The sequence below is a fragment of the Pan paniscus genome, chromosome 5, assembly GCF_029289425.2.
Source record: "Pan paniscus chromosome 5, NHGRI_mPanPan1-v2.0_pri, whole genome shotgun sequence".
NCBI classification, from domain to species: Eukaryota; Metazoa; Chordata; class Mammalia; order Primates; family Hominidae; genus Pan; species Pan paniscus.
In genome coordinates this window covers 10814946-10959124 of record NC_073254.2, presented here as the reverse complement: position 1 = coordinate 10959124, position 144179 = coordinate 10814946, and positions in this window count along the sequence as shown.

Here is a 144179-nt window from a genome sequence, read left to right as displayed (position 1 = left end):
TAGATATATCCATGTTTATACAGATCGTGGTGTAGATATTACCATGTTTATACAGATAGCGGTGTTGATATTTCCATGTTTATACAGATAGCGAGGTAGGCATTTCCATGTTAACAGAGATAGAGGAGTAGATATTCCCGCATTTGCACAGATTGCGGTGTAGATATTTGCATCTTCACACAAATAACGGTGTACATATTTCCATGTTTACACAGACAGCTGTGTAGATATTTACATGCTTACACAGATAGTGTTGTAGATATTTCCATATTTATACAGATTGCGGTGTAGATATTTCCAAGTTTATACAGATAGCAGTGCGGTTATTTCCATGTCTATACAGATGACAGTGTAGAAATTTCCATGTTTTTACAGATAGTGATGTAGATATTTCCATATTTATACAGCTAGCAGTGTAGATATTTCCATGGTTATACTGATAGCGGTGTAGATTTTTCCATGTTTATACAGATAGCGGTGTAGATATTTCCATGTTTATACAGATAGCGGTGGAGATATTTCCCTGTTTATACGGATAACTGTGTATATATTTCCTTGTTTATACAGATGGCAGTGTAGATATTTCCATCTTTATAGAGATAGCGGTGTAGATATTTCCATGTTTATACAGATAGGGTTGTAGTTACTTCCAGGTTTATACAGATAGCGCTGTAGGTATTTTCGTGTTTATAGAGATAGCAGTGTAGGTATTTCCATGTTTATACAGATAGCTGTGTAGATATTTCCATGTGTACACAGATGGCAGTGTAGATATTTCCATGTTTATACAGACGGAGGTGTAGGTGTTTCCATGTTTATACTGATGACTGTGTAGATATTTCCATGTTTTTACAGATGGCAGTGTAGATATTTGCATGTTTATACAGATAGCGGTGTGGCTATTTCTATGTTTATACGGATAGCGATGTAGATATTTCCATGTTTATACAGATGGTGTGTAGATATTTCCGTGTTTATACAGATTGCAGTGTAGATATTTCCATGTTTTTACCGATAGTGGTGTAGATATTTCCATGTTTATACAGGTGACTGTGCAGTTATTTCCATGTTTATACAGATGACAGTGTAGATATTTCCATGTTTATAGAGATAGCCATGTAGATATTTCTATTTTCATACAGATAGCGGTGTAGGCATTTCCGTGTTTATAGAGATAGCGGTGTAGACATTTCCATATTTATTCAGATAGCGGTGTAGATATTACCATGTTTAAACAGATAGCGGTGTAGATATTTCCATGTTTATACAGATAGAAGTGTAGTTATTTCCATGCTTATACGGATAACTGTGTATATATTTCCATGTTTATACAGATGGCGGTGTAGATATTTCCATGTTTATAGAGATAGCGGTGTAGATATTTCCGTGTTTATACAGATAGCGGTGTAGATATAACCATGTTTATACAGATCGTGGTGTAGATATTACCATGTTTATACAGATAGCGGTGTTGATATTTCCATGTTTATACAGATAGCGAGGTAGGCATTTCCATGTTAACAGAGATAGAGGAGTAGATATTCCCGCATTTGCACAGATTGCGGTGTAGATATTTGCATCTTCACACAAATAACGGTGTACATATTTCCATGTTTACACAGACAGCTGTGTAGATATTTCCATGCTTACACAGATAGTGTTGTAGATATTTCCATATTTATACAGATTGCGGTGTAGATATTTCCAAGTTTATACAGATAGCAGTGCGGTTATTTCCATGTTTATACAGATGACAGTGTAGAAATTTCCATGTTTTTACAGATAGTGATGTAGACATTTCCATATTTATACAGCTAGCGGTGTAGATATTTCCATGGTTATACTGATAGCGGTGTAGATTTTTCCATGTTTATAGAGATAGCGGTGTAGATATTTCCATGTTTATACAGATAGCGGTGGAGATATTTCCCTGTTTATACAGATAGCGGTAGAGATATTTCCATGATTATACAGATGGAGGTGTAGATATTTCCATGTTTATACAGATGATTGTGTAGATGTTTCCATGTTTTTACAGATGGCGGTGTAGATATTCCCATGTTTATACAGATAGCGGTGTGGCTATTTCCATGTTTATACAGATAGTAATGTAGATATTTCCTTGTTTATAAAGATGTCTGTGTAGATATTTCCATGTTTATACAGATGGTAGTGTGGATATTTCAATGTTTATACAGATAGGGGTGTAGATATTTCCATGTTTATACGGATGACTGTGTAGGTATTTCCATGTTGAAACAGATGGCGGTGTAGATATTTCCATGTTTATAGAGATAGCCATGTAGATATTTCCAGGTTTATACAGATAGCGGTGCAGACATTTTCATGTTTATAGACACAGCGGTGCAGATATTTCCATATTTTTATAGATAGCGGTGTAGATATTTCCATGTTTATACAGATCACGGTGGAGATATTTCCAAGTTTATACAGATATCGGTGGAGATATTTCCGTGTTTATAGAGATGGCGGTGTAGGTATATCCATGTTTATAGAGATAGCGGGGTAGATATTTCCATGTTTATACAGATGGCTGTGTAGATATTTCCATGTGTATACAGGTGGCATTGTAGATATTACCATGTTTATAGAGGCGGAGGTGTAGATATTTCCATGTTTATACAGATGACTGTGTAGATATTTCCATGTTTTTACAGATGGCAGTGTAGGTATTTGCATGTTTATACAGATAGCGTTGTGGCTATTTCCATGTTTATACAGATAGCGATGTAGATATTTCCATGTTTATACAGATGGCTGTGTAGATATTTCCGTGTTTATACCGATAGTGGTGTAGATATTTCCATGTTTTTACCGATAGTGGTGTAGATATTTCCATGTTTATACAGATGACTGTGCAGGTATTTCCATGTTTATACAGATGACAGTGTAGATATTTCCATGTTTATAGAGATAGCCATGTAGATATTTCCATTTTCATACAGATAGCGGTGTAGACATTTCCATGTTTATAGAGATAGCGGTGTAGACATTTCCATATTTATTCAGATAGCTGTGTAGATATTACCATGTTTAAACAGATAGCGGTGTAGATATTTCCATGTTTATACAGATAGAAGTGTAGTTATTTCCATGTTTATGCGGATAACTGTGTATATATTTCCATGTTTATACAGATGTCGGTGTAGATATTTCCATGTTTATAGAGATAGCGGTGTAGATATTTCCGTGTTTATACAGATAGCGGTGTAGATATATCCATGTTTATACAGATCATGGTGTAGATATTACCATGTTTATACAGATAGCGCTGTTGATATTTCCTTGTTTATACAGATAGCGAGGTAGGCATTTCCATGTTAACAGAGATAGAGGAGTAGATATTCCCGCATTTGCACAGATTGCGGTGTAGATATTTGCATCTTCACACAAATAACCGTGTACATATTTCCATGTTTACACAGACAGCTGTGTAGATATTTCCATGCTTACACAGATAGTGTTGTAGATATTTCCATATTTATACAGATTGCGGTGTAGGTATTTCCATGCTTACACAGATAGTGTTGTAGATATTTCCATATTTATACAGATTGCGGTGTAGATATTTCCATGTTTATAAAGATAGCAGTGTAGATATTTCCATGTTTATATAGATAGCGGTGGAGATATTTCCAGATTTACACCGACAGCACTGTAGATATTTCCATGTTTATACAGATAGCGGTGTAGATATTTCCATGATTATAGAGATAGCTGTGTAGTTATTTCCATGTTTATACAGATGACTGTGTATATATTTCCATGTTTATACAGATGGCGGTGTAGATATTTCCATGTTTATGGAGATAGCGGTGTAGATATTTCCACATTTATACAGATAGCCGTGTGGATATTTCCATGTTTATTCAGATGGCGGTGTAGATATTTCCATGTTTATACAGATAGCGGTGTGGCTATTTCCATGTTTATACAGATGACTGTGTAGACATTTCCATGTTTTTACAGATGGCGGTGTAGATATTCCCATGTTTATACAGATAGCAGTGTGGCTATTTCCATGTTTATACAGATAGTGATGTAGATATTTCCATGTTTATAAAGATGGATGTGTAGATATTTCCATGTTTATACAGATGGTATTGTGGATATTTCAATGTTTATACAGATAGTGGTGTAGATATTTCCATGTTTATACAGATGACTGTGTAGGTATTTCCATGCTAAGACAGATGGCGGTGTAGATATTTCCATGTTTATAGAGATAGCCATGTAGATATTTCCAGGTTTATACAGATATCGGTGCAAACATTTTCATGTTTATAGACACCTCGGTGCAGATATCTCCATGTTTATATGGATAGCGGTGTAGATATTTCCATGTTTATACAGATCGCGGTGGAGATATTTCCAAGTTTATACAGATAGCGGTGGAGATATTTCCGTGTTTATAGAGATGGCGGTGTAGATAATTCCATGTTTATAGAGATATTGGTGTAGATATTTCCATGGTTATACAGATAGCGGTGTAGTTATTTGCATATTTATACAGAGAGTGGTGTTGGTATTTCCATTTTTATACAGATGGCAGTGTAGATATTTCCATGTTTATACAGATAGCGGTGTAGTTATTTCCATGTTTACACAGATGGTGGTGTAGATAGTTCCATGTTAATGGAGATAGCGGTGTAGATATTTCCATGTTTATAGAGATATTGGTGTAGAAATTTCCATGTTTATAGAGATATTGGTGTAGATATTTCCATGTTTATAGAGACAGCGGTGTAGATATTTCCATGTTTATAAAGACAGCGGTGTTGATATTTCCTTGCTTATTGAGACAGCGGCGTAGATATTTCCATGTTTATACAGATAGCGGTGTGGCTATTTTCATGTTTATACAGATGGCAGTGTGGATATTTCCATGTTTACACAGATTTAGGTGTAGATATTTCCATGTTTATACAGATGACAGTGAAGATATTTCCATGTTTTACAGATGGCAGTGTAGATATTTCCATGTTTATACAGATAGCGGAGTAGTTATTTCCATGTATATAGAGATAGCGGTGTACATATTTCCATGTTTATACAGATGGCTGTGTAGATATTTCCATGTGTATACAGATGGCAGTGTAGATATTTCCATGTTTATACAGATGGCGTTGTAGATATTTCCATGTTTATTGAGATAGCCATGTAGATATTTCCATGTTTATACAGATAGCTGTGTAGACATTTCCATGTTTATAGAGAAAGCGTTGTAGATATTTACATGTTTATACAGATAGCGGTGTAGATATTTCCATGTTTATGCAGATTGGGGTGGAGATATTTCCATGTTTATACAGATAGTGGTGGATATATTTCCATGTTTATTGAGATGGCGGTGTAGTTATTTCCAAGTTTATACAGATAGCGGTGTAGATATTTCCATGTTTATACAGATAGGGTTGTAGTTACGTCCAGGTTTATACAGATAGCGCTGTAGGTATTTTCGTGTTTATAGAGATAGCAGTGTAGGTATTTCCATGTTTATACAGATAGCTGTGTAGATATTTCCATGTGTACACAGATGGCAGTGTAGATATTTCCATGTTTATACAGACGGAGGTGTAGGTGTTTCCATGTTTATACTGATGACTGTGTAGATATTTCCATGTTTTTACAGATGGCAGTGTAGATATTTGCATGTTTATACAGATAGCGGTGTGGCTATTTCCATGTTTATACGGATAGCGATGTAGATATTTCCATGTTTATACAGATGGTGTGTAGATATTTCCGTGTTTATACAGATGGCAGTGTAGATATTTCCATGTTTTTACCGATAGTGGTGTACATATTTCCATGTTTATACAGATGACTGTGCAGGTATTTCCATGTTTATACAGATGACAGTGTAGATATTTCCATGTTTATAGAGATAGCCATGTAGATATTTCCATTTTCATACAGATAGCGGTGTAGACATTTCCATGTTTATAGAGATAGCGGTGTAGACATTTCCATATTTATTCAGATAGCGGTGTAGATATTACCATGTTTAAACAGATAGCGGTGTAGATATTTCCATGTTTATACAGATAGAAGTGTAGTTATTTCCATGTTTATACGGATAACTGTGTATATATTTCCTTGTTTATACAGATGGCGGTGTAGATATTTCCATGTTTATAGAGATAGCGGTGTAGATATTTCCGTGTTTATACAGATAGCGGTGTAGATATATCCATGTTTATACAGATCGTGGTGTAGATATTACCATGTTTATACAGATAGCGGTGTTGATATTTCCATGTTTATACAGATAGCGAGGTAGGCATTTCCATGTTAACAGAGATAGAGGAGTAGATATTCCCGCATTTGCACAGATTGCGGTGTAGATATTTGCATCTTCACACAAATAACGGTGTACATATTTCCATGTTTACACAGACAGCTGTGTAGATATTTACATGCTTACACAGATAGTGTTGTAGATATTTCCATATTTATACAGATTGCGGTGTAGATATTTCCAAGTTTATACAGATAGCAGTGCGGTTATTTCCATGTCTATACAGATGACAGTGTAGAAATTTCCATGTTTTTACAGATAGTGATGTAGATATTTCCATATTTATACAGCTAGCAGTGTAGATATTTCCATGGTTATACTGATAGCGGTGTAGATTTTTCCATGTTTATACAGATAGCGGTGTAGATATTTCCATGTTTATACAGATAGCGGTGGAGATATTTCCCTGTTTATACGGATAACTGTGTATATATTTCCTTGTTTATACAGATGGCAGTGTAGATATTTCCATCTTTATAGAGATAGCGGTGTAGATATTTCCATGTTTATACAGATAGGGTTGTAGTTACTTCCAGGTTTATACAGATAGCGCTGTAGGTATTTTCGTGTTTATAGAGATAGCAGTGTAGGTATTTCCATGTTTATACAGATAGCTGTGTAGATATTTCCATGTGTACACAGATGGCAGTGTAGATATTTCCATGTTTATACAGACGGAGGTGTAGGTGTTTCCATGTTTATACTGATGACTGTGTAGATATTTCCATGTTTTTACAGATGGCAGTGTAGATATTTGCATGTTTATACAGATAGCGGTGTGGCTATTTCTATGTTTATACGGATAGCGATGTAGATATTTCCATGTTTATACAGATGGTGTGTAGATATTTCCGTGTTTATACAGATTGCAGTGTAGATATTTCCATGTTTTTACCGATAGTGGTGTAGATATTTCCATGTTTATACAGGTGACTGTGCAGTTATTTCCATGTTTATACAGATGACAGTGTAGATATTTCCATGTTTATAGAGATAGCCATGTAGATATTTCTATTTTCATACAGATAGCGGTGTAGGCATTTCCGTGTTTATAGAGATAGCGGTGTAGACATTTCCATATTTATTCAGATAGCGGTGTAGATATTACCATGTTTAAACAGATAGCGGTGTAGATATTTCCATGTTTATACAGATAGAAGTGTAGTTATTTCCATGCTTATACGGATAACTGTGTATATATTTCCATGTTTATACAGATGGCGGTGTAGATATTTCCATGTTTATAGAGATAGCGGTGTAGATATTTCCGTGTTTATACAGATAGCGGTGTAGATATAACCATGTTTATACAGATCGTGGTGTAGATATTACCATGTTTATACAGATAGCGGTGTTGATATTTCCATGTTTATACAGATAGCGAGGTAGGCATTTCCATGTTAACAGAGATAGAGGAGTAGATATTCCCGCATTTGCACAGATTGCGGTGTAGATATTTGCATCTTCACACAAATAACGGTGTACATATTTCCATGTTTACACAGACAGCTGTGTAGATATTTCCATGCTTACACAGATAGTGTTGTAGATATTTCCATATTTATACAGATTGCGGTGTAGATATTTCCAAGTTTATACAGATAGCAGTGCGGTTATTTCCATGTTTATACAGATGACAGTGTAGAAATTTCCATGTTTTTACAGATAGTGATGTAGACATTTCCATATTTATACAGCTAGCGGTGTAGACATTTCCATGGTTATACTGATAGCGGTGTAGATTTTTCCATGTTTATAGAGATAGCGGTGTAGATATTTCCATGTTTATACAGATAGCGGTGGAGATATTTCCCTGTTTATACAGATAGCGGTAGAGATATTTCCATGATTATACAGATGGAGGTGTAGATATTTCCATGTTTATACAGATGATTGTGTAGATGTTTCCATGTTTTTACAGATGGCGGTGTAGATATTCCCATGTTTATACAGATAGCGGTGTGGCTATTTCCATGTTTATACAGATAGTGATGTAGATATTTCCTTGTTTATAAAGATGTCTGTGTAGATATTTCCATGTTTATACAGATGGTAGTGTGGATATTTCAATGTTTATACAGATAGGGGTGTAGATATTTCCATGTTTATACGGATGACTGTGTAGGTATTTCCATGTTGAAACAGATGGCGGTGTAGATATTTCCATGTTTATAGAGATAGCCATGTAGATATTTCCAGGTTTATACAGATAGCGGTGCAGACATTTTCATGTTTATAGACACAGCGGTGCAGATATTTCCATATTTTTATAGATAGCGGTGTAGATATTTCCATGTTTATACAGATCACGGTGGAGATATTTCCAAGTTTATACAGATATCGGTGGAGATATTTCCGTGTTTATAGAGATGGCGGTGTAGGTATATCCATGTTTATAGAGATAGTGGGGTAGATATTTCCATGTTTATACAGATGGCTGTGTAGATATTTCCATGTGTATACAGGTGGCATTGTAGATATTACCATGTTTATAGAGGCGGAGGTGTAGATATTTCCATGTTTATACAGATGACTGTGTAGATATTTCCATGTTTTTACAGATGGCAGTGTAGGTATTTGCATGTTTATACAGATAGCGTTGTGGCTATTTCCATGTTTATACAGATAGCGATGTAGATATTTCCATGTTTATACAGATGGCTGTGTAGATATTTCCGTGTTTATACCGATAGTGGTGTAGATATTTCCATGTTTTTACCGATAGTGGTGTAGATATTTCCATGTTTATACAGATGACTGTGCAGGTATTTCCATGTTTATACAGATGACAGTGTAGATATTTCCATGTTTATAGAGATAGCCATGTAGATATTTCCATTTTCATACAGATAGCGGTGTAGACATTTCCATGTTTATAGAGATAGCGGTGTAGACATTTCCATATTTATTCAGATAGCTGTGTAGATATTACCATGTTTAAACAGATAGCGGTGTAGATATTTCCATGTTTATACAGATAGAAGTGTAGTTATTTCCATGTTTATGCGGATAACTGTGTATATATTTCCATGTTTATACAGATGTCGGTGTAGATATTTCCATGTTTATAGAGATAGCGGTGTAGATATTTCCGTGTTTATACAGATAGCGGTGTAGATATATCCATGTTTATACAGATCATGGTGTAGATATTACCATGTTTATACAGATAGCGCTGTTGATATTTCCTTGTTTATACAGATAGCGAGGTAGGCATTTCCATGTTAACAGAGATAGAGGAGTAGATATTCCCGCATTTGCACAGATTGCGGTGTAGATATTTGCATCTTCACACAAATAACCGTGTACATATTTCCATGTTTACACAGACAGCTGTGTAGATATTTCCATGCTTACACAGATAGTGTTGTAGATATTTCCATATTTATACAGATTGCGGTGTAGGTATTTCCATGCTTACACAGATAGTGTTGTAGATATTTCCATATTTATACAGATTGCGGTGTAGATATTTCCATGTTTATAAAGATAGCAGTGTAGATATTTCCATGTTTATATAGATAGCGGTGGAGATATTTCCAGATTTACACCGACAGCACTGTAGATATTTCCATGTTTATACAGATAGCGGTGTAGATATTTCCATGATTATAGAGATAGCTGTGTAGTTATTTCCATGTTTATACAGATGACTGTGTATATATTTCCATGTTTATACAGATGGCGGTGTAGATATTTCCATGTTTATGGAGATAGCGGTGTAGATATTTCCACATTTATACAGATAGCCGTGTGGATATTTCCATGTTTATTCAGATGGCGGTGTAGATATTTCCATGTTTATACAGATAGCGGTGTGGCTATTTCCATGTTTATACAGATGACTGTGTAGACATTTCCATGTTTTTACAGATGGCGGTGTAGATATTCCCATGTTTATACAGATAGCGGTGTGGCTATTTCCATGTTTATACAGATAGTGATGTAGATATTTCCATGTTTATAAAGATGGATGTGTAGATATTTCCATGTTTATACAGATGGTATTGTGGATATTTCAATGTTTATACAGATAGTGGTGTAGATATTTCCATGTTTATACAGATGACTGTGTAGGTATTTCCATGCTAAGACAGATGGCGGTGTAGATATTTCCATGTTTATAGAGATAGCCATGTAGATATTTCCAGGTTTATACAGATATCGGTGCAAACATTTTCATGTTTATAGACACCTCGGTGCAGATATCTCCATGTTTATATAGATAGCGGTGTAGATATTTCCATGTTTATACAGATCGCGGTGGAGATATTTCCAAGTTTATACAGATAGCGGGGGAGATATTTCCGTGTTTATAGAGATGGCGGTGTAGATAATTCCATGTTTATAGAGATATTGGTGTAGATATTTCCATGGTTATACAGATAGCGGTGTAGTTATTTGCATATTTATACAGAGAGTGGTGTTGTTATTTCCATTTTTATACAGATGGCAGTGTAGATATTTCCATGTTTATACAGATAGCGGTTTAGTTATTTCCATGTTTACACAGATGGTGGTGTAGATAGTTCCATGTTAATGGAGATAGCGGTGTAGATATTTCCATGTTTATAGAGACAGCGGTGTAGATATTTCCATGTTTATAAAGACAGCGGTGTTGATATTTCCTTGCTTATTGAGACAGCGGCGTAGATATTTCCATGTTTATACAGATAGCGGTGTGGCTATTTTCATGTTTATACAGATGGCAGTGTGGATATTTCCATGTTTACACAGATTTAGGTGTAGATATTTCCATGTTTATACAGATGACAGTGAAGATATTTCCATGTTTTACAGATGGCAGTGTAGATATTTCCATGTTTATACAGATAGCGGAGTAGTTATTTCCATGTATATAGAGATAGCGGTGTACATATTTCCATGTTTATACAGATGGCTGTGTAGATATTTCCATGTGTATACAGATGGCAGTGTAGATATTTCCATGTTTATACAGATGGCGTTGTAGATATTTCCATGTTTATAGAGATAGCCATGTAGATATTTCCATGTTTATACAGATAGCTGTGTAGACATTTCCATGTTTATAGAGAAAGCGGTGTAGATATTTACGTTTATACAGATAGCGGTGTAGATATTTCCATGTTTATGCAGATTGGGGTGGAGATATTTCCATGTTTATACAGATAGTGGTGGATATATTTCCATGTTTATTGAGATGGCGGTGTAGTTATTTCCAAGTTTATACAGATAGCGGTGTAGATATTTCCATGTTTATACAGATAGGGTTGTAGTTACTTCCAGGTTTATACAGATAGCGCTGTAGGTATTTTCGTGTTTATAGAGATAGCAGTGTAGGTATTTCCATGTTTATACAGATAGCTGTGTAGATATTTCCATGTGTACACAGATGGCAGTGTAGATATTTCCATGTTTATACAGACGGAGGTGTAGGTGTTTCCATGTTTATACTGATGACTGTGTAGATATTTCCATGTTTTTACAGATGGCAGTGTAGATATTTGCATGTTTATACAGATAGCGGTGTGGCTATTTCCATGTTTATACGGATAGCGATGTAGATATTTCCATGTTTATACAGATGGTGTGTAGATATTTCCGTGTTTATACAGATGGCAGTGTAGATATTTCCATGTTTTTACCGATAGTGGTGTACATATTTCCATGTTTATACAGATGACTGTGCAGGTATTTCCATGTTTATACAGATGACAGTGTAGATATTTCCATGTTTATAGAGATAGCCATGTAGATATTTCCATTTTCATACAGATAGCGGTGTAGACATTTCCATGTTTATAGAGATAGCGGTGTAGACATTTCCATATTTATTCAGATAGCGGTGTAGATATTACCATGTTTAAACAGATAGCGGTGTAGATATTTCCATGTTTATACAGATAGAAGTGTAGTTATTTCCATGTTTATACGGATAACTGTGTATATATTTCCTTGTTTATACAGATGGCAGTGTAGATATTTCCATGTTTATAGAGATAGCGGTGTAGATATTTCCGTGTTTATACAGATAGCGGTGTAGATATATCCATGTTTATACAGATCGTGGTGTAGATATTACCATGTTTATACAGATAGCGGTGTTGATATTTCCATGTTTATACAGATAGCGAGGTAGGCATTTCCATGTTAACAGAGATAGAGGAGTAGATATTCCCGCATTTGCACAGATTGCGGTGTAGATATTTGCATCTTCTCACAAATAACGGTGTACATATTTCCATGTTTATACAGACAGCTGTGTAGATATTTCCATGCTTACACAGATAGTGTTGTAGATATTTCCATAATTATACAGATTGCGGTGTAGATATTTCCAAGTTTATACAGATAGCAGTGCGGTTATTTCCATGTTTATACAGATGACAGTGTAGAAATTTCCATGATTTTACAGATAGTGATGTAGATATTTCCATATTTATACAGCTAGCGGTGTAGGTATTTCCATGGTTATACTGATAGCGGTGTAGATTTTTCCATGTTTATACAGATAGCGGTGTAGATATTTCCATGTTTATACAGATAGCGGTGGAGATATTTCCCTGTTTATACGGATAACTGTGTATGTATTTCCTTGTTTATACAGATGGCAGTGTAGATATTTCCATCTTTATAGAGATAGCGGTGTAGATATTTCCGTGTTTATACAGATAGCGGTGTAGATATATCCATGTTTATACAGATCGTGGTGTAGATATTACCATGTTTATACAGATAGCGGTGTTGATATTTCCATGTTTATACAGATAGCGAGGTAGGCATTTCCATGTTAACAGAGATAGAGGAGTAGATATTCCCGCATTTGCACAGATTGCGGTGTAGATATTTGCATCTTCACACAAATAACCGTGTACATATTTCCATGTTTACACAGACAGCTGTGTAGATATTTCCATGCTTACACAGATAGTGTTGTAGATATTTCCATATTTATACAGATTGCGGTGTAGGTATTTCCATGCTTACACAGATAGTGTTGTAGATATTTCCATATTTATACAGATTGCGGTGTATATATTTCCATGTTTATAAAGATAGCAGTGTAGATATTTCCATGTTTATATAGATAGCGGTGGAGATATTTCCAGATTTACACCAACAGCACTGTAGATATTTCCATGTTTATACAGATAGCGGTGTAGATATTTCCATGATTATAGAGATAGCTGTGTAGTTATTTCCATGTTTATACAGATGACTGTGTATATATTTCCATGTTTATACAGATGGCGGTGTAGATATTTCCATGTTTATGGAGATAGCGGTGTAGATATTTCCACATTTATACAGATAGCCGTGTGGATATTTCCATGTTTATTCAGATGGCGGTGTAGATATTTCCATGTTTATACAGATAGCGGTGTGGCTATTTCCATGTTTATACAGATGACTGTGTAGACATTTCCATGTTTTTACAGATGGCGGTGTAGATATTCCCATGTTTATACAGATAGCGGTGTGGCTATTTCCATGTTTATACAGATAGTGATGTAGATATTTCCATGTTTATAAAGATGGATGTGTAGATATTTCCATGTTTATACAGATGGTATTGTGGATATTTCAATGTTTATACAGATAGTGGTGTAGATATTTCCATGTTTATACAGATGACTGTGTAGGTATTTCCATGCTAAGACAGATGGCGGTGTAGATATTTCCATGTTTATAGAGATAGCCATGTAGATATTTCCAGGTTTATACAGATATCGGTGCAAACATTTTCATGTTTATAGACACCTCGGTGCAGATATCTCCATGTTTATATAGATAGCGGTGTAGATATTTCCATGTTTATACAGATCGCGGTGGAGATATTTCCAAGTTTATACAGATAGCGGTGGAGATATTTCCGTGTTTATAGAGATGGCGGTGTAGATAATTCCATGTTTATAGAGATATTGGTGTAGATATTTCCATGGTTATACAGATAGCGGTGTAGTTATTTGCATATTTATACAGAGAGTGGTGTTGGTATTTCCATTTTTATACAGATGGCAGTGTAGATATTTCCATGTTTATACAGATAGCGGTGTAGTTATTTCCATGTTTACACAGATGGTGGTGTAGATAGTTCCATGTTAATGGAGATAGCGGTGTAGATATTTCCATGTTTATAGAGATATTGGTGTAGAAATTTCCATGTATATAGAGATATTGGTGTAGATATTTCCATGTTTATAGAGACAGCGGTGTAGATATTTCCATGTTTATAAAGACAGCGGTGTTGATATTTCCTTGCTTATTGAGACAGCGGCGTAGATATTTCCATGTTTATACAGATAGCGGTGTGGCTATTTTCATGTTTATACAGATGGCAGTGTGGATATTTCCATGTTTACACAGATTTAGGTGTAGATATTTCCATGTTTATACAGATGACAGTGAAGATATTTCCATGTTTTACAGATGGCAGTGTAGATATTTCCATGTTTATACAGATAGCGGAGTAGTTATTTCCATGTATATAGAGATAGCGGTGTACATATTTCCATGTTTATACAGATGGCTGTGTAGATATTTCCATGTTTATACAGATGGCGTTGTAGATATTTCCATGTTTATAGAGATAGCCATGTAGATATTTCCATGTTTATACAGATAGCTGTGTAGACATTTCCATGTTTATAGAGAAAGCGGTGTAGATATTTACATGTTTATACAGATAGCGGTGTTGATATTTCCATGTTTATACAGATAGCGAGGTAGGCATTTCCATGTTAACAGAGATAGAGGAGTAGATATTCCCGCATTTGCACAGATTGCGGTGTAGATATTTGCATCTTCACACAAATAACGGTGTACATAGTTCCATGTTTACACAGACAGCTGTGTAGATATTTCCATGCTTACACAGATAGTGTTGTAGATATTTCCATATTTATACAGATTGCGGTGTAGATATTTCCAAGTTTATACAGATAGCAGTGCGGTTATTTCCATGTTTATACAGATGACAGTGTAGAAATTTCCATGTTTTTACAGATAGTGATGTAGATATTTCCATATTTATACAGCTAGCGGTGTAGATATTTCCATGGTTATACTGATAGCGGTGTAGATTTTTCCATGTTTATACAGATAGCGGTGGAGATATTTCCATGTTTATACAGATAGAGGTGGAGATATTTCCCTGTTTATACAGATAGCGGTAGAGATATTTCCATGATTATACAGATGGAGGTGTAGATATTTCCATGTTTATACAGATGATTGTGTAGATATTTCCATGTTTTTACAGATGGCGGTGTAGATATTCCCATGTTTATACAGATAGCGGTGTGTCTATTTCCATGTTTATACAGATAGTGATGTAGATATTTCCTTGTTTATAAAGATGGCTGTGTAGATATTTCCATGTTTATACAGATGGTAGTGTGGATATTTCAATGTTTATACAGATAGGGGTGTAGATATTTCCATGTTTATACGGATGACTGTGTAGGTATTTCCATGTTAAAACAGATGGTGGTGTAGATATTTCCATGTTTATAGAGATAGCCATGTAGATATTTCCAGGTTTATACAGATAGCGGTGCAGACATTTTCATGTTTATAGACACAGCGGTGCAGATATTTCCATATTTATATAGATAGCGGTGTAGATATTTCCATGTTTATACAGATCGCGGTGGAGATATTTCCAAGTTTATACAGATAGCGGTGGAGATATTTCCGTGTTTATAGAGATGGCGGTGTAGGTATATCCATGTTTATAGAGATAGCGGGGTAGATATTTCCATGTTTATACAGATGGCTGTGTAGATATTTCCATGTGTATACAGGTGGCATTGTTGATATTACCATGTTTATAGAGGCGGAGGTGTAGATATTTCCATGTTTATACAGATGACTGTGTAGATATTTCCATGTTTTTACAGATGGCAGTGTAGGTATTTGCATGTTTACACAGATAGCGTTGTGGCTATTTCCATGTTTATACAGATAGCGATGTAGATATTTCCATGTTTATACAGATGGCTGTGTAGATATTTCCGTGTTTATACAGATGGCAGTGTAGATATTTCCATGTTTTTATCGATAGTGGTGTAGATATTTCCATGTTTATACAGATGACTGTGCAGGTATTTCCATGTTTATACAGATGACAGTGTAGATATTTCCATGTTTATAGAGATAGCCATGTAGATATTTCCATTTTCATACAGATAGCGGTGTAGGCATTTCCATGTTTATAGAGATAGCGGTGTAGACATTTCCATATTTATTCAGATAGCGGTGAAGATATTACCATGTTTAAACAGATAGCGGTGTAGATATTTCCATGTTTATACCGATAGAAGTGTAGTTATTTCCTTGTTTATATGGATAACTGTGTATATATTTCCATGTTTATACAGATGGCGGTGTAGATATTTCCATGTTTATAGAGATAGCGGTGTAGATATTTCCGTGTTTATACAGATGGCGGTGTAGATATTTCCATGTTTATACAGATAGGGTTGTAGTTATTTCCATGTTTATACAGATAGCGCTGTAGGTATTTCCATGTTCATGGAGATAGCCGTGTAGGTATTTCCATGTTTATACAGATAGCTGTGTAGATATTTCCATGTGTACACAGATGGCAGTGTAGATATTTCCATGTTTATACAGACGGAGGTGTAGGTGTTTCCATGTTTATACTGATGACTGTGTAGATATTTCCATGTTTTTACAGATGGCAGTGTAGATATTTGCATGTTTATACAGATAGCGGATTGGCTATTTCCATGTTTATACAGATATCGATGTAGATATTTCCATGTTTATACAGATGGTGTGTAGATATTTCCGTGATTATACAGATGGCAGTGTAGATATTTCCATGTTTTTACCGATAGTGGTGTAGATATTTCCATGTTTATACAGATGACTCTGCAGGTATTTCCATGTTTATACAGATGACATTGTAGATATTTCCATGTTTATAGAGATAGCCATGTAGATATTTCCGTTTTCATACAGATAGCGGTGTAGACATTTCCATGTTTATAGAGATAGCGGTGTAGACATTTCCATATTTATTCAGATAGCGGTGTAGATATTACCATGTTTAAACAGATAGCGGTGTAGATATTTCCATGTTTATACAGATAGAAGTGTAGTTATTTCCATGTTTATACGGATAACTGTGTATATATTTCCTTGTTTATACAGATGGCGGTGTAGATATTTCCATGTTTATAGAGATAGCGGTGTAGATATTTCCGTGTTTATACAGATAGCGGTGTAGATATATCCATGTTTATACAGATCGTGGTGTAGATAATACCATGTTTATACAGATAGCGGTGTTGATATTCCCATGTTTGTACAGATAGCGAGGTAGGCATTTCCATGTTAACGGAGTTAGAGGAGTAGATATTCCCGCATTTGCACAGATTGCGGTGTAGATATTTGCATCTTCACACAAATAACGGTGTACATATTTCCATGTTTACACAGACAGCTGTGTAGATATTTCCATGCTTACACAGATAGTGTTGTAGATATTTCCATAATTATACAGATAGCGGTGTAGATATTTCCATGTTTATACAGGTAGCGGCGTAGTCATTTCCATGTTTATACAGATAGCAGTGGAGAAATTTCATGTTAATACTGATGGCGCCGTACAGATTTCCAAGTTCATACAGATGGCAGTGTAGATATATCCATGTTTATACAGATAGCGGTGGAGATATTTCCATGCTTACAGATAGCGCTGTAGATATTTCCATGTTTTTGCAGATAGCAGTGTAGATATGTCCATGTTTAAACAGATACCGGTGGAGATATTTCCATGTTTATAGAGACGGTGGTGTAGATATTTCCAAGTTTAAACAGATAGCGATGTATATATTTCCATGTTCATTCAGATAGTGGTGTAGATTTTCCATGGTTATACAGATGGCTGTGTAGATATTTCCATCTTTACACAGATAGCAGTGTAGGTATTTCCATCTTTGCAAAGATTGCGGTGTAGATATTTCCATGTTTACATCGATAGTGGTGTAGATATTTCCATGTTTACAAAGATTGCGTTGTAAATATTTCCATGTTTCCACAGATAGTGTTGTAGATATTTGCATGTTTATACAGAAAGCGAAGTAGATATTTCCAAGTTTATAAAGATAGCGGTGTACATGTTTCCATGTTTATACACATAGCGGTGGAGATATTTCCATGTTTAAAGAGATAGCTGTGTAGATATTCCCTTGTTTATACAGACAGCGGTGTAGACATTTCCATGTTTATAGAGATAGCGGTGTACATATTTCCATATTTAAACAGATAGCGGTGTAGATATTTGCATGTTTATACAGATCACGGTGTAGATATTTCCATGTTTATACAGATAGTGCTGTTGATATTTCCATTTTTATACCGGTAGCGGTGTAGATAATTAAAAGTTTATACATATAACGGTGTAGACATTTCCATCTTTCTACAAATGGCAGAGTAGATATTTCTATGTTTATTCAGCTGGCCGTGTAGATATTTCCATGTTTTTACAGATCGCGGTGTAGATATTTCCATGTTTATAGAGATGGCGGTGTACATATTTCTATGTTTATAGAGATAGTGGTGTAGATATTTCCATGTTTATAGAGATGGCGGTGTAGGTATTTCCATGATTATTGAGATACTTTTGTAGATATTTCCATGTTTATAGAGATAGCGGTGTAGATAATTCCATGTATAAAGAGATATTGGTGCAGACATTTCCATGGTTATGCAGATAGCGATATAGTTATTTGCATATTTATACAGAGAGTGGTGTTGGTATTTCCATTTTTATACAGATGGCAGTGTAGATATTTCCATGTATATACAGATAGCGGTGTAGTTATTTCCATGTTTACACAGATGGTGGTGTAGATAGTTCCATGTTAATGGAGATAGCGGTGTAGATATTTCCATGTTTATAGAGATATTGGTGTAGATATTTCCATGTTTATAGAGATATTGGTGTAGGTATTTCCATGTTTATACAGATGATTGTGTAGATATTTCCATGTTTTACAGATGGCAGTGTAGATATTTCCATGTTTATACAGATATTGGTGGATATATTTCCATGTTTATAGAGATGGCGGTGTAGATATTTCCAAGTTTATACAGATAGCGGTGTAGATATTTCCATGTTTATACAGATAGGGTTGTAGTTATTTCCATGTTTATACAGATAGCGGTGTAGGTATTTCCATGTTTATAGAGATAGCGGTGTAGGTATTTCCATGTTTATAGAGATAGCGGTGTAGGTATTTCCATGTTTAATCAGGTGGTTGTGTAGATATTTCCATGTGTATACAGATGGCAGTGTAGATATTTCCGTGTTTATACAGACGGAGGTGTGGATATTTCCAAGTTTATACATATGACTGTGTTGATATTTCCATGTTTTTACAGATAGCGGTGTAGATATTTCCATGTTTACACAGATACCTGTGTAGATATTTCCATGTTTATACAGATAGCGGTGTAGATATTTCCATGTTTATACCGATAGCTGTGTAGATATGTCCATGTGTATACAGATGACGGTGTAGATATTTCCATGTTTTTACAGATGGTAGTGTATATATTTCCATGTATATACAGATGGCAGTGTAGATATTTCCATGTTTATACAGATAGTGGTGTAGATATTTCCATGTTTATACAGATGACTGTGTAGGTATTTCCATGTTTATACAGATGGTGGTGTAGATATTTCATGTTTATAGAGTTAGCCATGTATATATTCCCATGTTTATACAGATAGCTGTGTAGATATTTCCATGTTTATACAGATAGAGGTGTAGATATTTCCATGTTTATACAGACGACTGTGTAGCTATTTCCATGTTTATACAGATAGAGGTGTAGATATTTCCATGTATATACAGATGGCGGGGTAGATATTTCCATGTTTATACAGATGACTGTGTAGGTATTTCCATGTTTATACAGATGGCGGTGTAGGTATTTCCATGTTTATAGAGATAGCCATGTAGATATTTCCATGTTTATGCAGATAGCGGTGTAGACATTTCCATGTTTTTATTGATAGCGGTGTAGATATTTCCATGTTTATACAGATAGCGGTGTAGATATTTCCATGTTTATACAGATAGCGGTGTAGATATATCCATCTTCATACAGAAGGTGGTGTATATATTTCCATGTTTATGTAGATAGCGGTGTAGATATTTCCATGTTTATACAGATAGCGGTGTAGATATTTCCATGTTTACAGTGATAGAGGTGTAGATTTTAGATATTTGCACTGATTGCACTGTAGATATTTCCTTTTTCACACAGATAACGGTATACATATTTGCATGTTTACACAGAGAGCTGTGTAGTTATTAGCATGCTTACACAGATAGTGTTGTAGATATTTCCATGTTTATACAGATTGCGGTGTAGATATTTCCATGTTTATAAATATAGCGTTGTAGGTATTTCCATGTTTATACAGATATCGGTGGAGATATTTCCATTTTTACAGATAGCGCTGTAGATATTTCCATGTTTATGCAGATAGCGGTGTATATATTTCCATGTTTATACAGATGGCGGTGTAGATATTTCCATGTTTATAGAGATGGCGGTTTAGATATTTCCAAGTTTTTACAGATAGCCGTGTAGTTATTTCCATGTTTATACAGATGACTGTGTATATATTTCCATGTTTATACAGATAGCGGTGGAGATATTTCCAAGTTTATACAGAGAGCGGTGTAGATATTTCCATGTTTATACAGATAGCGGTGGAGATATTTCCATGTTTACACAGATGGCGGTGTAGATATTTCCATGTTTATTGAGATAGCGGTGTAGATATTTCCATGTTTATACAGATAGTGGTGTAGAAATTTCCACATTTATATAGATAGTGGTGTAGATATTTCCATTTTTACAGATAACTGTGTAGGTATTTCCAAGTTTATACAAATGATGGTGTAGATATTTCCATGTTTATACAGATAGCCATGTAGATATTTCCATGTTTATACAGATAGCTGTGTGGATATTTCCATGTTTATACATATGGCAGTGTAGATATTTCCATGTTTATACAGATAGTTTTGTAGATATTTCCATGTTTATAAAGTTAGCGGTGTAGATATTTCCATGTTTATAGAGACAGCGGTGGAGATATTTTCATGTTCATAGAGAAAGCGGTGGAGATATTTCCATGTTCATACAGATAACGATGTAGATATGCTCATGTTTATACATATAGTTTTGTAGATATTTTCATGTTTATACAGAGAGCGGTGTAGAAATTTCCATGTTTATACAGATAGCGGTGTAGATATTTCCATGTTTATACAGATAGCGGTGTAGATATTTCCAAGTTTATGCAGATAGCGGTGTTTATATTTAAATGTTTATAAAGATAGCGTTGTAGATATTTCCATGTTTATAGAGATAGCTGTGGAGATATTTTCATGTTTATTGAGATTGTGATGTAGATTTTTCCATGTTTATAGAGATGGCTGTGTTGATATTCCCATATTTATACAGATGGCAGTGTAGATATTTCCATGTTTATACAGATAGTGGTGTAGATATTTCCATGTTTATACAGATGACTGTGTAGGTATTTCCATGTTTATACAGATGGTTGTGTAGGTATTTAATGTTTATAGAGGTAGCCATGTAGATATTTCCATGTTTACACAGATAGCCTTGTTGAAATTTCCATGTGTATACAGATGACTGTGTATATATATCCATGTTTATACAGATGGTGTTGTAGATATTTCAATGTTTATAGAGTTAGCGTTGTAGATATTTCCATGTTTATACTGATAGCTGTGTAGATATTTCCAAGTGTATACAGATGACGGTGTAGATATTTCCATGTTTTTACAGATGGCAGTGTAGAGATTTCCGTGTTTATGCAGACGGCAGTGTAGCTATTTCCATGTTTATACAGATAGTGGTGTAGATATTTCCATGTTTATACAGATGACTGTGTTGGTGTTTCCATGTTTATACAGATGGTGGTGTAGATATTTCATGTTTATAGAGTTAGCCATGTATATATTTCCATGTTTATACAGATAGCTGTGTAGATATTTCCATTTTTATACAGATAGAGGTGTAGGTATTTCCATGTTGATACAGATGATTGTGTAGGTATTTCCATGTTTATACAGATGGCGGTGTAGATATTTCCATGTTTATACAGATGACTGTGTAGGTATTTACATTTTTATACAGATGACGGTGTAGATATTTCCATTTTTATACAGATAGCCATGTAGATATTTCCAGGTTTATGCAGATATCGGTGTAGACATTTCCATGTTTATATAGATAGCGGTGTAGATATTTCCATATTTATACAGATAGCGGGGTAGATATTTCCATGTTTACACATTTAATGGTGTAGTTATATCCATCTTTATACACATGGTGGTGTAGATATTTCCATGTTTGTGTAGATCGCGGTGTAGATATTTCCATGTTTATACAGATAGCGGTGTAGATATTTCCATGTTTACAGAGATAGAGGTGTAGATATTTCCATGTTTATGCAGATAGCGGTGTAGACATTTCCATGTTTTTATTGATAGCGGTGTAGATATTTCCATGTTTATACAGATAGCGGTGTAGATATTTCCATGTTTATACAGATAGCGGTGTAGATATATCCATCTTCATACAGAAGGTGGTGTATATATTTCCATGTTTATGTAGATAGCGGTGTAGATATTTCCATGTTTATACAGATAGCGGTGTAGATATTTCCATGTTTACAGTGATAGAGGTGTAGATTTTAGATATTTGCACAGATTGCACTGTAGATATTTCCTTTTTCACACAGATAACGGTATACATATTTGCATGTTTACACAGAGAGCTGTGTAGTTATTAGCATGCTTACACAGATAGTGTTGTAGATATTTCCATGTTTATACAGATTGCGGTGTAGATATTTCCATGTTTATAAATATAGCGTTGTAGGTATTTCCATGTTTATACAGATATCGGTGGAGATATTTCCATTTTTACAGATAGCGCTGTAGATATTTCCATGTTTATGCAGATAGCGGTGTATATATTTCCATGTTTATACAGATGGCGGTGTAGATATTTCCATGTTTATAGAGATGGCGGTTTAGATATTTCCAAGTTTTTACAGATAGCCGTGTAGTTATTTCCATGTTTATACAGATGACTGTGTATATATTTCCATGTTTATACAGATAGCGGTGGAGATATTTCCAAGTTTATACAGAGAGCGGTGTAGATATTTCCATGTTTATACAGATAGCGGTGGAGATATTTCCATGTTTACACAGATGGCGGTGTAGATATTTCCATGTTTATTGAGATAGCGGTGTAGATATTTCCATGTTTATACAGATAGTGGTGTAGAAATTTCCACATTTATATAGATAGTGGTGTAGATATTTCCATTTTTACAGATAACTGTGTAGGTATTTCCAAGTTTATACAAATGATGGTGTAGATATTTCCATGTTTATACAGATAGCCATGTAGATATTTCCATGTTTATACAGATAGCTGTGTGGATATTTCCATGTTTATACATATGGCAGTGTAGATATTTCCATGTTTATACAGATAGTTTTGTAGATATTTCCATGTTTATAAAGTTAGCGGTGTAGATATTTCCATGTTTATAGAGACAGCGGTGGAGATATTTTCATGTTCATAGAGAAAGCGGTGGAGATATTTCCATGTTCATACAGATAACGATGTAGATATGCTCATGTTTATACATATAGTTTTGTAGATATTTTCATGTTTATACAGAGAGCGGTGTAGAAATTTCCATGTTTATACAGATAGCGGTGTAGATATTTCCATGTTTATACAGATAGCGGTGTAGATATTTCCAAGTTTATGCAGATAGCGGTGTTTATATTTAAATGTTTATAAAGATAGCGTTGTAGATATTTCCATGTTTATAGAGATAGCTGTGGAGATATTTTCATGTTTATTGAGATTGTGATGTAGATTTTTCCATGTTTATAGAGATGGCTGTGTTGATATTCCCATATTTATACAGATGGCAGTGTAGATATTTCCATGTTTATACAGATAGTGGTGTAGATATTTCCATGTTTATACAGATGACTGTGTAGGTATTTCCATGTTTATACAGATGGTTGTGTAGGTATTTAATGTTTATAGAGGTAGCCATGTAGATATTTCCATGTTTACACAGATAGCCTTGTTGAAATTTCCATGTGTATACAGATGACTGTGTATATATATCCATGTTTATACAGATGGTGTTGTAGATATTTCAATGTTTATAGAGTTAGCGTTGTAGATATTTCCATGTTTATACTGATAGCTGTGTAGATATTTCCAAGTGTATACAGATGACGGTGTAGATATTTCCATGTTTTTACAGATGGCAGTGTAGAGATTTCCGTGTTTATGCAGACGGCAGTGTAGCTATTTCCATGTTTATACAGATAGTGGTGTAGATATTTCCATGTTTATACAGATGACTGTGTTGGTGTTTCCATGTTTATACAGATGGTGGTGTAGATATTTCATGTTTATAGAGTTAGCCATGTATATATTTCCATGTTTATACAGATAGCTGTGTAGATATTTCCATTTTTATACAGATAGAGGTGTAGGTATTTCCATGTTGATACAGATGATTGTGTAGGTATTTCCATGTTTATACAGATGGCGGTGTAGATATTTCCATGTTTATACAGATGACTGTGTAGGTATTTACATTTTTATACAGATGACGGTGTAGATATTTCCATTTTTATACAGATAGCCATGTAGATATTTCCAGGTTTATGCAGATATCGGTGTAGACATTTCCATGTTTATATAGATAGCGGTGTAGATATTTCCATATTTATACAGATAGCGGGGTAGATATTTCCATGTTTACACATTTAATGGTGTAGTTATATCCATCTTTATACACATGGTGGTGTAGATATTTCCATGTTTGTGTAGATCGCGGTGTAGATATTTCCATGTTTATACAGATAGCGGTGTAGATATTTCCATGTTTACAGAGATAGAGGTGTAGATATTAAATATTTGCACAGATTGCGGTGTAGATATTTCCTTTTTCACACAGATAACGGTGTACATATTTGCCTGTTTACACAGACAGCTGCGTAGATATTTCCATGTTTACACAGATAGTGTTGTAGATATTTCCATGTTTATACAGATTGCGTTGTAGATATTTCCATGTTTATGCAGAAAGCGGTGCAGATATTTCCATGTTTATACAGATAACGTAGTGGATATTTCCATTTTTATACAGATAGCGGTGGACATATTTCCATGTTTATAGAGATAGGGGTGTAGATATTTCCATTTATATACAGATAGTGATGTGGATATTTCCATGTTATTCAGATGACAGTGTAGATATTTCCATGTTTATACAGATAGTGGTGCAGATATTTCCATGTTTATGAAGATAGCGGTGTAGATATTTCCATGTTTATAGAGATAGCGTTGGAGATATTTCCATGTACATAGAGAAATCGGTGGAGATATTTCCATGTTCATACAGATAACGATGTAGAGATTTCCATGTTTATACGGATAGCAGTGTAGATATTTCCATGTTTATACAGATAGCGGTGTAGACATTTCCATGTTTATACAGATAGCGGTGTAGACATTTCCATGTTTATACAGATAGCGGTGTAGATATTTCCATGTTTACACAGATAGCGTTGTAGATATTTCCATGTTTATACAGATAGCGGTGTAGATATTTCCGTGTTTATAAAGATATCGTTGTAGATATTTCCATGTTTATAGAGATAGTGTTGGAGATATTTCCATGTTTATAGAGATGGCAATGTTGAGATTTCCATCTTTATACAGATGGCAGAGTAGATATCTCCATGTTTATACAGATAGTGGTATAGATATTTCCATGTTTATACAGATGACTATGTAGGTATTTCCATGTTTATACAGATTGTTGTGTAGATATTTCATGTTTATACAGATAGCGGTGGAGATATTTCCATGTTCATATAGACGGTGGTTTGGATATTTCCATGTTTATGCAGATGGCGGTGGAGAAATTTACATGTTTATAGAGACGGCGGTGTAGATATTTCCATGTTTATAGAGATAGCGGTGTAGATATTTCCATGTTTATGCAGATCATGGTGTACATGTTTCCCTGTTTATACAGATAGCAATGTAGATAATTCCATGTTTATACAGATAGCGGTGTAGATATTTCCATGTTTACACAGCTCGTGGAGTAGATATTTACATCTTTATACAGATGGCAGTGTAGATATTTCCATGTTTATACAGATGTTGGTGTAGATATTTCCATGTTTATACACATGGCGGTGTAGTTAGTCTCATGTTTATGGAGATGGCAGTGTAGACATTTTCATGTTTATAGAGATGGCGGTGTAGATATTTCCATGTTTATAAAGATAGTGATGTAGATATTTCCATGTTTATAGAGATAGCGGTGTAGATTTTTCCATGTTTATACATATGGCTGTGTAGATATTTCCATGTATATACAGATGGCAGTGTAGATATTTCCATGTTTATACAGACTGTGATGTAGATATTTCCATATTTATACAGATGACTGTGTAGTTATTTCCATGTTTTTACAGATGGCAGTGTAGATATTTCCATGTCTATAGAGATAGCGGTGTAGATATTTCCATGTTTATATAGTTGGCGGTGTAGATATTTCCTTGTTTATGTAGATGGCAGTGTAGATATTTCCATGTGTATAGAGATCGCGGTGAATATATTCCCATGTTTATAGAGATAGCGGTGTAGATATTTCCATGTTTATAGAGATAGCGGTGTAGGTATTTCTATGTTTATAGAGATAGCAGTGTAGATATTTCCATGTTTATACAGTTAGCAGTGTAGATATTTCCAGGTTTATAGAGATAGCGGTGTAGATATTTCCATGTTTATATAGATGGCGGTGTAGATATTTCCTTGTTTATGTAGATTGCAGTGTAGATATTTCCATGTTTATAGAGATGGCCGTGTATATATTTCCATGTTTATAGAGATAGCGGTGTAGATATTTCCATGTTTATATAGATGGCGGTGTAGATATTTCCCTGTTTATGTAGATGGCAGTGTAGATATTTCCATGTTTATAGAGATGGCGGTGTATATATTTCCATATTTATAGGGATAGCCATGTAGATATTTCCCTGCTTATACAGATCATGGTGTAGATATTTCCATGTTTATGCATATAGTGATGTAGATATTTCCATTTTTATACAGACAGCGGTGTAGTTATTTCCATGTTTATATAGATTGCGGTGTAGATATTTCCATGTTTATACAGATAGCGGTGTATATATTTCCATGTTTATACAGATAGCGGTGTTGGTATTTTCATGTTTATACAGATAGCGATGTAGATATTTCCTTGTTTATACAGTTCACAGTGTAGATATTTCGATGTTTATACAGATACCGGTGTAGATATTTCTATGTTTATACAGGTATCGGTGTAGATATTTCCATGTTTATACAAATAACGTTGTAGATAATTCCATGTTTTTACAGACAGCGGTGTAGATATTTCCAAGTTTATACAGATCGTGGTGTAGATATTTCCATCTTTCTACAGATGGCATTGTAGATATTTCCATGATTATAGAGATAGCGGTGTAGATATTTCCACGTTTATACAGATAACGGTGTAGATATTTCCATGTTTATAGAGATGGTGGTGAGGATATTTCCATACTTATACAGATAACGGTGTAGATATTTCCATGTTTATGCAGAAAGCGGTGTTGATCTTTCCATGTTTATGCAGATAGCGGTGTAGATATATCCATGTTTATAAAAATTGCGGTGCAGTTATTTCCATCATTCTACAGATTGCAGTGTAGATACTTCCATGTTTATAGAGATAGCGCTTGAGATATATTCATGTTTACACAGATAGCGGTGTAGATATTTCCATGTTTATAGAGATAGCCATGTAGAGATTTCCATGTTTATACAGATAGTAGTGTAGTCATTTCTGTGTTTATAGAGATAGCGCTGTGGATATTTCCATCTTTATACAGATAGCGATGTAGATATTTCCATCTTCACACAGATAGCGGTGTATATATTTCCATGTTTATACACATAGCGGTGTAGATATTTCCATGTTTATACAAATGGTGGTGTAGATATGACCTTGTTTACACAGATAGTGGTGTAGGTATTCCCATATTTGCACAGATTGAGGTGTAGATAAACCCATCTTTACACAGATAGCGGTGTAGATACTTCCATGTTTACACAGATAGAGTTGTAGATATTTCCATGTTTACACAGATATTGTTGTGGATATTTGCATGTTTATACAGATAGCGGTGTAGATATTTCCATGTTTATATAGATAGCGGTGTAGATGTTTCCATGTTTATACAGATAGCGTTTAAGATGATTCCATGTTTAAACAGACCGCGGTGTAGATATTTCCATGTTTAAACAGATAGCGGAGTAGATAATTCCATGTTTATACAGATATCGGTGGAGATGTTTCCATGTTTATACAGACAGCGGTGGAGATATTTCCACGTTTATACAGATGGCGGTGTAGATATTTCCATGTTTAGAGAGATGGCTGTGTAGGTATTTGCATGTTTATACAGATTACTCCGTAGTTATTTCCATGTTTATACAGACGGCGATTTAGATATATCCATGTTTATAGAGATAGCCGAGTAGATATTTCCATGTTTGTACAGATAGCGGTGTAGACATTTCCATGTTTATAGAGATAGCCGTGTAGATATTTCCATATTTATACAGATAGCTGTGTAGATATTTCCATGTTTATACATATAGCGGTGCAGAAATTTCCATGTTTATAAAGATAGCGGTGTAGATATTTCCATGTTTATACAGGTAGCGGTGTACATATTTCCATGTTAATACAGATTGCAGTGTAGACATTTCGATCTTTCTACATATGGCAGTGAAGATATTTCTATGTTTATACAGATAGCGGTGTAGTTATTTCCGTGTTTATAGAGATGGTGGTGTAGATATTTCCATGTTTATGCAGATGGCGGTGTAGATATTTCCATGTTTATAGCGATCTCGGTGTAGGTACTTCTATGTTGATAGAGATAGCGGTGTAGATAATTCCATGTTTATAGAGATGGTGGTGTAGGTATTTCCATCTTTATAGAGATACTGGTGTAGATATTTCCATGTCCATAGAGATAGCAGTGTAGATATTTCCATATTTATACAGATGGCGGTGTAGATATTTCCATGTTTATACAGATAGCGGTGTAGATATGTCCATATTTTTACAGATAGCGGTGTTGTTATTTCCATGTTTATACAGATAGCGGTGTAGATATTTCCATGTTTATACAGCTCACGGTGTGGATATTTCCATCTTTATACAGATGGCAGTGTACATATTTCCATGTTTATACAGATAGCGGTATTGATATGTCCATGTTTGCACAAATGGCAGTGTAGATAGTTCCATGTTTATGGAGATGGCGGTGTTGATATTTTCAAGTTTATAGAGACGGCATTGTAGATATTACCATGTTTATAGAGTTAGCGGTGTAGGTATTTCCTTGTGTATAGAGATAGTGGTGTAGATATTTCCATGTTTACACAGATGACTTTGTAGATATTTCCATGTTTACGCAGATAGCGGTGTAGATATTTCCTTGTTTATAGAGATAGCGGTGTAGATATTTCCATATTTATACAGATAGCGGTGTAGATATTTCCAAGTTTTTAGAGATATCGGTGTAGATATTTCCATGTTAACAGAGACACCGTTGTAGATATTTCCACGTTTATTGAGATAGCTGTGTAGATATTTCCATGTTCATAGAGACAGCTGGGTAGATATTTCCACGTTTATAGAGATAGCTGTGTAGATATTTGCAGGTTTATGGAGACAGCGGTGTAGATATTTGCATGTTTATTGAGACAGCGGTGTAGATATTTCCATGTTTTTAGAGACAGCGGTGTAGATATTTCCATGTTTATACAGATAGCAGTGTAGATATTTCCATGTTAATACAGACAGTGGTTGAGATACTTCTATGTTTATAGAAATATCGGTGTAGATATTTTCATGTTCATACAGACAGCGGTGTAGATATTGCCATGTTTATAGAGATGGCTGTGTAGATATTTCCATGTGTATACAGATGGCATTGTAGATATTTCCATGTTTTTACAGATGGTGGTGTAGATATTTCCATGTCTATACAGATGACTGTGGAGATATTTCCATGCTTTCACAGATGGCGGTGTAGATATTTCCATGTTTATAGAGATAGCGGAGTTGGTATTTCCATGTTTATACAGATAGCGGTGTAGATATTTCCACGTTTATACAGTTCACGGTGTAGATATTTACATATTTATACTGCTGGCAGTGCGGGTATTTCCATGTTTATACAGATGGCGGTGTAGATAGTTCCATTTTTATGGACACGGCAGAGTAGATACTTTCATGTTTATAGAAATGGCGGTGTAGATCTTTCCATGTTTATAGTGATAGTGGTGTAGAAATTTCCATGTTTATAGAGATAGCGGTGTAGGTATTTCCATGTTTATAGAGATAGCGGTGTAGATATTTCCATGTTTGTAGAGATGGTTGTGTAGATATTTCCATGTGTATACAGATGGCAGTGTAGATATTTCCATGTGTATAATGATGGCAGTGTAGATATATCCATTTTATACAGATGTCATTGTAGATATTTCCATGTTTATACAGGTGGCGGTGTAGATACTTCCATGTTTATGCAGATGGCGGTGTAGATATTTCCATGTTTATGGAGATGGCAGTATAGATATTTCCATGTTTATAGAGATAGCGGTGTAGATATTTCCATGTTTATACAGATAGTGGTGTATGTATTTCCATGTTTATATTGATAGTGGTGTAGATATTTCCATGTTTATACAGATAGCGTAGTTGGTATCCCCATGATTATAGAGATAGCGGTGTAGATATTTCCATGTTTATACAGCTCGTGTTGTAGATATTTATACTTTTATACAAATGGCAGTATAGATATTTGCATGTTTATACAGATGGTGGTGTAGATATTTTTCATGTTTATACAGATGATTCTGCAGATATTTCCATGTTTTTATAGATGGTGGTGTAGATATTTCAATGTTTATAGAGTTAGTGGTGTAGATATTTCCGTGTTTATGGAGATGGCGCTCTAGATTTTTCCGTGTTTATAGAGATAGCGTTGTAGATATTTCCATGTTTATACAGATTGCGGTGTAGATATTTCCATGTTTATACAGATAGCGGTGTAGATATTTCCATGTTTATACAGATGACGGTGTAGATATATCCATGTTTATACCGATAGTGGTGTAGATCTTTCCATGTTTATACAGATCGTGTTGTAGATATTTCCTTGTTTTTACACATAGCGGTGTAGATATTTCCATGTTTACACAGATGGCGGTGTAGATATTTCAATGTTTACACAGATGGCGCTGTAGATATTTCCATGTTTATACAGATGGCGGTATAGATATTTCCATGTTTATAGAGATGGTGGTGTAGATAATTCCATGTTTATACAGATGGCCGTGTAGATATATCCATGTTTGCACAGATAGCGGTGTACATGTTTCCATGTTTACACAGATAGCGGTGTAGATATTTCCATGTTTTTATAGATGACGGTGTAGATATTTCCATGTTTACACAGATAGCAGTGTAGATATTTCCATCTTTACACTGATAGCCATGTAGATATTTCCATCTTTACCCAGATAGCGGTGTAGATATTTCCATGTTTACACAGATAGCTGTGTAGATATTTCCGTGTTTATACAGATAGCGGTGTCGGTATTTCCATGTTAATACAGACAACGGTGTAGATATTTCCATGTTTATAGAGATGGCTGTGTAGATATTTCCATGTGTATACAGATGGCATTGTAGATATTTCCATGTTTTTACAGATGGTGGTGTAGATATTTCCATGTCTATACAGATGACTGTGGAGATATTTCCATGCTTTCACAGATGGCGGTGTACATATTTCCATGTTTATAGAGATAGCGGTGTAGATATTTCCATGTTTATGCAGATGGTGGTGTAGATATTTCCATGTCCATAGAGATAGCAGTGTAGATATTTGCATATTTATACAGATGGCGGTGTAGATATTTCCATGTTTATACAGATAGCGGTGTAGTTATTTCCATGTTTACACAGATAGCGGTGTATGTATTCCCATGTTTATACCGTGACGGTGTTGATATTTTCATGTTTATACAGATGGCGGTTTAGATCCTTCCATGTTTTTAGAGATCGTGTTGTAGATATTTCCATGTTTACATAGAAAACAGTGTAGATATTTCCATGTTTATACAGATGGCGGTGTAGATATTTCCATGTTTATACAGATGGCGGTGTGGATACTTCCATGTTTATACAGATATGGGTGTTGATATTTCCATGTTTATACAGATGGCATTGTAGATATTTCCATGTTTATACAGGTGGCTTTGTAGTTATTTCCATGTTTATACAGATGGCGGTGTAGATATTTCCATGTTTATAGAGATGGCGGTTTAGATATTTCAATGTTTATACAGATGGCGCTTTAGATATTTCCATGTATGCACAGATAGCGGTGTAAATATTTCCATGTTTATATAGATAGCTGTGTAGATATTTCCATGTTTACACAGATAGCGGTGTAAATATTTCCATCTTTATACTGATAGCGGTGTAGATATTTCCACCTTTACAGATGGCGGTGTAGATATTTCCATGTTTACACAGATAACTGTGTAGATATTTCCATGTTTACAAAGATAGCGTTGTAGATATTTCCATGTTTATACAGATAGCGGTGTAGGTATTTCCATGTTTATACAGATAGCGGTGTAGATATTTCCATGTTTATACAGATAGCAGTGGAGATATTTCCATGTTTATTCACATGGCGGTATAGACATTTCCACGTTTATAGGGATAGCGGTGTAGACATTTCCATGGTTATAAAGATAGCGGTGCATATATTTGCATGTTGATAGAGATAGCGGTGTAGACATTTCCATGTTATACAGATAGCGGTGTAGATATTTCCCTGTTTATACACATGACTGTGTAGATATTTCCATGTTTTTACAGATGGCGGTGTAGATATTTCCATGTTTATACAGATAGCTGTGAAGACATTTCCAAGTTTCTACAGATAGCGGTGTAGATATTTCCATGTTTATACAGATAGCGGTGTAGTTATTTCCATGTTTATAGAGATAGCGGTGTAGATATTTCCAAGTTTATGCAGATAGCGGTGTAGATATTTCCATGTTTTTACAGATAGCGGTGTAGATATTTCGATGTTTATACACATAGCGGTGTAGATATTTCCAAGTTTATACAGATCATGGTGTAGTTATTTCCATGTTCATACAGATAGCGTTGTAAATATTTCCATGTTTATAGAGATAGCGGTGCACATATTTCCCCGTTTATAGAGATAACGGTGTAGATATTTCCATATTTATACAGATAGCAGTGCATATATTTCCATGTTTATTCAGATGGCCTTGTTGATATTTCCATGTTAGTACAGGTGGCGGTGTATATATTTCCATGTTTATACACATAGCGGTGTAGATATTTCCATGTTTATACAAATGGTGGTGTAGATATGACCTTGTTTACACAGATAGTGGTGTAGGTATTCCCATATTTGCACAGATTGCGGTGTAGATAAACCCATCTTTACACAGATAGCGGTGTAGATACTTCCATGTTTACACAGATAGAGTTGTAGATATTTCCATGTTTACACAGATATTGTTGTGGATATTTGCATGTTTATACAGATAGCGGTGTAGATATTTCCATGTTTATATAGATAGCGGTGTAGATGTTTCCATGTTTATACAGATAGCGTTTAAGATGATTCCATGTTTAAACAGACCGCGGTGTAGATATTTCCATGTTTAAACAGATAGCAGAGTAGATAATTCCATGTTTATACAGATATCGGTGGAGATGTTTCCATGTTTATACAGACAGCGGTGGAGATATTTCCATGTTTATACAGATGGCGGTGTAGATATTTCCATGTTTAGAGAGATGGCTGTGTAGGTATTTGCATGTTTATACAGATTACTCCGTAGTTATTTCCATGTTTATACAGACGGCGATTTAGATATATCCATGTTTATAGAGATAGCCGAGTAGATATTTCCATGTTTGTACAGATAGCGGTGTAGACATTTCCATGTTTATAGAGATAGCCGTGTAGATATTTCCATATTTATACAGATAGCTGTGTAGATATTTCCATGTTTATACAGATAGCGGTGCAGAAATTTCCATGTTTACACAGATAGCGGTGTAGATATTCCATGTTTATACAGGTAGCGGTGTACATATTTCCATGTTAATACAGATTGCAGTGTAGACATTTCGATCTTTCTACAGATGGCAGTGAAGATATTTCTATGTTTATACAGATAGCGGTGTAGTTATTTCCATGTTTATAGAGATGGTGGTGTAGATATTTCCATGTTTATGCAGATGGCGGTGTAGATATTTCCATGTTTATAGCGATCTCGGTGTAGGTACTTCTATGTTGATAGAGATAGCGGTGTAGAGAATTCCATGTTTATAGAGATGGTGGTGTAGGTATTTCCATCTTTATAGAGATACTGGTGTAGATATTTCCATGTCCATAGAGATAGCAGTGTAGATATTTCCATATTTATACAGATGGCGGTGTAGATATTTCCATGTTTATACAGATAGCGGTGTAGATATGTCCATATTTTTACAGATAGCGGTGTTGTTATTTCCATGTTTATACAGATAGCGGTGTAGATATTTCCATGTTTATACAGCTCACGGTGTGGATATTTCCATCTTTATACAGATGGCAGTGTACATATTTCCATGTTTATACAGATAGCGGTATTGATATGTCCATGTTTGCACAAATGGCAGTGTAGATAGTTCCATGTTTATGGAGATGGCGGTGTTGATATTTTCAAGTTTATAGAGACGGCATTGTAGATATTACCATGTTTATAGAGTTAGCGGTGTAGGTATTTCCTTGTGTATAGAGATAGTGGTGTAGATATTTCCATGTTTACACAGATGACTTTGTAGATATTTCCATGTTTACACAGATAGCGGTGTAGATATTTCCTTGTTTATAGAGATAGCGGTGTAGATATTTCCATATTTATACAGATAGCGGTGTAGATATTTCCAAGTTTTTAGAGATATCGGTGTAGATATTTCCATGTTAACAGAGACACCGTTGTAGATATTTCCACGTTTATTGAGATAGCTGTGTAGATATTTCCATGTTCATAGAGACAGCTGGGTAGATATTTCCACGTTTATAGAGATAGCTGTGTAGGTATTTGCAGGTTAATGGAGACAGCGGTGTAGATATTTGCATGTTTATTGAGACAGCGGTGTAGATATTTCCATGTTTTTAGAGACAGCGGTGTAGATATTTCCATGTTTATACAGATAGCAGTGTAGATATTTCCATGTTAATACAGACAGTGGTTGAGATATTTCTATGTTTATAGAAATAGCGGTGTAGATATTTTCATGTTCATACAGACAGCGGTGTAGATATTGCCATGTTTATAGAGATGGCTGTGTAGATATTTCCATGTGTATACAGATGGCATTGAAGATATTTCCATGTTTTTACAGATGGTGGTGTAGATATTTCCATGTCTATACAGATGACTGTGGAGATATTTCCATGCTTTCACAGATGGCGGTGTAGATATTTCCATGTTTATAGAGATAGCGGAGTTGGTATTTCCATGTTTATACAGATAGCGGTGTAGATATTTCCACGTTTATACAGTTCACGGTGTAGATATTTACATATTTATACTGCTGGCAGTGCGGGTATTTCCATGTTTATACAGATGGCGGTGTAGATAGTTCCATTTTTATGGACACGGCAGAGTAGATACTTTCATGTTTATAGAAATGGCGGTGTAGATCTATCCATGTTTATAGTGATAGTGGTGTAGAAATTTCCATGTTTATAGAGATAGCGGTGTAGGTATTTCCATGTTTATAGAGATAGCGGTGTAGATATTTCCATGTTTGTAGAGATGGTTGTGTAGATATTTCCATGTGTATACAGATGGCAGTGTAGATATTTCCATGTGTATACAGATGGCAGTGTAGATATATCCATTTTATACAGATGTCATTGTAGATATTTCCATGTTTATACAGGTGGCGGTGTAGATACTTCCATGTTTATGCAGATGGCGGTGTAGATATTTCCATGTTTATGGAGATGGCAGTATAGATATTTCCATGTTTATAGAGATAGCGGTGTAGATATTTCCATGTTTATACAGATAGTGGTGTATGTATTTCCATGTTTATATTGATAGTGGTGTAGATATTTCCATGTTTATACAGATAGCGTAGTTGGTAGCCCCATGATTATAGAGATAGCGGTGTAGATATTTCCATGTTTATACAGCTCGTGTTGTAGATATTTATACTTTTATACAAATGGCAGTATAGATATTTGCATGTTTATACAGATGGTGGTGTAGATATTTTTCATGTTTATACAGATGATTCTGCAGATATTTCCATGTTTTTATAGATGGTGGTGTAGATATTTCAATGTTTATAGAGTTAGTGGTGTAGATATTTCCGTGTTTATGGAGATGGCGCTCTAGATTTTTCCGTGTTTATAGAGATAGCGTTGTAGATATTTCCATGTTTATACAGATGGCGGTGTAGATATTTCCATGTTTATATAGATAGCGGTGTAGATATTTCCATGTTTATACAGATGACGGTGTAGATATATCCATGTTTATTCCGATAGTGGTGTAGATCTTTCCATGTTTATACAGATCGTGTTGTAGATATTTCCTTGTTTTTACACATAGCGGTGTAGATATTTCCATGTTTACACAGATGGCGGTGTAGATATTTCAATGTTTACACAGATGGCGCTGTAGATATTTCCATGTTTATACAGATGGCGGTATAGATATTTGCATGTTTATAGAGATGGTGGTGTAGACAATTCCATGTTTATACAGATGGCCGTGTAGATATATCCATGTTTGCACAGATAGCGGTGTACATGTTTCCATGTTTACACAGATAGCGGTGTACATATTTCCATGTTTTTATAGATGACGGTGTAGATATTCCCATGTTTACACAGATAGCAGTGTAGATATTTCCATCTTTACACTGATAGCCATGTAGATATTTCCATCTTTACCCAGATAGCGGTGTAGATATTTCCATGTTTACACAGATAGCTGTGTAGATATTTCCGTGTTTATACAGATAGCGGTGTCGGTATTTCCATGTTAATACAGACAACGGTGTAGATATTTCCATGTTTATAGAGATGGCTGTGTAGATATTTCCATGTGTATACAGATGGCATTGTAGATATTTCCATGTTTTTACAGATGGTGGTGTAGATATTTCCATGTCTATACAGATGACTGTGGAGATATTTCCATGCTTTCACAGATGGCGGTGTACATATTTCCATGTTTATAGAGATAGCGGTGTAGATATTTCCATGTTTATGCAGATGGTGGTGTAGATATTTCCATGTCCATAGAGATAGCAGTGTAGATATTTGCATATTTATACAGATGGCGGTGTAGATATTTCCATGTTTATACAGATAGCGGTGTAGTTATTTCCATGTTTACACAGATAGCGGTGTAGGTATTCCCATGTTTATACCGTGGCGGTGTTGATATTTTCATGTTTATACAGATGGCGGTTTAGATCCTTCCATGTTTTTAGAGATCGTGTTGTAGATATTTCCATGTTTACATAGAAAACAGTGCAGATATTTCCATGTTTATACAGATGGCGGTGTAGATATTTCCATGTTTATACAGATGGCGGTGTGGATACTTCCATGTTTATACAGATATGGGTGTTGATATTTCCATGTTTATACAGATGGCATTGTAGATATTTCCATGTTTATACAGATGGCTTTGTAGTTATTTCCATGTTTATACAGATGGCGGTGTAGATATTTCCATGTTTATAGAGATGGCGGTTTAGATATTTCCATGTTTATACAGATGGCGCTTTAGATATTTCCATGTATGCACAGATAGCGGTGTAAATATTTCCATGTTTATATAGATAGCTGTGTAGATATTTCCATGTTTACACAGATAGCGGTGTAAATATTTCCATCTTTATACTGATAGCGGTGTAGATATTTCCATCTTTACAGATGGCGGTGTAGATATTTCCATGTTTACACAGATAACTGTGTAGATATTTCCATGTTTACAAAGATAGCGTTGTAGATATTTCCATGTTTATACAGATAGCGGTGTAGGTATTTCCATGTTTATACAGATAGCGGTGTAGATATTTCCATGATTATACAGATAGCAGTGGAGATATTTCCATGTTTATTCACATGGCGGTATAGACATTTCCACGTTTATAGGGATAGCGGTGTAGATATTTCCATGGTTATAAAGATAGCGGTGCAGATATTTGCATGTTGATAGAGATAGCGGTGTAGACATTTCCATGTTATACAGATAGCGGTGTAGATATTTCCCTGTTTATACACATGACTGTGTAGATATTTCCATGTTTTTACAGATGGCGGTGTAGATATTTCCATGTTTATACAGATAGCTGTGAAGATATTTCCAAGTTTCTACAGATAGCGGTGTAGATATTTCCATGTTTATACAGATAGCGGTGTAGTTATTTCCATGTTTATAGAGATAGCGGTGTAGATATTTCCAAGTTTATGCAGATAGCGGTGTAGATATTTCCATGTTTTTACAGATAGCGGTGTAGATATTTCCATGTTTATACACATAGCGGTGTAGATATTTCCAAGTTTATACAGATCATGGTGTAGTTATTTCCATGTTCATACAGATAGCGTTGTAAATATTTCCATGTTTATAGAGATAGCGGTGCACATATTTCCCCGTTTATAGAGATAACGGTGTAGATATTTCCATATTTATACAGATAGCAGTGCATATATTTCTATGTTTATTCAGATGGCGTTGTTGATATTTCCATGTTAATACAGGTGGCGGTGTATATATTTCCATATTTATACACATAGCGGTGTAGATATTTCCATGTTTATACAATTGGTGGTGTAGATATGACCTTGTTTACACAGATAGTGGTGTAGGTATTCCCATATTTGCACAGATTGCGGTGTAGATAAACCCATCTTTACACAGATAGCGGTGTAGATACTTCCATGTTTACACAGATAGAGTTGTAGATATTTCCATGTTTACACAGATATTGTTGTGGATATTTGCATGTTTATACAGATAGCGGTGTAGATATTTCCATGTTTATATAGATAGCGGTGTAGATGTTTCCATGTTTATACAGATAGCGTTTAAGATGATTCCATGTTTAAACAGACCGCGGTGTAGATATTTCCATGTTTAAACAGATAGCGGAGTAGATAATTCCATGTTTATACAGATATCGGTGGAGAAGTTTCCATGTTTATACAGACAGCGGTGGAGATATTTCCATGTTTATACAGATGGCGGTGTAGATATTTCCATGTTTAGAGAGATGGCTGTGTAGCTATTTGCATGTTTATACAGATTACTCCGTAGTTATTTCCATGTTTATACAGACGGCGATTTAGATATATCCATGTTTATAGAGATAGCCGAGTAGATATTTCCATGTTTGTACAGATAGCGGTGTAGACATTTCCATGTTTATAGAGATAGCCGTGTAGATATTTCCATATTTATACAGATAGCTGTGTAGATATTTCCATGTTTATACAGACAGCGGTGCAGAAATTTCCATGTTTATACAGATAGCGGTGTAGATATTTCCATGTTTATACAGGTAGCGGTGTACATATTTCCATGTTAATACAGATTGCAGTGTAGACATTTCGATCTTTCTGCAGATGGCAGTGAAGATATTTCTATGTTTATACAGATAGCGGTGTAGTTATTTCCATGTTTATAGAGATGGTGGTGTAGATATTTCCATGTTTATGCAGATGGCGGTGTAGATATTTCCATGTTTATAGCGATCTTGGTGTAGGTACTTCTATGTTGATAGAGATAGCGGTGTAGATAATTCCATGTTTATAGAGATGGTGGTGTAGGTATTTCCATCTTTATAGAGATACTGGTGTAGATATTTCCATGTCCATAGAGATAGCAGTGTAGATATTTCCATATTTATACAGATGGCGGTGTAGATATTTCCATGTTTATACAGATAGCGGTGTAGATATGTCCATATTTTTACAGATAGCGGTGTTGTTATTTCCATGTTTATACAGATAGCGGTGTAGATATTTCCATGTTTAAACAGCTCACGGTGTGGATATTTCCATCTTTATACAGATGGCAGTGTACATATTTCCATGTTTATACAGATAGCGGTATTGATATGTCCATGTTTGCACAAATGGCAGTGTAGATAGTTCCATGTTTATGGAGATGGCGGTGTTGATATTTTCAAGTTTATAGAGACGGCATTGTAGATATTACCATGTTTATAGAGTTAGCGGTGTAGGTATTTCCTTGTGTATAGAGATAGTGGTGTAGATATTTCCATGTTTACACAGATGACTTTGTAGATATTTCCATGTTTACGCAGATAGCGGTGTAGATATTTCCTTGTTTATAGAGATAGCGGTGTAGATATTTCCATATTTATACAGATAGCGGTGTAGATATTTCCAAGTTTTTAGAGATATCGGTGTAGATATTTCCATGTTAACAGAGACACCGTTGTAGATATTTCCACGTTTATTGAGATAGCTGTGTAGATATTTCCATGTTCATAGAGACAGCTGGGTAGATATTTCCACGTTTATAGAGATAGCTGTGTAGATATTTGCAGGTTTATGGAGACAGCGGTGTAGATATTTGCATGTTTATTGAGACAGCGGTGTAGATATTTCCATGTTTTTAGAGATAGCGGTGTAGATATTTCCATGTTTATACAGATAGCAGTGTAGATATTTCCATGTTAATACAGACAGTGGTTGAGATATTTCTATGTTTATAGAAATAGCGGTGTAGATATTTTCATGTTCATACAGACAGCGGTGTAGATATTGCCATGTTTATAGAGATGGCGGTGTAGATATTTCCATGTGTATACAGATGGCATTGTAGATATTTCCATGTTTTTACAGATGGTGGTGTAGATATTTCCATGTCTATACAGATGACTGTGGAGATATTTCCATGCTTTCACAGATGGCGGTGTAGATATTTCCATGTTTATAGAGATAGCGGAGTTGGTATTTCCATGTTTATACAGATAGCGGTGTAGATATTTCCACGTTTATACAGTTCACGGTGTAGATATTTACATATTTATACTGCTGGCAGTGCGGGTATTTCCATGTTTATATAGATGGCGGTGTAGATAGTTCCATTTTTATGGACACGGCAGAGTAGATACTTTCATGTTTATGGAAATGGCGGTGTAGATATTTCCATGTTTATAGTGATAGTGGTGTAGAAATTTCCATGTTTATAGAGATAGCGGTGTAGGTATTTCCATGTTTATAGAGATAGCGGTGTAGATATTTCCATGTTTATAGAGATGGTTGTGTAGATATTTCCATGTGTATACAGATGGCAGTGTAGATATTTCCATGTGTATACAGATGGCAGTGTAGATACATCCATTTTATACAGATGTCATTGTAGATATTTCCATGTTTATACAGGTGGTGGTGTAGATACTTCCATGTTTATGCAGATGGCGGTGTAGATATTTCCATGTTTATGGAGATGGCAGTATAGATATTTCCATGTTTATAGAGATAGCGGTGTAGATATTTCCATGTTTATAGAGATGGTTGTGTAGATATTTCCATGTGTATACAGATGGCAGTGTAGATATTTCCATGTGTATACAGATGGCGGTGTAGATACATCCATTTTATACAGATGTCGTTGTAGATATTTCCATGTTTATACAGGTGGCGGTGTAGATACTTCCATGTTTATGCAGATGGCGGTGTAGATATTTCCATGTTTATGGAGATGGCAGTATAGATATTTCCATGTTTATAGAGATAGCGGTGTAGATATTTCCATGTTTATACAGATAGTGGTGTATGTATTTCCATGTTTATATTGATAGTGGTGTAGATATTTCCATGTTTATACAGATAGCGTAGTTGGTATCCCCATGATTATAGAGATAGCGGTGTAGATATTTCCATGTTTATACAGCTCGTGTTGTAGATATTTATACTTTTATACAAATGGCAGTATAGATATTTGCATGTTTATACAGATGGTGGTGTAGATATTTTTCATGTTTATACAGATGATTCTGCAGATATTTCCATGTTTTTATAGATGGTGGTGTAGATATTTCAATGTTTATAGAGTTAGTGGTGTAGATATTTCCGTGTTTATGGAGATGGCGCTCTAGATTTTTCCGTGTTTATAGAGATAGCGTTGTAGATATTTCCATGTTTATACAGATGGCGGTGTAGTTATTTCCATGTTTATACAGATAGCGGTGTAGATATTTCCATGTTTATACAGATGACGGTGTAGATATATCCATGTTTATACCGATAGTGGTGTAGATCTTTCCATGTTTATACAGATCGTGTTGTAGATATTTCCTTGTTTTTACACATAGCGGTGTAGATATTTCCATGTTTACACAGATGGCAGTGTAGATATTTCAATGTTTACACAGATGGCGCTGTAGATATTTCCATGTTTATACAGATGGCGGTAGAGATATTTCCATGTTTATAGAGATGGTGGTGTAGATAATTCCATGTTTATACAGATGGCCGTGTAGATATATCCATGTTTGCACAGATAGCGGTGTACATGTTTCCATGTTTACACAGATAGCGGTGTAGATATTTCCATGTTTTTATAGATGACGGTGTAGATATTTCCATGTTTACACAGATAGCAGTGTAGATATTTCCATCTTTACACTGATAGCCTTGTAGATATTTCCATCTTTACCCAGATAGTGGTGTAGATATTTCCATGTTTACACAGATAGCTGTGTAGATATTTCCGTGTTTATACAGATAGCGGTGTCGGTATTTCCATGTTAATACAGACAACGGTGTAGATATTTCCATGTTTATAGAGATGGCTGTGTAGATATTTCCATGTGTATACAGATGGCATTGTAGATATTTCCATGTTTTTACAGATGGTGGTGTAGATATTTCCATGTCTATACAGATGACTGTGGAGATATTTCCATGCTTTCACAGATGGCGGTGTACATATTTCCATGTTTATAGAGATAGCGGTGTAGATATTTCCATGTTTATGCAGATGGCGGTGTAGATATTTCCATGTTTATACAGATAGCGGTGTAGTTATTTCCATGTTTACACAGATAGCGGTGTAGGTATTCCCATGTTTATACCGTGGCGGTGTTGATATTTTCATGTTTATACAGATGGCGGTTTAGATCCTTCCATGTTTTTTGAGATCGTGTTGTAGATATTTCCATGTTTACATAGAAAACAGTGTAGATATTTCCATGTTTATACAGATGGCGGTGTAGATATTTCCATGTTTATACAGATGGCGGTGTGGATACTTCCATGTTTATACAGATATGGGTGTTGATATTTCCATGTTTATACAGATGACATTGTAGATATTTCCATGTTTATACAGATGGCTTTGTAGTTATTTCCATGTTTATACAGATGGCGGTGTAGATATTTCCATGTTTATAGAGATGGCGGTTTAGATATTTCCATGTTTATACAGATGGCGCTTTAGATATTTCCATGTATGCACAGATAGCGGTGTAAATATTTCCATGTTTATATAGATAGCTGTGTAGATATTTCCATGTTTACACAGATAGCGGTGTAAATATTTCCATCTTTATACTGATAGCGGTGTAGATATTTCCATCTTTACAGATGGCGGTGTAGATATTTCCATGTTTACACAGATAACTGTGTAGATATTTCCATGTTTACAAAGATAGCGTTGTAGATATTTCCATGTTTATACAGATAGCGGTGTAGGTATTTCCATGTTTATACAGATAGCGGTGTAGATATTTCCATGTTTATACAGATAGCAGTGGAGATATTTCCATGTTTATTCACATGGCGGTATAGACATTTCCACGTTTATAGGGATAGCGGTGTAGATATTTCCATGGTTATAAAGATAGCGGTGCAGATATTTGCATGTTGATAGAGATAGCGGTGTAGACATTTCCATGTTATACAGATAGCGGTGTAGATATTTCCCTGTTTATACACATGACTGTGTAGATATTTCCATGTTTTTACAGATGGCGGTGTAGATATTTCCATGTTTATACAGATAGCTGTGAAGATATTTCCAAGTTTCTACAGATAGCGGTGTAGATATATCCATGTTTATACAGATAGCGGTGTAGTTATTTCCATGTTTATAGAGATAGCGGTGTAGATATTTCCAAGTTTATGCAGATAGCGGTGTAGATATTTCCATGTTTTTACAGATAGCGGTGTAGATATTTCCATGTTTATACACATAGCGGTGTAGATATTTCCAAGTTTATACAGATCATGGTGTAGTTATTTCCATGTTCATACAGATAGCGTTGTAAATATTTCCATGTTTATAGAGATAGCGGTGCACATATTTCCCCGTTTATAGAGATAACGGTGTAGATATTTCCATATTTATACAGACAGTAGTGCATATATTTCCATGTTTATTCAGATGGCCTTGTTGATATTTCCATGTTAGTACAGGTGGCGGTGTATATATTTCCATGTTTATACACATAGCGGTGTAGATATTTCCATGTTTATAGAAATGGTGGTGTAGATATGACCTTGTTTACACAGATAGTGGTGTAGGTATTCCCATATTTGCACAGATTGCGGTGTAGATAAACCCATCTTTACACAGATAGCGGTGTAGATACTTCCATGTTTACACAGATAGAGTTGTAGATATTTCCATGTTTACACAGATATTGTTGTGGATATTTGCATGTTTATACAGATAGCGGTGTAGATATTTCCATGTTTATATAGAGAGCGGTGTAGATGTTTCCATGTTTATACAGATAGCGTTTAAGATGATTCCATGTTTCAACAGACCGCGGTGTAGATATTTCCATGTTTAAACAGATAGCGGAGTAGATAATTCCATGTTTATACAGATATCGGTGGAGATGTTTCCATGTTTATACAGACAGCGGTGGAGATATTTCCATGTTTATACAGATGGCGGTGTAGATATTTCCATGTTTAGAGAGATGGCTGTGTAGGTATTTGCATGTTTATACAGATTACTCTGTAGTTATTTCCATGTTTATACAGACGGCGATTTAGATATATCCATGTTTATAGAGATAGCCGAGTAGATATTTCCATGTTTGTACAGATAGCGGTGTAGACATTTCCATGTTTATAGAGATAGCCGTGTAGATATTTCCATATTTATACAGATAGCTGTGTAGATATTTCCATGTTTATACAGATAGCGGTGCAGAAATTTCCATGTTTACACAGATAGCGGTGTAGATATTTCCATGTTTATACAGGTAGCGGTGTACATATTTCCATGTTAATACAGATTGCAGTGTAGACATTTCGATCTTTCTACAGATGGCAGTGAAGATATTTCTATGTTTATACAGATAGCGGTGTAGTTATTTCCATGTTTATAGAGATGGTGGTTTAGATATTTCCATGTTTATGCAGATGGCGGTGTAGATATTTCCATGTTTATAGCGATCTCGGTGTAGGTACTTCTATGTTGATAGAGATAGCGGTGTAGATAATTCCATGTTTATAGAGATGGTGGTGTAGGTATTTCCATCTTTATAGAGATACTGGTGTAGATATTTCCATGTCCATAGAGATAGCAGTGTAGATATTTCCATGTTTATACAGATGGCGGTGTAGATATTTCCATGTTTATACAGATAGCGGTGTAGATATGTCCATATTTTTACAGATAGCGGTGTTGTTATTTCCATGTTTATACAGATAGCGGTGTAGATATTTCCATGTTTATACAGATGACGGTGTAGATATATCCATGTTTATACCGATAGTGGTGTAGATCTTTCCATGTTTATACAGATCGTGTTGTAGATATTTCCTTGTTTTTACACATAGCGGTGTAGATATTTCCATGTTTACACAGATGGCGGTGTAGATATTTCAATGTTTACACAGTTGGCGCTGTAGATATTTCCATGTTTATACAGATGGCGGTATAGATATTTCCATGTTTATAGAGATGGTGGTGTAGATAATTCCATGTTTATACAGATGGCCGTGTAGATATATCCATGTTTGCACAGATAGCGGTGTACATGTTTCCATGTTTACACAGATAGCGGTGTAGATATTTCCATGTTTTTATAGATGACGGTGTAGATATTTCCATGTTTACACAGATAGCAGTGTAGATATTTCCATCTTTACACTGATAGCCTTGTAGATATTTCCATCTTTACCCAGATAGTGGTGTAGATATTTCCATGTTTACACAGATAGCTGTGTAGATATTTCCGTGTTTATACAGATAGCGGTGTCGGTATTTCCATGTTAATACAGACAACGGTGTAGATATTTCCATGTTTATAGAGATGGCTGTGTAGATATTTCCATGTGTATACAGATGGCATTGTAGATATTTCCATGTTTTTACAGATGGTGGTGTAGATATTTCCATGTCTATACAGATGACTGTGGAGATATTTCCATGCTTTCACAGATGGCGGTGTACATATTTCCATGTTTATAGAGATAGCGGTGTAGATATTTCCATGTTTATGCAGATGGCGGTGTAGATATTTCCATGTTTATACAGATAGCGGTGTAGTTATTTCCATGTTTACACAGATAGCGGTGTAGGTATTCCCATGTTTATACCGTGGCGGTGTTGATATTTTCATGTTTATACAGATGGCGGTTTAGATCCTTCCATGTTTTTAGAGATCGTGTTGTAGATATTTCCATGTTTACATAGAAAAGAGTGCAGATATTTCCATGTTTATACAGATGGCGGTGTAGATATTTCCATGTTTATACAGATGGCGGTGTGGATACTTCCATGTTTATACAGATATGGGTGTTGATATTTCCATGTTTATACAGATGGCATTGTAGATATTTCCATGTTTATACAGATGGCTTTGTAGTTATTTCCATGTTTATACAGATGGCGGTGTAGATATTTCCATGTTTATAGAGATGGCGGTTTAGATATATCCATGTTTATACAGATGGCGCTTTAGATATTTCCATGTATGCACAGATAGCGGTGTAAATATTTCCATGTTTATATAGATAGCTGTGTAGATATTTCCATGTTTACACAGATAGCGGTGTAAATATTTCCATCTTTATACTGATAGCGGTGTAGATATTTCCATCTTTACAGATGGCGGTGTAGATATTTCCATGTTTACACAGATAACTGTGTAGATATTTCCATGTTTACAAAGATAGCGTTGTAGATATTTCCATGTTTATACAGATAGCGGTGTAGGTATTTCCATGTTTATACAGATAGCGGTGTAGATATTTCCATGTTTATACAGATAGCAGTGGAGATATTTCCATGTTTATTCACATGGCGTTATAGACATTTCCACGTTTATAGGGATAGCGGTGTAGATATTTCCATGGTTATAAAGATAGCGGTGCAGATATTTGCATGTTGATAGAGATAGCGGTGTAGACATTTCCATGTTATACAGATAGCGGTGTAGATATTTCCCTGTTTATACACATGACTGTGTAGATATTTCCATGTTTTTACAGATGGCGGTGTAGATATTTCCATGTTTATACAGATAGCTGTGAAGATATTTCCAAGTTTCTACAGATAGCGGTGTAGATATATCCATGTTTATACAGATAGCGGTGTAGTTATTTCCATGTTTATAGAGATAGCGGTGTAGATATTTCCAAGTTTATGCAGATAGCGGTGTAGATATTTCCATGTTTTTACAGATAGCGGTGTAGATATTTCCATGTTTATACACATAGCGGTGTAGATATTTCCAAGTTTATACAGATCATGGTGTAGTTATTTCCATGTTCATACAGATAGCGTTGTAAATATTTCCATGTTTATAGAGATAGCGGTGCACATATTTCCCCGTTTATAGAGATAACGGTGTAGATATTTCCATATTTATACAGACAGTAGTGCATATATTTCCATGTTTATTCAGATGGCCTTGTTGATATTTCCATGTTAGTACAGGTGGCGGTGTATATATTTCCATGTTTATACACATAGCGGTGTAGATATTTCCATGTTTATAGAAATGGTGGTGTAGATATGACCTTGTTTACACAGATAGTGGTGTAGGTATTCCCATATTTGCACAGATTGCGGTGTAGATAAACCCATCTTTACACAGATAGCGGTGTAGATACTTCCATGTTTACACAGATAGAGTTGTAGATATTTCCATGTTTACACAGATATTGTTGTGGATATTTGCATGTTTATACAGATAGCGGTGTAGATATTTCCATGTTTATATAGATAGCGGTGTAGATGTTTCCATGTTTATACAGATAGCGTTTAAGATGATTCCATGTTTCAACAGACCGCGGTGTAGATATTTCCATGTTTAAACAGATAGCGGAGTAGATAATTCCATGTTTATACAGATATCGGTGGAGATGTTTCCATGTTTATACAGACAGCGGTGGAGATATTTCCATGTTTATACAGATGGCGGTGTAGATATTTCCATGTTTAGAGAGATGGCTGTGTAGGTATTTGCATGTTTATACAGATTACTCTGTAGTTATTTCCATGTTTATACAGACGGCGATTTAGATATATCCATGTTTATAGAGATAGCCGAGTAGATATTTCCATGTTTGTACAGATAGCGGTGTAGACATTTCCATGTTTATAGAGATAGCCGTGTAGATATTTCCATATTTATACAGATAGCTGTGTAGATATTTCCATGTTTATACAGATAGCGGTGCAGAAATTTCCATGTTTACACAGATAGCGGTGTAGATATTTCCATGTTTATACAGGTAGCGGTGTACATATTTCCATGTTAATACAGATTGCAGTGTAGACATTTCGATCTTTCTACAGATGGCAGTGAAGATATTTCTATGTTTATACAGATAGCGGTGTAGTTATTTCCATGTTTATAGAGATGGTGGTTTAGATATTTCCATGTTTATGCAGATGGCGGTGTAGATATTTCCATGTTTATAGCGATCTCGGTGTAGGTACTTCTATGTTGATAGAGATAGCGGTGTAGATAATTCCATGTTTATAGAGATGGTGGTGTAGGTATTTCCATCTTTATAGAGATACTGGTGTAGATATTTCCATGTCCATAGAGATAGCAGTGTAGATATTTCCATGTTTATACAGATGGCGGTGTAGATATTTCCATGTTTATACAGATAGCGGTGTAGATATGTCCATATTTTTACAGATAGCGGTGTTGTTATTTCCATGTTTATACAGATAGCGGTGTAGATATTTCCATGTTTATACAGCTCACGGTGTGGATATTTCCATCTTTATACAGATGGCAGTGTACATATTTCCATGTTTATACAGATAGCGGTATTGATATGTCCATGTTTGCACAAATGGCAGTGTAGATAGTTCCATGTTTATGGAGATGGCGGTGTTGATATTTTCAAGTTTATAGAGACGGCATTGTAGATATTACCATGTTTATAGAGTTAGCGGTGTAGGTATTTCCTTGTGTATAGAGATAGTGGTGTAGATATTTCCATGTTTACACAGATGACTTTGTAGATATTTCCATGTTTACGCAGATAGCGGTGTAGATATTTCCTTGTTTATAGAGATAGCGGTGTAGATATTTCCATATTTATACAGATAGCGGTGTAGATATTTCCAAGTTTTTAGAGATATCGGTGTAGATATTTCCATGTTAACAGAGACACCGTTGTAGATATTTCCACGTTTATTGAGATAGCTGTGTAGATATTTCCATGTTCATAGAGACAGCTGGGTAGATATTTCCACGTTTATAGAGATAGCTGTGTAGGTATTTGCAGGTTAATGGAGACAGTGGTGTAGATATTTGCATGTTTATTGAGACAGCGGTGTAGATATTTCCATGTTTTTAGAGACAGCGGTGTAGATATTTCCATGTTTATACAGATAGCAGTGTAGATATTTCCATGTTAATACAGACAGTGGTTGAGATATTTCTATGTTTATAGAAATAGCGGTGTAGATATTTTCATGTTCATACAGACAGCGGTGTAGATATTGCCATGTTTATAGAGATGGCTGTGTAGATATTTCCATGTGTATACAGATGGCATTGTAGATATTTCCATGTTTTTACAGATGGTGGTGTAGATATTTCCATGTCTATACAGATGACTGTGGAGATATTTCCATGCTTTCACAGATGGCGGTGTAGATATTTCCATGTTTATAGAGATAGCGGAGTTGGTATTTCCATGTTTATACAGATAGCGGTGTAGATATTTCCACGTTTATACAGTTCACGGTGTAGATATTTACATATTTATACTGCTGTCAGTGCGGGTATTTCCATGTTTATACAGATGGCGGTGTAGATAGTTCCATTTTTATGGACACGGCAGAGTAGATACTTTCATGTTTATAGAAATGGCGGTGTAGATCTTTCCATGTTTATAGTGATAGTGGTGTAGAAATTTCCATGTTTATAGAGATAGCGGTGTAGGTATTTCCATGTTTATAGAGATAGCGGTGTAGATATTTCCATGTTTGTAGAGATGGTTGTGTAGATATTTCCATGTGTATACAGATGGCAGTGTAGATATTTCCATGTGTATACAGATGGCAGTGTAGATATATCCATTTTATACAGATGTCGTTGTAGATATTTCCATGTTTATACAGGTGGCGGTGTAGATACTTCCATGTTTATGCAGATGGCGGTGTAGGTATTTCCATGTTTATGGAGATGGCAGTATAGATATTTCCATGTTTATAGAGATAGCGGTGTAGATATTTCCATGTTTATACAGATAGTGGTGTATGTATTTCCATGTTTATATTGATAGTGGTGTAGATATTTCCATGTTTATACAGATAGCGTAGTTGGTATCCCCATGATTATAGAGATAGCGGTGTAGATATTTCCATGTTTATACAGCTCGTGTTGTAGATATTTATACTTTTATACAAATGGCAGTATAGATATTTGCATGTTTATACAGATGGTGGTGTAGATATTTTTCATGTTTATACAGATGATTCTGCAGATATTTCCATGTTTTTATAGATGGTGGTGTAGATATTTCAATGTTTATAGAGTTAGTGGTGTAGATATTTCCGTGTTTATGGAGATGGCGCTCTAGATTTTTCCGTGTTTATAGAGATAGCGTTGTAGATATTTCCATGTTTATACAGATGGCGGTGTAGATATTTCCATGTTTATATAGATAGCGGTGTAGATATTTCCATGTTTATACAGATGACGGTGTAGATATATCCATGTTTATACCGATAGTGGTGTAGATCTTTCCATGTTTATACAGATCGTGTTGTAGATATTTCCTTGTTTTTACACATAGCGGTGTAGATATTTCCATGTTTACACAGATGGCGGTGTAGATATTTCAATGTTTACACAGATGGCGCTGTAGATATTTCCATGTTTATACAGATGGCGGTATAGATATTTCCATGTTTATAGAGATGGTGGTGTAGATAATTCCATGTTTATACAGATGGCCGTGTAGATATATCCATGTTTGCACAGATAGCGGTGTACATGTTTCCATGTTTACACAGATAGCGGTGTAGATATTTCCATGTTTTTATAGATGACGGTGTAGATATTTCCATGTTTACACAGATAGCAGTGTAGATATTTCCATCTTTACACTGATAGCCTTGTAGATATTTCCATCTTTACCCAGATAGCGGTGTAGATATTTCCATGTTTACACAGATAGCTGTGTAGATATTTCCGTGTTTATACAGATAGCGGTGTCGGTATTTCCATGTTAATACAGACAACGGTGTAGATATTTCCATGTTTATAGAGATGGCTGTGTAGATATTTCCATGTGTATACAGATGGCATTGTAGTTATTTCCATGTTTTTACAGATGGTGGTGTAGATATTTCCATGTCTATACAGATGACTGTGGAGATATTTCCATGCTTTCACAGATGGCGGTGTACATATTTCCATGTTTATAGAGATAGCGGTGTAGATATTTCCATGTTTATGCAGATGGTGGTGTAGATATTTCCATGTCCATAGAGATAGCAGTGTAGATATTTGCATATTTATACAGATGGCGGTGTAGATATTTCCATGTTTATACAGATAGCGGTGTAGTTATTTCCATGTTTACACAGATAGCGGTGTAGGTATTCCCATGTTTATACCGTGGCGGTGTTGATATTTTCATGTTTATACAGATGGCGGTTTAGATCCTTCCATGTTTTTAGAGATCGTGTTGTAGATATTTCCATGTTTACATAGAAAACAGTGCAGATATTTCCATGTTTATACAGATGGCGGTGTAGATATTTCCATGTTTATACAGATGGCGGTGTGGATACTTCCATGTTTATACAGATATGGGTGTTGATATTTCCATGTTTATACAGATGGCATTGTAGATATTTCCATGTTTATACAGATGGCTTTGTAGTTATTTCCATGTTTATACAGATGGCGGTGTAGATATTTCCATGTTTATAGAGATGGCGGTTTAGATATTTCCATGTTTATACAGATGGCGCTTTAGATATTTCCATGTATGCACAGATAGCGGTGTAAATATTTCCATGTTTATATAGATAGCTGTGTAAATATTTCCATGTTTACACAGATAGCGGTGTAAATATTTCCATCTTTATACTGATAGCGGTGTAGATATTTCCATCTTTACAGATGGCGGTGTAGATATTTCCATGTTTACACAGATAACTGTGTAGATATTTCCATGTTTACAAAGATAGCGTTGTAGATATTTCCATGTTTATACAGATAGCGGTGTAGGTATTTCCATGTTTATACAGATAGCAGTGGAGCTATTTCCATGTTTATTCACATGGCGGTATAGACATTTCCACGTTTATAGGGATAGCGGTGTAGATATTTCCATGGTTATAAAGATAGCGGTGCAGATATTTGCATGTTGATAGAGATAGCGGTGTAGACATTTCCATGTTATACAGATAGCGGTGTAGATATTTCCCTGTTTATACACATGACTGTGTAGATATTTCCATGTTTTTACAGATGGCGGTGTAGATATTTCCATGTTTATACAGATAGCTGTGAAGATATTTCCAAGTTTCTACAGATAGCGGTGTAGATATTTCCATGTTTATACAGATAGCGGTGTAGTTATTTCCATGTTTATAGAGATAGCGGTGTAGATATTTCCAAGTTTATGCAGATAGCGGTGTAGATATTTCCATGTTTTTACAGATAGCGGTGTAGATATTTCCATGTTTATACACATAGCGGTGTAGATATTTCCAAGTTTATACAGATCATGGTGTAGTTATTTCCATGTTCATACAGATAGCGTTGTAAATATTTCCATGTTTATAGAGATAGCGGTGCACATATTTCCCCGTTTATAGAGATAACGGTGTAGATATTTCCATATTTATAGAGATAGCAGTGCATATATTTCTATGTTTATTCAGATGGCGTTGTTGATATTTCCATGTTAATACAGGTGGCGGTGTATATATTTCCATATTTATACACATAGCGGTGTAGATATTTCCATGTTTATACAATTGGTGGTGTAGATATGACCTTGTTTACACAGATAGTGGTGTAGGTATTCCCATATTTGCACAGATTGCGGTGTAGATAAACCCATCTTTACACAGATAGCGGTGTAGATACTTCCATGTTTACACAGATAGAGTTGTAGATATTTCCATGTTTACACAGATATTGTTGTGGATATTTGCATGTTTATACAGATAGCGGTGTAGATATTTCCATGTTTATATAGATAGCGGTGTAGATGTTTCCATGTTTATACAGATAGCGTTTAAGATGATTCCATGTTTAAACAGACCGCGGTGTAGATATTTCCATGTTTAAACAGATAGCGGAGTAGATAATTCCATGTTTATACAGATATCGGTGGAGAAGTTTCCATGTTTATACAGACAGCGGTGGAGATATTTCCATGTTTATACAGATGGCGGTGTAGATATTTCCATGTTTAGAGAGATGGCTGTGTAGGTATTTGCATGTTTATACAGATTACTCCGTAGTTATTTCCATGTTTATACAGACGGCGATTTAGATATATCCATGTTTATAGAGATAGCCGAGTAGATATTTCCATGTTTGTACAGATAGCGGTGTAGACATTTCCATGTTTATAGAGATAGCCGTGTAGATATTTCCATATTTATACAGATAGCTGTGTAGATATTTCCATGTTTATACAGACAGCGGTGCAGAAATTTCCATGTTTATACAGATAGCGGTGTAGATATTTCCATGTTTATACAGGTAGCGGTGTACATATTTCCATGTTAATACAGATTGCAGTGTAGACATTTCGATCTTTCTGCAGATGGCAGTGAAGATATTTCTATGTTTATACAGATAGCGGTGTAGTTATTTCCATGTTTATAGAGATGGTGGTGTAGATATTTCCATGTTTATGCAGATGGCGGTGTAGATATTTCCATGTTTATAGCGATCTCGGTGTAGGTACTTCTATGTTGATAGAGATAGCGGTGTAGGTAATTCCATGTTTATAGAGATGGTGGTGTAGGTATTTCCATCTTTATAGAGATACTGGTGTAGATATTTCCATGTCCATAGAGATAGCAGTGTAGATATTTCCATATTTATACAGATGGCGGTGTAGATATTTCCATGTTTATACAGATAGCGGTGTAGATATGTCCATATTTTTACAGATAGCGGTGTTGTTATTTCCATGTTTATACAGATAGCGGTGTAGATATTTCCATGTTTATACAGCTCACGGTGTGGATATTTCCATCTTTATACAGATGGCAGTGTACATATTTCCATGTTTATACAGATAGCGGTATTGATATGTCCATGTTTGCACAAATGGCAGTGTAGATAGTTCCATGTTTATGGAGATGGCTGTGTTGATATTTTCAAGTTTATAGAGACGGCATTGTAGATATTACCATGTTTATAGAGTTAGCGGTGTAGGTATTTCCTTGTGTATAGAGATAGTGGTGTAGATATTTCCATGTTTACACAGATGACTTTGTAGATATTTCCATGTTTACGCAGATAGCGGTGTAGATATTTCCTTGTTTATAGAGATAGCGGTGTAGATATTTCCATATTTATACAGATAGCGGTGTAGATATTTCCAAGTTTTTAGAGATATCGGTGTAGATATTTCCATGTTAACAGAGACACCGTTGTAGATATTTCCACGTTTATTGAGATAGCTGTGTAGTTATTTCCATGTTCATAGAGACAGCTGGGTAGATATTTCCACGTTTATAGAGATAGCTGTGTAGATATTTGCAGGTTTATGGAGACAGCGGTGTAGATATTTGCATGTTTATTGAGACAGCGGTGTAGATATTTCCATGTTTTTAGAGATAGCGGTGTAGATATTTCCATGTTTATACAGATAGCAGTGTAGATATTTCCATGTTAATACAGACAGTGGTTGAGATACTTCTATGTTTATAGAAATAGCGGTGTAGATATTTTCATGTTCATACAGACAGCGGTGTAGATATTGCCATGTTTATAGAGATGGCTGTGTAGATATTTCCATGTGTATACAGATGGCATTGTAGATATTTCCATGTTTTTACAGATGGTGGTGTAGATATTTCCATGTCTATACAGATGACTGTGGAGATATTTCCATGCTTTCACAGATGGCGGTGTAGATATTTCCATGTTTATAGAGATAGCGGAGTTGGTATTTCCATGTTTATACAGATAGCGGTGTAGATATTTCCACGTTTATACAGTTCACGGTGTAGATATTTACATATTTATACTGCTGGCAGTGCGGGTATTTCCATGTTTATACAGATGGCGGTGTAGATAGTTCCATTTTTATGGACACGGCAGAGTAGATACTTTCATGTTTATAGAAATGGCGGTGTAGATATTTCCATGTTTATAGTGATAGTGGTGTAGAAATTTCCATGTTTATAGAGATAGCGGTGTAGGTATTTCCATGTTTATAGAGATAGCGGTGTAGATATTTCCATGTTTATAGAGATGGTTGTGTAGATATTTCCATGTGTATACAGATGGCAGTGTAGATATTTCCATGTGTATACAGATGGCAGTGTAGATATATCCATTTTATACAGATGTCGTTGTAGATATTTCCATGTTTATACAGGTGGCGGTGTAGATACTTCCATGTTTATGCAGATGGCGTTGTAGATATTTCCATGTTTATGGAGATGGCAGTATAGATATTTCCATGTTTATAGAGATAGCGGTGTAGATATTTCCATGTTTATACAGATAGTGGTGTATGTATTTCCATGTTTATATTGATAGTGGTGTAGATATTTCCATGTTTATACAGATAGCGTAGTTGGTATCCCCATGATTATAGAGATAGCGGTGTAGATATTTCCATGTTTATACAGCTCGTGTTGTAGATATTTATACTTTTATACAAATGGCAGTATAGATATTTGCATGTTTATACAGATGGTGGTGTAGATATTTTTCATGTTTATACAGATGATTCTGCAGATATTTCCATGTTTTTATAGATGGTGGTGTAGATATTTCAATGTTTATAGAGTTAGTGGTGTAGATATTTCCGTGTTTATGGAGATGGCGCTCTAGATTTTTCCGTGTTTATAGAGATAGCGTTGTAGATATTTCCATGTTTATACAGATGGCGGTGTAGATATTTCCATGTTTATACAGATAGCGGTGTAGATATTTCCATGTTTATACAGATGACGGTGTAGATATATCCATGTTTATACCGATAGTGGTGTAGATCTTTCCATGTTTATACAGATCGTGTTGTAGATATTTCCTTGTTTTTACACATAGCGGTGTAGATATTTCCATGTTTACACAGATGGCGGTGTAGATATTTCAATGTTTACACAGATGGCGCTGTAGATATTTCCATGTTTATACAGATGGCGGTATAGATATTTCCATGTTTATAGAGATGGTGGTGTAGATAATTCCATGTTAATACAGATGGCCGTGTAGATATATCCATGTTTGCACAGATAGCGGTGTACATGTTTCCATGTTTACACAGATAGCGGTGTAGATATTTCCATGTTTTTATAGATGACGGTGTAGATATTTCCATGTTTACACAGATAGCAGTGTAGATATTTCCATGTTTATACAGATAGCAGTGGAGATATTTCCATGTTTATTCACATGGCGGTATAGACATTTCCACGTTTATAGGGATAGCGGTGTAGATATTTCCATGGTTATAAAGATAGCGGTGCAGATATTTGCATGTTGATAGAGATAGCAGTGTAGACATTTCCATGTTATACAGATAGCGGTGTAGATATTTCCCTGTTTATACACATGACTGTGTAGATATTTCCATGTTTTTACAGATGGCGGTGTAGATATTTCCATGTTTATACAGATAGCTGTGAAGATATTTCCAAGTTTCTACAGATAGCGGTGTATATATTTCCATGTTTATACAGATAGCGGTGTAGTTATTTTCATGTTTATAGAGATAGCGGTGTAGATATTTCCAAGTTTATGCAGATAGCGGTGTAGATATTTCCATGTTTTTACAGATAGCGGTGTAGATATTTCCATGTTTATACACATAGCGGTGTAGATATTTCCAAGCTTATACAGATCATGGTGTAGTTATTTCCATGTTCATACAGATAGCGTTGTAAATATTTCCATGTTTATAGAGATAGCGGTGCACATATTTCCCCGTTTATAGAGATAACGGTGTAGATATTTCCATATTTATACAGATAGCAGTGCATATATTTCCATGTTTATTCAGATGGCGTTGTTGATATTTCCGTGTTAATACAGGTGGCGGTGTATATATTTCCATGTTTATACACATAGCGGTGTAGATATTTCCATGTTTATACAAATGGTGGTGTAGATATGACCTTGTTTACACAGATAGTGGTGTAGGTATTCCCACATTTGCACAGATTGCGGTGTAGATAAACCCATCTTTACACAGATAGCGGTGTAGATACTTCCATGTTTACACAGATAGAGTTGTAGATATTTCCATGTTTACACAGATATTGTTGTGGATATTTGCATGTTTATACAGATAGCGGTGTAGATATTTCCATGTTTATATAGATAGCGGTGTAGATGTTTCCACGTTTATACAGATAGCGTTTAAGATGATTCCATGTTTAAACAGACCGCGGTGTAGATATTTCCATGTTTAAACAGATAGCAGAGTAGATAATTCCATGTTTATACAGATATCGGTGGAGATGTTTCCATGTTTATACAGACAGCGGTGGAGATATTTCCATGTTTATACAGATGGCGGTGTAGATATTTCCATGTTTAGAGAGATGGCTGTGTAGGTATTTGCATGTTTATACAGATTACTCCGTAGTTATTTCCATGTTTATACAGACGGCGATTTAGATATATCCATGTTTATAGAGATAGCCGAGTAGATATTTCCATGTTTGTACAGATAGCGGTGTAGACATTTCCATGTTTATAGAGATAGCCCTGTAGATATTTCCATGTTTATACAGATAGCGGTGCAGAAATTTCCATGTTTATACAGATAGCGGTGTAGATATTTCCATGTTTATACAGGTAGCGGTGTACATATTTCCATGTTAATACAGATTGCAGTGTAGACATTTCGATCTTTCTACAGATGTCAGTGAAGATATTTCTATGTTTATACAGATAGCGGTGTAGTTATTTCCGTGTTTATAGAGATGGTGGTGTAGATATTTCCATGTTTATGCAGATGGCGGTGTGGATATTTCCATGTTTATAGCGATCTCGGTGTAGGTACTTCTATGTTGATAGAGATAGCGGTGTAGATAATTCCATGTTTATAGAGATGGTGGTGTAGGTATTTCCATCTTTATAGAGATACTGGTGTAGATATTTCCATGTCCATAGAGATAGCAGTGTAGATATTTCCATATTTATACAGATGGCGGTGTAGATATTTCCATGTTTATACAGATAGCGGTGTAGATATGTCCATATTTTTACAGATAGCGGTGTTGTTATTTCCATGTTTATACAGATAGCGGTGTAGATATTTCCATTTTTATACAGCTCACGGTGTGGATATTTCCATCTTTATACAGATGGCAGTGTACATATTTCCATGTTTATACAGATAGCGGTATTGATATGTCCATGTTTGCACAAATGGCAGTGTAGATAGTTCCATGTTTATGGAGATGGCGGTGTTGATATTTTCAAGTTTATAGAGACGTCATTGTAGATATTACCATGTTTATAGAGTTAGCGGTGTAGGTATTTCCTTGTGTATAGAGATAGTGGTGTAGATATTTCCATGTTTACACAGATGACTTTGTAGATATTTCCATGTTTACGCAGATAGCGGTGTAGATATTTCCTTGTTTATAGAGATAGCGGTGTAGATATTTCCATATTTATACAGATAGCGGTGTAGATATTTCCAAGTTTTTAGAGATATCGGTGTAGATATTTCCATGTTAACAGAGACACCGTTGTAGATATTTCCACGTTTATTGAGATAGCTGTGTAGATATTTCCATGTTCATAGAGACAGCTGGGTAGATATTTCCACGTTTATAGAGATAGCTGTGTAGATATTTGCAGGTTTATGGAGACAGCGGTGTAGATATTTGCATGTTTATTGAGACAGCGGTGTAGATATTTCCATGTTTTTAGAGACAGCGGTGTAGATATTTCCATGTTAATACAGATAGCAGTGTAGATATTTCCATGTTAATACAGACAGTGGTTGAGATATTTCTATGTTTATAGAAATAGCGGTGTAGATATTTTCATGTTCATACAGACAGCGGTGTAGATATTGCCATGTTTATAGAGATGGCTGTGTAGATATTTCCATGTGTATACAGATGGCATTGTAGATATTTCCATGTTTTTACAGATGGTGGTGTAGATATTTCCATGTCTATACAGATGACTGTGGAGATATTTCCATGCTTTCACAGATGGCGGTGTAGATATTTCCATGTTTATAGAGATAGCGGAGTTGGTATTTCCATGTTTATACAGATAGCGGTGTAGATATTTCCACGTTTATACAGTTCACGGTGTAGATATTTACATATTTATACTGCTGGCAGTGCGGGTATTTCCATGTTTATACAGATGGCGGTGTAGATAGTTCCATTTTTATGGACACGGCAGAGTAGATACTTTCATGTTTATAGAAATGGCGGTGTAGATATTTCCATGTTTATAGTGATAGCGGTGTAGAAATTTCCATGTTTATAGAGATAGCGGTGTAGGTATTTCCATGTTTATAGAGATAGCGGTGTAGATATTTCCATGTTTGTAGAGATGGTGGTGTAGATATTTCCATGTGTATACAGATGGCAGTGTAGATATTTCCATGTGTATACAGATGGCGGTGTAGATATATCCATTTTATACAGATGTCGTTGTAGATATTTCCATGTTTATACAGGTGGCGGTGTAGATACTTCCATGTTTATGCAGATGGCGGTGTAGATATTTCCATGTTTATGGAGATGGCAGTATAGATATTTCCATGTTTATAGAGATAGCTGTGTAGATATTTCCATGTTTATACAGATAGTGGTGTATGTATTTCCATGTTTATATTGATAGTGGTGTAGATATTTCCATGTTTATACAGATAGCGTAGTTGGTATCCCCATGATTATAGAGATAGCGGTGTAGATATTTCCATGTTTATACAGCTCGTGTTGTAGATATTTATACTTTTATACAAATGGCAGTATAGATATTTGCATGTTTATACAGATGGTGGTGTAGATATTTTTCATGTTTATACAGATGATTCTGCAGATATTTCCATGTTTTTATAGATGGTGGTGTAGATATTTCAATGTTTATAGAGTTAGTGGTGTAGATATTTCCGTGTTTATGGAGATGGCGCTCTGGATTTTTCCGTGTTTATAGAGATAGCGTTGTAGATATTTCCATGTTTATACAGATGGCGGTGTAGATATTTCCATGTTTATACAGATAGCGGTGTAGATATTTCCATGTTTATACAGATGACGGTGTAGATATATCCATGTTTATACCGATAGTGGTGTAGATCTTTCCATGTTTATACAGGTCGTGTTGTAGATATTTCCTTGTTTTTACACATAGCGGTGTAGATATTTCCATGTTTACACAGATGGCGGTGTAGATATTTCAATGTTTACACAGATGGCGCTGTAGATATTTCCATGTTTATACAGATGGCGGTATAGATATTTCCATGTTTATAGAGATGGTGGTGTAGATAATTCCATGTTTATACAGATGGCCGTGTAGATATATCCATGTTTGCACAGATAGCGGTGTACATGTTTCCATGTTTACACAGATAGCGGTGTAGATATTTCCATGTTTTTATAGATGACGGTGTAGATATTTCCATGTTTACACAGATAGCAGTGTAGATATTTCCATCTTTACACTGATAGCCATGTAGATATTTCCATCTTTACCCAGATAGCGGTGTAGATATTTCCATGTTTACACAGATAGCTGTGTAGATATTTCCGTGTTTATACAGATAGCGGTGTCGGTATTTCCATGTTAATACAGACAACGGTGTAGATATTTCCATGTTTATAGAGATGGCTGTGTAGATATTTCCATGTGTATACAGATGGCATTGTAGATATTTCCATGTTTTTACAGATGGTGGTGTAGATATTTCCATGTCTATACAGATGACTGTGGAGATATTTCCATGCTTTCACAGATGGCGGTGTACATATTTCCATGTTTATAGAGATAGCGGTGTAGATATTTCCATGTTTATGCAGATGGTGGTGTAGATATTTCCATGTCCATAGAGATAGCAGTGTAGATATTTGCATATTTATGCAGATGGCGGTGTAGAGATTTCCATGTTTATACAGATAGCGGTGTAGTTATTTCCATGTTTATAGAGATAGCGGTGTAGATATTTCCAAGTTTATGCAGATAGCGGTGTAGATATTTCCATGTTTTTACAGATAGCGGTGTAGATATTTCCATGTTTATACACATAGCGGTGTAGATATTTCCAAGTTTATACAGATCATGGTGTAGTTATTTCCATGTTCATACAGATAGCGTTGTAAATATTTCCATGTTTATAGAGATAGCGGTGCACATATTTCCCCGTTTATAGAGATAACGCTGTAGATATTTCCATATTTATACAGATAGCAGTGCATATATTTCCATGTTTATTCAGATGGCGTTGTTGATATTTCCATGTTAATACAGGTGGCGGTGTATATATTTCCATATTTATACACATAGCGGTGTAGATATTTCCATGTTTATACAAATGGTGGTGTAGATATGACCTTGTTTACACAGATAGTGGTGTAGGTATTCCCATATTTGCACAGATTGCGGTGTAGATAAACCCATCTTTACACAGATAGCGGTGTAGATACTTCCATGTTTACACAGATAGAGTTGTAGATATTGCCATGTTTACACAGATATTGTTGTGGATATTTGCATGTTTATACAGATAGCGGTGTAGATATTTCCATGTTTATATAGATAGCGGTGTAGATGTTTCCATGTTTATACAGATAGCGTTTAAGATGATTCCATGTTTAAACAGACCGCGGTGTAGATATTTCCATGTTTAAACAGATAGCGGAGTAGATAATTCCATGTTTATACAGATATCGGTGGAGATGTTTCCATGTTTATACAGACAGCGGTGGAGATATTTCCATGTTTATACAGATGGCGGTGTAGATATTTCCATGTTTAGAGAGATGGCTGTGTAGGTATTTGCATGTTTATCCAGATTACTCCGTAGTTATTTCCATGTTTATACAGACGGCGATTTAGATATATCCATGTTTATAGAGATAGCCGAGTAGATATTTCCATGTTTGTACAGATAGCGGTGTAGACATTTCCATGTTTATAGAGATAGCCGTGTAGATATTTCCATATTTATACAGATAGCTGTGTAGATATTTCCATGTTTATACAGATAGCGGTGCAGAAATTTCCATGTTTATACAGATAGCGGTGTAGATATTTCCATGTTTATACAGGTAGCGGTGTACATATTTCCATGTTAATACAGATTGCAGTGTAGACATTTCGATCTTTCTACAGATGGCAGTGAAGATATTTCTATGTTTATACAGATAGCGGTGTAGTTATTTCCATGTTTATTGAGATGGTGGTGTAGATATTTCCATGTTTATGCAGATGGCGGTGTAGATATTTCCATGTTTATAGCGATCTCGGTGTAGGTACTTCTATGTTGATAGAGATAGCGGTGTAGGTAATTCCATGTTTATAGAGATGGTGGTGTAGGTATTTCCATCTTTATAGAGATACTGGTGTAGATATTTCCATGTCCATAGAGATAGCAGTGTAGATATTTCCATATTTATACAGATGGCGGTGTAGATATTTCCATGTTTATACAGATAGCGGTGTAGATATGTCCATATTTTTACAGATAGCGGTGTTGTTATTTCCATGTTTATACAGATAGCGGTGTAGATATTTCCATGTTTATACAGCTCACGGTGTGGATATTTCCATCTTTATACAGATGGCAGTGTACATATTTCCATGTTTATACAGATAGCGGTATTGATATGTCCATGTTTGCACAAATGGCAGTGTAGATAGTTCCATGTTTATGGAGATGGCGGTGTTGATATTTTCAAGTTTATAGAGACGGCATTGTAGATATTACCATGTTTATAGAGTTAGCGGTGTAGGTATTTCCTTGTGTATAGAGATAGTGGTGTAGATATTTCCATGTTTACACAGATGACTTTGTAGATATTTCCATGTTTACGCAGATAGCGGTGTAGATATTTCCTTGTTTATAGAGATAGCGGTGTAGATATTTCCATATTTATACAGATAGCGGTGTAGATATTTCCAAGTTTTTACAGATATCGGTGTAGATATTTCCATGTTAACAGAGACACCGTTGTAGATATTTCCACGTTTATTGAGATAGCTGTGTAGATATTTCCATGTTCATAGAGACAGCTGGGTAGATATTTCCACGTTTATAGAGATAGCTGTGTAGATATTTGCAGGTTTATGGAGACAGCGGTGTAGATATTTGCATGTTTATTGAGACAGCGGTGTAGATATTTCCATGTTTTTAGAGACAGCGGTGTAGATATTTCCATGTTTATACAGATAGCAGTGTAGATATTTCCATGTTAATACAGACAGTGGTTGAGATATTTCTATGTTTATAGAAATAGCGGTGTAGATATTTTCATGTTCATACAGACAGCGGTGTAGATATTGCCATGTTTATAGAGATGGCTGTGTAGATATTTCCATGTGTATACAGATGGCATTGTAGATATTTCCATGTTTTTACAGATGGTGGTGTAGATATTTCCATGTCTATACAGATGACTGTGGAGATATTTCCATGCTTTCACAGATGGCGGTGTAGATATTTCCATGTTTATAGAGATAGCGGAGTTGGTATTTCCATGTTTATACAGATAGCGGTGTAGATATTTCCACGTTTATACAGTTCATGGTGTAGATATTTACATATTTACACTGCTGGCAGTGCGGGTATTTCCATGTTTATACAGATGGCGGTGTAGATAGTTCCATTTTTATGGACACGGCAGAGTAGATACTTTCATGTTTATAGAAATGGCGGTGTAGATATTTCCATGTTTATAGTGATAGTGGTGTAGAAATTTCCATGTTTATAGAGATAGCGGTGTAGGTATTTCCATGTTTATAGAGATAGCGGTGTAGATATTTCCATGTTTATAGAGATGGTTGTGTAGATATTTCCATGTGTATACAGATGGCAGTGTAGATATTTCCATGTGTATACAGATGGCAGTGTAGATATATCCATTTTATACAGATGTCGTTGTAGATATTTCCATGTTTATACAGGTGGCGGTGTAGATACTTCCATGTTTATGCAGATGGCGGTGTAGATATTTCCATGTTTATGGAGATGGCAGTATAGATATTTCCATGTTTATAGAGATAGCGGTGTAGATATTTCCATGTTTATACAGATAGTGGTGTATGTATTTCCATGTTTATATTGATAGTGGTGTAGATATTTCCATGTTTATACAGATAGCGTAGTTGGTATCCCCATGATTATAGAGATAGCGGTGTAGATATTTCCATGTTTATACAGCTCGTGTTGTAGATATTTATACTTTTATACAAATGGCAGTATAGATATTTGCATGTTTATACAGATGGTGGTGTAGATATTTTTCATGTTTATACAGATGATTCTGCAGATATTTCCATGTTTTTATAGATGGTGGTGTAGATATTTCAATGTTTATAGAGTTAGTGGTGTAGATATTTCCGTGTTTATGGAGATGGCGCTCTAGATTTTTCCGTGTTTATAGAGATAGCGTTGTAGATATTTCCATGTTTATACAGATGGCGGTGTAGATATTTCCATGTTTATACAGATAGCGGTGTAGATATTTCCATGTTTATACAGATGACGGTGTAGATATATCCATGTTTATACCGATAGTGGTGTAGATCTTTCCATGTTTATACAGATCGTGTTGTAGATATTTCCTTGTTTTTACACATAGCGGTGTAGATATTTCCATGTTTACACAGATGGCGGTGTAGATATTTCAATGTTTACACAGATGGCGCTGTAGATATTTCCATGTTTATACAGATGGCGGTATAGATATTTCCATGTTTATAGAGATGGTGGTGTAGATAATTCCATGTTTATACAGATGGCCGTGTAGATATATCCATGTTTGCACACATAGCGGTGTACATGTTTCCATGTTTACACAGATAGCGGTGTAGATATTTCCATGTTTTTATAGATGACGGTGTAGATATTTCCATGTTTACACAGATAGCAGTGTAGATATTTCCATCTTTACACTGATAGCCATGTAGATATTTCCATCTTTACCCAGATAGCGGTGTAGATATTTCCATGTTTACACAGATAGCTGTGTAGATATTTCCGTGTTTATACAGATAGCGGTGTCGGTATTTCCATGTTAATACAGACAACGGTGTAGATATTTCCATGTTTATAGAGATGGCTGTGTATTTATTTCCATGTGTATAAAGATGGCATTGTAGATATTTCCATGTTTTTACAGATGGTGGTGTAGATATTTCCATGTCTATACAGATGACTGTGGAGATATTTCCATGCTTTCACAGATGGCGGTGTACATATTTCCATGTTTATAGAGATAGCGGTGTAGATATTTCCATGTTTATGCAGATGGTGGTGTAGATATTTCCATGTCCATAGAGATAGCAGTGTAGTTATTTGCATATTTATACAGATGGCGGTGTAGATATTTCCATGTTTATACAGATAGCGGTGTAGTTATTTCCATGTTTACACAGATAGCGGTGTAGTTATTCCCATGTTTATACCGTGGCGGTGTTGATATTTTCATGTTTATACAGATGGCGGTTTAGATCCTTCCATGTTTTTAGAGATCGTGTTGTAGATAATTCCATGTTTACATAGAAAACAGTGCAGATATTTCCATGTTTATACAGATGGCGGTGTAGATATTTCCATGTTTATACAGATGGCGGTGTGGATACTTCCATGTTTATACAGATATGGGTGTTGATATTTCCATGTTTATACAGATGGCATTGTAGATATTTCCATGTTTATACAGATGGCTTTGTAGTTATTTCCATGTTTATACAGATGGCGGTGTAGATATTTCCATGTTTATAGAGATGGCGGTTTAGATATTTCCATGTTTATACAGATGGCACTTTAGATATTTCCATGTATGCACAGATAGCGGTGTAAATATTTCCATGTTTATATAGATAGCTGTGTAGATATTTCCATGTTTACACAGATAGCGGTGTAAATATTTCCATCTTTATACTGATAGCGGTGTAGATATTTCCATCTTTACAGATGGCGGTGTAGATATTTCCATGTTTACACAGATAACAGTGTTGATATTTCCATGTTTACAAAGATAGCGTTGTAGATATTTCCATGTTTATACAGATAGCGGTGTAGGTATTTCCATGTTTATACAGATAGCGGTGTAGATATTTCCATGTTTATACAGATAGCAGTGGAGATATTTCCATGTTTATTCACATGGCGGTATAGACATTTCCACGTTTATAGGGATAGCGGTGTAGATATTTCCATGGTTATAAAGATAGCGGTGCAGATATTTGCATGTTGATAGAGATAGCGGTGTAGACATTTCCATGTTATACAGATAGCGGTGTAGATATTTCCCTGTTTATACACATGACTGTGTAGATATTTCCATGTTTTTACAGATGGCGGTGTAGATATTTCCATGTTTATACAGATAGCTGTGAAGATATTTCCAAGTTTCTACAGATAGCGGTGTAGATATTTCCATGTTTATACAGATAGCGGTGTAGTTATTTCCATGTTTATAGAGATAGCGGTGCAGATATTTCCAAGTTTATGCAGATAGCGGTGTAGATATTTCCATGTTTTTACAGATAGCGGTGTAGATATTTCCATGTTTATACACATAGCGGTGTAGATATTTCCAAGTTTATACAGATCATGGTGTAGTTATTTCCATGTTCATACAGATAGCGTTGTAAATATTTCCATGTTTATAGAGATAGCGGTGCACATATTTCCCCGTTTATAGAGATAACGGTGTAGATATTTCCATATTTATACAGATAGCAGTGCATATATTTCCATGTTTATTCAGATGGCGTTGTTGATATTTCCATGTTAATACAGGTGGCGGTGTATATATTTCCATATTTATACACATAGCGGTGTAGATATTTCCATGTTTATACAAATGGTGGTGTAGATATGACCTTGTTTACACAGATAGTGGTGTAGGTATTCCCATATTTGCACAGATTGCGGTGTAGATAAACCCATCTTTACACAGATAGCGGTGTAGATACTTCCATGTTTACACAGATAGAGTTGTAGATATTTCCATGTTTACACAGATATTGTTGTGGATATTTGCATGTTTATACAGATAGCGGTGTAGATATTTCCATGTTTATATAGATAGCGGTGTAGATGTTTCCATGTTTATACAGATAGCGTTTAAGATGATTCCATGTTTAAACAGACCGCGGTGTAGATATTTCCATGTTTAAACAGATAGCGGAGTAGATAATTCCATGTTTATACAGATATCGGTGGAGAAGTTTCCATGTTTATACAGACAGCGGTGGAGATATTTCCATGTTTATACAGATGGCGGTGTAGATATTTCCATGTTTAGAGAGATGGCTGTGTAGCTATTTGCATGTTTATACAGATTACTCCGTAGTTATTTCCATGTTTATACAGACGGCGATTTAGATATATCCATGTTTATAGAGATAGACGAGTAGATATTTCCATGTTTGTACAGATAGCGGTGTAGACATTTCCATGTTTATAGAGATAGCCGTGTAGATATTTCCATATTTATACAGATAGCTGTGTAGATATTTCCATGTTTATACAGATAGCGGTGCAGAAATTTCCATGTTTATACAGGTAGCGGTGTACATATTTCCATGTTAATACAGATTGCAGTGTAGACATTTCGATCTTTCTGCAGATGGCAGTGAAGATATTTCTATGTTTATACAGATAGCGGTGTTGTTATTTCCATGTTTATAGAGATGGTGGTGTAGATATTTCCATGTTTATGCAGATGGCGGTGTAGATATTTCCATGTTTATAGCGATCTCGGTGTAGGTACTTCTATGTTGATAGAGATAGCGGTGTAGATAATTCCATGTTTATAGAGATGGTGGTGTAGGTATTTCCATCTTTATAGAGATACTGGTGTAGATATTTCCATGTCCATAGAGATAGCAGTGTAGATATTTCCATATTTATACAGATGGCGGTGTAGATATTTCCATGTTTATACAGATAGCGGTGTAGATATGTCCATATTTTTACAGATAGCGGTGTTGTTATTTCCATGTTTATACAGATAGCGGTGTAGATATTTCCATGTTTATACAGCTCACGGTGTGGATATTTCCATCTTTATACAGATGGCAGTGTACATATTTCCATGTTTATACAGATAGCGGTATTGATATGTCCATGTTTGCACAAATGGCAGTGTAGATAGTTCCATGTTTATGGAGATGGCGGTGTTGATATTTTCAAGTTTATAGAGACGGCATTGTAGATATTACCATGTTTATAGAGTTAGCGGTGTAGGTATTTCCTTGTGTATAGAGATAGTGGTGTAGATATTTCCATGTTTACACAGATGACTTTGTAGATATTTCCATGTTTACGCAGATAGCGGTGTAGATATTTCCTTGTTTATAGAGATAGCGGTGTAGATATTTCCATATTTATACAGATAGCGGTGTAGATATTTCCAAGTTTTTAGAGATATCGGTGTAGATATTTCCATGTTAACAGAGACACCGTTGTAGATATTTCCACGTTTATTGAGATAGCTGTGTAGATATTTCCATGTTCATAGAGACAGCTGGGTAGATATTTCCACGTTTATAGAGATAGCTGTGTAGATATTTGCAGGTTTATGGAGACAGCGGTGTAGATATTTGCATGTTTATTGAGACAGCGGTGTAGATATTTCCATGTTTTTAGAGACAGCGGTGTAGATATTTCCATGTTTATACAGATAGCAGTGTAGATATTTCCATGTTAATACAGACAGTGGTTGAGATATTTCTATGTTTATAGAAATAGCGGTGTAGATATTTTCATGTTCATACAGACAGCGGTGTAGATATTGCCATGTTTATAGAGATGGCTGTGTAGATATTTCCATGTGTATACAGATGGCATTGTAGATATTTCCATGTTTTTACAGATGGTGGTGTAGATATTTCCATGTCTATACAGATGACTGTGGAGATATTTCCATGCTTTCACAGATGGCGGTGTAGATATTTCCATGTTTATAGAGATAGCGGAGTTGGTATTTCCATGTTTATACAGATAGCGGTGTAGATATTTCCACGTTTATACAGTTCACGGTGTAGATATTTACATATTTACACTGCTGGCAGTGCGGGTATTTCCATGTTTATACAGATGGCGGTGTAGATAGTTCCATTTTTATGGACACGGCAGAGTAGATACTTTCATGTTTATAGAAATGGCGGTGTAGATATTTCCATGTTTATAGTGATAGTGGTGTAGAAATTTCCATGTTTATAGAGATAGCGGTGTAGGTATTTCCATGTTTATAGAGATAGCGGTGTAGATATTTCCATGTTTATAGAGATGGTTGTGTAGATATTTCCATGTGTATACAGATGGCAGTGTAGATATTTCCATGTGTATACAGATGGCACTGTAGATATATCCATTTTATACAGATGTCGTTGTAGATATTTCCATGTTTATACAGGTGGCGGTGTAGACACTTCCATGTTTATGCAGATGGCGGTGTAGATATTTCCATGTTTATGGAGATGGCAGTATAGATATTTCCATGTTTATAGAGATAGCGGTGTAGATATTTCCATGTTTATACAGATAGTGGTGTATGTATTTCCATGTTTATATTGATAGTGGTGTAGATATTTCCATGTTTATACAGATAGCGTAGTTGGTATCCCCATGATTATAGAGATAGCGGTGTAGATATTTCCATGTTTATACAGCTCGTGTTGTAGATATTTATACTTTTATACAAATGGCAGTATAGATATTTGCATGTTTATACAGATGGTGGTGTAGATATTTTTCATGTTTATACAGATGATTCTGCAGATATTTCCATGTTTTTATAGATGGTGGTGTAGATATTTCAATGTTTATAGAGTTAGTGGTGTAGATATTTCCGTGTTTATGGAGATGGCGCTCTAGATTTTTCCGTGTTTATAGAGATAGCGTTGTAGATATTTCCATGTTTATACAGATGGCGGTGTAGATATTTCCATGTTTATACAGATAGCGGTGTAGATATTTCCATGTTTATACAGATGACGGTGTAGATATATCCATGTTTATACCGATAGTGGTGTAGATCTTTCCATGTTTATACAGATCGTGTTGTAGATATTTCCTTGTTTTTACACATAGCGGTGTAGATATTTCCATGTTTACACAGATGGCGGTGTAGATATTTCAATGTTTACACAGATGGCGCTGTAGATATTTCCATGTTTATACAGATGGCGGTATAGATATTTCCATGTTTATAGAGATGGTGGTGTAGATAATTCCATGTTTATACAGATGGCCGTGTAGATATATCCATGTTTGCACAGATAGCGGTGTACATGTTTCCATGTTTACACAGATAGCGGTGTAGATATTTCCATGTTTTTATAGATGACGGTGTAGATATTTCCATGTTTACACAGATAGCAGTGTAGATATTTCCATCTTTACACTGATAGCCATGTAGATATTTCCATCTTTACCCAGATAGCGGTGTAGATATTTCCATGTTTACACAGATAGCTGTGTAGATATTTCCGTGTTTATACAGATAGCGGTGTCGGTATTTCCATGTTAATACAGACAACGGTGTAGATATTTCCATGTTTATAGAGATGGCTGTGTAGATATTTCCATGTGTATAAAGATGGCATTGTAGATATTTCCATGTTTTTACAGATGGTGGTGTAGATATTTCCATGTCTATACAGATGACTGTGGAGATATTTCCATGCTTTCACAGATGGCGGTGTACATATTTCCATGTTTATAGAGATAGCAGTGTAGATATTTCCATGTTTATGCAGATGGTGGTGTAGATATTTCCATGTCCATAGAGATAGCAGTGTAGATATTTGCATATTTATAGAGATGGCGGTGTAGATATTTCCATGTTTATACAGATAGCGGTGTAGTTATTTCCATGTTTACACAGATAGCGGTGTAGGTATTCCCATGTTTATACCGTGGCGGTGTTGATATTTTCATGTTTATACAGATGGCGGTTTAGATCCTTCCATGTTTTCAGAGATCGTGTTGTAGATATTTCCATGTTTACATAGAAAACAGTGCAGATATTTCCATGTTTATACAGATGGCGGTGTAGATATTTCCATGTTTATACAGATGGCGGTGTGGATACTTCCATGTTTATACAGATATGGGTGTTGATATTTCCATGTTTATACAGATGGCATTGTAGATATTTCCATGTTTATACAGATGGCTTTGTAGTTATTTCCATGTTTATACAGATGGCGGTGTAGATATTTCCATGTTTATAGAGATGGCGGTTTAGATATTTCCATGTTTATACAGATGGCGCTTTAGATATTTCCATGTATGCACAGATAGCGGTGTAAATATTTCCATGTTTATATAGATAGCTGTGTAGATATTTCCATGTTTACACAGATAGCGGTGTAAATATTTCCATCTTTATACTGATAGCGGTGTAGATATTTCCATCTTTACAGATGGCGGTGTAGATATTTCCATGTTTACACAGATAACAGTGTTGATATTTCCATGTTTACAAAGATAGCGTTGTAGATATTTCCATGTTTATACAGATAGCGGTGTAGGTATTTCCATGTTTATACAGATAGCGGTGTAGATATTTCCATGTTTATACAGATAGCAGTGGAGATATTTCCATGTTTATTCACATGGCGGTATAGACATTTCCAAGTTTATAGGGATAGCGGTGTAGATATTTCCATGGTTATAAAGATAGCGGTGCAGATATTTGCATGTTGATAGAGATAGCAGTGTAGACATTTCCATGTTATACAGATAGCGGTGTAGATATTTCCCTGTTTATACACATGACTGTGTAGATATTTCCAAGTTTCTACAGATAGCGGTGTAGATATTTCCATGTTTATACAGATAGCTGTGAAGATATTTCCAAGTTTCTACAGATAGCGGTGTAGATATTTCCATGTTTATACAGATAGCGGTGTAGTTATTTCCATGTTTATAGAGATAGCGGTGTAGATATTTCCAAGTTTATGCAGATAGCGGTGTAGATATTTCCATGTTTTTACAGATAGCGGTGTAGATATTTCCATGTTTATACACATAGCGGTGTAGATATTTCCAAGTTTATACAGATCATGGTGTAGTTATTTCCATGTTCATACAGATAGCGTTGTAAATATTTCCATGTTTATAGAGATAGCGGTGCACATATTTCCCCGTTAATAGAGATAACGGTGTAGATATTTCCATATTTATACAGATAGCAGTGCATATAATTCCATGTTTATTCAGATGGCGTTGTTGATATTTCCATGTTAATACAGGTGGCGGTGTATATATTTCCATATTTATACACATAGCGGTGTAGATATTTCCATGTTTATACAAATGGTGGTGTAGATATGACCTGGTTTACACAGATAGTGGTGTAGGTATTCCCATATTTGCACAGATTGCGGTGTAGATAAACCCATCTTTACACAGATAGCGGTGTAGATACTTCCATGTTTACACAGATAGAGTTGTAGATATTTCCATGTTTACACAGATATTGTTGTGGATATTTGCATGTTTATACAGATAGCGGTGTAGATATTTCCATGTTTATATAGATAGCGGTGTAGATGTTTCCATGTTTATACAGATAGCGTTTAAGATGATTCCATGTTTAAACAGACCGCGGTGTAGATATTTCCATGTTTAAACAGATAGCGGAGTAGATAATTCCATGTTTATACAGATATCGGTGGAGAAGTTTCCATGTTTATACAGACAGCGGTGGAGATATTTCCATGTTTATACAGATGGCGGTGTAGATATTTCCATGTTTAGAGAGATGGCTGTGTAGCTATTTGCATGTTTATACAGATTACTCCGTAGTTATTTCCATGTTTATACAGACGGCGATTTAGATATATCCATGTTTATAGAGATAGACGAGTAGATATTTCCATGTTTGTACAGATAGCGGTGTAGACATTTCCATGTTTATAGAGATAGCCGTGTAGATATTTCCATATTTATACAGATAGCTGTGTAGATATTTCCATGTTTATACAGACAGCGGTGCAGAAATTTCCATGTTTATACAGATAGCGGTGTAGATATTTCCATGTTTATACAGGTAGCGGTGTACATATTTCCATGTTAATACAGATTGCAGTGTAGACATTTCGATCTTTCTGCAGATGGCAGTGAAGATATTTCTATGTTTATACAGATAGCGGTGTAGTTATTTCCATGTTTATAGAGATGGTGGTGTAGATATTTCCATGTTTATGCAGATGGCGGTGTAGATATTTCCATGTTTATAGCGATCTCGGTGTAGGTACTTCTATGTTGATTGAGATAGCAGTGTAGATAATTCCATGTTTATAGAGATGGTGGTGTAGGTATTTCCATCTTTATAGAGATACTGGTGTAGATATTTCCATGTCCATAGAGATAGCAGTGTAGATATTTCCATATTTATACAGATGGCGGTGTAGATATTTCCATGTTTATACAGATAGCGGTGTAGATATGTCCATATTTTTACAGATAGCGTTGTTGTTATTTCCATGTTTATACAGATAGCGGTGTAGATATTTCCATGTTTAAACAGCTCACGGTGTGGATATTTCCATCTTTATACAGATGGCAGTGTACATATTTCCATGTTTATACAGATAGCGGTATTGATATGTCCATGTTTGCACAAATGGCAGTGTAGATAGTTCCATGTTTATGGAGATGGCGGTGTTGATATTTTCAAGTTTATAGAGACGGCATTGTAGATATTACCATGTTTATAGAGTTAGCGGTGTAGGTATTTCCTTGTGTATAGAGATAGTGGTGTAGATATTTCCATGTTTACACAGATGACTTTGTAGATATTTCCATGTTTACGCAGATAGCGGTGTAGATATTTCCTTGTTTATAGAGATAGCGGTGTAGATATTTCCATATTTATACAGATAGCGGTGTAGATATTTCCAAGTTTTTACAGATATCGGTGTAGATATTTCCATGTTAACAGAGACACCGTTGTAGATATTTCCACGTTTATTGAGATAGCTGTGTAGATATTTCCATGTTCATAGAGACAGCTGGGTAGATATTTCCACGTTTATAGAGATAGCTGTGTAGATATTTGCAGGTTTATGGAGACAGCGGTGTAGATATTTGCATGTTTATTGAGACAGCGGTGTAGATATTTCCATGTTTTTAGAGACAGCGGTGTAGATATTTCCATGTTTATACAGATAGCAGTGTAGATATTTCCATGTTAATACAGACAGTGGTTGAGATATTTCTATGTTTATAGAAATAGCGGTGTAGATATTTTCATGTTCATACAGACAGCGGTGTAGATATTGCCATGTTTATAGAGATGGCTGTGTAGATATTTCCATGTGTATACAGATGGCATTGTAGATATTTCCATGTTTTTACAGATGGTGGTGTAGATATTTCCATGTCTATACAGATGACTGTGGAGATATTTCCATGCTTTCACAGATGGCGGTGTAGATATTTCCATGTTTATAGAGATAGCGGAGTTGGTATTTCCATGTTTATACAGATAGCGGTGTAGATATTTCCACGTTTATACAGTTCACGGTGTAGATATTTACATATTTACACTGCTGGCAGTGCGGGTATTTCCATGTTTATACAGATGGCGGTGTAGATAGTTCCATTTTTATGGACACGGCAGAGTAGATACTTTCATGTTTATAGAAATGGCGGTGTAGATATTTCCATGTTTATAGTGATAGTGGTGTAGAAATTTCCATGTTTATAGAGATAGCGGTGTAGGTATTTCCATGTTTATAGAGATAGCGGTGTAGATATTTCCATGTTTATAGAGATGGTTGTGTAGATATTTCCATGTGTATACAGATGGCAGTGTAGATATTTCCATGTGTATACAGATGGCACTGTAGGTATATCCATTTTATACAGATGTCGTTGTAGATATTTCCATGTTTATACAGGTGGCGGTGTAGACACTTCCATGTTTATGCAGATGGCGGTGTAGATATTTCCATGTTTATGGAGATGGCAGTATAGATATTTCCATGTTTATAGAGATAGCGGTGTAGATATTTCCATGTTTATACAGATAGTGGTGTATGTATTTCCATGTTTATATTGATAGTGGTGTAGATATTTCCATGTTTATACAGATAGCGTAGTTGGTATCCCCATGATTATAGAGATAGCGGTGTAGATATTTCCATGTTTATACAGCTCGTGTTGTAGATATTTATACTTTTATACAAATGGCAGTATAGATATTTGCATGTTTATACAGATGGTGGTGTAGATATTTTTCATGTTTATACAGATGATTCTGCAGATATTTCCATGTTTTTATAGATGGTGGTGTAGATATTTCAATGTTTATAGAGTTAGTGGTGTAGATATTTCCGTGTTTATGGAGATGGCGCTCTAGATTTTTCCGTGTTTATAGAGATAGCGTTGTAGATATTTCCATGTTTATACAGATGGCGGTGTAGATATTTCCATGTTTATACAGATAGCGGTGTAGATATTTCCATGTTTATACAGATGACGGTGTAGATATATCCATGTTTATACCGATAGTGGTGTAGATCTTTCCATGTTTATACAGATGGTGTTGTAGATATTTCCTTGTTTTTACACATAGCGGTGTAGATATTTCCATGTTTACACAGATGGCGGTGTAGATATTTCAATGTTTACACAGATGGCGCTGTAGATATTTCCATGTTTATACAGATGGCGGTATAGATATTTCCATGTTTATAGAGATGGTGGTGTAGATAATTCCATGTTTATACAGATGGCCGTGTAGATATATCCATGTTTGCACACATAGCGGTGTACATGTTTCCATGTTTACACAGATAGCGGTGTAGATATTTCCATGTTTTTATAGATGACGGTGTAGATATTTCCATGTTTACACAGATAGCAGTGTAGATATTTCCATCTTTACACTGATAGCCATGTAGATATTTCCATCTTTACCCAGATAGCGGTGTAGATATTTCCATGTTTACACAGATAGCTGTGTAGATATTTCCGTGTTTATACAGATAGCGGTGTCGGTATTTCCATGTTAATACAGACAACGGTGTAGATATTTCCATGTTTATAGAGATGGCTGTGTAGATATTTCCATGTGTATAAAGATGGCATTGTAGATATTTCCATGTTTTTACAGATGGTGGTGTAGATATTTCCATGTCTATACAGATGACTGTGGAGATATTTCCATGCTTTCACAGATGGCGGTGTACATATTTCCATGTTTATAGAGATAGCGGTGTAGATATTTCCATGTTTATGCAGATGGTGGTGTAGATATTTCCATGTCCATAGAGATAGCAGTGTAGATATTTGCATATTTATAGAGATGGCGGTGTAGATATTTCCATGTTTATACAGATAGCGGTGTAGTTATTTCCATGTTTACACAGATTGCGGTGTAGGTATTCCCATGTTTATACCGTGGCGGTGTTGATATTTTCATGTTTATACAGATGGCGGTTTAGATCCTTCCATGTTTTCAGAGATCGTGTTGTAGATATTTCCATGTTTACATAGAAAACAGTGCAGATATTTCCATGTTTATACAGATGGCGGTGTAGATATTTCCATGTTTATACAGATGGCGGTGTGGATACTTCCATGTTTATACAGATATGGGTGTTGATATTTCCATGTTTATACAGATGGCATTGTAGATATTTCCATGTTTATACAGATGGCTTTGTAGTTATTTCCATGTTTATACAGATGGCGGTGTAGATATTTCCATGTTTATAGAGATGGCGGTTTAGATATTTCCATGTTTATACAGATGGCGCTTTAGATATTTCCATGTATGCACAGATAGCGGTGTAAATATTTCCATGTTTATATAGATAGCTGTGTAGATATTTCCATGTTTACACAGATAGCGGTGTAAATATTTCCATCTTTATACTGATAGCGGTGTAGATATTTCCATCTTTACAGATGGCGGTGTAGATATTTCCATGTTTACACAGATAACAGTGTTGATATTTCCATGTTTACAAAGATAGCGTTGTAGATATTTCCATGTTTATACAGATAGCGGTGTAGGTATTTCCATGTTTATACAGATAGCGGTGTAGATATTTCCATGTTTATACAGATAGCAGTGGAGATATTTCCATGTTTATTCACATGGCGGTATAGACATTTCCAAGTTTATAGGGATAGCGGTGTAGATATTTCCATGGTTATAAAGATAGCAGTGCAGATATTTGCATGTTGATAGAGATAGCAGTGTAGACATTTCCATGTTATACAGATAGCGGTGTAGATATTTCCCTGTTTATACACATGACTGTGTAGATATTTCCAAGTTTCTACAGATAGCGGTGTAGATATTTCCATGTTTATACAGATAGCTGTGAAGATATTTCCAAGTTTCTACAGATAGCGGTGTAGATATTTCCATGTTTATACAGATAGCGGTGTAGTTATTTCCATGTTTATAGAGATAGCGGTGTAGATATTTCCAAGTTTATGCAGATAGCGGTGTAGATATTTCCATGTTTTTACAGATAGCGGTGTAGATATTTCCATGTTTATACACATAGCGGTGTAGATATTTCCAAGTTTATACAGATCATGGTGTAGTTATTTCCATGTTCATACAGATAGCGTTGTAAATATTTCCATGTTTATAGAGATAGCGGTGCACATATTTCCCCGTTAATAGAGATAACGGTGTAGATATTTCCATATTTATACAGATAGCAGTGCATATAATTCCATGTTTATTCAGATGGCGTTGTTGATATTTCCATGTTAATACAGGTGGCGGTGTATATATTTCCATATTTATACACATAGCGGTGTAGATATTTCCATGTTTATACAAATGGTGGTGTAGATATGACCTGGTTTACACAGATAGTGGTGTAGGTATTCCCATATTTGCACAGATTGCGGTGTAGATAAACCCATCTTTACACAGATAGCGGTGTAGATACTTCCATGTTTACACAGATAGAGTTGTAGATATTTCCATGTTTACACAGATATTGTTGTGGATATTTGCATGTTTATACAGATAGCGGTGTAGATATTTCCATGTTTATATAGATAGCGGTGTAGATGTTTCCATGTTTATACAGATAGCGTTTAAGATGATTCCATGTTTAAACAGACCGCGGTGTAGATATTTCCATGTTTAAACAGATAGCGGAGTAGATAATTCCATGTTTATACAGATATCGGTGGAGAAGTTTCCATGTTTATACAGACAGCGGTGGAGATATTTCCATGTTTATACAGATGGCGGTGTAGATATTTCCATGTTTAGAGAGATGGCTGTGTAGCTATTTGCATGTTTATACAGATTACTCCGTAGTTATTTCCATGTTTATACAGACGGCGATTTAGATATATCCATGTTTATAGAGATAGCCGAGTAGATATTTCCATGTTTGTACAGATAGCGGTGTAGACATTTCCATGTTTATAGAGATAGCCGTGTAGATATTTCCATATTTATACAGATAGCTGTGTAGATATTTCCATGTTTATACAGACAGCGGTGCAGAAATTTCCATGTTTATACAGATAGCGGTGTAGATATTTCCATGTTTATACAGGTAGCGGTGTACATATTTCCATGTTAATACAGATTGCAGTGTAGACATTTCGATCTTTCTGCAGATGGCAGTGAAGATATTTCTATGTTTATACAGATAGCGGTGTAGTTATTTCCATGTTTATAGAGATGGTGGTGTAGATATTTCCATGTTTATGCAGATGGCGGTGTAGATATTTCCATGTTTATAGCGATCTCGGTGTAGGTACTTCTATGTTGATTGAGATAGCGGTGTAGATAATTCCATGTTTATAGAGATGGTGGTGTAGGTATTTCCATCTTTATAGAGATACTGGTGTAGATATTTCCATGTCCATAGAGATAGCAGTGTAGATATTTCCATATTTATACAGATGGCGGTGTAGATATTTCCATGTTTATACAGATAGCGGTGTAGATATGTCCATATTTTTACAGATAGCGGTGTTGTTATTTCCATGTTTATACAGATAGCGGTGTAGATATTTCCATGTTTAAACAGCTCACGGTGTGGATATTTCCATCTTTATACAGATGGCAGTGTACATATTTCCATGTTTATACAGATAGCGGTATTGATATGTCCATGTTTGCACAAATGGCAGTGTAGATAGTTCCATGTTTATGGAGATGGCGGTGTTGATATTTTCAAGTTTATAGAGACGGCATTGTAGATATTACCATGTTTATAGAGTTAGCGGTGTAGGTATTTCCTTGTGTATAGAGATAGTGGTGTAGATATTTCCATGTTTACACAGATGACTTTGTAGATATTTCCATGTTTACGCAGATAGCGGTGTAGATATTTCCTTGTTTATAGAGATAGCGGTGTAGATATTTCCATATTTATACAGATAGCGGTGTAGATATTTCCAAGTTTTTAGAGATATCGGTGTAGATATTTCCATGTTAACAGAGACACCGTTGTAGATATTTCCACGTTTATTGAGATAGCTGTGTAGATATTTCCATGTTCATAGAGACAGCTGGGTAGATATTTCCACGTTTATAGAGATAGCTGTGTAGATATTTGCAGGTTTATGGAGACAGCGGTGTAGATATTTGCATGTTTATTGAGACAGCGGTGTAGATATTTCCATGTTTTTAGAGACAGCGGTGTAGATATTTCCATGTTTATACAGATAGCAGTGTAGATATTTCCATGTTAATACAGACAGTGGTTGAGATATTTCTATGTTTATAGAAATAGCGGTGTAGATATTTTCATGTTCATACAGACAGCGGTGTAGATATTGCCATGTTTATAGAGATGGCTGTGTAGATATTTCCATGTGTATACAGATGGCATTGTAGATATTTCCATGTTTTTACAGATGGTGGTGTAGATATTTCCATGTCTATACAGATGACTGTGGAGATATTTCCATGCTTTCACAGATGGCGGTGTAGATATTTCCATGTTTATAGAGATAGTGGAGTTGGTATTTCCATGTTTATACAGATAGCGGTGTAGATATTTCCACGTTTATACAGTTCACGGTGTAGATATTTACATATTTACACTGCTGGCAGTGCGGGTATTTCCATGTTTATACAGATGGCGGTGTAGATAGTTCCATTTTTATGGACACGGCAGAGTAGATACTTTCATGTTTATAGAAATGGCGGTGTAGATATTTCCATGTTTATAGTGATAGTGGTGTAGAAATTTCCATGTTTATAGAGATAGCGGTGTAGGTATTTCCATGTTTATAGAGATAGCGGTGTAGATATTTCCATGTTTATAGAGATGGTTGTGTAGATATTTCCATGTGTATACAGATGGCAGTGTAGATATTTCCATGTGTATACAGATGGCAGTGTAGATATATCCATTTTATACAGATGTCGTTGTAGATATTTCCATGTTTATACAGGTGGCGGTGTAGATACTTCCATGTTTATGCAGATGGCGGTGTAGATATTTCCATGTTTATGGAGATGGCAGTATAGATATTTCCATGTTTATAGAGATAGCGGTGTAGATATTTCCATGTTTATACAGATAGTGGTGTATGTATTTCCATGTTTATATTGATAGTGGTGTAGATATTTCCATGTTTATACAGATAGCGTAGTTGGTATCCCCATGATTATAGAGATAGCGGTGTAGATATTTCCATGTTTATACAGCTCGTGTTGTAGATATTTATACTTTTATACAAATGGCAGTATAGATATTTGCATGTTTATACAGATGGTGGTGTAGATATTTTTCATGTTTATACAGATGATTCTGCAGATATTTCCATGTTTTTATAGATGGTGGTGTAGATATTTCAATGTTTATAGAGTTAGTGGTGTAGATATTTCCGTGTTTATGGAGATGGCGCTCTAGATTTTTCCGTGTTTATAGAGATAGCGTTGTAGATATTTCCATGTTTATACAGATGGCGGTGTAGATATTTCCATGTTTATACAGATAGCGGTGTAGATATTTCCATGTTTATACAGATGACGGTGTAGATATATCCATGTTTATACCGATAGTGGTGTAGATCTTTCCATGTTTATACAGATCGTGTTGTAGATATTTCCTTGTTTTTACACATAGCGGTGTAGATATTTCCATGTTTACACAGATGGCGGTGTAGATATTTCAATGTTTACACAGATGGCGCTGTAGATATTTCCATGTTTATACAGATGGCGGTATAGATATTTCCATGTTTATAGAGATGGTGGTGTAGATAATTCCATGTTTATACAGATGGCCGTGTAGATATATCCATGTTTGCACACATAGCGGTGTACATGTTTCCATGTTTACACAGATAGCGGTGTAGATATTTCCATGTTTTTATAGATGACGGTGTAGATATTTCCATGTTTACACAGATAGCAGTGTAGATATTTCCATCTTTACACTGATAGCCATGTAGATATTTCCATCTTTACCCAGATAGCGGTGTAGATATTTCCATGTTTACACAGATAGCTGTGTAGATATTTCCGTGTTTATACAGATAGCGGTGTCGGTATTTCCATGTTAATACAGACAACGGTGTAGATATTTCCATGTTTATAGAGATGGCTGTGTATTTATTTCCATGTGTATAAAGATGGCATTGTAGATATTTCCATGTTTTTACAGATGGTGGTGTAGATATTTCCATGTCTATACAGATGACTGTGGAGATATTTCCATGCTTTCACAGATGGCGGTGTACATATTTCCATGTTTATAGAGATAGCGGTGTAGATATTTCCATGTTTATGCAGATGGTGGTGTAGATATTTCCATGTCCATAGAGATAGCAGTGTAGATATTTGCATATTTATACAGATGGCGGTGTAGATATTTCCATGTTTATACAGATAGCGGTGTAGTTATTTCCATGTTTACACAGATAGCGGTGTAGGTATTCCCATGTTTATACCGTGGCGGTGTTGATATTTTCATGTTTATACAGATGGCGGTTTAGATCCTTCCATGTTTTTAGAGATCGTGTTGTAGATAATTCCATGTTTACATAGAAAACAGTGCAGATATTTCCATGTTTATACAGATGGCGGTGTAGATATTTCCATGTTTATACAGATGGCGGTGTGGATACTTCCATGTTTATACAGATATGGGTGTTGATATTTCCATGTTTATACAGATGGCATTGTAGATATTTCCATGTTTATACAGATGGGTTTGTAGTTATTTCCATGTTTATACAGATGGCGGTGTAGATATTTCCATGTTTATAGAGATGGCGGTTTAGATATTTCCATGTTTATACAGATGGCACTTTAGATATTTCCATGTATGCACAGATAGCGGTGTAAATATTTCCATGTTTATATAGATAGCTGTGTAGATATTTCCATGTTTACACAGATAGCGGTGTAAATATTTCCATCTTTATACTGATAGCGGTGTAGATATTTCCATCTTTACAGATGGCGGTGTAGATATTTCCATGTTTACACAGATAACAGTGTTGATATTTCCATGTTTACAAAGATAGCGTTGTAGATATTTCCATGTTTATACAGATAGCGGTGTAGGTATTTCCATGTTTATACAGACAGCGGTGTAGATATTTCCATGTTTATACAGATAGCAGTGGAGATATTTCCATGTTTATTCACATGGCGGTATAGACATTTCCACGTTTATAGGGATAGCGGTGTAGATATTTCCATGGTTATAAAGATAGCGGTGCAGATATTTGCATGTTGATAGAGATAGCGGTGTAAACATTTCCATGTTATACAGATAGCGGTGTAGATATTTCCCTGTTTATACACATGACTGTGTAGATATTTCCATGTTTTTACAGATGGCGGTGTAGATATTTCCATGTTTATACAGATAGCTGTGAAGATATTTCCAAGTTTCTACAGATAGCGGTGTAGATATTTCCATGTTTATACAGATAGCGGTGTAGTTATTTCCATGTTTATAGAGATAGCGGTGCAGATATTTCCAAGTTTATGCAGATAGCGGTGTAGATATTTCCATGTTTTTACAGATAGCGGTGTAGATATTTCCATGTTTATACACATAGCGGTGTAGATATTTCCAAGTTTATACAGATCATGGTGTAGTTATTTCCATGTTCATACAGATAGCGTTGTAAATATTTCCATGTTTATAGAGATAGCGGTGCACATATTTCCCCGTTTATAGAGATAACGGTGTAGATATTTCCATATTTATACAGATAGCAGTGCATATATTTCCATGTTTATTCAGATGGCGTTGTTGATATTTCCATGTTAATACAGGTGGCGGTGTATATATTTCCATATTTATACACATAGCGGTGTAGATATTTCCATGTTTATACAAATGGTGGTGTAGATATGACCTTGTTTACACAGATAGTGGTGTAGGTATTCCCATATTTGCACAGATTGCGGTGTAGATAAACCCATCTTTACACAGATTGCGGTGTAGATACTTCCATGTTTACACAGATAGAGTTGTAGATATTTCCATGTTTACACAGATATTGTTGTGGATATTTGCATGTTTATACAGATAGCGGTGTAGATATTTCCATGTTTATATAGATAGCGGTGTAGATGTTTCCATGTTTATACAGATAGCGTTTAAGATGATTCCATGTTTAAACACACCGCGGTGTAGATATTTCCATGTTTAAACAGATAGCGGAGTAGATAATTCCATGTTTATACAGATATCGGTGGAGAAGTTTCCATGTTTATACAGACAGCGGTGGAGATATTTCCATGTTTATACAGATGGCGGTGTAGATATTTCCATGTTTAGAGAGATGGCTGTGTAGCTATTTGCATGTTTATACAGATTACTCCGTAGTTATTTCCATGTTTATACAGACGGCGATTTAGATATATCCATGTTTATAGAGATAGACGAGTAGATATTTCCATGTTTGTACAGATAGCGGTGTAGACATTTCCATGTTTATAGAGATAGCCGTGTAGATATTTCCATATTTATACAGATAGCTGTGTAGATATTTCCATGTTTATACAGATAGCGGTGCAGAAATTTCCATGTTTATACAGGTAGCGGTGTACATATTTCCATGTTAATACAGATTGCAGTGTAGACATTTCGATCTTTCTGCAGATGGCAGTGAAGATATTTCTATGTTTATACAGATAGCGGTGTTGTTATTTCCATGTTTATAGAGATGGTGGTGTAGATATTTCCATGTTTATGCAGATGGCGGTGTAGATATTTCCATGTTTATAGCGATCTCGTTGTAGGTACTTCTATGTTGATAGAGATAGCGGTGTAGATAATTCCATGTTTATAGAGATGGTGGTGTAGGTATTTCCATCTTTATAGAGATACTGGTGTAGATATTTCCATGTCCATAGAGATAGCAGTGTAGATATTTCCATATTTATACAGATGGCGGTGTAGATATTTCCATGTTTATACAGATAGCGGTGTAGATATGTCCATATTTTTACAGATAGCGGTGTTGTTATTTCCATGTTTATACAGATAGCGGTGTAGATATTTCCATGTTTATACAGCTCACGGTGTGGATATTTCCATCTTTATACAGATGGCAGTGTACATATTTCCATGTTTATACAGATAGCGGTATTGATATGTCCATGTTTGCACAAATGGCAGTGTAGATAGTTCCATGTTTATGGAGATGGCTGTGTTGATATTTTCAAGTTTATAGAGACGGCATTGTAGATATTACCATGTTTATAGAGTTAGCGGTGTAGGTATTTCCTTGTGTATAGAGATAGTGGTGTAGATATTTCCATGTTTACACAGATGACTTTGTAGATATTTCCATGTTTACGCAGATAGCGGTGTAGATATTTCCTTGTTTATAGAGATAGCGGTGTAGATATTTCCATATTTATACAGATAGCGGTGTAGATATTTCCAAGTTTTTAGAGATATCGGTGTAGATATTTCCATGTTAACAGAGACACCGTTGTAGATATTTCCACGTTTATTGAGATAGCTGTGTAGATATTTCCATGTTCATAGAGACAGCTGGGTAGATATTTCCACGTTTATAGAGATAGCTGTGTAGATATTTGCAGGTTTATGGAGACAGCGGTGTAGATATTTGCATGTTTATTGAGACAGCGGTGTAGATATTTCCATGTTTTTAGAGACAGCGGTGTAGATATTTCCATGTTTATACAGATAGCAGTGTAGATATTTCCATGTTAATACAGACAGTGGTTGAGATATTTCTATGTTTATAGAAATAGCGGTGTAGATATTTTCATGTTCATACAGACAGCGGTGTAGATATTGCCATGTTTATAGAGATGGCTGTGTAGATATTTCCATGTGTATACAGATGGCATTGTAGATATTTCCATGTTTTTACAGATGGTGGTGTAGATATTTCCATGTCTATACAGATGACTGTGGAGATATTTCCATGCTTTCACAGATGGCGGTGTAGATATTTCCATGTTTATAGAGATAGCGGAGTTGGTATTTCCATGTTTATACAGATAGCGGTGTAGATATTTCCACGTTTATACAGTTCACGGTGTAGATATTTACATATTTACACTGCTGGCAGTGCGGGTATTTCCATGTTTATACAGATGGCGGTGTAGATAGTTCCATTTTTATGGACACGGCAGAGTAGATACTTTCATGTTTATAGAAATGGCGGTGTAGATATTTCCATGTTTATAGTGATAGTGGTGTAGAAATTTCCATGTTTATAGAGATAGCGGTGTAGATATTTCCATGTTTATAGAGATGGTTGTGTAGATATTTCCATGTGTATACAGATGGCAGTGTAGATATTTCCATGTGTATACAGATGGCACTGTAGATATATCCATTTTATACAGATGTCGTTGTAGATATTTCCATGTTTATACAGGTGGCGGTGTAGACACTTCCATGTTTATGCAGATGGCGGTGTAGATATTTCCATGTTTATGGAGATGGCAGTATAGATATTTCCATGTTTATAGAGATAGCGGTGTAGATATTTCCATGTTTATACAGATAGTGGTGTATGTATTTCCATGTTTATATTGATAGTGGTGTAGATATTTCCATGTTTATACTGATAGCGTAGTTGGTATCCCCATGATTATAGAGATAGCGGTGTAGATATTTCCATGTTTATACAGCTCGTGTTGTAGATATTTATACTTTTATACAAATGGCAGTATAGATATTTGCATGTTTATACAGATGGTGGTGTAGATATTTTTCATGTTTATACAGATGATTCTGCAGATATTTCCATGTTTTTATAGATGGTGGTGTAGATATTTCAATGTTTATAGAGTTAGTGGTGTAGATATTTCCGTGTTTATGGAGATGGCGCTCTAGATTTTTCCGTGTTTATAGAGATAGCGTTGTAGATATTTCCATGTTTATACAGATGGCGGTGTAGATATTTCCATGTTTATACAGATAGCGGTGTAGATATTTCCATGTTTATACAGATGACGGTGTAGATATATCCATGTTTATACCGATAGTGGTGTAGATCTTTCCATGTTTATACAGATCGTGTTGTAGATATTTCCTTGTTTTTACACATAGCGGTGTAGATATTTCCATGTTTACACAGATGGCGGTGTAGATATTTCAATGTTTACACAGATGGCGCTGTAGATATTTCCATGTTTATACAGATGGTGGTATAGATATTTCCATGTTTATAGAGATGGTGGTGTAGATAATTCCATGTTTATACAGATGGCCGTGTAGATATATCCATGTTTGCACACATAGCGTTGTACATGTTTCCATGTTTACACAGATAGCGGTGTAGATATTTCCATGTTTTTATAGATGACGGTGTAGATATTTCCATGTTTACACAGATAGCAGTGTAGATATTTCCATCTTTACACTGATAGCCATGTAGATATTTCCATCTTTACCCAGATAGCGGTGTAGATATTTCCATGTTTACACAGATAGCTGTGTAGATATTTCCGTGTTTATACAGATAGCGGTGTCGGTATTTCCATGTTAATACAGACAACGGTGTAGATATTTCCATGTTTATAGAGATGGCTGTGTAGATATTTCCATGTGTATAAAGATGGCATTGTAGATATTTCCATGTTTTTACAGATGGTGGTGTAGATATTTCCATGTCTATACAGATGACTGTGGAGATATTTCCATGCTTTCACAGATGGCGGTGTACATATTTCCATGTTTATAGAGATAGCGGTGTAGATATTTCCATGTTTATGCAGATGGTGGTGTAGATATTTCCATGTCCATAGAGATAGCAGTGTAGATATTTGCATATTTATAGAGATGGCGGTGTAGATATTTCCATGTTTATACAGATAGCGGTGTAGTTATTTCCATGTTTACACAGATAGCGGTGTAGGTATTCCCATGTTTATACCGTGGCGGTGTTGATATTTTCATGTTTATACAGATGGCGGTTTAGATCCTTCCATGTTTTCAGAGATCGTGTTGTAGATATTTCCATGTTTACATAGAAAACAGTGCAGATATTTCCATGTTTATACAGATGGCGGTGTAGATATTTCCATGTTTATACAGATGGCGGTGTGGATACTTCCATGTTTATACAGATATGGGTGTTGATATTTCCATGTTTATACAGATGGCATTGTAGATATTTCCATGTTTATACAGATGGCTTTGTAGTTATTTCCATGTTTATACAGATGGCGGTGTAGATATTTCCATGTTTATAGAGATGGCGGTTTAGATATTTCCATGTTTATACAGATGGCGCTTTAGATATTTCCATGTATGCACAGATAGCGGTGTAAATATTTCCATGTTTATATAGATAGCTGTGTAGATATTTCCATGTTTACACAGATAGCGGTGTAAATATTTCCATCTTTATACTGATAGCGGTGTAGATATTTCCATCTTTACAGATGGCGGTGTAGATATTTCCATTTTTACACAGATAACAGTGTTGATATTTCCATGTTTACAAAGATAGCGTTGTAGATATTTCCATGTTTATACAGATAGCGGTGTAGGTATTTCCATGTTTATACAGATAGCGGTGTAGATATTTCCATGTTTATACAGATAGCAGTGGAGATATTTCCATGTTTATTCACATGGCGGTATAGACATTTCCAAGTTTATAGGGATAGCGGTGTAGATATTTCCATGGTTATAAAGATAGCGGTGCAGATATTTGCATGTTGATAGAGATAGCAGTGTAGACATTTCCATGTTATACAGATAGCGGTGTAGATATTTCCCTGTTTATACACATGACTGTGTAGATATTTCCAAGTTTCTACAGATAGCGGTGTAGATATTTCCATGTTTATACAGATAGCTGTGAAGATATTTCCAAGTTTCTACAGATAGCGGTGTAGATATTTCCATGTTTATACAGATAGCGGTGTAGTTATTTCCATGTTTATAGAGATAGCGGTGTAGATATTTCCAAGTTTATGCAGATAGCGGTGTAGATATTTCCATGTTTTTACAGATAGCGGTGTAGATATTTCCATGTTTATACACATAGTGGTGTAGATATTTCCAAGTTTATACAGATCATGGTGTAGTTATTTCCATGTTCATACAGATAGCGTTGTAAATATTTCCATGTTTATAGAGATAGCGGTGCACATATTTCCCCGTTAATAGAGATAACGGTGTAGATATTTCCATATTTATACAGATAGCAGTGCATATAATTCCATGTTTATTCAGATGGCGTTGTTGATATTTCCATGTTAATACAGGTGGCGGTGTATATATTTCCATATTTATACACATAGCGGTGTAGATATTTCCATGTTTATACAAATGGTGGTGTAGATATGACCTGGTTTACACAGATAGTGGTGTAGGTATTCCCATATTTGCACAGATTGCGGTGTAGATAAACCCATCTTTACACAGATAGCGGTGTAGATACTTCCATGTTTACACAGATAGAGTTGTAGATATTTCCATGTTTACACAGACATTGTTGTGGATATTTGCATGTTTATACAGATAGCGGTGTAGATATTTCCATGTTTATATAGATAGCGGTGTAGATGTTTCCATGTTTATACAGATAGCGTTTAAGATGATTCCATGTTTAAACAGACCGCGGTGTAGATATTTCCATGTTTAAACAGATAGCGGAGTAGATAATTCCATGTTTATACAGATATCGGTGGAGAAGTTTCCATGTTTATACAGACAGCGGTGGAGATATTTCCATGTTTATACAGATGGCGGTGTAGATATTTCCATGTTTAGAGAGATGGCTGTGTAGCTATTTGCATGTTTATACAGATTACTCCGTAGTTATTTCCATGTTTATACAGACGGCGATTTAGATATATCCATGTTTATAGAGATAGCCGAGTAGATATTTCCATGTTTGTACAGATAGCGGTGTAGACATTTCCATGTTTATAGAGATAGCAGTGTAGATATTTCCATATTTATACAGATAGCTGTGTAGATATTTCCATGTTTATACAGACAGCGGTGCAGAAATTTCCATGTTTATACAGATAGCGGTGTAGATATTTCCATGTTTATACAGGTAGCGGTGTACATATTTCCATGTTAATACAGATTGCAGTGTAGACATTTCGATCTTTCTGCAGATGGCAGTGAAGATATTTCTATGTTTATACAGATAGCGGTGTAGTTATTTCCATGTTTATAGAGATGGTGGTGTAGATATTTCCATGTTTATGCAGATGGCGGTGTAGATATTTCCATGTTTATAGCGATCTCGGTGTAGGTACTTCTATGTTGATTGAGATAGCGGTGTAGATAATTCCATGTTTATAGAGATGGTGGTGTAGGTATTTCCATCTTTATAGAGATACTGGTGTAGATATTTCCATGTCCATAGAGATAGCAGTGTAGATATTTCCATATTTATACAGATGGCGGTGTAGATATTTCCATGTTTATACAGATAGCGGTGTAGATATGTCCATATTTTTACAGATAGCGGTGTTGTTATTTCCATGTTTATACAGATAGCGGTGTAGATATTTCCATGTTTAAACAGCTCACGGTGTGGATATTTCCATCTTTATACAGATGGCAGTGTACATATTTCCATGTTTATACAGATAGCGGTATTGATATGTCCATGTTTGCACAAATGGCAGTGTAGATAGTTCCATGTTTATGGAGATGGCGGTGTTGATATTTTCAAGTTTATAGAGACGGCATTGTAGATATTACCATGTTTATAGAGTTAGCGGTGTAGGTATTTCCTTGTGTATAGAGATAGTGGTGTAGATATTTCCATGTTTACACAGATGACTTTGTAGATATTTCCATGTTTACGCAGATAGCGGTGTAGATATTTCCTTGTTTATAGAGATAGTGGTGTAGATATTTCCATATTTATACAGATAGCGGTGTAGATATTTCCAAGTTTTTAGAGATATCGGTGTAGATATTTCCATGTTAACAGAGACACCGTTGTAGATATTTCCACGTTTATTGAGATAGCTGTGTAGATATTTCCATGTTCATAGAGACAGCTGGGTAGATATTTCCACGTTTATAGAGATAGCTGTGTAGATATTTGCAGGTTTATGGAGACAGCGGTGTAGATATTTGCATGTTTATTGAGACAGCGGTGTAGATATTTCCATGTTTTTAGAGACAGCGGTGTAGATATTTCCATGTTTATACAGATAGCAGTGTAGATATTTCCATGTTAATACAGACAGTGGTTGAGATACTTCTATGTTTATAGAAATAGCGGTGTAGATATTTTCATGTTCATACAGACAGCGGTGTAGATATTGCCATGTTTATAGAGATGGCTGTGTAGATATTTCCATGTGTATACAGATGGCATTGTAGATATTTCCATGTTTTTACAGATGGTGGTGTAGATATTTCCATGTCTATACAGATGACTGTGGAGATATTTCCATGCTTTCACAGATGGCGGTGTAGATATTTCCATGTTTATAGAGATAGCGGAGTTGGTATTTCCATGTTTATACAGATAGCGGTGTAGATATTTCCACGTTTATACAGTTCACGGTGTAGATATTTACATATTTATACTGCTGGCAGTGCGGGTATTTCCATGTTTATACAGATGGCGGTGTAGATAGTTCAATTTTTATGGACACGGCAGAGTAGATACTTTCATGTTTATAGAAATGGCGGTGTAGATATTTCCATGTTTATAGTGATAGTGGTGTAGAAATTTCCATGTTTATAGAGATAGCGGTGTAGGTATTTCCATGTTTATAGAGATAGCGGTGTAGATATTTCCATGTTTATAGAGATAGCGGTGTAGATATTTCCATGTTTATAGAGATGGTTGTGTAGATATTTCCATGTGTATACAGATGGCAGTGTAGATATTTCCATGTGTATACAGATGGCGGTGTAGATACATCCATTTTATACAGATGTCGTTGTAGATATTTCCATGTTTATACAGGTGGCGGTGTAGATACTTCCATGTTTATGCAGATGGCGGTGTAGATATTTCCATGTTTATGGAGATGGCAGTATAGATATTTCCATGTTTATAGAGATAGCGGTGTAGATATTTCCATGTTTATACAGATAGTGGTGTATGTATTTCCATGTTTATATTGATAGTGGTGTAGATATTTCCATGTTTATACAGATAGCGTAGTTGGTATCCCCATGATTATAGAGATAGCGGTGTAGATATTTCCATGTTTATACAGCTCGTGTTGTAGATATTTATACTTTTATACAAATGGCAGTATAGATATTTGCATGTTTATACAGATGGTGGTGTAGATATTTTTCATGTTTATACAGATGATTCTGCAGATATTTCCATGTTTTTATAGATGGTGGTGTAGATATTTCAATGTTTATAGAGTTAGTGGTGTAGATATTTCCGTGTTTATGGAGATGGCGCTCTAGATTTTTCCGTGTTTATAGAGATAGCGTTGTAGATATTTCCATGTTTATACAGATGGCGGTGTAGATATTTCCATGTTTATACAGATAGCGGTGTAGATATTTCCATGTTTATACAGATGACGGTGTAGATATATCCATGTTTATACCGATAGTGGTGTAGATCTTTCCATGTTTATACAGATCGTGTTGTAGATATTTCCTTGTTTTTACACATAGCGGTGTAGATATTTCCATGTTTACACAGATGGCGGTATAGATATTTCCATGTTTATAGAGATGGTGGTGTAGATAATTCCATGTTTATACAGATGGCCGTGTAGATATATCCATGTTTGCACAGATAGCGGTGTACATGTTTCCATGTTTACACAGATAGCGGTGTAGATATTTCCATGTTTTTATAGAGGACGGTGTAGATATTTCCATGTTTACACAGATAGCAGTGTAGATATTTCCATCTTTACACTGATAGCCTTGTAGATATTTCCATCTTTACCCAGATAGCGGTGTAGATATTTCCATGTTTACACAGATAGCTGTGTAGATATTTCCGTGTTTATACAGATAGCGGTGTCGGTATTTCCATGTTAATACAGACAACGGTGTAGATATTTCCATGTTTATAGAGATGGCTGTGTAGATATTTCCATGTGTATACAGATGGCATTGTAGGTATTTCCATGTTTTTACAGATGGTGGTGTAGATATTTCCATGTCTATACACATGACTGTGGAGATATTTCCATGCTTTCACAGATGGCGGTGTACATATTTCCATGTTTATAGAGATAGCGGTGTAGATATTTCCATGTTTATGCAGATGGTGGTGTAGATATTTCCATGTCCATAGAGATAGCAGTGTAGATATTTGCATATTTATACAGATGGCGGTGTAGATATTTCCATGTTTATACAGATAGCGGTGTAGTTATTTCCATGTTTACACAGATAGCGGTGTAGGTATTCCCATGTTTATACCGTGGCGGTGTTGATATTTTCATGTTTATACAGATGGCGGTTTAGATCCTTCCATGTTTTTAGAGATCGTGTTGTAGATATTTCCATGTTTACATAGAAAACAGTGTAGATATTTCCATGTTTATACAGATGGCGGTGTAGATATTTCCATGTTTATACAGATGGCGGTGTGGATACTTCCATGTTTATAAAGATATGGGTGTTGATATTTCCATGTTTATACAGATGGCATTGTAGATATTTCCATGTTTATACAGATGGCTTTGTAGTTATTTCCATGTTTATACAGATGGCGGTGTAGATATTTCCATGTTTATAGAGATGGCGGTTTAGATATTTCCATGTTTATACAGATGGTGCTTTAGATATTTCCATGTATGCACAGATAGCGGTGTAAATATTTCCATGTTTATATAGATAGCTGTGTAGATATTTCCATGTTTACACAGATAGCGGTGTAAATATTTCCATCTTTATACTGATAGCGGTGTAGATATTTCCATCTTTACAGATGGCGGTGTAGATATTTCCATGTTTACACAGATAACTGTGTAGATATTTCCATGTTTACAAAGATAGCATTGTAGATATTTCCATGTTTATACAGAAAGCGGTGTAGGTATTTCCATGTTTATACAGATAGCGGTGTAGATATTTCCATGTTTATACAGATAGCAGTGGAGATATTTCCATGTTTATTCACATGGCGGTATAGACATTTCCACGTTTATAGGGATAGCGGTGTAGATATTTCCATGGTTATAAAGATAGCGGTGCAGATATTTGCATGTTGATAGAGATAGCAGTGTAGACATTTCCAAGTTATACAGATAGCGGTGTAGATATTTCCCTGTTTATACACATGACTGTGTAGATATTTCCATGTTTTTACAGATGGCGGTGTAGATATTTCCATGTTTATACAGATAGCTGTGAAGATATTTCCAAGTTTCTACAGATAGCGGTGTAGATATTTCCATGTTTATACAGATAGCGGTGTAGTTATTTCCATGTTTATAGAGATAGCGGTGTAGATATTTCCAAGTTTATGCAGATAGCGGTGTAGATATTTCCATGTTTTTACAGATAGCGGTGTAGATATTTCCATGTTTATACACATAGCGGTGTAGATATTTCCAAGTTTATACAGATCATGGTGTAGTTATTTCCATGTTCATACAGATAGCGTTGTAAATATTTCCATGTTTATAGAGATAGCGGTGCACATATTTCCCCGTTTATAGAGATAACGGTGTAGATATTTCCATATTTATACAGATAGCAGTGCATATATTTCCATGTTTATTCAGATGGCGTTGTTGATATTTCCATGTTAATACAGGTGGCGGTGTATATATTTCCATGTTTATACACATAGCGGTGTAGATATTTCCATGTTTATACAAATGGTGGTGTAGATATGACCTTGTTTACACAGATAGTGGTGTAGGTATTCCCATATTTGCACAGATTGCGGTGTAGATAAACCCATCTTTACACAGATAGCAGTGTAGATACTTCCATGTTTACACAGATAGAGTTGAAGATATTTCCATGTTTACACAGATATTGTTGTGGATATTTGCATGTTTATACAGATAGCGGTGTAGATATTTCCATGTTTATATAGATAGCGGTGTAGATGTTTCCATGTTTATACAGATAGCGTTTAAGATGATTCCATGTTTAAACAGACCGCGGTGTAGATATTTCCATGTTTAAACAGATAGCAGAGTAGATAATTCCATGTTTATACAGATATCGGTGGAGATGTTTCCATGTTTATACAGACAGCGGTGGAGATATTTCCATGTTTATACAGATGGCGGTGTGGATATTTCCATGTTTAGAGAGATGGCTGTGTAGGTATTTGCATGTTTATACAGATTACTCCGTAGTTATTTCCATGTTTATACAGACGGCGATTTAGATATATCCATGTTTATAGAGATAGCCGAGTAGATATTTCCATGTTTGTACAGATAGCGGTGTAGACATTTCCATGTTTATAGAGATAGCCGTGTAGATATTTCCATATTTATACAGATAGCTGTGTAGATATTTCCATGTTTATACAGATAGCGGTGCAGAAATTTCCATGTTTATACAGATAGCGGTGTAGATATTTCCATGTTTATACAGGTAGCGGTGTACATATTTCCATGTTAATACAGATTGCAGTGTAGACATTTCGATCTTTCTACAGATGGCAGTGAAGATATTTCTATGTTTATACAGATAGCGGTGTAGTTATTTCCATGTTTATAGAGATGGTGGTGTAGATATTTCCATGTTTATGCAGATGGCGGTGTAGATATTTCCATGTTTATAGCGATCTCGGTGTAGGTACTTCTATGTTGATAGAGATAGCGGTGTAGATAATTCCATGTTTATAGAGATGGTGGTGTAGGTATTTCCATCTTTATAGAGATACTGGTGTAGATATTTCCATGTCCATAGAGATAGCAGTGTAGATATTTCCATATTTATACAGATGGCGGTGTAGATATTTCCATGTTTATACAGATAGCGGTGTAGATATGTCCATATTTTTACAGATAGCGGTATTGTTATTTCCATGTTTATACAGATAGCGTTGTAGATATTTCCATGTTTATACAGCTCACGGTGTGGATATTTCCATCTTTATACAGATGGCAGTGTACATATTTCCATGTTTATACAGATAGCGGTATTGATATGTCCATGTTTGCACAAATGGCAGTGTAGATAGTTCCATGTTTATGGAGATGGCGGTGTTGATATTTTCAAGTTTATAGAGACGGCATTGTAGATATTACCATGTTTATAGAGTTAGCGGTGTAGGTATTTCCTTGTGTATAGAGATAGTGGTGTAGATATTTCCATGTTTACACAGATGACTTTGTAGATATTTCCATGTTTACGCAGATAGCGGTGTAGATATTTCCTTGTTTATAGAGATAGCGGTGTAGATATTTCCATATTTATACAGGTAGCGGTGTAGATATTTCCAAGTTTTTAGAGATATCGGTGTAGATATTTCCATGTTAACAGAGACACCGTTGTAGATATTTCCACGTTTATTGAGATAGCTGTGTAGATATTTCCATGTTCATAGAGACAGCTGGGTAGATATTTCCACGTTTATAGAGATAGCTGTGTAGATATTTGCAGGTTTATGGAGACAGCGGTGTAGATATTTGCATGTTTATTGAGACAGCGGTGTAGATATTTCCATGTTTTTAGAGACAGCAGTGTAGATATTTCCATGTTTATACAGATAGCAGTGTAGATATTTCCATGTTAATACAGACAGTGGTTGAGATATTTCTATGTTTATAGAAATAGCGGTGTAGATATTTTCATGTTCATACAGACAGCGGTGTAGATATTGCCATGTTTATAGAGATGGCTGTGTAGATATTTCCATGTGTATACAGATGGCATTGTAGATATTTCCATGTTTTTACAGATGGTGGTGTAGATATTTCCATGTCTATACAGATGACTGTGGAGATATTTCCATGCTTTCACAGATGGCGGTGTAGATATTTCCATGTTTATAGAGATAGCGGAGTTGGTATTTCCATGTTTATACAGATAGCGGTGTAGATATTTCCACGTTTATACAGTTCACGGTGTAGATATTTACATATTTATACTGCTGGCAGTGCGGGTATTTCCATGTTTATACAGATGGCGGTGTAGATAGTTCCATTTTTATGGACACGGCAGAGTAGATACTTTCATGTTTATAGAAATGGCGGTGTAGATATTTCCATGTTTACAGTGATAGTGGTGTAGAAATATCCATGTTTATAGAGATAGCGGTGTAGGTATTTCCATGTTTATAGAGATAGCGGTGTAGATATTTCCATGTTTATAGAGATGGTTGTGTAGATATTTCCATGTGTATACAGATGGCAGTGTAGATATTTCCATGTGTATACAGATGGCGGTGTAGATATATCCATTTTATACAGATGTCGTTGTAGATATTTCCATGTTTATACAGGTGGCGGTGTAGATACTTCCATGTTTATGCAGATGGCGGTGTAGATATTTCCATGTTTATGGAGATGGCAGTATAGATATTTCCATGTTTATAGAGATAGCGGTGTAGATATTTCCATGTTTATACAGCTCGTGTTGTAGATATTTATACTTTTATACAAATGGCAGTATAGATATTTGCATGTTTATACAGATGGTGGTGTAGATATTTTTCATGTTTATACAGATGATTCTGCAAATATTTCCATGTTTTTATAGATGGTGGTGTAGATATTTCAATGTTTATAGAGTTAGTGGTGTAGATATTTCCGTGTTTATGGAGATGGCGCTCTAGATTTTTCCGTGTTTATAGAGATAGCGTTGTAGATATTTCCATGTTTATACAGATGGTGGTGTAGATATTTCCATGTTTATACAGATAGCGGTGTAGATATTTCCATGTTTATACAGATGACGGTGTAGATATATCCATGTTTATACCGATAGTGGTGTAGATCTTTCCATGTTTATACAGATCGTGTTGTAGATATTTCCTTGTTTTTACACATAGCGGTGTAGATATTTCCATGTTTACACAGATGGCGGTGTAGATATTTCAATGTTTACACAGATGGCGCTGTAGATATTTCCATGTTTATACAGATGGCGGTATAGATATTTCCATGTTTATAGAGATGGTGGTGTAGATAATTCCATGTTTATACAGATGGCCGTGTAGATATATCCATGTTTGCACAGATAGCGGTGTACATGTTTCCATGTTTACACAGATAGCGGTGTAGATATTTCCATGTGTATACAGATGGCATTGTAGATATTTCCATGTTTACACAGATAGCAGTGTAGATATTTCCATCTTTACACTGATAGCCATGTAGATATTTCCATCTTTACCCAGATAGCGGTGTAGATATTTCCATGTTTACACAGATAGCTGTGTAGATATTTCCGTGTTTATACAGATAGCGGTGTCGGTATTTCCATGTTAATACAGACAACGGTGTAGATATTTCCATGTTTATAGAGATGGCTGTGTAGATATTTCCATGTGTATACAGATGGCATTGTAGATATTTCCATGTTTTTACAGACGGTGGTGTAGATATTTCCATGTCTATACAGATGACTGTGGAGATATTTCCATGCTTTCACAGATGGCGGTGTACATATTTCCATGTTTATAGAGATAGCGGTGTAGATATTTCCATGTTTATGCAGATGGTGGTGTAGATATTTCCATGTCCATAGAGATAGCAGTGTAGATATTTGCATATTTATACAGATGGCGGTGTAGATATTTCCATGTTTATACAGATAGCGGTGTAGTTATTTCCATGTTTACACAGATAGCGGTGTAGGTATTCCCATGTTTATACCGTGGCGGTGTTGATATTTTCATGTTTATACAGATGGCGGTTTAGATCCTTCCATGTTTTTAGAGATCGTGTTGTAGATATTTCCATGTTTACATAGAAAACAGTGTAGATATTTCCATGTTTATACAGATGGCGGTGTAGATATTTCCATGTTTATACAGATGGCGGTGTGGATACTTCCATGTTTATACAGATATGGGTGTTGATATTTCCATGTTTATACAGATGGCATTGTAGATATTTCCATGTTTATACAGATGGCTTTGTAGTTATTTCCATGTTTATACAGATGGCGGTGTAGATATTTCCATGTTTATAGAGATGGCGGTTTAGATATTTCCATGTTTATACAGATGGCGCTTTAGATATTTCCATGTATGCACAGATAGCGGTGTAAATATTTCCATGTTTATATAGATAGCTGTGTAGATATTTCCATGTTTACACAGATAGCGGTGTAAATATTTCCATCTTTATACTGATAGCGGTGTAGATATTTCCATCTTTACAGATGGCGGTGTAGATATTTCCATGTTTACACAGATAACTGTGTAGATATTTCCATGTTTACAAAGATAGCGTTGTAGATATTTCCATGTTTATACAGATAGCGGTGTAGGTATTTCCATGTTTATACAGATAGAGGAGTAGATATTTCCATCTTTACAGATGGCGGTGTGGATATTTCCATGTTTACACAGATAACTGTGTAGATATTTCCATGTTTACAAAGATAGCGTTGTAGATATTTCCATGTTTACACAGATAGCGGTGTAAATATTTCCATCTTTATACTGATAGCGGTGTAGATATTTCCATCTTTACAGATGGCGGTGTAGATATTTCCATGTTTACACAGATAACTGTGTAGATATTTCCATGTTTACAAAGATAGCGTTGTAGATATTTCCATGTTTATACAGATAGCGGTGTAGATATTTCCATGTTTATACAGATAGCAGTGGAGATATTTCCATGTTTATTCACATGGCGGTATAGACATTTCCACGTTTATAGGAATAGCGGTGTAGATATTTCCATGGTTATAAAGATAGCGGTGCAGATATTTGCATGTTGATAGAGATAGCGGTGTAGACATTTCCATGTTATACAGATAGCGGTGTAGATATTTCCCTGTTTATACACATGACTGTGTAGATATTTCCATGTTTTTACAGATGGCGGTGTAGATATTTCCATGTTTATACATATAGCTGTGAAGATATTTCCAAGTTTCTACAGATAGCGGTGTAGATATTTCCATGTTTATACAGATAGCGGTGTAGTTATTTCCATGTTTATAGAGATAGCGGTGTAGATATTTCCAAGTTTATGCAGATAGCGGTGTAGATATTTCCATGTTTTTACAGATAGCGGTGTAGATATTTCCATGTTTATACACATAGCGGTGTAGATATTTCCAAGTTTATACAGATCATGGTGTAGTTATTTCCATGTTCATACAGATAGCGTTGTAAATATTTCCATGTTTATAGAGATAGCGGTGCACATATTTCCCCGTTTATAGAGATAACGGTGTAGATATTTCCATATTTATACAGATAGCAGTGAATATATTTCCATGTTTATTCAGATGGCGTTGTTGATATTTCCATGTTAATACAGGTGGCGGTGTATATATTTCCATGTTTATACACATAGCGGTGTAGATATTTCCATGTTTATACAATTGGTGGTGTAGATATGACCTTGTTTACACAGATAGTGGTGTAGGTATTCCCATATTTGCACAGATTGCGGTGTAGATAAACCCATCTTTACACAGATAGTGGTGTAGATACTTCCATGTTTACACAGATAGAGTTGTAGATATTTCCATGTTTACACAGATATTGTTGTGGATATTTGCATGTTTATACAGATAGCGGTGTAGATATTTCCATGTTTATATAGATAGCGGTGTAGATGTTTCCATGTTTATACAGATAGCGTTTAAGATGATTCCATGTTTAAACAGACCGCGGTGTAGATATTTCCATGTTTAAACAGATAGCGGAGTAGATAATTCCATGTTTATACAGATATCGGTGGAGATGTTTCCATGTTTATACAGACAGCGGTGGAGATACTTCCATGTTTATACAGATGGCGGTGTAGATATTTCCATGTTTAGAGAGATGGCTGTGTAGGTATTTGCATGTTTATACAGATTACTCCGTAGTTATTTCCATGTTTATACAGACGGCGATTTAGATATATCCATGTTTATAGAGATAGCCGAGTAGATATTTCCATGTTTGTACAGATAGCGGTGTAGACATTTCCATGTTTATAGAGATAGCCGTGTAGATATTTCCATATTTATACAGATAGCTGTGTAGATATTTCCATGTTTATACAGATAGCGGTGCAGAAATTTCCATGTTTATACAGATAGCGGTGTAGATATTTCCATGTTTATACAGGTAGCGGTGTACATATTTCCATGTTAATACAGATTGCAGTGTAGACATTTCGATCTTTCTACAGATGGCAGTGAAGATATTTCTATGTTTATACAGAGAGCGGTGTAGTTATTTCCATGTTTATAGAGATGGTGGTGTAGATATTTCCATGTTTATGCAGATGGCGGTGTAGATATTTCCATGTTTATAGCGATCTCGGTGTAGGTACTTCTATGTTGATAGAGATAGCGGTGTAGATAATTCCATGTTTATAGAGATGGTGGTGTAGGTATTTCCATCTTTATAGAGATACTGGTGTAGATATTTCCATGTCCATAGAGATAGCAGTGTAGATATTTCCATATTTATACAGATGGCGGTGTAGATATTTCCATGTTTATACAGATAGCGGTGTAGATATGTCCATATTTTTACAGATAGCGGTGTTGTTATTTCCATGTTTATACAGATAGCGGTGTAGATATTTCCATGTTTATACAGCTCACGGTGTGGATATTTCCATCTTTATACAGATGGCAGTGTACATATTTCCATGTTTATACAGATAGCGGTATTGATATGTCCATGTTTGCACAAATGGCAGTGTAGATAGTTCCATGTTTATGGAGATGGCGGTGTTGATATTTTCAAGTTTATAGAGACGGCATTGTAGATATTACCATGTTTATAGAGTTAGCGGTGTAGGTATTTCCTTGTGTATAGAGATAGTGGTGTAGATATTTCCATGTTTACACAGATGACTTTGTAGATATTTCCATGTTTACGCAGATAGCGGTGTAGATATTTCCTTGTTTATAGAGATAGCGGTGTAGATATTTCCATATTTATACAGGTAGCGGTGTAGATATTTCCAAGTTTTTAGAGATATCGGTGTAGATATTTCCATGTTAACAGAGACACCGTTGTAGATATTTCCACGTTTATTGAGATAGCTGTGTAGATATTTGCAGGTTTATGGAGACAGCGGTGTAGATATTTGCATGTTTATTGAGACAGCGGTGTAGATATTTCCATGTTTTTAGAGACAGCAGTGTAGATATTTCCATGTTTATACAGATAGCAGTGTAGATATTTCCATGTTAATACAGACAGTGGTTGAGATATTTCTATGATTATAGAAATAGCGGTGTAGATATTTTCATGTTCATACAGACAGCGGTGTAGATATTGCCATGTTTATAGAGATGGCTGTGTAGATATTTCCATGTGTATACAGATGGCATTGTAGATATTTCCATGTTTTTACAGATGGTGGTGTAGATATTTCCATGTCTATACAGATGACTGTGGAGATATTTCCATGCTTTCACAGATGGCGGTGTAGATATTTCCATGTTTATAGAGATAGCGGAGTTGGTATTTCCATGTTTATACAGATAGCGGTGTAGATATTTCCACGTTTATACAGTTCACGGTGTAGATATTTACATATTTATACTGCTGGCAGTGCGGGTATTTCCATGTTTATACAGATGGCGGTGTAGATAGTTCCATTTTTATGGACACGGCAGAGTAGATACTTTCATGTTTATAGAAATGGCGGTGTAGATATTTCCATGTTTATAGTGATAGTGGTGTAGAAATTTCCATGTTTATAGAGATAGCGGTGTAGGTATTTCCATGTTTATAGAGATAGCGGTGTAGATATTTCCATGTTTATAGAGATGGTTGTGTAGATATTTCCATGTGTATACAGATGGCAGTGTAGATATTTCCATGTGTATACAGATGGCAGTGTAGATATATCCATTTTATACAGATGTCGTTGTAGATATTTCCATGTTTATGGAGATGGCAGTATAGATATTTCCATGTTTATAGAGATAGCGGTGTAGATATTTCCATGTTTATACAGATAGTGGTGTATGTATTTCCATGTTTATATTGATAGTGGTGTAGATATTTCCATGTTTATACAGATAGCGTAGTTGGTATCCCCATGATTATAGAGATAGCGGTGTAGATATTTCCATGTTTATACAGCTCGTGTTGTAGATATTTATACTTTTATACAAATGGCAGTATAGATATTTGCATGTTTATACAGATGGTGGTGTAGATATTTTTCATGTTTATACAGATGATTCTGCAGATATTTCCATGTTTTTATAGATGGTGGTGTAGATATTTCAATGTTTATAGAGTTAGTGGTGTAGATATTTCCGTGTTTATGGAGATGGCGCTCTAGATTTTTCCGTGTTTATAGAGATAGCGTTGTAGATATTTCCATGTTTATACAGATGGCGGTGTAGATATTTCCATGTTTATACAGATAGCGGTGTAGATATTTCCATGTTTATACAGATGACGGTGTAGATATATCCATGTTTATACCGATAGTGGTGTAGATCTTTCCATGTTTATACAGATCGTGTTGTAGATATTTCCTTGTTTTTACACATAGCGGTGTAGATATTTCCATGTTTACACAGATGGCGGTGTAGATATTTCAATGTTTACACAGATGGCGCTGTAGATATTTCCATGTTTATACAGATGGCGGTATAGATATTTCCATGTTTATAGAGATGGTGGTGTAGATAATTCCATGTTTATACAGATGGCCGTGTAGATATATCCATGTTTGCACACATAGCGGTGTACATGTTTCCATGTTTACACAGATAGCGGTGTAGATATTTCCATGTTTTTATAGATGACGGTGTAGATATTTCCATGTTTACACAGATAGCAGTGTAGATATTTCCATCTTTACACTGATAGCCATGTAGATATTTCCATCTTTACCCAGATAGCGGTGTAGATATTTCCATGTTTACACAGATAGCTGTGTAGATATTTCCGGGTTTATACAGATAGCGGTGTCGGTATTTCCATGTTAATACAGACAACGGTGTAGATATTTCCATGTTTATAGAGATGGCTGTGTAGATATTTCCATGTGTATACAGATGGCATTGTAGATATTTCCATGTTTTTACAGATGGTGGTGTAGATATTTCCATGTCTATACAGATGACTGTGGAGATATTTCCATGCTTTCACAGATGGCAGTGTACATATTTCCATGTTTATAGAGATAGCGGTGTAGATATTTCCATGTTTATGCAGATGGTGGTGTAGATATTTCCATGTCCATAGAGATAGCAGTGTAGATATTTGCATATTTATACAGATGGCGGTGTAGATATTTCCATGTTTATACAGATAGCGGTGTAGTTATTTCCATGTTTACACAGATAGTGGTGTAGGTATTCCCATGTTTATACCGTGGCGGTGTTGATATTTTCATGTTTATACAGATGGCGGTTTAGATCCTTCCATGTTTTTAGAGATCGTGTTGTAGATATTTCCATGTTTACATAGAAAACAGTGTAGATATTTCCATGTTTATACAGATGGCGGTGTAGATATTTCCATGTTTATACAGATGGCGGTGTGGATACTTCCATGTTTATACAGATATGGGTGTTGATATTTCCATGTTTATACAGATGGCATTGTAGATATTTCCATGTTTATACAGATGGCTTTGTAGTTATTTCCATGTTTATACAGATGGCGGTGTAGATATTTCCATGTTTATAGAGATGGCGGTTTAGATATTTCCATGTTTATACAGATGGCGCTTTAGATATTTCCATGTATGCACAGATAGCGGTGTAAATATTTCCATGTTTATATAGATAGCTGTGTAGATATTTCCATGTTTACACAGATAGCGGTGTAAATATTTCCATCTTTATACTGATAGCGGTGTAGATATTTCCATCTTTACAGATGGCGGTGTAGATATTTCCATGTTTACACAGATAACTGTGTAGATATTTCCATGTTTACAAAGATAGCGTTGTAGATATTTCCATGTTTATACAGATAGCGGTGTAGGTATTTCCATGTTTATACAGATAGAGGAGTAGATATTTCCATCTTTACAGATGGCGGTGTGGATATTTCCATGTTTACACAGATAAATGTGTAGATATTTCCATGTTTCCAAAGATAGCGTTGTAGATATTTCCATGTTTACACAGATAGCGGTGTAAATATTTCCATCTTTATACTGATAGCGGTGTAGATATTTCCATCTTTACAGATGGCGGTGTAGATATTTCCATGTTTACACAGATAACTGTGAAGATATTTCCATGTTTACAAAGATTGCGTTGTAGATATTTCCATGTTTATACAGATAGCGGTGTAGGTATTTCCATGTTTATACAGATAGCGGTGTAGATATTTCCATGTTTATACAGATAGCAGTGGAGATATTTCCATGTTTATTCACATGGCGGTATAGACATTTCCACGTTTATAGGAATAGCGGTGTAGATATTTCCATGGTTATAAAGATAGCGGTGCAGATATTTGCATGTTGATAGAGATAGCGGTGTAGACATTTCCATGTTATACAGATAGCGGTGTAGATATTTCCCTCTTTATACACATGACTGTGTAGATATTTCCATGTTTTTACAGATGGCGGTGTAGATATTTCCATGTTTATACAGATAGCTGTGAAGATATTTCCAAGTTTCTACAGATAGCGGTGTAGATATTTCCATGTTTATACAGATAGCGGTGTAGTTATTTCCATGTTTATAGAGATAGCGGTGTAGATATTTCCAAGTTTATGCAGATAGCGGTGTAGATATTTCCATGTTTTTACAGATAGCGGTGTAGATATTTCCATGTTTATACACATAGCGGTGTAGATATTTCCAAGTTTATACAGATCATGGTGTAGTTATTTCCATGTTCATACAGATAGCGTTGTAAATATTTCCATGTTTATAGAGATAGCGGTGCACATATTTCCCCGTTTATAGAGATAACGGTGTAGATATTTCCATATTTATACAGATAGCAGTGAATATATTTCCATGTTTATTCAGATGGCGTTGTTGATATTTCCATGTTAATACAGGTGGCGGTGTATATATTTCCATGTTTATACACATAGCGGTGTAGATATTTCCATGTTTATACAATTGGTGGTGTAGATATGACCTTGTTTACACAGATAGTGGTGTAGGTATTCCCATATTGGCACAGATTGCGGTGTAGATAAACCCATCTTTACACAGATAGCGGTGTAGATACTTCCATGTTTACACAGATAGAGTTGTAGATATTTCCATGTTTACACAGATATTGTTGTGGATATTTGCATGTTTATACAGATAGCGGTGTAGATATTTCCATGTTTATATAGATAGCGGTGTAGATGTTTCCATGTTTATACAGATAGCGTTTAAGATGATTCCATGTTTAAACAGACCGCGGTGTAGATATTTCCATGTTTAAACAGATAGCGGAGTAGATAATTCCATGTTTATACAGATATCGGTGGAGAAGTTTCCATGTTTATACAGACAGCGGTGGAGATATTTCCATGTTTATACAGATGGCGGTGTAGATATTTCCATGTTTAGAGAGATGGCTGTGTAGATATTTGCATGTTTATACAGATTACTCCGTAGTTATTTCCATGTTTATACAGACGGCGATTTAGATATATCCATGTTTATAGAGATAGCCGAGTAGATATTTCCATGTTTGTACAGATAGCAGTGTAGACATTTCCATGTTTATAGAGATAGCCGTGTAGATATTTCCATATTTATACAGATAGCTGTGTAGATATTTCCATGTTTATACAGACAGCGGTGCAGAAATTTCCATGTTTATACAGATAGCGGTGTAGATATTTCCATGTTTATACAGGTAGCGGTGTACATATTTCCATGTTAATACAGATTGCAGTGTAGACATTTCGATCTTTCTGCAGATGGCAGTGAAGATATTTCTATGTTTATACAGATAGCGGTGTAGTTATTTCCATGTTTATAGAGATGGTGGTGTAGATATTTCCATGTTTATGCAGATGGCGGTGTAGATATTTCCATGTTTATACCGATCTCGGTGTAGGTACTTCTATGTTGATAGAGATAGCGGTGTAGATAATTCCATGTTTATAGAGATGGTGGTGTAGGTATTTCCGTCTTTATAGAGATACTGGTGTAGATATTTCCATGTCCATAGAGATAGCAGTGTAGATATTTCCATATTTATACAGATGGCGGTGTAGATATTTCCATGTTTATACAGATAGCGGTGTAGATATTTCCATGTTTATACAGATGACGGTGTAGATATATCCATGTTTATACCGATAGTGGTGTAGATCTTTCCATGTTTATACAGATCGTGTTGTAGATATTTCCTTGTTTTTACACATAGCGGTGTAGATATTTCCATGTTTACACAGATGGCGGTGTAGATATTTCAATGTTTACACAGATGGCGCTGTAGATATTTCCATGTTTATACAGATGGCGGTATAGATATTTCCATGTTTATAGAGATGGTGGTGTAGATAATTCCATGTTTACACAGATGGCCGTGTAGATATATCCATGTTTGCACAGATAGCGGTGTACATGTTTCCATGTTTACACAGATAGCGGTGTAGATATTTCCATGTTTTTATAGATGACGGTGTAGATATTTCCATGTTTACACAGATAGCAGTGTAGATATTTCCATCTTTACACTGATAGCCATGTAGATATTTCCATCTTTACCCAGATAGCGGTGTAGATATTTCCATGTTTACACAGATAGCTGTGTAGATATTTCCGTGTTTATACAGATAGCGGTGTAGTTATTTCCATGTTTACACAGATAGCGGTGTAGGTATTCCCATGTTTATACCGTGGCGGTGTTGATATTTTCATGTTTATACAGATGGCGGTTTAGATCCTTCCATGTTTTTAGAGATCGTGTTGTAGATATTTCCATGTTTACATAGAAAACAGTGTAGATATTTCCATGTTTATACAGATGGCGGTGTAGATATTTCCATGTTTATACAGATGGCGGTGTGGATACTTCCATGTTTATACAGATATGGGTGTTGATATTTCCATGTTTATACAGATGGCATTGTAGATATTTCCATGTTTATACAGATGGCTTTGTAGTTATTTCCATGTTTATACAGATGGCGGTGTAGATATTTCCATGTTTATAGAGATGGCGGTTTAGATATTTCCATGTTTATACAGATGGCGCTTTAGATATTTCCATGTATGCACAGATAGCGGTGTAAATATTTCCATGTTTATATAGATAGCTGTGTAGATATTTCCATGTTTACACAGATAGCGGTGTAAATATTTCCATCTTTATACTGATAGCGGTGTAGATATTTCCATCTTTACAGATGGCGGTGTAGATATTTCCATGTTTACACAGATAACTGTGTAGATATTTCCATGTTTACAAAGATAGCGTTGTAGATATTTCCATGTTTATACAGATAGCGGTGTAGGTATTTCCATGTTTATACAGATAGAGGAGTAGATATTTCCATCTTTACAGATGGCGGTGTGGATATTTCCATGTTTACACAGATAACTGTGTAGATATTTCCATGTTTACAAAGATAGCGTTGTAGATATTTCCATGTTTACACAGATAGCGGTGTAAATATTTCCATCTTTATACTGATAGCGGTGTAGATATTTCCATCTTTACAGATGGCGGTGTAGATATTTCCATGTTTACACAGATAACTGTGTAGATATTTCCATGTTTACAAAGATAGCGTTGTAGATATTTCCATGTTTATACAGATAGTGGTGTAGATATTTCCATGTTTATACAGATAGCAGTGGAGATATTTCCATGTTTATTCACATGGCTGTATAGACATTTCAACGTTTATAGTGATAGCTGTGTAGATATTTCCATGGTTATAAAGATAGCGGTGCAGATATTTGCATGTTGATAGAGATAGCGGTGTAGACATTTCCATGTTATACAGATATCGGTGTAGATATTTCCCTGTTTATACACATGACTGTGTAGATATTTCCATGTTTTTACAGATGGCGGTGTAGATATTTCCATGTTTATACAGATAGCTGTGAAGATATTTCCAAGTTTCTACAGATAGCGGTGTAGATATTTCCATGTTTATACAGATAGCGGTGTAGTTATTTCCATGTTTATAGAGATAGCGGTGTAGATATTTCCAAGTTTATGCAGATAGCGGTGTAGATATTTCCATGTTTTTACAGATAGCGGTGTAGATATTTCCATGTTTATACACATAGCGGTGTAGATATTTCCAAGTTTATACAGATCATGGTGTAGTTATTTCCATGTTCATACAGATAGCGTTGTAAATATTTCCATGTTTATAGAGATAGCGGTGCACATATTTCCCCGTTTATAGAGATAACGGTGTAGATATTTCCATATTTATACAGATAGCAGTGAATATATTTCCATGTTTATTCAGATGGCGTTGTTGATATTTCCATGTTAATACAGGTGGCGGTGTATATATTTCCATGTTTATACACATAGCGGTGTAGATATTTCCATGTTTATACAATTGGTGGTGTAGATATGACCTTGTTTACACAGATAGTGGTGTAGGTATTCCCATATTTGCACAGATTGCGGTGTAGATAAACCCATCTTTACACAGATAGCGGTGTAGATACTTCCATGTTTACACAGATAGAGTTGTAGATATTTCCATGTTTACACAGATATTGTTGTGGATATTTGCATGTTTAGACAGATAGCGGTGTAGATATTTCCATGTTTATATAGATAGCGGTGTAGATGTTTCCATGTTTATACAGATAGCGTTTAAGATGATTCCATGTTTAAACAGACCGCGGTGTAGATATTTCCATGTTTAAACAGATAGCGGAGTAGATAATTCCATGTTTATACAGATATCGGTGGAGATGTTTCCATGTTTATACAGACAGCGGTGGAGATACTTCCATGTTTATACAGATGGCGGTGTAGATATTTCCATGTTTAGAGAGATGGCTGTGTTGGTATTTGCATGTTTATACAGATTACTCCGTAGTTATTTCCATGTTTATACAGACGGCGATTTAGATATATCCATGTTTATAGAGATAGCCGAGTAGATATTTCCATGTTTGTACAGATAGCGGTGTAGACATTTCCATGTTTATAGAGATAGCCGTGTAGATATTTCCATATTTATACAGATAGCTGTGTAGATATTTCCATGTTTATACAGATAGCGGTGCAGAAATTTCCATGTTTATACAGATAGCGGTGTAGATATTTCCATGTTTATACAGGTAGCGGTGTACATATTTCCATGTTAATACAGATTGCAGTGTAGACATTTCGATCTTTCTACAGATGGCAGTGAAGATATTTCTATGTTTATACAGAGAGCGGTGTAGTTATTTCCATGTTTATAGAGATGGTGGTGTAGATATTTCCATGTTTATGCAGATGGCGGTGTAGATATTTCCATGTTTATAGCGATCTCGGTGTAGGTACTTCTATGTTGATAGAGATAGCGGTGTAGATAATTCCATGTTTATAGAGATGGTGGTGTAGGTATTTCCATCTTTATAGAGATACTGGTGTAGATATTTCCATGTCCATAGAGATAGCAGTGTAGATATTTCCATATTTATACAGATGGCGGTGTAGATATTTCCATGTTTATACAGATAGCGGTGTAGATATGTCCATATTTTTACAGATAGCGGTGTTGTTATTTCCATGTTTATACAGATAGCGGTGTAGATATTTCCATGTTTATACAGCTCACGGTGTGGATATTTCCATCTTTATACAGATGGCAGTGTACATATTTCCATGTTTATACAGATAGCGGTATTGATATGTCCATGTTTGCACAAATGGCAGTGTAGATAGTTCCATGTTTATGGAGATGGCGGTGTTGATATTTTCAAGTTTATAGAGACGGCATTGTAGATATTACCATGTTTATAGAGTTAGCGGTGTAGGTATTTCCTTGTGTATAGAGATAGTGGTGTAGATATTTCCATGTTTACACAGATGACTTTGTAGATATTTCCATGTTTACGCAGATAGCGGTGTAGATATTTCCTTGTTTATAGAGATAGCGGTGTAGATATTTCCATATTTATACAGGTAGCGGTGTAGATATTTCCAAGTTTTTAGAGATATCGGTGTAGATATTTCCATGTTAGCAGAGACACCGTTGTAGATATTTCCACGTTTATTGAGATAGCTGTGTAGATATTTCCATGTTCATAGAGACAGCTGGGTAGATATTTCCACGTTTATAGAGATAGCTGTGTAGATATTTGCAGGTTTATGGAGACAGCGGTGTAGATATTTGCATGTTTATTGAGACAGCGGTGTAGATATTTCCATGTTTTTAGAGACAGCGGTGTAGATATTTCCATGTTTATACAGATAGCAGTGTAGATATTTCCATGTTAATACAGACAGTGGTTGAGATACTTCTATGTTTATAGAAATAGCGGTGTAGATATTTTCATGTTCATACAGACAGCGGTGTAGAAATTGCCATGTTTATAGAGATGGCTGTGTAGATATTTCCATGTGTATACAGATGGCATTGTAGATATTTCCATGTTTTTACAGATGGTGGTGTAGATATTTCCATGTCTATACAGATGACTGTGGAGATATTTCCATGCTTTCACAGATGGCGGTGTAGATATTTCCATGTTTATAGAGATAGCGGAGTTGGTATTTCCATGTTTATACAGATAGCGGTGTAGATATTTCCACGTTTATACAGTTCACGGTGTAGATATTTACATAATTATACTGCTGGCAGTGCGGGTATTTCCATGTTTATACAGATGGCGGTGTAGATAGTTCCATTTTTATGGACACGGCAGAGTAGATACTTTCATGTTTATAGAAATGGCGGTGTAGATATTTCCATGTTTATAGTGATAGCGGTGTAGAAATTTCCATGTTTATAGAGATAGCGGTGTAGGTATTTCCATGTTTATAGAGATAGCGGTGTAGATATTTCCATGTTTATAGAGATGGTTGTGTAGATATTTCCATGCGTATACAGATGGCAGTGTAGATATTTCCATGTGTATACAGATGGCAGTGTAGATATATCCATTTTATACAGATGTCGTTGTAGATATTTCCATGTTTATACAGGTGGCGGTGTAGATACTTCCATGTTTATGCAGATGGCGGTGCAGATATTTCCATGTTTATGGAGATGGCAGTATAGGTATTTCCATGTTTATAGAGATAGCGGTGTAGATATTTCCATGTTTATACAGATAGTGGTGTATGTATTTCCATGTTTATATTGATAGTGGTGTAGATATTTCCATGTTTATACAGATAGCGTAGTTGGTATCCCCATGATTATAGAGATAGAGGTGTAGATATTTCCATGTTTATACAGCTCGTGTTGTAGATATTTATACTTTTATACAAATGGCAGTATAGATATTTGCATGTTTATACAGATGGTGGTGTAGATATTTTTCATGTTTATACAGATGATTCTGCAGATATTTCCATGTTTTTATAGATGGTGGTGTAGATATTTCAATGTTTATAGAGTTAGTGGTGTAGATATTTCCGTGTTTATGGAGATGGCGCTCTAGATTTTTCCGTGTTTATACAGATAGCGTTGTAGATATTTCCATGTTTATACAGATGGCGGTGTAGATATTTCCATGTTTATACAGATAGCGGTGTAGATATTTCCCTGTTTATACACTTGACTGTGTAGATATTTCCATGTTTTTACAGATGGCGGTGTAGATATTTCCATGTTTATACAGATAGCTGTGAAGATATTTCCAAGTTTCTACAGATAGCGGTGTAGATATTTCCATGTTTATACAGATAGCGGTGTAGTTATTTCCATGTTTATAGAGATAGCGGTGTAGATATTTCCAAGTTTATGCAGATAGCGGTGTAGATATTTCCATGTTTTTACAGATAGCGGTGTAGATATTTCCATGTTTATACACATAGCGGTGTAGATATTTCCAAGTTTATACAGATCATGGTGTAGTTATTTCCATGTTCATACAGATAGCGTTGTAAATATTTCCATGTTTATAGAGATAGCGGTGCACATATTTCCCCGTTTATAGAGATAACGGTGTAGATATTTCCATATTTATACAGATAGCAGTGCATATATTTCCATGTTTATTCAGATGGCGTTGTTGATATTTCCATGTTAATACAGGTGGCGGTGTATATATTTCCATGTTTATACACATAGCGGTGTAGATATTTCCATGTTTATACAAATGATGGTGTAGATATGACCTTGTTTACACAGATAGTGGTGTAGGTATTCCCATATTTGCACAGATTGCGGTGTAGATAAACCCATCTTTACACAGATAGCGGTGTAGATACTTCCATGTTTACACAGATAGAGTTGTAGATATTTCCATGTTTACACAGATATTGTTGTGGATATTTGCATGTTTATACAGATAGCGGTGTAGATATTTCCATGTTTATATAGATAGCGGTGTAGATGTTTCCATGTTTATACAGATAGCGTTTAAGATGATTCCATGTTTAAACAGACCGCGGTGTAGATATTTCCATGTTTAAACAGATAGCGGAGTAGATAATTCCATGTTTATACAGATATCGGTGGAGATGTTTCCATGTTTATACAGACAGCGGTGGAGATACTTCCATGTTTATACAGATGGCGGTGTAGATATTTCCATGTTTAGAGAGATGGCTGTGTAGGTATTTGCATGTTTATACAGATTACTCCGTAGTTATTTCCATGTTTATACAGACGGCGATTTAGATATATCCATGTTTATAGAGATAGCCGAGTAGATATTTCCATGTTTGTACAGATAGCGGTGTAGACATTTCCATGTTTATAGAGATAGCCGTGTAGATATTTCCATATTTATACAGATAGCTGTGTAGATATTTCCATGTTTATACAGATAGCGGTGCAGAAATTTCCATGTTTATACAGATAGCGGTGTAGATATTTCCATGTTTATACAGGTAGCGGTGTACATATTTCCATGTTAATACAGATTGCAGTGTAGACATTTCGATCTTTCTACAGATGGCAGTGAAGATATTTCTATGTTTATACAGATAGCGGTGTAGTTATTTCCATGTTTATAGAGATGGTGGTGTAGATATTTCCATGTTTATGCAGATGGCGGTGTAGATATTTCCATGTTTATAGCGATCTCGGTGTAGGTACTTCTATGTTGATAGAGATAGCGGTGTAGATAATTCCATGTTTATAGAGATGGTGGTGTAGGTATTTCCATCTTTATAGAGATACTGGTGTAGATATTTCCATGTCCATAGAGATAGCAGTGTAGATATTTCCATATTTATACAGATGGCGGTGTAGATATTTCCATGTTTATACAGATAGCGGTGTAGATATGTCCATATTTTTACAGATAGCGGTGTTGTTATTTCCATGTTTATACAGATAGCGGTGTAGATATTTCCATGTTTATACAGCTCACGGTGTGGATATTTCCATCTTTATACAGATGGCAGTGTACATATTTCCATGTTTATACAGATAGCGGTATTGATATGTCCATGTTTGCACAAATGGCAGTGTAGATAGTTCCATGTTTATGGAGATGGCGGTGTTGATATTTTCAAGTTTATAGAGACGGCATTGTAGATATTACCATGTTTATAGAGATAGCGGTGTAGGTATTTCCTTGTGTATAGAGATAGTGGTGTAGATATTTCCATGTTTACACAGATGACTTTGTAGATATTTCCATGTTTACGCAGATAGCGGTGTAGATATTTCCTTGTTTATAGAGATAGCGGTGTAGATATTTCCATATTTATACAGATAGCGGTGTAGATATTTCCAAGTTTTTAGAGATATCGGTGTAGATATTTCCATGTTAGCAGAGACACCGTTGTAGATATTTCCACGTTTATTGAGATAGCTGTGTAGATATTTCCATGTTCATAGAGACAGCTGGGTAGATATTTCCACGTTTATAGAGATAGCTGTGTAGATATTTGCAGGTTTATGGAGACAGCGGTGTAGATATTTGCATGTTTATTGAGACAGCGGTGTAGATATTTCCATGTTTTTAGAGACAGCGGTGTAGATATTTCCATGTTTATACAGATAGCAGTGTAGATATTTCCATGTTAATACAGACAGTGGTTGAGATACTTCTATGTTTATAGAAATAGCGGTGTAGATATTTTCATGTTCATACAGACAGCGGTGTAGAAATTGCCATGTTTATAGAGATGGCTGTGTAGATATTTCCATGTGTATACAGATGGCATTGTAGATATTTCCATGTTTTTACAGATGGTGGTGTAGATATTTCCATGTCTATACAGATGACTGTGGAGATATTTCCATGCTTTCACAGATGGCGGTGTAGATATTTCCATGTTTATAGAGATAGCGGAGTTGGTATTTCCATGTTTATACAGATAGCGGTGTAGATATTTCCACGTTTATACAGTTCACGGTGTAGATATTTACATAATTATACTGCTGGCAGTGCGGGTATTTCCATGTTTATACAGATGGCGGTGTAGATAGTTCCATTTTTATGGACACGGCAGAGTAGATACTTTCATGTTTATAGAAATGGCGGTGTAGATATTTCCATGTTTATAGTGATAGCGGTGTAGAAATTTCCATGTTTATAGAGATAGCGGTGTAGGTATTTCCATGTTTATAGAGATAGCGGTGTAGATATTTCCATGTTTATAGAGATGGTTGTGTAGATATTTCCATGCGTATACAGATGGCAGTGTAGATATTTCCATGTGTATACAGATGGCAGTGTAGATATATCCATTTTATACAGATGTCGTTGTAGATATTTCCATGTTTATACAGGTGGCGGTGTAGATACTTCCATGTTTATGCAGATGGCGGTGCAGATATTTCCATGTTTATGGAGATGGCAGTATAGGTATTTCCATGTTTATAGAGATAGCGGTGTAGATATTTCCATGTTTATACAGATAGTGGTGTATGTATTTCCATGTTTATATTGATAGTGGTGTAGATATTTCCATGTTTATACAGATAGCGTAGTTGGTATCCCCATGATTATAGAGATAGAGGTGTAGATATTTCCATGTTTATACAGCTCGTGTTGTAGATATTTATACTTTTATACAAATGGCAGTATAGATATTTGCATGTTTATACAGATGGTGGTGTAGATATTTTTCATGTTTATACAGATGATTCTGCAGATATTTCCATGTTTTTATAGATGGTGGTGTAGATATTTCAATGTTTATAGAGTTAGTGGTGTAGATATTTCCGTGTTTATGGAGATGGCGCTCTAGATTTTTCCGTGTTTATAGAGATAGCGTTGTAGATATTTCCATGTTTATACAGATGGCGGTGTAGATATTTCCATGTTTATACAGATAGCGGTGTAGATATTTCCCTGTTTATACACTTGACTGTGTAGATATTTCCATGTTTTTACAGATGGCGGTGTAGATATTTCCATGTTTATACAGATAGCTGTGAAGATATTTCCAAGTTTCTACAGATAGCGGTGTAGATATTTCCATGTTTATACAGATAGCGGTGTAGTTATTTCCATGTTTATAGAGATAGCGGTGTAGATATTTCCAAGTTTATGCAGATAGCGGTGTAGATATTTCCATGTTTTTACAGATAGCGGTGTAGATATTTCCATGTTTATACACATAGCGGTGTAGATATTTCCAAGTTTATACAGATCATGGTGTAGTTATTTCCATGTTCATACAGATAGCGTTGTAAATATTTCCATGTTTATAGAGATAGCGGTGCACATATTTCCCCGTTTATAGAGATAACGGTGTAGATATTTCCATATTTATACAGATAGCAGTGCATATATTTCCATGTTTATTCAGATGGCGTTGTTGATATTTCCATGTTAATACAGGTGGCGGTGTATATATTTCCATGTTTATACACATAGCGGTGTAGATATTTCCATGTTTATACAAATGATGGTGTAGATATGACCTTGTTTACACAGATAGTGGTGTAGGTATTCCCATATTTGCACAGATTGCGGTGTAGATAAACCCATCTTTACACAGATAGCGGTGTAGATACTTCCATGTTTACACAGATAGAGTTGTAGATATTTCCATGTTTACACAGATATTGTTGTGGATATTTGCATGTTTATACAGATAGCGGTGTAGATATTTCCATGTTTATATAGATAGCGGTGTAGATGTTTCCATGTTTATACAGATAGCGTTTAAGATGATTCCATGTTTAAACAGACCGCGGTGTAGATATTTCCATGTTTAAACAGATAGCGGAGTAGATAATTCCATGTTTATACAGATATCGGTGGAGATGTTTCCATGTTTATACAGACAGCGGTGGAGATACTTCCATGTTTATACAGATGGCGGTGTAGATATTTCCATGTTTAGAGAGATGGCTGTGTAGGTATTTGCATGTTTATACAGATTACTCCGTAGTTATTTCCATGTTTATACAGACGGCGATTTAGATATATCCATGTTTATAGAGATAGCCGAGTAGATATTTCCATGTTTGTACAGATAGCGGTGTAGACATTTCCATGTTTATAGAGATAGCCGTGTAGATATTTCCATATTTATACAGATAGCTGTGTAGATATTTCCATGTTTATACAGATAGCGGTGCAGAAATTTCCATGTTTATACAGATAGCGGTGTAGATATTTCCATGTTTATACAGGTAGCGGTGTACATATTTCCATGTTAATACAGATTGCAGTGTAGACATTTCGATCTTTCTACAGATGGCAGTGAAGATATTTCTATGTTTATACAGATAGCGGTGTAGTTATTTCCATGTTTATAGAGATGGTGGTGTAGATATTTCCATGTTTATGCAGATGGCGGTGTAGATATTTCCATGTTTATAGCGATCTCGGTGTAGGTACTTCTATGTTGATAGAGATAGCGGTGTAGATAATTCCATGTTTATAGAGATGGTGGTGTAGGTATTTCCATCTTTATAGAGATACTGGTGTAGATATTTCCATGTCCATAGAGATAGCAGTGTAGATATTTCCATATTTATACAGATGGCGGTGTAGATATTTCCATGTTTATACAGATAGCGGTGTAGATATGTCCATATTTTTACAGATAGCGGTGTTGTTATTTCCATGTTTATACAGATAGCGGTGTAGATATTTCCATGTTTATACAGCTCACGGTGTGGATATTTCCATCTTTATACAGATGGCAGTGTACATATTTCCATGTTTATACAGATAGCGGTATTGATATGTCCATGTTTGCACAAATGGCAGTGTAGATAGTTCCATGTTTATGGAGATGGCGGTGTTGATATTTTCAAGTTTATAGAGACGGCATTGTAGATATTACCATGTTTATAGAGATAGCGGTGTAGGTATTTCCTTGTGTATAGAGATAGTGGTGTAGATATTTCCATGTTTACACAGATGACTTTGTAGATATTTCCATGTTTACGCAGATAGCGGTGTAGATATTTCCTTGTTTATAGAGATAGCGGTGTAGATATTTCCATATTTATACAGATAGCGGTGTAGATATTTCCAAGTTTTTAGAGATATCGGTGTAGATATTTCCATGTTAACAGAGACACCGTTGTAGATATTTCCACGTTTATTGAGATAGCTGTGTAGATATTTCCATGTTCATAGAGACAGCTGGGTAGATATTTCCACGTTTATAGAGATAGCTGTGTAGATATTTGCAGGTTTATGGAGACAGCGGTGTAGATATTTGCATGTTTATTGAGACAGCGGTGTAGATATTTCCATGTTTTTAGAGACAGCGGTGTAGATATTTCCATGTTTATACAGATAGCAGTGTAGATATTTCCATGTTAATACAGACAGTGGTTGAGATACTTCTATGTTTATAGAAATAGCGGTGTAGATATTTTCATGTTCATACAGACAGCGGTGTAGATATTGCCATGTTTATAGAGATGGCTGTGTAGATATTTCCATGTGTATACAGATGGCATTGTAGATATTTCCATGTTTTTACAGATGGTGGTGTAGATATTTCCATGTCTATACAGATGACTGTGGAGATATTTCCATGCTTTCACAGATGGCGGTGTAGATATTTCCATGTTTATAGAGATAGCGGAGTTGGTATTTCCATGTTTATACAGATAGCGGTGTAGATATTTCCACGTTTATACAGTTCACGGTGTAGATATTTACATAATTATACTGCTGGCAGTGCGGGTATTTCCATGTTTATACAGATGGCGGTGTAGATAGTTCCATTTTTATGGACACGGCAGAGTAGATACTTTCATGTTTATAGAAATGGCGGTGTAGATATTTCCATGTTTATAGTGATAGCGGTGTAGAAATTTCCATGTTTATAGAGATAGCGGTGTAGGTATTTCCATGTTTATAGAGATAGCGGTGTAGATATTTCCATGTTTATAGAGGTGGTTGTGTAGATATTTCCATGTGTATACAGATGGCAGTGTAGATATTTCCATGTGTATACAGATGGCAGTGTAGATATATCCATTTTATACAGATGTCGTTGTAGATATTTCCATGTTTATACAGGTGGCGGTGTAGATACTTCCATGTTTATGCAGATGGCGGTGCAGATATTTCCATGTTTATGGAGATGGCAGTATAGGTATTTCCATGTTTATAGAGATAGCGGTGTAGATATTTCCATGTTTATACAGATAGTGGTGTATGTATTTCCATGTTTATATTGATAGTGGTGTAGATATTTCCATGTTTATACAGATAGCGTAGTTGGTATCCCCATGATTATAGAGATAGAGGTGTAGATATTTCCATGTTTATACAGCTCGTGTTGTAGATATTTATACTTTTATACAAATGGCAGTATAGATATTTGCATGTTTATACAGATGGTGGTGTAGATATTTTTCATGTTTATACAGATGATTCTGCAGATATTTCCATGTTTTTATAGATGGTGGTGTAGATATTTCAATGTTTATAGAGTTAGTGGTGTAGATATTTCCGTGTTTATGGAGATGGCGCTCTAGATTTTTCCGTGTTTATAGAGATAGCGTTGTAGATATTTCCATGTTTATACAGATGGCGGTGTAGATATTTCCATGTTTATACAGATAGCGGTGTAGATATTTCCATGTTTATACAGATGACGGTGTAGATATATCCATGTTTATACCGATAGTGGTGTAGATCTTTCCATGTTTATACAGATCGTGTTGTAGATATTTCCTTGTTTTTACACATAGCGGTGTAGATATTTCCATGTTTACACAGATGGCGGTGTAGATATTTCAATGTTTACACAGATGGCGCTGTCGATATTTCCATGTTTATACAGATGGCGGTATAGATATTTCCATGTTTATAGAGATGGTGGTGTAGATAATTCCATGTTTATACAGATGGCCGTGTAGATATATCCATGTTTGCACAGGTAGCGGTGTACATGTTTCCATGTTTACACAGATAGCGGTGTAGATATTTCCATGTTTTTATAGATGACGGTGTAGATATTTCCATGTTTACACAGATAGCAGTGTAGATATTTCCATCTTTACACTGATAGCCATGTAGATATTTCCATCTTTACCCAGATAGCGGTGTAGATATTTCCATGTTTACACAGATAGCTGTGTAGATATTTCCGTGTTTATACAGATAGCGGTGTCGGTATTTCCATGTTAATACAGACAACGGTGTAGATATTTCCATGTTTATAGAGATGGCTGTGTAGATATTTCCATGTGTATACAGATGGCATTGTAGATATTTCCATGTTTTTACAGATGGTGGTGTAGATATTTCCATGTCTATACAGATGACTGTGGAGATATTTCCATGCTTTCACAGATGGCGGTGTACATATTTCCATGTTTATAGAGATAGCGGTGTAGATATTTCCATGTTTATGCAGATGGTGGTGTAGATATTTCCATGTCCATAGAGATAGCAGTGTAGATATTTGCATATTTATACAGATGGCGGTGTAGATATTTCCATGTTTATACAGATAGCGGTGTAGTTATTTCCATGTTTACACAGATAGCGGTGTAGGTATTCCCATGTTTATACCGTGGCGGTGTTGATATTTTCATGTTTATACAGATGGCGGTTTAGATCCTTCCATGTTTTTAGAGATCGTGTTGTAGATATTTCCATGTTTACATAGAAATCAGTGCAGATATTTCCATGTTTATACAGATGGCGGTGTAGATATTTCCATGTTTATACAGATGGCGGTGTGGATACTTCCATGTTTATACAGATATGGGTGTTGATATTTCCATGTTTATACAGATGGCATTGTAGATATTTCCATGTTTATACAGATGGCTTTGTAGTTATTTCCATGTTTATACAGATGGCGGTGTAGATATTTCCATGTTTATAGAGATGGCGGTTTAGATATTTCCATGTTTATACAGATGGCGCTTTAGATATTTCCATGTATGCACAGATAGCGGTGTAAATATTTCCATGTTTATATAGATAGCTGTGTAGATATTTCCATGTTTACACAGATAGCGGTGTAAATATTTCCATCTTTATACTGATAGCGGTGTAGATATTTCCATCTTTACAGATGGCGGTGTAGATATTTCCATGTTTACACAGATAACTGTGTAGATATTTCCATGTTTACAAGATAGCGTTGTAGATATTTCCATGTTTATACAGATAGCGGTGTAGGTATTTCCATGTTTATACAGATAGCGGTGTAGATATTTCCATGTTTATACAGATAGCAGTGGAGATATTTCCATGTTTATTCACATGGCGGTATAGACATTTCCACGTTTATAGGGATAGCAGTGTAGATATTTCCATGGTTATAAAGATAGCGGTGCAGATATTTGTATGTTGATAGAGATAGCGGTGTAGACATTTCCATGTTATACAGATAGCGGTGTAGATATTTCCCTGTTTATACACATGACTGTGTAGATATTTCCATGTTTTTACAGATGGCGGTGTAGATATTTCCATGTTTATACAGATAGCTGTGAAGATATTTCCAAGTTTCTACAGATAGCGGTGTAGATATTTCCATGTTTATACAGATAGCGGTGTAGTTATTTCCATGTTTATAGAGATAGCGGTGTAGATATTTCCAAGTTTATGCAGATAGCGGTGTAGATATTTCCATGTTTTTACAGATAGCGGTGTAGATATTTCTATGTTTATACACATAGCGGTGTAGATATTTCCAAGTTTATACAGATCATGGTGTAGTTATTTCCATGTTCATACAGATAGCGTTGTAAATATTTCCATGTTTATAGAGATAGCGGTGCACATATTTCCCCGTTTATAGAGATAACGGTGTAGATATTTCCATATTTATACAGATAGCAGTGCATATATTTCCATGTTTATTCAGATGGCCTTGTTGATATTTCCATGTTAATACAGGTTGCGGTGTATATATTTCCATGTTTATACACATAGCAGTGTAGATATTTCCATGTTTATACAATTGGTGGTGTAGATATGACCTTGTTTACACAGATAGTGGTGTAGGTATTCCCATATTTGCACAGATTGCGGTGTAGATAAACCCATCTTTACACAGATACCGGTGTAGATACTTCCATGTTTACACAGATAGAGTTGTAGATATTTCCATGTTTACACAGATATTGTTGTGGTTATTTGCATGTTTATACAGATAGCGGTGTAGATATTTCCATGTTTATATAGATAGCGGTGTAGATGTTTCCATGTTTATACAGATAGCGTTTAAGATGATTCCATGTTTAAACAGACCGCGGTGTAGATATTTCCATGTTTAAACAGATAGCGGAGTAGATAATTCCATGTTTATACAGATATCGGTGGAGATGTTTCCATGTTTATACAGACAGCGGTGGAGATATTTCCATGTTTATACAGATGGCGGTGTAGATATTTCCATGTTTAGAGAGATGGCTGTGTAGGTATTTGCATGTTTATACAGATTACTCCGTAGTTATTTCCATGTTTATACAGACGGCGATTTAGATATATCCATGTTTATAGAGATAGCCGAGTAGATATTTCCATGTTTGTACAGATAGCGGTGTAGACATTTCCATGTTTATAGAGATAGCCGTGTAGATATTTTCATATTTATACAGATAGCTGTGTAGATATTTCCATGTTTATACAGATAGCGGTGCAGAAATTTCCATGTTTATACAGATAGCGGTGTAGATATTTCCATGTTTATACAGGTAGCGGTGTACATATTTCCATGTTAATACAGATTGCAGTGTAGACATTTCGATCTTTCTGCAGATGGCAGTGAAGATATTTCTATGTTTATACAGATAGCGGTGTAGTTATTTCCATGTTTATAGAGATGGTGGTGTAGATATTTCCATGTTTATGCAGATGGCGGTGTAGATATTTCCATGTTTATAGTGATCTCGGTGTAGGTACTTCTATGTTGATAGAGATAGCGGTGTAGATAATTCCATGTTTATAGAGATGGTGGTGTAGGTATTTCCGTCTTTATAGAGATACTGGTGTAGATATTTCCATGTCCATAGAGATAGCAGTGTAGATATTTCCATATTTATACAGATGGCGGTGTAGATATTTCCATGTTTATACAGATAGCGGTGTAGATATGTCCAAATTTTTACAGATAGCGGTGTTGTTATTTCCATGTTTATACAGATAGCGGTGTAGATATTTCCATGTTTAAACAGCTCACGGTGTGGATATTTCCATCTTTATACAGATGGCAGTGTACATATTTCCATGTTTATACAGATAGCGGTATTGATATGTCCATGTTTGCACAAATGGCAGTGTAGATAGTTCCATGTTTATGGAGATGGCGGTGTTGATATTTTCAAGTTTATAGAGACGGCATTGTAGATATTACCATGTTTATAGAGTTAGCGGTGTAGGTATTTCCTTGTGTATAGAGATAGTGGTGTAGATATTTCCATGTTTACACAGATGACTTTGTAGATATTTCCATGTTTACGCAGATAGCGGTGTAGATATTTCCTTGTTTATAGAGATAGCGGTGTAGATATTTCCATATTTATACAGATAGCGGTGTAGATATTTCCAAGTTTTTAGAGATATCGGTGTAGATATTTCCATGTTAACAGAGACAGCGTTGTAGATATTTCCACGTTTATTGAGATAGCTGTGTAGATATTTCCATGTTCATAGAGACAGCTGGGTAGATATTTCCACGTTTATAGAGATAGCTGTGTAGATATTTGCAGGTTTATGGAGACAGCGGTGTAGATATTTGCATGTTTATTGAGACAGCGGTGTAGATATTTCCATGTTTTTAGAGACAGCGGTGTAGATATTTCCATGTTTATACAGATAGCAGTGTAGATATTTCCATGTTAATACAGACAGTGGTTGAGATACTTCTATGTTTATAGAAATAGCGGTGTAGATATTTTCATGTTCATACAGACAGCGGAGTAGATATTGCCATGTTTATAGAGATGGCTGTGTAGATATTTCCATGTGTATACAGATGGCATTGTAGATATTTCCATGTTTTTACAGATGGTGGTGTAGATATTTCCATGTCTATACAGATGACTGTGGAGATATTTCCATGCTTTCACAGATGGCGGTGTAGATATTTCCATGTTTATAGAGATAGCGGAGTTGGTATTTCCATGTTTATACAGATAGCGGTGTAGATATTTCCACGTTTATACAGTTCACGGTGTAGATATTTACATATTTATACTGCTGGCAGTGCGGGTATTTCCATGTTTATACAGATGGCGGTGTAGGTAGTTCCATTTTTATGGACACGGCAGAGTAGATACTTTCATGTTTATAGAAATGGCGGTGTAGATATTTCCATGTTTATAGTGATAGCGGTGTAGAAATTTCCATGTTTATAGAGATAGCGGTGTAGGTATTTCCATGTTTATAGAGATAGCGGTGTAGATATTTCCATGTTTATAGAGATGGTTGTGTAGATATTTCCATGTGTATACAGATGGCAGTGTAGATATTTCCATGTGTATACAGATGGCAGTGTAGATATATCCATTTTATACAGATGTCGTTGTAGATATTTCCATGTTTATACAGGTGGCGGTGTAGATACTTCCATGTTTATGCAGATGGCGGTGTAGATATTTCCATGTTTATGGAGATGGCAGTATAGATATTTCCATGTTTATAGAGATAGCGGTGTAGATATTTCCATGTTTATACAGATAGTGGTGTATGTATTTCCATGTTTATATTGATAGTGGTGTAGATATTTCCATGTTTATACAGATAGCGTAGTTGGTATCCCCATGATTATAGAGATAGCGGTGTAGATATTTCCATGTTTATACAGCTCGTGTTGTAGATATTTATACTTTTATACAAATGGCAGTATAGATATTTGCATGTTTATACAGATGGTGGTGTAGATATTTCAATGTTTATAGAGTTAGTGGTGTAGATATTTCCGTGTTTATGGAGATGGCGCTCTAGATTTTTCCGTGTTTATAGAGATAGCATTGTAGATATTTCCATGTTTATACAGATGGCGGTGTAGATATTTCCATGTTTATACAGATAGCGGTGTAGATATTTCCATGTTTTTACAGATAGCGGTGTAGATATTTCCATGTTTATACACATAGCGGTGTAGATATTTCCAAGTTTATACAGATCATGGTGTAGATATTTCCTTGTTTTTACACATAGCGGTGTAGATATTTCCATGTTTACACAGATGGCGGTGTAGATATTTCCATGTTTTTATAGATGACGGTGTAGATATTTCCATGTTTACACAGATAGCAGTGTAGATATTTCCATCTTTACACTGATAGCCATGTAGATATTTCCATCTTTACCCAGATAGCGGTGTAGATATTTCCATGTTTACACAGATAGCTGTGTAGATATTTCCGTGTTTATACAGATAGCGGTGTCGGTATTTCCATGTTAATACAGACAACGGTGTAGATATTTCCATGTTTATAGAGATGGCTGTGTAGATATTTCCATGTGTATACAGATGGCATTGTAGATATTTCCATGTTTTTACAGATGGTGGTGTAGATATTTCCATGTCTATACAGATGACTGTGGAGATATTTCCATGCTTTCACAGATGGCGGTGTACATATTTCCATGTTTATAGAGATAGCGGTGTAGATATTTCCATGTTTATGCAGATGGTGGTGTAGATATTTCCATGTTTATACAGATAGCGGTGTAGTTATTTCCATGTTTACACAGATAGCGGTGTAGGTATTCCCATGTTTATACCGTGGCGGTGTTGATATTTTCATGTTTATACAGATGGCGGTTTAGATCCTTCCATGTTTTTAGAGATCGTGTTGTAGATATTTCCATGTTTACATAGAAAACAGTGTAGATATTTCCATGTTTATACTGATGGCGGTGTAGATATTTCCATGTTTATACAGATGGCGGTGTGGATATTTCCATGTTTATACAGATATGGGTGTTGATATTTCCATGTTTATACAGATGGCATTGTAGATATTTCCATGTTTATACAGATGGCTTTGTAGTTATTTCCATGTTTATACAGATGGCGGTGTAGATATTTCCATGTTTATAGAGATGGCGGTTTAGATATTTCCATGTTTATACAGATGGCACTTTAGATATTTCCATGTATGCACAGATAGCGGTGTAAATATTTCCATGTTTATATAGATAGCTGTGTAGATATTTCCATGTTTACACAGATAGCGGTGTAAATATTTCCATCTTTATACTGATAGCGGTGTAGATATTTCCATCTTTACAGATGGCGGTGTAGATATTTCCATGTTTACACAGATAACTGTGTAGATATTTCCATGTTTACAAAGATAGCGTTGTAGATATTTCCATGTTTATACAGATAGCGGTGTAGGTATTTCCATGTTTATACAGATAGCGGTGTAGATATTTCCATGTTTATACAGATAGCAGTGGAGATATTTCCATGTTTATTCACATGGCGGTATAGACATTTCAACGTTTATAGTGATAGCTGTGTAGATATTTCCATGGTTATAAAGATAGCGGTGCAGATATTTGCATGTTGATAGAGATAGCGGTGTAGACATTTCCATGTTATACAGATATCGGTGTAGATATTTCCCTGTTTATACACATGACTGTGTAGATATTTCCATGTTTTTACAGATGGCGGTGTAGATATTTCCATGTTTATACAGATAGCTGTGAAGATATTTCCAAGTTTCTACAGATAGCGGTGTAGATATTTCCATGTTTATACAGATAGCGGTGTAGTTATTTCCATGTTTATAGAGATAGCGGTGTAGATATTTCCAAGTTTATGCAGATAGCGGTGTAGATATTTCCATGTTTTTACAGATAGCGGTGTAGATATTTCCATGTTTATACACATAGCGGTGTAGATATTTCCAAGTTTATACAGATCATGGTGTAGTTATTTCCATGTTCATACAGATAGCGTTGTAAATATTTCCATGTTTATAAAGATAGCGGTGCACATATTTCCCCGTTTATAGAGATAACGGTGTAGATATTTCCATATTTATACAGATAGCAGTGCATATATTTCCATGTTTATTCAGATGGCGTTGTTGATATTTCCATGTTAATACAGGTGGCGGTGTATATATTTCCATGTTTATACACATAGCGGTGTAGATATTTCCATGTTTATACAAATGATGGTGTAGATATGACCTTGTTTACACAGATAGTGGTGTAGGTATTCCCATATTTGCACAGATTGCGGTGTAGATAAACCCATCTTTACACAGATAGCGGTGTAGATACTTCCATGTTTACACAGATAGAGTTGTAGATATTTCCATGTTTACACAGATATTGTTGTGGATATTTGCATGTTTATACAGATAGCGGTGTAGATATTTCCATGTTTATATAGATAGCGGTGTAGATGTTTCCATGTTTATACAGATAGCGTTTAAGATGATTCCATGTTTAAACAGACCGCGGTGTAGATATTTCCATGTTTAAACAGATAGCGGAGTAGATAATTCCATGTTTATACAGATATCGGTGGAGATGTTTCCATGTTTATACAGACAGCGGTGGAGATACTTCCATGTTTATACAGATGGCGGTGTAGATATTTCCATGTTTAGAGAGATGGCTGTGTAGGTATTTGCATGTTTATACAGATTACTCCGTAGTTATTTCCATGTTTATACAGACGGCGATTTAGATATATCCATGTTTATAGAGATAGCCGAGTAGATATTTCCATGTTTGTACAGATAGCGGTGTAGACATTTCCATGTTTATAGAGATAGCCGTGTAGATATTTCCATATTTATACAGATAGCTGTGTAGATATTTCCATGTTTATACAGATAGCGGTGCAGAAATTTCCATGTTTATACAGATAGCGGTGTAGATATTTCCATGTTTATACAGGTAGCGGTGTACATATTTCCATGTTAATACAGATTGCAGTGTAGACATTTCGATCTTTCTACAGATGGCAGTGAAGATATTTCTATGTTTATACAGATAGCGGTGTAGTTATTTCCATGTTTATAGAGATGGTGGTGTAGATATTTCCATGTTTATGCAGATGGAGGTGTAGATATTTCCATGTTTATAGCGATCTCGGTGTAGGTACTTCTATGTTGATAGAGATAGCGGTGTAGATAATTCCATGTTTATAGAGATGGTGGTGTAGGTATTTCCATCTTTATAGAGATACTGGTGTAGATATTTCCATGTCCATAGAGATAGCAGTGTAGATATTTCCATATTTATACAGATGGCGGTGTAGATATTTCCATGTTTATACAGATAGCGGTGTAGATATGTCCATATTTTTACAGATAGCGGTGTTGTTATTTCCATGTTTATACAGATAGCGGTGTAGATATTTCCATGTTTATACAGCTCACGGTGTGGATATTTCCATCTTTATACAGATGGCAGTGTACATATTTCCATGTTTATACAGATAGCGGTATTGATATGTCCATGTTTGCACAAATGGCAGTGTAGATAGTTCCATGTTTATGGAGATGGCGGTGTTGATATTTTCAAGTTTATAGAGACGGCATTGTAGATATTACCATGTTTATAGAGTTAGCGGTGTAGGTATTTCCTTGTGTATAGAGATAGTGGTGTAGATATTTCCATGTTTACAAAGATGACTTTGTAGATATTTCCATGTTTACGCAGATAGCGGTGTAGATATTTCCTTGTTTATAGAGATAGCGGTGTAGATATTTCCATATTTATACAGGTAGCGGTGTAGATATTTCCAAGTTTTTAGAGATATCGGTGTAGATATTTCCATGTTAACAGAGACACCGTTGTAGATATTTCCACGTTTATTGAGATAGCTGTGTAGATATTTCCATGTTCATAGAGACAGCTGGGTAGATATTTCCACGTTTATAGAGATAGCTGTGTAGATATTTGCAGGTTTATGGAGACAGCGGTGTAGATATTTGCATGTTTATTGAGACAGCGGTGTAGATATTTCCATGTTTTTAGAGACAGCAGTGTAGATATTTCCATGTTTATACAGATAGCAGTGTAGATATTTCCATGTTAATACAGACAGTGGTTGAGATATTTCTATGTTTATAGAAATAGCGGTGTAGATATTTTCATGTTCATACAGACAGCGGAGTAGATATTGCCATGTTTATAGAGATGGCTGTGTAGATATTTCCATGTGTATACAGATGGCATTGTAGATATTTCCATGTTTTTACAGATGGTGGTGTAGATATTTCCATGTCTATACAGATGACTGTGGAGATATTTCCATGCTTTCACAGATGGCGGTGTAGATATTTCCATGTTTATAGAGATAGCGGAGTTGGTATTTCCATGTTTATACAGATAGCGGTGTAGATATTTCCACGTTTATACAGTTCACGGTGTAGATATTTACATATTTATACTGCTGGCAGTGCGGGTATTTCCATGTTTATACAGATGGCGGTGTAGATAGTTCCATTTTTATGGACACGGCAGAGTAGATACTTTCATGTTTATAGAAATGGCGGTGTAGATATTTCCATGTTTATAGTGATAGTGGTGTAGAAATTTCCATGTTTATAGAGATAGCGGTGTAGGTATTTCCATGTTTATAGAGATAGCGGTGTAGATATTTCCATGTTTATAGAGATGGTTGTGTAGATATTTCCATGTGTATACAGATGGCAGTGTAGATATTTCCATGTGTATACAGATGGCAGTGTAGATATATCCATTTTATACAGATGTCGTTGTAGATATTTCCATGTTTATGGAGATGGCAGTATAGATATTTCCATGTTTATAGAGATAGCGGTGTAGATATTTCCATGTTTATACAGATAGTGGTGTATGTATTTCCATGTTTATATTGATAGTGGTGTAGATATTTCCATGTTTATACAGATAGCGTAGTTGGTATCCCCATGATTATAGAGATAGCGGTGTAGATATTTCCATGTTTATACAGCTCGTGTTGTAGATATTTATACTTTTATACAAATGGCAGTATAGATATTTGCATGTTTATACAGATGGTGGTGTAGATATTTTTCATGTTTATACAGATGATTCTGCAGATATTTCCATGTTTTTATAGATGGTGGTGTAGATATTTCAATGTTTATAGAGTTAGTGGTGTAGATATTTCCGTGTTTATGGAGATGGCGCTCTAGATTTTTCCGTGTTTATAGAGATAGCGTTGTAGATATTTCCATGTTTATACAGATGGCGGTGTAGATATTTCCATGTTTATACAGATAGCGGTGTAGATATTTCCATGTTTATACAGATGACGGTGTAGATATATCCATGTTTATACCGATAGTGGTGTAGATCTTTCCATGTTTATACAGATCGTGTTGTAGATATTTCCTTGTTTTTACACATAGCGGTGTAGATATTTCCATGTTTACACAGATGGCGGTGTAGATATTTCAATGTTTACACAGATGGCGCTGTAGATATTTCCATGTTTATACAGATGGCGGTATAGATATTTCCATGTTTATAGAGATGGTGGTGTAGATAATTCCATGTTTATATAGATGGCCGTGTAGATATATCCATGTTTGCACAGATAGCGGTGTACATGTTTCCATGTTTACACAGATAGCGGTGTAGATATTTCCATGTTTTTATAGATGACGGTGTAGATATTTCCATGTTTACACAGATAGCAGTGTAGATATTTCCATCTTTACACTGATAGCCATGTAGATATTTCCATCTTTACCCAGATAGCGGTGTAGATATTTCCATGTTTACACAGATAGCTGTGTAGATATTTCCGTGTTTATACAGATAGCGGTGTCGGTATTTCCATGTTAATACAGACAACGGTGTAGATATTTCCATGTTTATAGAGATGGCTGTGTAGATATTTCCATGTGTATACAGATGGCATTGTAGATATTTCCATGTTTTTACAGATGGTGGTGTAGATATTTCCATATCTATACAGATGACTGTGGAGATATTTCCATGCTTTCACAGATGGCGGTGTACATATTTCCATGTTTATAGAGATAGCGGTGTAGATATTTCCATGTTTATGCAGATGGTGGTGTAGATATTTCCATGTCCATAGAGATAGCAGTGTAGATATTTGCATATTTATACAGATGGCGGTGTAGATATTTCCATGTTTATACAGATAGCGGTGTAGTTATGTCCATGTTTACACAGATAGCGGTGTAGGTATTCCCATGTTTATACCGTGGCGGTGTTGATATTTTCATGTTTATACAGATGGCGGTTTAGATCCTTCCATGTTTTTAGAGATCGTGTTGTAGATATTTCCATGTTTACATAGAAAACAGTGTAGATATTTCCATGTTTATACAGATGGCGGTGTAGATATTTCCATGTTTATACAGATGGCGGTGTGGATACTTCCATGTTTATACAGATATGGGTGTTGATATTTCCATGTTTATACAGATGGCATTGTAGATATTTCCATGTTTATACAGATGGCTTTGTAGTTATTTCCATGTTTATACAGATGGCGGTGTAGATATTTCCATGTTTATAGAGATGGCGGTTTAGATATTTCCATGTTTATACAGATGGCGCTTTAGATATTTCCATGTATGCACAGATAGCGGTGTAAATATTTCCATGTTTATATAGATAGCTGTGTAGATATTTCCATGTTTACACAGATAGCGGTGTAAATATTTCCATCTTTATACTGATAGCGGTGTAGATATTTCCACCTTTACAGATGGCGGTGTAGATATTTCCATGTTTACACAGATAACTGTGTAGATATTTCCATGTTTACAAAGATAGCGTTGTAGATATTTCCATGTTTATACAGATAGCGGTGTAGGTATTTCCATGTTTATACAGATAGCGGTGTAGATATTTCCATGTTTATACAGATAGCAGTGGAGATATTTCCATGTTTATTCACATGGCGGTATAGACATTTCCACGTTTATAGGGATAGCGGTGTAGACATTTCCATGGTTATAAAGATAGCGGTGCAGATATTTGCATGTTGATAGAGATAGCGGTGTAGACATTTCCATGTTATACAGATAGCGGTGTAGATATTTCCCTGTTTATACACATGACTGTGTAGATATTTCCATGTTTTTACAGATGGCGGTGTAGATATTTCCATGTTTATACAGACAGCTGTGAAGACATTTCCAAGTTTCTACAGATAGCGGTGTAGATATTTCCATGTTTATACAGATAGCGGTGTAGTTATTTCCATGTTTATAGAGATAGCTGTGTAGATATTTCCAAGTTTATGCAGATAGCGGTGTAGATATTTCCATGTTTTTACAGATAGCGGTGTAGATATTTCCATGTTTATACACATAGCGGTGTAGATATTTCCAAGTTTATACAGATCATGGTGTAGTTATTTCCATGTTCATACAGATAGCGTTCTAAATATTTCCATGTTTATAGAGATAGCGGTGCACATATTTCCCCGTTTATAGAGATAACGGTGTAGATATTTCCATATTTATACAGATAGCAGTGCATATATTTCCATGTTTATTCAGAGGGCGTTGTTGATATTTCCATGTTAATACAGGTGGCGGTGTTTATATTTCCATGTTTATACACATAGCAGTGTAGATATTTCCATGTTTATACAATTGGTGGTGTAGATATGACCTTGTTTACACAGATAGTGGTGTAGGTATTCCCATATTTGCACAGATTGCGGTGTAGATAAACCCATCTTTACACAGATACCGGTGTAGATACTTCCATGTTTACACAGATAGAGTTGTAGATATTTCCATGTTTACACAGATATTGTTGTGGTTATTTGCATGTTTATACAGATAGCGGTGTAGATATTTCCATGTTTATATAGATAGCGGTGTAGATGTTTCCATGTTTATACAGATAGCGTTTAAGATGATTCCATGTTTAAACAGACCGCGGTGTAGATATTTCCATGTTTAAACAGATAGCGGAGTAGATAATTCCATGTTTATACAGATATCGGTGGAGAAGTTTCCATGTTTATACAGACAGCGGTGGAGATATTTCCATGTTTATACAGATGGTGGTGTAGATATTTCCATGTTTAGAGAGATGGCTGTGTAGCTATTTGCATGTTTATACAGATTACTCCGTAGTTATTTCCATGTTTATACAGACGGCGATTTAGATATATCCATGTTTATAGAGATAGCCGAGTAGATATTTCCATGTTTGTACAGATAGCGGTGTAGACATTTCCATGTTTATAGAGATAGCTGTGTAGATATTTCCATATTTATACAGATAGCTGTGTAGATATTTCCATGTTTATACACACAGCGGTGCAGAAATTTCCATGTTTATACAGATAGCGGTGTAGATATTTCCATGTTTATACAGGTAGCGGTGTACATATTTCCATGTCAATACAGATTGCAGTGTAGACATTTCGATCTTTCTGCAGATGGCAGTGAAGATATTTCTATGTTTATACAGATAGCGGTGTAGTTATTTCCATGTTTATAGAGATGGTGGTGTAGATATTTCCATGTTTATGCAGATGGCGGTGTAGATATTTCCATGTTTATAGCGATCTCGGTGTAGGTACTTCTATGTTGATAGAGATAGCGGTGTAGATAATTCCATGTTTATAGAGATGGTGGTGTAGGTATTTCCGTCTTTATAGAGATACTGGTGTAGATATTTCCATGTCCATAGAGATAGCAGTGTAGGTATTTCCATATTTATACAGATGGCGGTGTAGATATTTCCATGTTTATACAGATAGCGGTGTAGATATGTCCATATTTTTACAGATAGCGGTGTTGTTATTTCCATGTTTATACAGATAGCGGTGTAGATATTTCCAAGTTTTTAGAGATATCAGTGTAGATATTTCCATGTTAACAGAGACACCGTTGTAGATATTTCCACGTTTATTGAGATAGCTGTGTAGATATTTCCATGTTCATAGAGACAGCTGGGTAGATATTTCCACGTTTATAGAGATAGCTGTGTAGATATTTGCAGGTTTATGGAGACAGCGGTGTAGATATTTGCATGTTTATTGAGACAGCGGTGTAGATATTTCCATGTTTTTAGAGACAGCGGTGTAGATATTTCCATGTTTATACAGATAGCAGTGTAGATATTTCCATGTTAATACAGACAGTGGTTGAGATACTTCTATGTTTATAGAAATAGCGGTGTAGATATTTTCATGTTCATACAGACAGCGGTGTAGATATTGCCATGTTTATAGAGATGGCTGTGTAGATATTTCCATGTGTATACAGATGGCATTGTAGATATTTCCATGTTTTTACAGATGGTGGTGTAGATATTTCCATGTCTATACAGATGACTGTGGAGATATTTCCATGCTTTCACAGATGGCGGTGTAGATATTTCCATGTTTGTAGAGGTAGCGGAGTTGGTATTTCCATGTTTATACAGATAGCGGTGTAGATATTTCCACGTTTATACAGTTCATGGTGTACATATTTACATATTTATACTGCTGGCAGTGCGGGTATTTCCATGTTTATACAGATGGCGGTGTAGATAGTTCCATTTTTATGGACACGGCAGAGTAGATACTTTCATGTTTATAGAAATGGCGGTGTAGATATTTCCATGTTTATAGTGATAGCGGTGTAGAAATTTCCATGTTTATAGAGATAGCGGTGTAGGAATTTCCATGTTTATAGAGATGGCTGTGTAGATATTTCCATGTGTATACAGATGGCATTGTAGATATTTCCATGTTTTTACAGATGGTGGTGTAGATATTTCCATGTCTATACAGATGACTGTGGAGATATTTCCATGCTTTCACAGATGGCGGTGTAGATATTTCCATGTTTATAGAGATAGCGGAGTTGGTATTTCCATGTTTATACAGATAGCGGTGTAGATATTTCCACGTTTATACAGTTCACGGTGTAGATATTTACATATTTATACTGCTGGCAGTGCGGGTATTTCCATGTTTATACAGATGGCGGTGTAGATAGTTCCATTTTTATGGACACGGCAGAGTAGATACTTTCATGTTTATAGAAATGGCGGTGTAGATATTTCCATGTTTATAGTGATAGTGGTGTAGAAATTTCCATGTTTATAGAGATAGCGGTGTAGGTATTTCCATGTTTATAGAGATAGCGGTGTAGATATTTCCATGTTTATAGAGATGGTTGTGTAGATTTTTCCATGTGTATACAGATGGCAGTGTAGATATTTCCATGTGTATACAGATGGCAGTGTAGATATATCCATTTTATACAGATGTCGTTGTAGATATTTCCATGTTTATACAGGTGGCGGTGTAGATACTTCCATGTTTATGCAGATGGCGGTGTAGATATTTCCATGTTTATGGAGATGGCAGTATAGATATTTCCATGTTTATAGAGATAGCGGTGTAGATATTTCCATGTTTATACAGATAGTGGTGTATGTATTTCCATGTTTATATTGATAGTGGTGTAGATATTTCCATGTTTATACAGATAGCGTAGTTGGTATCCCCATGATTATAGAGATAGCGGTGTAGATATTTCCATGTTTATACAGCTCGTGTTGTAGATATTTATACTTTTATACAAATGGCAGTATAGATATTTGCATGTTTATACAGATGGTGGTGTAGATATTTTTCATGTTTATACAGATGATTCTGCAGATATTTCCATGTTTTTATAGATGGTGGTGTAGATATTTCAATGTTTATAGAGTTAGTGGTGTAGATATTTCCGTGTTTATGGAGATGGCGCTCTAGATTTTTCCGTGTTTATAGAGATAGCGTTGTAGATATTTCCATGTTTATACAGATGGCGGTGTAGATATTTCCATGTTTATACAGATAGCGGTGTAGATATTTCCATGTTTATACAGATGACGGTGTAGATATATCCATGTTTATACCGATAGTGGTGTAGATCTTTCCATGTTTATACAGATCGTGTTGTAGATATTTCCTTGTTTTTACACATAGCGGTGTAGATATTTCCATGTTTACACAGATGGCGGTGTAGATATTTCAATGTTTACACAGATGGCGCTGTAGATATTTCCATGTTTATACAGATGGCGGTATAGATATTTCCATGTTTATAGAGATGGTGGTGTAGATAATTCCATGTTTATACAGATGGCCGTGTAGATATATCCATGTTTGCACAGATAGCGGTGTACATGTTTCCATGTTTACACAGATAGCGGTGTAGATATTTCCATGTTTTTATAGATGACGGTGTAGATATTTCCATGTTTACACAGATAGCAGTGTAGATATTTCCATCTTTACACTGATAGCCATGTAGATATTTCCATCTTTACTCAGATAGCGGTGTAGATATTTCCATGTTTACACAGATAGCTGTGTAGATATTTCCGTGTTTATACAGATAGCGGTGTCGGTATTTCCATGTTAATACAGACAACGGTGTAGATATTTCCATGTTTATAGAGATGGCTGTGTAGATATTTCCATGTGTATACAGATGGCATTGTAGATATTTCCATGTTTTTACAGATGGTGGTGTAGATATTTCCATGTCTATACAGATGACTGTGGAGATATTTCCATGCTTTCACAGATGGCGGTGTACATATTTCCATGTTTATAGAGATAGCGGTGTAGATATTTCCATGTTTATGCAGATGGTGGTGTAGATATTTCCATGTCCATAGAGATAGCAGTGTAGATATTTGCATATTTATACAGATGGCGGTGTAGATATTTCCATGTTTATACAGATAGCGGTGTAGTTATTTCCATGTTTACACAGATAGCGGTGTAGGTATTCCCATGTTTATACCGTGGCGGTGTTGATATTTTCATGTTTATACAGATGGCGGTTTAGATCCTTCCATGTTTTTAGAGATCGTGTTGTAGATATTTCCATGTTTACATAGAAAACAGTGCAGATATTTCCATGTTTATACAGATGGCGGTGTAGATATTTCCATGTTTATACAGATGGCGGTGTGGATACTTCCATGTTTATACAGATATGGGTGTTGATATTTCCATGTTTATACAGATGGCATTGTAGATATTTCCATGTTTATGCAGATGGCGGTGTAGATATTTCCATGTTTATAGCGATCTCGGTGTAGGTACTTCTATGTTGATAGAGATAGCGGTGTAGATAATTCCATGTTTATAGAGATGGTGGTGTAGGTATTTCCGTCTTTATAGAGATACTGGTGTTTATATTTCCATGTCCATAGAGATAGCAGTGTAGATATTTCCATATTTATACAGATGGCGGTGTAGATATTTCCATGTTTATACAGATAGCGGTGTAGATATGTCCATATTTTTACAGATAGCGGTGTTGTTATTTCCATGTTTATACAGATAGCGATGTAGATATTTCCATGTTTAAACAGCTCACGGTGTGGATATTTCCATCTTTATACAGATGGCAGTGTACATATTTCCATGTTTATACAGATAGCGGTGTAGATATGTCCATATTTTTACAGATAGCGGTGTTGTTATTTCCATGTTTATACAGATAGCGGTGTAGATATTTCCAAGTTTTTAGAGATATCAGTGTAGATATTTCCATGTTAACAGAGACACCGTTGTAGATATTTCCACGTTTATTGAGATAGCTGTGTAGATATTTCCATGTTCATAGAGACAGCTGGGTAGATATTTCCACGTTTATAGAGATAGCTGTGTAGATATTTGCAGGTTTATGGAGACAGCGGTGTAGATATTTGCATGTTTATTGAGACAGCGGTGTAGATATTTCCATGTTTTTAGAGACAGCGGTGTAGATATTTCCATGTTTATACAGATAGCAGTGTAGATATTTCCATGTTAATACAGACAGTGGTTGAGATACTTCTATGTTTATAGAAATAGCGGTGTAGATATTTTCATGTTCATACAGACAGCGGTGTAGATATTGCCATGTTTATAGAGATGGCTGTGTAGATATTTCCATGTGTATACAGATGGCATTGTAGATATTTCCATGTTTTTACAGATGGTGGTGTAGATATTTCCATGTCTATACAGATGACTGTGGAGATATTTCCATGCTTTCACAGATGGCGGTGTAGATATTTCCATGTTTGTAGAGGTAGCGGAGTTGGTATTTCCATGTTTATACAGATAGCGGTGTAGATATTTCCACGTTTATACAGTTCATGGTGTACATATTTACATATTTATACTGCTGGCAGTGCGGGTATTTCCATGTTTATACAGATGGCGGTGTAGATAGTTCCATTTTTATGGACACGGCAGAGTAGATACTTTCATGTTTATAGAAATGGCGGTGTAGATATTTCCATGTTTATAGTGATAGCGGTGTAGAAATTTCCATGTTTATAGAGATAGCGGTGTAGGAATTTCCATGTTTATAGAGATGGCTGTGTAGATATTTCCATGTGTATACAGATGGCATTGTAGATATTTCCATGTTTTTACAGATGGTGGTGTAGATATTTCCATGTCTATACAGATGACTGTGGAGATATTTCCATGCTTTCACAGATGGCGGTGTAGATATTTCCATGTTTATAGAGATAGCGGAGTTGGTATTTCCATGTTTATACAGATAGCGGTGTAGATATTTCCACGTTTATACAGTTCACGGTGTAGATATTTACATATTTATACTGCTGGCAGTGCGGGTATTTCCATGTTTATACAGATGGCGGTGTAGATAGTTCCATTTTTATGGACACGGCAGAGTAGATACTTTCATGTTTATAGAAATGGCGGTGTAGATATTTCCATGTTTATAGTGATAGTGGTGTAGAAATTTCCATGTTTATAGAGATAGCGGTGTAGGTATTTCCATGTTTATAGAGATAGCGGTGTAGATATTTCCATGTTTATAGAGATGGTTGTGTAGATTTTTCCATGTGTATACAGATGGCAGTGTAGATATTTCCATGTGTATACAGATGGCAGTGTAGATATATCCATTTTATACAGATGTCGTTGTAGATATTTCCATGTTTATACAGGTGGCGGTGTAGATACTTCCATGTTTATGCAGATGGCGGTGTAGATATTTCCATGTTTATGGAGATGGCAGTATAGATATTTCCATGTTTATAGAGATAGCGGTGTAGATATTTCCATGTTTATACAGATAGTGGTGTATGTATTTCCATGTTTATATTGATAGTGGTGTAGATATTTCCATGTTTATACAGATAGCGTAGTTGGTATCCCCATGATTATAGAGATAGCGGTGTAGATATTTCCATGTTTATACAGCTCGTGTTGTAGATATTTATACTTTTATACAAATGGCAGTATAGATATTTGCATGTTTATACAGATGGTGGTGTAGATATTTTTCATGTTTATACAGATGATTCTGCAGATATTTCCATGTTTTTATAGATGGTGGTGTAGATATTTCAATGTTTATAGAGTTAGTGGTGTAGATATTTCCGTGTTTATGGAGATGGCGCTCTAGATTTTTCCGTGTTTATAGAGATAGCGTTGTAGATATTTCCATGTTTATACAGATGGCGGTGTAGATATTTCCATGTTTATACAGATAGCGGTGTAGATATTTCCATGTTTATACAGATGACGGTGTAGATATATCCATGTTTATACCGATAGTGGTGTAGATCTTTCCATGTTTATACAGATCGTGTTGTAGATATTTCCTTGTTTTTACACATAGCGGTGTAGATATTTCCATGTTTACACAGATGGCGGTGTAGATATTTCAATGTTTACACAGATGGCGCTGTAGATATTTCCATGTTTATACAGATGGCGGTATAGATATTTCCATGTTTATAGAGATGGTGGTGTAGATAATTCCATGTTTATACAGATGGCCGTGTAGATATATCCATGTTTGCACAGATAGCGGTGTACATGTTTCCATGTTTACACAGATAGCGGTGTAGATATTTCCATGTTTTTATAGATGACGGTGTAGATATTTCCATGTTTACACAGATAGCAGTGTAGATATTTCCATCTTTACACTGATAGCCATGTAGATATTTCCATCTTTACTCAGATAGCGGTGTAGATATTTCCATGTTTACACAGATAGCTGTGTAGATATTTCCGTGTTTATACAGATAGCGGTGTCGGTATTTCCATGTTAATACAGACAACGGTGTAGATATTTCCATGTTTATAGAGATGGCTGTGTAGATATTTCCATGTGTATACAGATGGCATTGTAGATATTTCCATGTTTTTACAGATGGTGGTGTAGATATTTCCATGTCTATACAGATGACTGTGGAGATATTTCCATGCTTTCACAGATGGCGGTGTACATATTTCCATGTTTATAGAGATAGCGGTGTAGATATTTCCATGTTTATGCAGATGGTGGTGTAGATATTTCCATGTCCATAGAGATAGCAGTGTAGATATTTGCATATTTATACAGATGGCGGTGTAGATATTTCCATGTTTATACAGATAGCGGTGTAGTTATTTCCATGTTTACACAGATAGCGGTGTAGGTATTCCCATGTTTATACCGTGGCGGTGTTGATATTTTCATGTTTATACAGATGGCGGTTTAGATCCTTCCATGTTTTTAGAGATCGTGTTGTAGATATTTCCATGTTTACATAGAAAACAGTGCAGATATTTCCATGTTTATACAGATGGCGGTGTAGATATTTCCATGTTTATACAGATGGCGGTGTGGATACTTCCATGTTTATACAGATATGGGTGTTGATATTTCCATGTTTATACAGATGGCATTGTAGATATTTCCATGTTTATGCAGATGGCGGTGTAGATATTTCCATGTTTATAGCGATCTCGGTGTAGGTACTTCTATGTTGATAGAGATAGCGGTGTAGATAATTCCATGTTTATAGAGATGGTGGTGTAGGTATTTCCGTCTTTATAGAGATACTGGTGTTTATATTTCCATGTCCATAGAGATAGCAGTGTAGATATTTCCATATTTATACAGATGGCGGTGTAGATATTTCCATGTTTATACAGATAGCGGTGTAGATATGTCCATATTTTTACAGATAGCGGTGTTGTTATTTCCATGTTTATACAGATAGCGATGTAGATATTTCCATGTTTAAACAGCTCACGGTGTGGATATTTCCATCTTTATACAGATGGCAGTGTACATATTTCCATGTTTATACAGATAGCGGTATTGATATGTCCATGTTTGCACAAATGGCAGTGTAGATAGTTCCATGTTTATGGAGATGGCGGTGTTCATATTTTCAAGTTTATAGAGACGGCATTGTAGATATTACCATGTTTATAGAGTTAGCGGTGTAGGTATTTCCTTGTGTATAGAGATAGTGGTGTAGATATTTCCATGTTTACACAGATGACTTTGTAGATATTTCCATGTTTACGCAGATAGCGGTGTAGATATTTCCTTGTTCATAGAGATAGCGGTGTAGATATTTCCATATTTATACAGATAGCGGTGTAGATATTTCCAAGTTTTTAGAGATATCGGTGTAGATATTTCCATGTTAACAGAGACACTGTTGTAGATATTTCCACGTTTATTGATATAGCTGTGTAGATATTTCCATGTTCATAGAGACAGCTGGGTAGATATTTCCACGTTTATAGAGATAGCTGTGTAGATATTTGCAGGTTTATGGAGACAGCGGTGTAGATATTTCCATGTTTATTGAGACAGCGGTGTAGATATTTCCATGTTTTTAGAGACAGTGGTGTAGATGTTTCCATGTTTATACAGATAGCAGTGTAGATATTTCCATGTTAATACAGACAGTGGTTGAGATATTTCTATGTTTATAGAAATAGCGGTGTAGATATTTTCATGTTCATACAGACAGCGGTGTAGATATTGCCATGTTTATAGAGATGGCTGTGTAGATATTTCCATGTGTATACAGATGGCATTGTAGATATTTCCATGTTTTTACAGATGGTGGTGTAGATATTTCCATGTCTATACAGATGACTGTGGAGATATTTCCATGCTTTCACAGATGGCGGTGTAGATATTTCCATGTTTATAGAGATAGCGGAGTTGGTATTTCCATGTTTATACAGATAGCGGTGTAGATATTTCCACGTTTATACAGTTCACGGTGTAGATATTTACATATTTATACTGCTGGCAGTGCGGGTATTTCCATGTTTATACAGATGGCGGTGTAGATAGTTCCATTTTTATGGACACGGCAGAGTAGATACTTTCATGTTTATAGAAATGGCGGTGTAGATATTTCCATGTTTATAGTGATAGTGGTGTAGAAATTTCCATGTTTATAGAGATAGCGGTGTAGGTATTTCCATGTTTATAGAGATAGCGGTGTAGATATTTCCATGTTTATAGAGATGGTTGTGTAGATATTTCCATGTGTATACAGATGGCAGTGTAGATATTTCCATGTGTATACAGATGGCAGTGTAGATACATCCATTTTATACAGATGTCGTTGTAGATATTTCCATGTTTATACAGGTGGCGGTGTAGATACTTCCATGTTTATGCAGATGGCGGTGTAGATATTTCCATGTTTATGGAGATGGCAGTATAGATATTTCCATGTTTATAGAGATAGCGGTGTAGATATTTCCATGTTTATACAGATAGTGGTGTATGTATTTCCATGTTTATATTGATAGTGGTGTAGATATTTCCATGTTTATACAGATAGCGTAGTTGGTAGCCCCATGATTATAGAGATAGCGGTGTAGATATTTCCATGTTTATACAGCTCGTGTTGTAGATATTTATACTTTTACACAAATGGCAGTATAGATATTTGCATGTTTATACAGATGGTGGTGTAGATATTTTTCATGTTTATACAGATGATTCTGCAGATATTTCC